Source organism: Gouania willdenowi, chromosome 6 (genome assembly GCF_900634775.1).
Source record: "Gouania willdenowi chromosome 6, fGouWil2.1, whole genome shotgun sequence".
Taxonomy (NCBI): Eukaryota; Metazoa; Chordata; class Actinopteri; order Blenniiformes; family Gobiesocidae; genus Gouania; species Gouania willdenowi.
Window position 1 is genome coordinate 58,700,174 of NC_041049.1, and position 121,295 is coordinate 58,821,468.

At 39.2% G+C, this 121,295-nt stretch overlaps 2 protein-coding genes across 3 annotated transcripts; both read right to left on the reverse strand.

Moving 5' to 3' along the window:
• Nucleotides 1–26,719: 26,719 nt before the first annotated feature.
• Nucleotides 26,720–56,821, reverse strand: flnca (filamin C, gamma a (actin binding protein 280)). Of its 2 annotated transcripts, XM_028450036.1 has the most exons (47): nt 56,123–56,821; nt 51,579–51,827; nt 49,891–49,988; nt 48,766–48,916; nt 46,912–47,030; nt 46,747–46,824; nt 46,493–46,655; nt 46,200–46,400; nt 45,951–46,037; nt 45,234–45,371; nt 44,908–45,034; nt 44,686–44,822; nt 44,396–44,589; nt 44,203–44,316; nt 43,944–44,087; nt 43,653–43,776; nt 43,228–43,388; nt 43,020–43,110; nt 42,713–42,882; nt 42,498–42,615; nt 42,158–42,420; nt 41,486–42,083; nt 41,115–41,288; nt 40,186–40,348; nt 39,735–40,063; nt 37,929–38,052; nt 37,693–37,849; nt 37,422–37,611; nt 37,310–37,333; nt 36,977–37,218; nt 36,788–36,887; nt 36,547–36,687; nt 35,543–35,671; nt 35,277–35,450; nt 34,299–34,463; nt 33,997–34,200; nt 33,768–33,920; nt 33,563–33,685; nt 33,197–33,445; nt 31,880–32,161; nt 31,648–31,785; nt 31,400–31,515; nt 29,937–30,069; nt 29,681–29,857; nt 29,358–29,576; nt 28,707–28,952; nt 26,720–27,446 (listed from the first exon to the last, which is right to left on the reverse strand). In XM_028450036.1, the coding sequence occupies exons 1-47, from the start codon at nt 56,496–56,498 to the stop codon at nt 27,259–27,261; spliced, it is 8,241 nt and encodes a 2,746-aa protein (XP_028305837.1). In that variant the 5' UTR covers nt 56,499–56,821; the 3' UTR covers nt 26,720–27,258. The 2 variants fall into 2 exon arrangements, with proteins under 2 accessions (XP_028305837.1, XP_028305838.1); XM_028450037.1 differs by lacking the exon at nt 45,951–46,037.
• Nucleotides 56,822–65,376: 8,555 nt separating this feature from the next.
• On the reverse strand, nt 65,377–110,118 carry ccdc136a (coiled-coil domain containing 136a). The gene is made up of 10 exons (XM_028450039.1): nt 109,990–110,118; nt 109,576–109,639; nt 86,229–86,546; nt 80,481–80,555; nt 78,887–79,189; nt 75,778–75,895; nt 74,334–74,610; nt 72,912–73,043; nt 69,478–69,590; nt 65,377–66,646 (listed from the first exon to the last, which is right to left on the reverse strand). The coding sequence occupies exons 2-10, from the start codon at nt 109,625–109,627 to the stop codon at nt 66,634–66,636; spliced, it is 1,401 nt and encodes a 466-aa protein (XP_028305840.1). The 5' UTR covers nt 109,628–109,639; nt 109,990–110,118; the 3' UTR covers nt 65,377–66,633.
• Nucleotides 110,119–121,295: the final 11,177 nt, after the last annotated feature.

Consider the following 121,295-nt stretch of genomic DNA (forward strand, 5'->3'; position numbering starts at 1 on the left):
ATTCTGGGAAAATACACAGAATGAGGAAATAATGAGCCGACAAGCTCCAAATCCACCCGCCTGCAATCCATTATCTTAGCTTAGCTTAGCTAAGCATAACAAGCACAAATGGCAACTTTGGGTTTGGACAAAATCCACCTTACATTGCATTGTTCGGTATAGGCTACAAAAAAGTTCAACATTATCAACTGGTTCGACTTTTTTCTTTGTCTGCGCATGCTGTCAAAGGTCAACACTACAAACAAGAAATGCAATATTTTAAGACAGCAATACATTGGTTCTACTTTAAATACAATTATGATTACCATAAACAGTACTTTTTTGCTACTGTTGGAATATAATACGTTGTGGTCGTATTATTTCAAATGAAAATAAAACAAAGTTGAATGTCACATCATAAATAACATAGTCAAACAATAAAAAACTGTATAATACACCCAACAATGCTAGCCTCAATGATCTCCTGTGTGAATTACTGCTGGGGCTTCTGCCCTTATTATGGAACAATTTGTCCAAGTTTTTATTAAAAAGGAACATTTAGAAAAAGCAACAACCTACACAGTTGTTAAATTACTTTTTAAAACACAATTGTTATTAATGTTTACTGCAACCATTAACATATCAGAGCAGGTTTCCACATACCAGGAGTCACAGAGATGTGTGAGCTACGGGTAGGGAGATATACAAAGTTCACGAGGCAATATTTTTGTAAAAGGAAAAAAAAAAAAAACAACGAATACGCACTTTAAAAAATAAACGTATACATCATTGTTCATTTTGACAGTAAAATAGTTTGTCTGTTACCCTGTGGCTCATTATCTCTAATTGTGGAGAGGCTCAATAATAGAATCAACACGCTCTGATTGAGCCTTGGCCTGATCTTAAGAATTTAAAAGGACACTTGTAGTTTCCTTAAGACTTGAAAAGGCTGATAGAAACCAATGCTTTGTCAGAAAATTAAAGGAAATATCTCTGTAATCATAGAAGCAATTGAGTTATTGTGCCTAAAAGAAGAAGAAGAAGAAAGAGCAACATCTCTAGAATAAAGATTTTAAAAAATTAGGACGCCCTATGAAAGCCTGTTTATTATTGTAGCATTTTTAATATTAGAGTCAGAATCAGAATTCCTTTATTAATCCCAGGGGGAAATTGCTTTATAATATATATATGGATACTTAATCTCAATTTTAACAACACTGAGAAATTAAAGTAATACAGTATAACTAAATTAAATGTGATGTGATAAATGTTCTGAATATAATTCCATGGTTCACAGTTGGTATGAGGTTATTTTTCTGGAATGCTGTATTTGGTTTACGCCAAACACGTCCTCTGTTCTGGGGTCTAAATAATTCAATTTTGGACTCATCTGTCCAAAAAACTACTGATGTTTGTCAACATTCTCTCTCTCTCTCTCTTAGGCCTTGTACACACGTAGCCGAGTATTTTTATAAATAAATATCCTACCCCCTCCGTTTGAAAAAAATAGTTATGTACAAACATTGTGTTTTTAAATGTAATTCCATCCACACAAAACTGCATAATGTGCTATTGAACGCGATTTCAAAACATCTGATGTTATATTTTCAGACGATCTAGGGAAGTCACGTTTAGATCACTTTACGCTAATTTATTTGTTGAACCCGAACCAAAACTCATGTAAACAGTTTGTGTGTACAATCAGGATTTAGTGACAGCTGCAGGGCTCATGCACTTCAAAGCTCCAGGGGATTATGTCATACACAACAAAGTGACAATATTCTGTACAAAAAGATCCTCCAACGTTCTCACATAATTACAAAAAAACAACCAAAAGTCGAAACAGATGCTCCGACATGAACAATTGACATATGTTGGGAGGGAAATAAAACAAACATTTAAACACAGCTGAATACTTACAGATTATATTTCTGTTCCCGTTTGCATAAAACAAGCATTTCAAGTGTCAATGAACAGGTGAAGCGTGTCTCTGAGGGCATTAGACGTATTCGTTTCAAGGCTCTGAGCTCATTGCGTAAAGATTTTTTTTTCAACCTTGAAACTGAGAAAATTTTAATCAATTTTCAGGACGAAAATCCAACTTAAATAAAATATTTACTGCATTAGCGAGACAGTGTGTGTACCGTAATCAGTTGATGTATCAGCACAAGGGTACATGGTGAGTACTTGGTAACTTAATTCCATCGAGAACTCCATCGCCTTCGCCTTTAAAGAAAATCTTTACAAAGAGAGCTTGATACAAAAGATAATGATTTATTTCAGCACTGCAGGATGGGCAATATAGTACATGAATATAGCTGAGCTTCAATGAATAACCTGATAACTTGGCTGTTAAGGATAACGTGGAGGTGTTAAGGTCATCAACTCTGGGGTTCCTGCTATTGGATGGCAGTTCAATTTAAGCAGAGGAGGACATTCCTCTGAGTCTTTTGTAATTAATCAGAGTCCCTCTTTAAACTCAACTATTTCACATTCAAATTTATCTGCTCGTCTCCCACGTGCAAAGCCCCTGTGTGATGTGAGCCCATATCTTAATTACTCTCAGATCACTGATACCCCACACACACACTCGTAGCATCTCCTGAAGAGACAGAAAATCATTTTACAGCTGAGCAGATAAGTCCCTGTGCTCCCTTTAACAACCCCCACAGCCAAAGCACATCTGACAGTGTTGTAATGACAGACAGGCAGAGAAGGACCTTGTTTCGTTAATTCCTTTGCTACATGCGAGCAATGATCCACCCCCCCCACCCCCCCACTCCCCACCCAATACCCCTGATGAATTTCAAACCAAACCCTTGGAAAATATTATCATTTCAAAGTAGGCGTATATCTCTGATATGGTATTAATTGCACGAGCTGCTAGAACGGCGCTATATCTTTAACTTGTGTAGAAGAGCGTTACGGAGCGTGTGTTTGAACACGTGTCTACTCTGCGCATTTGCACACGTCCCCATTTAAAGGCTGACCCTTTGAAGGGCCACCAATCACAAAGTCTAATCTGATGTCATGTTTAAGTTAAAGATAATGATTTTAACATGTTTGATTTCCCGTTAGACATTCGACAAAAACTCTTGTTCTTGTTCACATGTCAGATACAGATCTGCTAACTAATGAAAGACGTAATCAGCTTGTGTTTTCTTTTCTGTAGCACTACTGCAGTGTGGTTCACAAATGTGTTTCATAGTTAAAGAGGTAAAAAAAAAAAAGAAGAAGAGCAACAATTTACAATTAGGGTGGGGGGTTGAAAATACGTTGCACCTTTAGTCATTTGGTTAGGCCCCAGAAATCCAGCTATTTTACAATCAATCTAACCTTCTGGAGGATCGATGACACAATGACAAGATAGCAGCTTTTTGTTTTCATTATTTTATTTTTATTTATTTATTCAGTTTATTTCCAACATGGTTACATTCACTTTTTTTTTTTTTACATTTTTTTTTTTTTTTTGTACATGCCGAAAAAGGAGACGAGAGAAGCAGTTTGCTTATCTGGGTCCCGTCCCCTGTTTTACCATCGCAAATTTACATGGGTTTACATGTCTCTCTGGTCAAACATTCTTGAGTTGTTCTGAACAGTCCTTTTTTGTGTATTCTCATCTGTAGTCAGTGTTGTCTTTTTTTTATTTTATTTTATTTTTATTCCTCCTCCTCTTTATCGTTGTTCGTGTTGGCCTTGTTCCCCGCCAGACGTTGTTAGCATTCCTCCAGTGCCAGAATAGTTCCTCTTTCGAAGGTGTTTGGAAGTTTTTTTCCCTTTTCATCCATAATGTCACCACTCGGGAATGTCTCTTTTGGACACACAAGTTTGCAGCTTGTTTTGTCTCTACATCAAGGTTGATCCAGCTGTTGTTAGTTCTATTGGCAGTGTTGTATTTTCCACTGTTAGATTTAACTTGTATAAACACATTATTATATCTTAGTTCATAAGCAAGGTAGTAATTTCATTGTATTATATCTTAGTTCATAAGCAAGGTAGTAATTTCATTGTACAGGAAAACGTGTTTCTAACTGCACATATGGCAATAAACACTTTGAATTTAAATTTAATGTAATCCTTAATCACCCCACCACCTAGCAATTGAAATGAATAAATGACAGACCTTTTTTACTCTTGGTTTCCACATTTAATTCAGTCTCCGTAAAATAATCACAGTCTGAGTTTTGTTTCCAGTGTTTATATAGATCTGGGTCCAAATCCATGATTACCATCAGTAATGTTGTTGTTTAGGTGGATCCTTCGTATTTTCCCAAGTCTTCCATCGTTTTGATGAGGATTGGTTTTCCGTTCTCTTCTCCCAGTGGTGTGATATAAATCCTGCAGTTTCTTGTCCACGTCCTCACAATTTTTCCTCCTTTTTTTATTTGGCGTGCCTTCCATGCAATGCTTGCATTGTGTTTCGTCAGGTTTTCATTGATGTACACCTTTGTTCCCTTCAGTTTATTTCCTTGCTTCAGTAGTTCTCCTTTGAATTTCATATTCGTGAAGGTTATTTTTACAGCTCTGTTATCATTTTTCTTTGGCAGGAGATGGCAGGAGTTGATGTTGTCAGGGTTCAGGACAATGTCCTTCGACTCCAGGTAGTCAATGACCTGTTGTTCAATCGATTTTGTTTCTTCGTCACTCGCGTAACTCCTGGGTTTTATCTTTAGGCCTGTGATGATGACATCTTTCTCTCTTTCCTTTTGTTCCAGCTGTTCAACCCTGGCGTTCAACAATTTTATCTCTTCAGCATTTCTTTCATTCTTTTCTTTCAGTACCTTTGCTTTGCTTTGTAGGTTTTCCAGTGAGTTTTCCAGCGTCTTTTCCAACAACTTTATCTCGGCAGATAGGTTTCGTAGACCCTCGCGTATCATCTCCTTGACCTCTTCCAAACCCGAATTGGGTTCTGAAGGGCCTCCCTGCGGTTTTTTCACCATTTTCCTTCAGTCTTGGGCCCAATTTTTCAGGCTGTTCAGCTGTAGCCAGCTGTAGCCAGCTGTAGCCAAGGTCGTATTAGGGTTCAAATTGTCTAGATAATGAACATGTTTCATAAGAGGGGAGAACTCACTAAAGCAGGGGTTCTCAACTGGTCTCACCTTGGGACCCACATTTTGCCATGGTTAATACATCGTGACCCACTTTTTTTAATTTTTTTTTTTATTTACAATTCAATCAACCAAATTTAGTTTTATCAAAACATGAATTCATATATTTTCCAGTGCCACATGCATTTCACAGCATGCCTGTAAAAATAAAAGTTTTGGTAGCATTTTATACATAAAGGCTGACACTGTCATTATTATGACATGACACCTGTCATTAGCACGAATAAGGTGTCATGAAGGCTGTCATTAAGTGTCATTTGTTACCCTAAATCCTAACCCTATATAACCCCACTAGATCCCTCCACCTACCTCAAAAATGCCAACATAGCTTCAAAGGCGTCATCATTTAGCGAACGACACTTTATTACAACTTAATGACAGCCTTCATGACGCCTTATTCGTGCTAATGACAGCGTGATGACAGACTTATGTAAGAAATTCAAGTAAAGTGTTACCAAAGTTTCTTTCAAAATAAAAGACAAGTCCAACATGAGATACATTAAGTATTTATTCATTTTTGACCAGCTGTCTGTGACCCACCCAGTACAGGTTTGCGACCCACTTTTGGATCGCTGCACTAAAGCAACTTAAGGGAAAAGGGAGCAGAAGCGTGTTTTTGGCTGCTTCGTAGTGCAATATTTCGCTTTTTCAGACACAATATAATGGGTTAAAGCCTTATTGGCTTTCTCGATTTGACCTGAAGTAAATGTGCGTGTGTTTGTGTGTGTGTGTGTGATCGTCTTTGCGTGTAGCACTGTGTCAGACTATCAACCTGTCTAGAGTATATTTCAGAAGTGTCAAACTCATTTTAGTTCAGGGGCCAAATACGGAGCAGTTTGATCTCAAGTGGGCCACAAATTTTATGCAGGAAAACGAGTAATGTCAACATTACTGTGCCCTAGTCTATACTTTTACTTTTACATAAAATACTAAATATATATGAAACCAACCATATCCAAGCAATAAGTGACAGTTATCAGTCCCAACAGGATCTTCACTTATAATTTCTTAGATTTGTGACCAATTTAGGAAATGATTATGTCATAATTGTGGACAATTTAAGGATTTTGTAATAATTTTGGGTTTCTTCAACAGTTTAACAATAAAAATGACTGAAATCATGCATTATAAACACCAGAAAAACTGTGAGTCCCTACAAATGTTGTTGAGTTTCACTTATACAATGATTCATGTTTTCTCTGTTATTTTTACTTTCTCCTGCGGGCCGAATTGGATGCTCCAAAGGGCCGGATTTAGCCCCCGGACCATGAGTTTAACACACACACACATACAGTATATATACCGTACTCCTTGAATGTGATCAGAATATGCAGAAAATGAAATTTGGATGGTACGAATGGTTCTGGTTATTGAGACCTAAAATCTCAAGATGACTAAATAGAACTTTAATAGAATGTGTAATTAGTTATAAATAAAAACAAGAAGTGGGTGCATTAGCTGGTTAAAAAACACAACAAAGGAAGGGAACTAAACCAAAGGCGTAACTGTTCAAAAATAACATCAAAACAACAGGGTGCGTCATCTAGTGAGAGGATAATGAGCTATGTTGGGGACGTCAGTTCCTGGAGGGCCACTGTACTGTTTTTTTTTTTTTTTAGACATGTCCCTAATCCAGCACCCCTAGATGAAAAATAATTCCTACATCATGTAACATTTAAAAGTCAGAGCCATTTTGACCCCAGAGGACAGATATGTGTGAATATATTGTAAGGAAAGGGTTCAAAATTAAATTACACCTGATTAGTTATTAACAGAACTGAGGATGTAACAAACGAGGGGTTTAACTGACTGAGTGAAGCTGGAAAGAGCATAAAACAGGAAAACACAGCTAGGAATGCCTCAAAGTGGCGGAAACAAAGGTGTTTTGTTCAATATTATTAAACTACTAAAACTTAGGAAAAAATACGATGAAATGCGAGATTCGGATCTGACCCAGATGAAACTCAGTGGGGGTAATTAAGAAGGCAGTGGCTCTTCGTACAGTTGCCATATCAATGTACAACATTCTATCCATACGCAGCGCCCCTCATTGGCCAGTTTAGATCACGTGATAGGTCAGTCATTGGCCAGTTTAGGTCAGACTAAACCTAACCGTAAACCTAAACCTAATTCTAACCCTAAAATTGTTGCAATATAGGGTTTTAACCTAAACCTAACCCTAACCCTAAGACGCTACGTACGTGTACTTCGGTAAACATACCAATAGCACCGGGGATTGTCTGTACGGCAACCGTACGAATAAACACTCTCATTTAAGAAACCAACCCGACATAACTAAGTCAATCTTCATAAATATTGGTCAATTTGGAACCAAGATACGATTTTTTTTTTTTACCAAATTTAACTGCATCTTTGTATTTTTTTTTTTTTTTTTTTTTAAACTGTCCCAGAATCAGTACATTCTTTCAGATCGCCTCAAGAATTAAATGGATTCTTCCATGGCGTAACCTTTGCTTAAAATTTTGTCAAAATCCATTATGTACTTTTGATGCAATCCTGCTATGAGTGAAACAAACAGAATAATGACGTTTTACATTAAATAATTAGTTTGCACTGTCTGCAATTTTGGCAGTAAATCACAATAAGCAGGTTTAGTAATGTTTTGATGAATCTGCTCCCCTTACTAAGCTGTTAACCCTCAGGCAGCTTTCAGACAGCCAATGTTCTGTATCCAGTGTGACTGAGAAGTGTTTGATTGATGAGGTTTTATAAAGGACACCCTGGAGGGTTCGATGTTGGATTCAGCAGCTTGAACGAGAGGGAAGCCTGAGTGCATCCTTCACGCGAGCTCCAGCTTAGAGGTGGCGACCTGCTGGCAGGACCAGGGTACAAGGAGATGGCCACCCTGTTTCCCATCCACATAAAAAATGAATCACCAACCACTGTGCTCTCTCCATCTGCTGTCACAGAGGAGGCGGGGCTTCCATGTGGCTTTTAATACTGCCAAAAATCTTATACTGACAAGCAATAATAATAATTACGTGATTTTTTTCAAGGAGACTCAAAGCGCTTCACAGAAACCATTATTCATTTACACCAGTCATACCGGTGGTGGTAAGGTACATTGAAGCCACAGCTGCCCTGGGGCATACTGACAGAAGCGTGGCTGACATTTTGCCACCAACATTCATGCACAATTCATACCCATTCATAAGAAGCAGTTGTTATTTCAATCACTATGACAGCCTCTCTTCCATCAGCTGTGGCTACAATAGTAGCTTACTACCACTAAGAATGGAGTGAAAGAATAATACAATGTAAAGTGCTTTGAGTGTCTAACAAAGCGCTATATAAATTCATTGTATTATTATTATTTAAAATTACAACACTACATGTAATCCACTGAAACTGGTGTTGGATGAAACACTGGAGGGCTCTAGCAGGGGTCTCTACTGCCATAAACGTGTGTTTGACAAAGTTACAGAGACTATTGCTAAATGGGATCCATAAACTCATGTCCTAATAATGAGGAGGAGAATCCAGTACTGGGAGAGCTGAGTGTGGACTCAGTTTAGCATTAGCGCTAACATGTGACCGCTGCACCTCTACAGTATAAGCAATGACAGCTCTGTGTGTCATGGCTCACTTCAGTCTGCAGCCGTTTGCTTTGACTGTGAATCTACAGAGCGTCAAAATGCAGAAACACTTCCAGACTGTGAAATATAACAGGAATATTGATACTATTTTGTAATTATTCATAATAATACTGATTTAGGGGAAAAAAAGAGAGCTTCTCTTTCCTTCAGTAATGTGGACAGACTGCTGTGACTCAGCAGCTGAATGTAAAAGAGCAATTAGTTTGTGTCCGAACAGATATGAATGTTTAAGTTTAAAATGTATTCAACATTCTCCCATATTGACTCTGGAATATTCTAACCCTATTAGTCAGATTCTTTGTGCACTTTATTTTATCATAGTTTTTTTTTAAATTTTATTTTAAAACTGGTCTTTATCAAAGCCCAGACCTTTGAAGTCTGCTGTGTTGTTCACATTTCTCTGTGTTGTTCTTTGTGAAAAGAAATGCAATTACCGGTACACATTTCACTTTAATAAATTACCTGATGATTCAGTGTGCCGTTTACAAATTCACAAGATGTAATTAATTACATTCATATTGACATCTTGATTGATTCACATATAATTATAATATTGTATGTTTTCTTTTTTTTTTTTTAGAAAAAATGCAAGGCAAATAATTTAATGTTAAAATCATTATTTAAATAAATTTTATAAATAACTGAGCCACTTTTGTGCCACTTCTGTTCTATTAGTTTACTTATCTTTACTTGATCTGCAAAGAGATTGAACTGCCAGAGGGCAATCCTGGGGCTTTAAGAGCAGCTCTAGGGCTTTGCCGACAACACAAGCATGAGGTTAAATTAAACAAAAGCTCTGAAACAAATTCAAGGTAAGCAAACTGCTGATATTAAGTAGATTTCAACTTTCAGATCTGCACCCAGCACAGACGGAATTGTAAAAGCATTTTCATTTGACTGCAGCTTTTGTGTGCATTTGCTTTAAATGTGTGCAGTGAAACCACATTTCATTGTAATTTAAGATTCACATTAGGATTTGGCCTGCCTTTGCAAGCATAAACATCATTAGAGCAACAATTACTGCATAAGGCCACACAAATATTACTGCAACGGTTTGGGCTTTTCCCCCACTGGTGGATGAATCAGTATGCCGTTGTCTAATCGCCTCCTTTCAGTCTTCCAGCTTGTTACTGCCTAATCATGCTCATTTAAATGGCTCACATGTGTAATTACTGCTGTCAAGCAGTCCCAGGCCTAACAGGTCAGCTTGCTTAGAGGGCCGAGCCCATTACTGGGACGTTAAGTTATGATCATAGCTATAGGGCCGCCGTAGAGATGCAACCCCAGGGGATGGAAACCAGCACTTCTCATCAGGAAAACAAAGTGTTTGCTTAACATAGAGTGAGGTGTGTGCTGTGCAGCTTCGATTAGTATTATGACCATAACTGGCTGATGGCTCATCAGATGTGGCTGTTTTATACTTAAACCATTTTATTGAAACTCAGCATGACCTAATGAGTAAAACCGCAATTCATTTCAATTTTCCTACAAAAAGGAAACAAAAAACAGGTGTAACTTTTTTGAAGAGAGATGTCATCATCTTTGAGCTTATTGTAATCCAAAGTGTTCTGAGTGGACATTGAATCTCGTCTTCTCTTGGCCCAAAAAATGAAGTTTATAAATCCAGGAGCGTGACGCCGGATTCCAGCCAATCAGAGATCTTTCTACAACATGTGTGCTCCATGAGCTGTTTTAGGCATTACTGCTCGACTGAAGTCAGGCGCGTTCACGTACCATAGTAAAAGTGCAGTGGCGGACGTCCCAGCAGAATTCTGTGGCGTTAGGCACAACAGTTGCACGGCAAATCAAATGGAAAAAGGTAGACCGGTGTGGAAAAGCAATAGTTTAAAGATGCAGTCCGCAACTCTCAGGTCCCACTCTCCCCTCCTTCCCCGTTGCTCTCTTGCCCTGGCCTGTGAGCAACAGCTGTCAGCCAGCCCATCAAACACAATCCTGGCTTTGATTAGTTCTTTTTACTCGGTCACGGTGCATTCTGGCAATCTGCCGGAGCAGCAGGGGGGACTCAATGAGTATGTTTTTTCACACAACCTACGAGTTTGATTTAAAGCTGTCCTTACGTAGTGACAGCTTTGGCAAATATAACAAAAAGTCACTTTTATAAGAGTTGCAGACTGCACCTTTAAAGGCACAAATATACTCAGGAGGACCTGATCGTTTTGCGTCACTTACTGGCTTGAGATGGAGAGGGATAACAGACGGGATACATTGCAGTCATTTTACAGTCTGGATGCAGAGTGGTTGTTGTCAGTCCACTCAGAGCGACAGGCAGCAGGGATCACAGCCGCCTGTGTCATCTCTCTGGTGGGGTGGAGCTCATGGCAGCAGCCGGGCAGTAACTACAGAGTGATATGTGCATTCATGTCAGAGTCTAAAAAAACCGTAGAAAACTCTCCACTAATGCAATATAAAATCTCTAGTCTTTATTGAGAAAAAAGTTGCTAAAAGCATTCACAAAGACACCGGTAAGGGAGGCTAATTTCGGGTTTAGTTGCAAAACGGAGTGGAGAGAGGATTCTACATACCGCAGCTTTAATGGATTTTGCTCTTACTCTATATGTGATCGTTGTGCTGCCGAAGGAAGGATGGAGTGTCTTTACTTACTGCACAAAGGAACCTCTCATTTAGGATGCAGAGAGGGGCACTCCAAGGATTAGCCATAGCATTTACTATATAGCAAAAGTGCTCTCAGGACACCTTCAAGTCTTTCTCACTTTCTCTTTAACTCATTCCTCTCAGTTTTCTCTCAATTTGTCACCTCCCCTAGAGGTGAAATACAGAAAGTAGAGGGAGAGAAGTGTGAGCAGGGGGAACATATATTCACAGGGTGTTTTTGTTGAAGTGTGAGTGAGTGTGTGTGTGTTCAGCACATATGGACATACATTGGGGGACATCTGGGGATGTTCACATTCCCACAGGCTATAAACCAATGTTAAAAAAGCAGCCAGATCTGCAGCTGAGTTGAAAGCAGTGTTATGGCTGCTTTATGGGCTGTGCCCATCCAATCACAGCTCCAATTAAGCAAGAGCAGTGTGGGGAATGGTGAGCTTGTGTTGTTTACTAGAGCCTGAAGACTGCACTGTGTGAGTGCTGCAGTGCCATGTTGACACGGCCGTTTTATTATGAGCAAATAGCGTGCTTTTTTTTTTTTTTCCTTTGCATCTTCTCGGCTTAAAAGAGCCTCGGTGAGGCAGACCCAGGAGGCTGTACTTTCTATTTCATTTCCATTTGAAAAACAGTGCAGTGGAAATGACAAATGTGTGAGGCCCATCGAAAAGCCTTCAGGCAGCAATGTAAATAACAGAAATTAATCATCTTCTCCAAAGAGGGAGGAACACGCCTCACAGTGACAACAAAGGTCACAAACTCGGCCTTTGCATCTTCCAAACAAGCGAAGACAGAATTCTGACACACTACTAATGTTTGAATGTGTGGTCTGTTTGTTTCGCTGTGTGTGTCAGCTCCAGCACACACTTTGACTGTAAATCCTCCTTTGCAAGTGTTTACACACACACTCACATACCTTTGGTGTTTGGTCGCAGATTCATAGAATACCTTTTTTCTCCGAGGCTGAACCCTCTACTTTTAGCTGACAGTAAATAGTTGAGTAGAACCAATTTAATCTTGTTCCTCGGCCCGGTATGACATACCGGAGTATAAAGCAGTGAAGCTTGTCCAAGCTCTCCTAGTAGAGGCAGTCACTTCAGGCTAGCCATACACCAAGGAATAGATGATAATTGCTATGTGTTGATTTGAACTTTATCGCCATCCTGGGAAACTACGGGAACATCAGTGTGGTATTGGCCTAAACTGGGCAGACAATCTGCGACCCTCTCATAGTTAGTTTAACTGCTTCCAGGGAAAGTCATTTGCAGCTTAGGAAAATACTACCTGACAGATCGATTCCCTAGTTGTACTCGCAATTAAAGGACGAGTCATTCTCGTGGAATAAAAGATCCTCTCTGTAGCTTTGGCGCAATGGGGAGCACAAATGTTGCCCTCCTTTGTCTCATAAATGTCACAATTATAACCAAGCACGAGCTCTGTGTACATTGTCATGGCTCTCGGGGGACAGCTTGACATTTGGGCAATCATGGTGGGTTTCTCATCACAAAGAAGTTGGATTTCATGTTGCCTGAAGAGCTTGTGCAGTGCGACATTATTAGACTCGTTTGAAGTGAATGAGACCATTCCCTGTCATGGAATAATAATATAAAAAAAAAACATATATGTTTCACACAGTCACTGAGGCAGAAGGCACTGCAATCTATACATAGAGCTGGTCAGAGCTGAAGTATTGCTGGTGAAGAGCACACTCCAGCTGTCCATGTTGGTGTAGGGAAAGAGAAGGAAATACTCTCCATCAGGGAAAGGGGGGGTCTTTGGATGGCAGGATGGCACAGACGGAATCAGTCATATCTTATCAAATAAAGTCACATCCATGAAGCAGAATTTTGGTGCAGGAATCCAGAGCGGTGTGAACACAAACATCCCCAGAGAATGTGCAAAAGAACCGAGGAGAGCTGCAAACGACAAATCCTTTCAGCTTCTGGAATTCTGCAGAGTGCAAACCTGACGAACAGAAACTTGGCAACAAACCAGGAGCTGAAACTTTAGAAAGAAAAAAAAAAACCACACACACAAATCTTCACACATGACATCAGGGTGGATACGGCACCGCTGGATCTCCATCTTTACACCCTCGTTTCTAAAGAGGCTGGAAGTTGTTGGCTTATTCACTACCCTGTTGCCTGTGTTTTTTGTTGATGGACAAAATTATGGGATTTGACTAAGAGGATTAAAATGACAGCAGTTAATGAGACACAGCTGGGACTGGATCACAACAGACAAAAGTGCATTGCTCCCTCCCGCTCGCCGCCCTCCTTCCCATCACAGCCATAAATACACAGACAGATGACACATGCACACATGGGTATACACACATTAGCTTACACGCACATGTGATTCTGTTTTCACTGGATCCCCTCTTTTCTCACACTCACCTCGAGGCCAGAAGAAAAATCACTTCCATATAATGCTTCTTACAAAGACTTTATCATCCCATTCAAATTAACCAGATTAATTATGCTTTTTTTCTGATGGATTTAAAGTATTTATTCAAGCAGGACACACTGGGAATTATAGTGTAATAGTACGTTTTCTTCATCAGCTACTCCTTCATATGAAAAGCAAAGTGTAATGAACATGACAGCAGAGAGCGTAAACCTCCTCCAAGCACTAAATATCCTCTTTGCCAGATATTGGCAGTTATTTGGATCAGTGATCCTGATCATGGTAACATGATCATTAACACCTAAAGGCTTGAACATTTTATTACCATTGTTAACAATACAGTTGGTCCAAATGTACGGGCAGCACCATTATTATGAAAAATTGTGTTGAAATGTACAATTTGGATCAGATCTGGATGAAAACTTGGTGGAGTAACTGAAGAACCAAATCGACAAAACTGAGTAAGACTGGGCAATTACTAACTGAAATATGATTTTTTTTTTTTTAATTATAGCAATGATGAGAGAGGAATTTTTTTACATTTTTTTTAAACTGATCCAGAATTAGTATATTGATCCGGATACCCTACAACATGTAAATTCATTTTCCATGGCGTAAACTGCAGGGATTACCTACCTCTCAGAAACTCCAAGGTACTTCAAGGGTACTGAATAATCTGAACCAGTTTGATATACATTTGTGAAAAGCTAAAATTTCACAGTTTCACTTGAATTACAGGGAAATACTATGAAGGAAAGTAGTAGGAAGTATGAAATACTTAGGTTTCATTTTCAAACAACCACTTCTGAAACATTTTATAGGAAATCATCTTGTTCCTATTTTACTGTAAACTGTAGCAATTAAACAATTATGTAAGATTTTATTAAAATCAGCTTTCCCTTTTTATATATATTTATATTTGATCACAATCAAAACACCAAAACATACAGCATCTTTAACATAATCCTATCTGGGATACTTGACACATTTGTCACAACGTTTCAGTGAAAATAAACATTCAAAGATGGTTAATTTGATGCAAAAACGTGTGAAAAAAAACGTGTAGTTGGAACTCATTGGTGACTAGTGCTGCTGTTAGAACAGGCCTGAGGACGCCTCACATGGACCATGCTTGTTAGCGACCCCTGGCGTTAGGTCTATTTTTTGTAAAATTTTGTCAAAATCCATTAAAGTTTTCATGTCATGCTATTTTTCACCAATCTCCATTTGTTCTAAGAACCCCAAAAACATAGTATTTGAGGTTTATTTTCCCGAACTCGCTTGTTTTCTAGAGTTTTAGCCTCTGAAAAGTCACTTTCTGAGCAACTCTACACAAAAGGGCTGATTTGTGGCCTAGTTATGCATATTCATGAGTAGGCGTGTCTATAGGCGGAACACTGACTTCCTCCTCCCACCACTCCGTAGCCGAGCTCATGCTGCTTTATAAACACATACATACATCACTGGTACATACATAGACTGTAAAAAACACATACATAGCACTGCGTGTCTGTTTACATGTCAATCACGGCAGAGAGCTTCCTGGAGGCGCGGCTTCTCCAGTTCAGTGCCGCGTCAAATTCGTCATCAAAGTGGGAACGCGTCATCAAATTAGAGGGAGGTGTTTGGGCTCATCCTGCAGTAAGAATGGAGCAAATCACCCTCTAACTAACGATTGAGGGAATCTATGAAAAAAACACTTTGTGCATGTGTATGAAGCCCTAATAGCACTTTTATGATGTTTAAAGCACAGAAATGTCTCGTTCCGCGCGGCTCTGGCCGTCTGCTGGGCGGGGGCCTTGGCTCCTCTGCTGGGGTCTCGGGCGGGGGGCTCTCTGGGCCCTTCCCTCGGGGGGTTGGGTGCTTGGGTGTGGGTGGGTGGGGGGGGCTGGATGCTGGCGGGGGGCCTTGGGGTTGGGGGTTGGGGTCGGTGGGGGGATGCGCTGGGTGCTCGGCTGCTTGGGGCTTCCTCGGATGTGTGTGTGGGAGGCGGTGGCTGCCTCTCGGCCTGGGTTCTTGGGGGCATCTGGGGGGTTGCTCGGCCGCGGGGGGTTTGCCTGGGGCTCCCTGGCCCCCGCTCTTTCTGCTGGCCTGGCTGCATCTGCTGGCCCAGGGCAGTTCCTGGGTTTGCAGTAGTGTTTTTTTTTTTTGCACATATACTGGTATACGATGAACTGGCACGCCTTGGGATGTGGGATAAAACTCATTCTGGGCTTAACCTTAGACACGTTAATCCCAAATACCTGCTTTAGGTACTACCACTCACTCATTCCCCCTGTTCACAGCCACCACCATTATAGCTAAGCTTCACACTTGTCACCATACTGGCTGGATTACACAACATAATAAGCACAATTTATTCTACAACATCTCACCCTCACTGCAAAACAGTCTATTCTTCCCCACCTTTTCTATTTCCTGCCTTGAGTCTCTCTTCCCTGCTCCCTTTCCCCTCCCCTTCCCCCTCCCCCTCCACTTAGGTGTAACACTGCTCTCCCTTTTTATATCCTCCCTATAATAAAAGATTTCTTACCCTTCCTTAGGGAGGGCTGGTGATGGTCACAATAAAGCAATAAAATAAATCAATGTATTTTATTGCAATAACAAAATATGCATTGCTGTCTCATAATGATTGCACTTCCTGTGGTGTTGACCTTTGACAGCATGTGCAGACAAGTAAAAAAAGAGAAAAGAAAAAAAAAAAAAAAAAAGCACAAAAATGTCAGTTTAGTTTAACATGGGCCCATTAAGCACTTTTGACATAATCCTCCTAACAGTCAAGCAAATAAATAAACGGCGGTAAAAATATGACCTCTTTGGCGGAGGTAATGAGGCTCATATTCACGTGCATGAAAGTCAAGGTTAACTTATATTATATGACCAACTTGACCGTGTTATGTCATACAGTATATTGTTCCTTGCTATGACACAATAGAGAGAAGAAGCTGACACGGCTGACAAATGATGTCAACACTTTATCCATCACCTTGGATGGGAAATTATGACTTATACTTAAGGCAGTGAAATTGATGATAATGGATTACCATCTTGTCAACCTGATACAACCAACACATAGGGAAACAACATTTGACACCCAGGACTTGTGTCAGCACTCTTTATTTATTTTATTGGAAGCAGCACAGCATTGGATTTGTAGGCCGTGAAAGCAAAACCGAGAGGAAGCGAAAAAGAGTGGATCACAGAATCTGGTGATTGATTGCCATACACAACAAGCCATGACTCCATTTGTGGTGTCACGCCTTTCTATGTAAACCAGCTTTACCTTCTGCAGCAATTTGATCAGCAGCAGCAGCAGCTCGTCTGAGGTATTGAAGCGCACTAACAAGCCGATGCTGGTTAGTAATGAGCCTTAGCCACTCACGACTCTATTGCTGGCTCACCACTTGCAGAGCCAGAACAGCTGCAGTTTCAGAGATGCTCAGACCCAGTAATCCCTCCCCAACCTTTCCTGTTTGATTCTTGTCAAACCCGCTCTATTTGTTTGCATAATGTTTCCTGTTTCTGACACACGCCCAACGTTTACTATAACCCACCTATTCTAGCAGGTGTCAGGATGAAGAGATGATTATGTTCTCTGTCAGTGGTGTCTGATCAGTGTTAAACTTTGTGTATTCCTTTGACGTTTTTTATGGATTTAGTCTTCTTTGGGCTGATAAGATTTGTCAAATCTGAAAAGCGGATTCACAGAATATTTATTGTAATGACTTCCTGTGCAGCACAAACAAAATTAGATTAGAAGTGCTTGAGAGATACAAGGCAGTAGATGGTAGATTATCTCTTATCAAAGGCAACACCGCAAGCATTAATTCTAATAACCCACTGCCATTATCCGCAGGAAGTTGGTAAATTTAAGAATATTCAAGAAGAGGAGGGGTTTTGCGTGGCATTTAGGAAAGAATGTCTTTATTTTTGTGTGGTCTCTTTTTATTACAATACAACAAGACATCAACATGAACTGATCTAAAAGATCCTGTTGCACTGAAGCTTTAAAAGGAAGAAAAGGGCTCTTTGAATTTTTATTTCTATGAGGTGTATTTGTACATCTTGAAAAAGAGAAAAGCTTTTTGTGTGTGTGCGTGTGTGTGTGCGTGTGTGTGTGTGTGCGTGTGTGTGTGTCTACTGGAAGTTATTTCATGCAATTGCATCTTGTTACAACACTTCAATCAGGGTTAAAATGCATGGCTGCACAAATAAATGTAGTGCCCCGCAGTACGTAAAATATGAGAAATCATTTTGCCTCATGCAAAAAAATGATCAAAGTCCATTTCCTGTCATTGTCAAGATCTTTGTGACTCTAGTTTTCATTTATCATGATGACCTTTATTCTATGAGAGAAATCATGCAGATATCTGGTAACTTAAAGGTCAGATAATTCCCAGTTTGCATATTTTTGAGGATGTCAGAGGTACCTGCACATTTTAGGACATCCTTTGGTCTCAGAGTAAGGTATCGGATATCTGGAAAACCTCTGTCATTTATCAGACCGAACGGACTCACATCTCAGCAAAACTTACGTCAAATGACACTGCCTCACTTGTCAAACCAAACGCCGTCAAATGACACGGCTTCAGACTTCTGTAATGGGCTACAGTATATGCACACTTCACTTCCACGTTTGAGTGAAGACCGTGAAAGAACTTCCGGTTCCTAACCCTACTGTATTATGACAAATGACTAGCAGCGGACATCTTATACTTTTGCATAAGCTACTTTCCCTTACAAACTGTTTTTCCCACTCCTCTTGTTTTATGTGTAGCTAGGCACTAATGCTACTTTAATACAGTAGCTACAGCTATGTTTTGATAGCATTTCTTACCTTGTATAAAACCTAATGTCCTCATCTGAAGCAGCAAACCCTTCCAAGCCAATCTTGATGCTGATGGCCATCTCCTCCATCTGTCTCCGGAGCGCCGCGTTCTCCGGCCGGAGATCCTCTATTACACTGAGGGCTAAGTCCAATGCACCCGGCTCAGCAGACGAGCAGTAGTCGTAGTCAGGACATGGTACATCCATTTCTTCCTCGGGGTCCTCAGTGGGAAAGTCTAGTCGCTCTCTTTGCTCCCAAACACCAGGACGAGGTGCAGGAAGGGAGTAATTATTCCATTAAAAAAGAACAGGAACAGCTCCTCCAATGCCCTTGTGCATTTGATTGCTCCTTTATGTCAGAGTTAGGGGTTAGGGTTTATCTCTCCGGATGTTGGTGATCCACTTTTTGGAAGCTCATCCACTTGTGGGAACGTAAAAAACTCAAAGCAGAACTACATCTAGCTGAAGCTGTACAACTAGGAACGCAACAGTGATATCTTGATGTGCGATATTCTCTTGTTTGGAAGGCAAACTTTGTCATTTTGGATGTCGGTGTGAAGACACACAACCACACAAACAGGCACAATAAAACGAAACTGTGAAAAATACGTTTCAAAGTGACAGCTCACTTCTCCACTGTTTTGACTGTTTGAAAGCGGTAACAGGAAATACTTCATCAGTCTTATTTTCAACCGGAAATACATCACGTCTCACTGTGCATATAGCCCATTCTGTACTTCAAGCTATTATTTTCTATTTATTTTTAAAGGTTAAGATATATCAACGTTTCATTTAACTATGTATTTATTAATCAAACAATGCTTTGATATATGTTAACTTTCAAAAAACAAAAGGAAAAAATGGCTTTTCAACTTACTTCTTCGTGTGTACTTCCAGTTCCTTCAAAATAAAACGTCATGTCGTGTTTTAAAAATTGAGGCCGTGCCATTTGACGCCGTTTAATTTGACGCAGGTTTTGCTGAGACATGAGTTTGTTTGGTCTCATACATGAAAAAATAAAAATATAATAAAGTTTTCCTGATACCTGATACCTGACTCTGAGAGCTGAGGATGTCCTATATTGTACACCGTACTGAGGGGGAGCTCTCCCTCTTCGTATTCACAGCTATACAAACAAAAACTGTCTCTACTGAAGAACAACATTTCTGACAGGTTCACTTTTCTAATAAATCTGAGCATGAGTTAGGAAGAGGCATTCTGTTTCAAGAGTAACTAAACACCAATACCACAATTGGGTATGAAATAGTGTTGTTGATTGATCCTCGTCTAACTCGACATTTTATTCAAAGTATTTTAATTTGGTGTATTTTCTTGTAAACATGTAAGAGTGACTGCCCTCTATGGGTTGTAACCAGGTTATTACAATTAAATATAGCTATTGGCTGAGAATGAGAGTGTGATGTTTCTCAGGCTTTTTGCATCGCGAACCCGCACTGTTGGCTCCGCCCCTCCTATAACAGCTGGTAGGAGGGACTTCCTCTCAGATGAGTGCTGATTGAACAGCTCCATGCGGATTGCTTCAGATGCTATGATGGTTGTGGTTCCGTTATTCTATAAAGAGCCGATTCTGCTCTAATCAGAAGGTTAATCAAGTTATATGTGTGTGTGCAGGCAGATCGTACGTGCACTATGAGACTCTTTGTCGCCGTATGTTCATCTCCCTTGGTATGTGTGTGCACAGGAATTGGTTTTCCGGGGCGAGTGTCACGGTGGGATTGTGTGTGCGTGCGTCTTGTTTGTTGATTACAACGGGGCTCCTGTCAGAGAGGGACTGGGCGTGTCTTAATCTCAACGCCCACAATCAAGACATTTTGTTTGTTTTCATTTCCAGCCTAGTGCACGTCAGCCAAAACTTCAAGGTTTAGTAGGGCTGGGCAAAAAAAATCAATTTAATTGATTTATCGAATTTGTAGCTAAAAACAATTTTTGTTTTGCAAATTTGAGTTAAAAAAAAAGAAAATTATTTTTTAAATTTTTAAATCTTTAATTATTAATTTTTTTCCCACCACAGTTTTTCGCGTTCCGTCCTTGTGGGTTACCGTAGGGCGATGTGAGCCAGCCCCCCCCTCTTTGTTTACATTGATTTACCCTTTGTGTATACGCTATTTGTGTGACAAAGGCATGTTTAATTTTTTATTCGCACTATGCTGAGATGCTAAGGGAAGAGTTTAATTGTAATGTTATAAAATATGTAGTTATTTGATTTCTTAATCAGAAAATTGAAGCTACTGTGAAGTTGCTGTTGCACTTTTGCTTAAACCTGGTTTAAAGCTTGAAATTGTTGAATGACAGAGCCTCATTTACTTTTTATTTTGGGATTGTTCTATGCATTTTAACTCTTGAGGACAAGCACAGCAATAAAATTGCACTTTTGACAATATATATGATGTCTGTAGTCATTTTAAGTGCAATGAAAAAAAAATAAATCGAAAATCGTATTGACGCACGAATTTTTCTTTTAAGAATCCAATTTTTTTTTTTTAGACCAAATCACCCAGCCCTTAGGCTTAGTTCCACTTTAAGGGGAGTTGTTCAACAGTAAAGGTATGAATCAGTGTACAAGGATGGCTGTACAGTGCATGTATTTATAGATCCATGGTATACAGTTTACATATACCTGGATCTGAACCAGACAGGCTGTTCTCTGCTTATCCAGGTCCAGGTAGCAGGGGCAAAATCCTCTGTGAAGAAGCCCAGAGGGAGGCAAATGTTTTATTTAGCAACCACATCAAACAAAATGGTGACATAGAGACTATAGAACAGTAGAAGCAATAAAAAGTGAAAGCACCAGAGCTGATCTCAAAGAAAAAAAAGCTTTCTGTGAGATGTCTTTTTGTTTGCGTTTCCAAACTACATTGAAAATACAAACAAAAAAGTAACTTCTGCTTGTGTCTCCTGAAGATGCTGGAGGTTCAGTGTGTATAAAACATTGATTACATTTTTGGACAGGATGTCCATGTAAGCAGCCTGTAGCAAACCCCCACCTACTAAAAGCGGCGCACCTTATTCATTTTATGGGATCAGTGATGGTTGTACATGACACTAATGTGGTCTGAACCCACATGATAATGTAATATGCATGTTAATATACCAGTAACTAGTTTAAAGAATCTAAATAATGTACGCAACACATTATTAATCATGGCTGGAAGCGTGTTGAGGATACCAAGTCCCTGCACAGCATGCATTTTGCAGTGATTCAGATGCAAGCGTGTGTGTGCGTACTCTGTGTGACTTCTGAGCAGCTTTTAACATTGAGCTACATGTTTTTCAGGTAAGAATCAAAGACAACATTCGTACTTTGGCACATTTTCTCTCGTGTGATGGAAATAAGAGTTTACACCTAAAAAAAAAACCCTTATGAAATATGTAATCTTTATCGGAAAAAACAATGTGATCCGCCTAAAGACACAGGGTTAAGTGATCATGTGCTTCATTCAATGGCTACATCCAATTTAACCAACCAGGGACTCTGATATGTTTATCTTCATTTCACATGTTGACACAACCTGTTTTTTCTGTCCGCTGGTGGGAGCGTGCGCTCATCGTTGTGTACACATTTCTGTGTGCGTGTCTAAGTGTATGCAAATGTGGGTTTACAGCTGCGTGTACAGTACAAAGATCATTGGATGGTTTTAAATGTGAAAGAAAAAATAGTGCCATGTCAATGAATCTGGTATGCAAAAGGAGAAGGTATCCATGTTTAAGATTAAGATTTATACATAATAACATCATTGAAGGGGGGCTGGGTTTAAATTGAAATAAATTAGGATAAGATGTGCATCCCTAATTAAAATGCAGCTCTGCGCAGTGTTTAAACATAATTCTCCCCTGTCACATTCAGCAGGTGAAAATGCAAAGTGAGCATGTAAATCAATGGCGCGATGTGATGTGGGTCATGGAGTAAGCCAACAAGATCAGAGGGATATCACGCAGGTACACAGCTCTCCTGCGGTCAAGCCTGCATGACGGACACATTGTCTGTCCATGTCCATGAACCCTGCTGGTATTAACATTCAACAATTAATTCTAACAGTTGTTTAGCTTGTGCACAGCCAGACTGCCCTTTTCGAAGCTCAGGGGCCACAGCAACATTTAGACAAGCCCGATGCTGTGATGAATTAGTGATTTTCTACGAGAGTGTTCTGAATTCAATTATGGGAACAGCAGCAGACGAACCATCTGCAAGTTGTGTCAAAAAAGGTCATAGTCTTCTTCTTCTAAGCTGTTCCCGCTGAGTGGAACATAGGTTCAACCACCTGTGCACGCACTCTGATACATTTCACATGAGCTGTTGGGCTTCAGAAATAGAAAGTGGTAAAGTCTGAAATGTAAAAGCAGAGTAGGTGGAACCCATTGACCCCGAAAGGACTTTCAGATCCAGGTAAAAGGAAGAAATAAACCAATGACTTTCACTACTACAGTAAAAGGAGACAAAAAGTTACGCTTTCATTTCTGATCAGTCAGAGTCACAGCCACTTGTACAGAACATGCTTCACTGGTCTGAGAAATTACAGGATACCACCCCTTCCCATTTCACCATCATTGGACCGGACTGTTGCAGGCTTTTTAAACAATTACCCCAAGGGAACTGGGGCAACCTTGTTTATAGCTCATTGAGCATCCACACTTTCAATTCAGCAATAGTAATTACAACATTGTTATCTGCTCCTAAATCTTCTCCAAAGGTGCTGTCACTGAAACCTATACCTTAAGCCATTTCAGCATTATTGGAAACAAACACAGCATCAGTATGCACAGATGTGTCCTTACTGGGCTTGTGTTTGTTCTCCAGGTTTCGGTGACCCAGTGCTGCCCACTCACCCAGAACACATCCGTCACACTAACACACATCTGTTGTGGCAGCCCAGCCCACTCCATCACAGCACACAACTTTATCCTTGAATGTGCCGCCTTTCTTGGAGAGGACGAAGTGTTCTGATTTGCTTTTAATCTGCAGGCTAATCTCAGCGTGGGTCGCTGTCAAACCTGCACATCAAGGACAAACCCTCTGCCGGGCGTTTATCCATTAGCACAGCAGCCCTCCTCCTCCATAGTGTGATAGGGACAGGGCAGAGGGATACGCTCCAATTACAGACGGAGACATGGGGACTTTGCCCCTGACATGTCCCTGCTGCTCCGTTAAAGGAGTGTGAACACACCTTTCTCATGGAAAAGGACAGCTTCTCTTCCCGTCAGTGCGGCTGCCTCAGGCTGTTGCTGTTCTTACACCAAACGAAGTCAAACCACACTGCTTCTTTGTGTGTGTGGTGTGTGTGTGTGTGTGTGTGTGTGTGTGTGTGTGTGTGTGTGTGTGTGTGTGTGTGTGTGTGTGTGTGTGTGTGTGTGTGTGGTGTGTGTGTGTGTGTGTGTGTGTGTGTGTTGTGTGTGTGTGTGTGTGTGTGTGTGTGTGTGTGTGTGTGTGTGTGTGTGTGTGTGTGTGTGTGTGTGCACTCCCTCCTTCCTGCCTCTGTAAAACGCTGTCTTGGGTTGCAGGTCTTTGGCATGCATCTCTCGTCCGCTGCTCCCATCAACAGAAATCCATTCCTCACTATACTGCAGCGCGTTCAGATGCTAGCGTTGAGGTATGTTGGCCCGGGTTCGTGCCTCATGCATTTGCATGCTGCATGAACACAATCTGCTGATGCCCAGTGGGAACCCCTTCTATCCATTTGTATTGTTTTTACTCTTCTTGTTGAAGAAAACCAATTTGTAGGCATCGTCTGATTTTTAATCAAAATTTGTGTACATGAGAAAGAAGAGACTGAGAGGAAAGCATAACAACAACTCTGTTATAAATATTTAATTTGTGTTCTATATGAATAAAACACAACATGGTCCTGATTCATCCATGGGACAGCATACCTTTCATGTATCGCTCCATTTTCGAGGCGAGAGATTAGCTCTGAGGTGTGAGCATAACGCAGCTAAATACTAACTTCCCAGAGTGCAGCTTTCTGCATAAACACTTATTAGCTTATTTGGTCGATTATCAGTATATCAACTATGCATGAAGCAATTCCCTTGCAGTGCCTTTGGGCTTGCTTGAAAATGGAATGGATGAACTTCTACAGCAATCGCTCTCCGCTCTCTGCATTACCATTCATTAACACGACTCGACGTCCATTTGTCAGAGCAAACATCTATTTAACTGTTGGTCTGTTTGTTTGTTTATTTAGTTGTTTTTTCACTCAGCTTGGCAAGTTCGGCTCTTTCTTTTCTCTAATCTTCTCCAAGAGGCATCAGTGTCTTATGTAAGCCATCTATAAAGATTTCCATGTTTGACAGGCAGCATTGATAAAAAAAAAAAAAGAAAAAAGGTCAAAGGTAGCAGAAGCAGGCCTGTGGGTACAGATTGTGGTGACAGAAGAAGTAAGATGAGCAATAAACCGCAGAAGCATAGATTGATTGGAATTTAAACAGAGGGAGGAAAAATTAAATTGGCGAAAGAGCAGAAAAGAGCGAGGGAGAGAGAGAGATGCTGGATCAGAGTAGACAGAGAGAGAGAAGAGAGCAGGAGTCAGCATGATCGGGGCAGGCTGGAGAATTAGATTTTTGCCCCTGAGAGCACCAACTTCCAAAGCGATTGGAGGCAGGCCTTTACACAATTTCATCCTTAACGTAATCCAGATTTCTCACTGTGTCAGAGAGCGAGGGGCGCTGACAGAGAGACAGGATGCGGATCGAGGGATGGTAGAGATAAAAGCGTGTGTATTCTGAGCAGAATTATCATCCGGCTCAATCTGTATAGCTTTGTGAAGTCATGCAGATCACCGGAGTGTTTTTCCTGTATTTTGGTCAATGACTGACTCATTTTCACTGTCTGTTTTTTTTTTTTTTTAATCTTTTTTTAAACTGCCTGTGTGTTTTTGTGTGAGTCTATGAGCCTGTCTCCCTTTCTTCCATCTGGATTCCCTTAATCCCATTCTTCCTCTAATCCGTCTTTCTCACTCTCTTCCTCCGACTCTCTCCCCCTCCCTCTTTACTCCATTTCTTTTTCTTTTGATTGCTGCTGTCTGCACAAGGAGGAGCTGCATCTTCCTCCTGAGTCGCTTGGAAACATCTAGAGATAGACGTTGGTCTGGTCTGGAGGAGCCGGATGGGAAGGACAGGCTGGCGTGGGTGGCAGGCCCTGCCTTTGTCTCCCAGAACGTCAGCACAGACAGCGAGCAGCGTCAACCACTCGGGCCAGATGGTCCGGAGCCGAGCTCTCACCACTGTTCATTATATCCACTCGCTCGCTCTGTTTTGCCTCGCCATGGCCCCCAGCATCATGTCACAGAGGAACCAGAGAAAATTAGCACCTAATTATAGGCTCCTCTCTGTGAAGGATGGTGCTGGTGGAGTGTGTCACCCTGTGGAGGCTGGGTGGTTGACTCACTGTGGGACTAAGGCCCACAGACCACGCCGATGGCATCAGAAACACAGGCACAGGTCAAGTGATTACTCACACATGCACATTTGCAGTGGAATACATGAAAGCCAAGCATAATTTGTTTCTGGTTAAATTTGTGCCTCAGCAGCCCCCCCCATACTCACCAACCCCAACTCCCTCCCCCCCCCTTTGAGGATGCCACAACAGAAACCACTTGTATTTCATCTCTGATCCAATAGGATTAATTGCTCCAACAATGGAGGCTGATGCTTCTGGTTTCTCCGCTCTGCAGGCTCCCTTGTGTAGATTATAGTGTAGTTAATCTTCACTGGGAACAATGGAGATTTTTGGACTCGTGATGGAGATGCAGATGCAGATGTGAGCTTGACTATGCTGCCATCTTGTGATTGCATCCAAACACGTTCAGAGTACAAATTGGAAGAATACCACATTACCCAGGGCTATTTTAATCAAGGCAGCCGTGATATTGAGCCAAAGGCAAAGAAAGGCCTACAGCTGATTCAATATCTGATTATGTGGCTGTGTGCTTCTCAGCAGGGCAGGAAACGCTTGTCTACACACAATAGGCAGGAATGAGAGTCTCTCTGATCAGGGGCACAAATCCTGACAGCTGCTCAGATGGAAGCAGCAGCAATGCACAGTAAATTGCGACTTGATGAAACCACGGAAATTGTAAAACTCAGTAGATACATCATGGTTAGTGCAGTGTTTGCCACTAAAGTGAAAAACAAAAACAAGCCTTGTCTGGAAAGTTAGCCATTAAATCTTTATTAAATTTGTTTACCAAAATAGGTTAATATAACAACAACAAAAAGGTCAACATTCCATTTCAAAACATACAAAACTAACATACTGCATCACACCTGAACATTGCTGATTCCACCAACATTCGAATACTGCATCGAGCCATTCATCGACACAGGCAAAACAGAGCAAGACTATCTTCCAACATCACTCAAAAAATCCTAAACCATTGTCTCCTCATCCTCCTGATAGCAGATGCAGGCTAGTATGAGTAAAGTGTCAAATGTAATTTCTGGAGTTAATATAAAACTTTTGGCACATCAACGTTTTTTGGCGTCAAGAAAGCTTCAAGCTAAAGTCCAAATGTGTTTGTGCATGCCGAGCACGTTGCAGTCCATCAAAGAGAAAACTGCATTTCTTTTGCGGATGAAGAAAAAAAAAAAAAAAAAAGATGTGGGGAATTTTGAGTGATGCTTGCACACAATAAGGGCCAAGGGGCTCTGGGTCATTGGAGACAGAAAGACGTGAGTTCTTTTTATGGTGCTACCACTTTGTAAGGGCTCCCAGGGACGCTGTCATCACCCCATTTTACAATGACTGTGTAGCTGCCCTTGTCCTTCACTGTGTAGGTGACATTGTAGAGCTTGTTGCCCATGTGCTTAACGTAGACCTCCTCACAGGGAGTGTGTGGTCCATGTACACCCACCATTAGCATGTTGCTACCTGGATGAGACAGAAACAATGGAACTTAATCACTGTAATGTGGAGGTGCACAACTCTGCAGGTTTAAAATGAGAACAAAATATGATATTATATATTAAGATCTGAACACAATCAATCAAATAACAAATTATTTGTGCAGTACTTTTTCAATACAGAGGTGTAACAGAAAGTCCCTATGATAAAGCTATTCCCAGACTCACAAAATCAATGAATAAAGTCCAACAAATGAAGATGTCATGGAATTTAATAGCCCTGTTTTATCAGTTTTAATTGCCTTGTCTTCTGTATAAGGTTTCAAAGGTTGCTTGGGCACAAAGCAGGCTCCCCTCTAGAAATACAAATCTGTAGATAGTTTTGACTCGTTTCAAACTCAATTATAGCTGCAGAGCAACGATAGTCCGAGTTGGGCGATTTTAGGCAAAACAACAGCAGCTGTTAACGTGTAAAGACAGATTTTAAACGGCTGTTGAAAATTCAGTTGCTAAGACGCAAATCCGAAAATACACATTGCATTTAGACACCATGATGTTGGTAATTTGTTTTAAACAATGATTTATTGGCTCCATAAGTGAAAAACTGATGTTTACATTTTTGCATTCAAATGCTTCAATTGTGAAATTTAAAATGCTGTAAAAAGGTCATTTATACCATGATGCCAAAATTATGTCATTTTTTTAAATTAAATTTGTTAATTGATAATGAAAAAAACTAGAGAGTATGTTTTCTTGGATTCCGTTGCTTAGATTAATATCCTTAACTGCTTTGTTTTGTTTGTTTTATGAGTAGGAATGAAAATGATCTTTATTCATCAAGGCAACCAATGCAGCAAACTTTGCACATCCCTCAGCAGTGGTAATGGCTAAAGCCCAGCATTAGCAAACGTCGGCTAGAGTGCTGCATTAAGGGTCTGCTAAGATTTAAAGAGCACTTGAAATCACTCAAATGACTTCTTAAATAAACCTATGGTGCAATTGTAACATTTAGGGCTGCAAATTGTAGTTACTGCCAAAGTTTATGGAGACGTTTTAAAGACAACAACTGCTTTCTCCAGATAGTAAAGCTAATGTAGTGTATATATATATATACGGTAATTGTTTGAGCAGAAACATGAGATACAAAAGATGTGTATATTAGAGTTTTGTTGGACAGTCACCTTAACTTTATTCAAACGTGACAATATGAATATTATGTTTACACCTTGATTTATTATAACCATGAAGTCAAAAACAGATTAACACAGTGTAGATGACGTTATCTCACCTGCTTTGCTGCAGTCAACAGTAAAATTGTTCTTTTGGCCGACCAACACCTTGGACAGTCCTGCCCCACGACAGACCACTTTGCTGGCATCAGATGTCAGTTTGCTCGAGGTGGTGGTGGTGGAGGAGGAAGAGGATGCAGAGGCGGAGGAACTGTAGGCACCGCCCACTTTAGAGGTCTTGGTAACAGTTTCGACCAGGACGGAGGAGGTTTCGTGGAGGCTGTGGCCGCCTGACAGTCGTGGACCTGCAGTAGAGAGTGAGAGAAGGGGGAAAAGGTTATCCAGAGCCATCAGTCAGCTGCAAACGATGTAGATATGAGACAAGCAAAGATGTTGGTGCTTATAGACAAGTTGGGGATAGTGCAAGGAAGAGTAAAATTGAATACAAATAGGAAAATATTTCATAATACTTTAATACAGTGAATTACTACTGGGACATATTTTTTTTGGGTTGAATTCTTTGGGGAAAAAAAAGCAATCTATGTGCACCCAGAAGGCAATAATACACTAAAGCGGACAAGATGTGATTATTTTTGTCACTCTTCACAGAGCGAATAAAGTAACAACATTTTCTGAATATTCACAGCTTGTTTCATAATCAAGACACTTGTCACCCACGGATCAGACAAGAGGGGGAGTGTCCAGCTGACCTGTGATTTTAGCCTTGAACGGGCTGCCCACAATGTGCTGTGGACCGCCATATTTGATGGTGATTAGGTAGTTTCCAGGGGCCATGGGCGTGTATGTGATCTTGTAGCCTTCAGGACACTCCCGACAATCCATCTTGACTTTGGATGGCCCGTCAATGTTGACAGACAGTGTGCCAGAGCCTGCATTGCAGGTTTTGACCACAAACTCCGAGGATACACCTAAATAGTTAAAAAAAATATGGAGAAAATAGGTCACAAGGACTTGTTGTGTAAGGGTGGAGCTTAACTGGGAATTAGAAAGTGAATGGTGGTTATTTTTCTACCTGTGGTTCCTCCGTGCAGTCCAGGGCCCTGGGCAGTCACCATGCCTGGGTCTCCAATCAGCCCAGGGTCTCCCACCCTAACATTAAAAGGGCTCCCAGGAATATGACATCCATTGAACTTGACATCTATGGAGTGAACCCCGTTCTCCCTTGGAATGAAACGGATTGCACTTTTGTCTGAAATCACAGAAGCACATGAATCTGATGTGTTCCCTAGACCATACTCAGCAACACAAGAAGAACTGATGGTTCATACCGCTGTCAAGCTCGGTGACGTAGCACTCCTCTGAGGAGCCAGAGGGGGTGTGGACTTTGGCATCGACCACACCACGGGCGCCGTTACGCTGTACCATGAAAGACGCTTCTTGGCTTACCTTTAAATCCTTCTCCTACAACAGACAGGAAAAAATATGTTTAAAATGTGTGTGTGTGTGTGTGTGTGTGGGCACACATCCTAATGGAGGCCTCATTGGTGACTCATTGTGTTTGAAGCAGAATAGATAACTCTGACGAGAGGTAGAAAAGGTCAGAGTTTACAGCGAGGAGTGTTTTTGCCCCACAGGCGGACAGGAGAGCCAAGCAGGCATAAGTGATAGCTTGACATTTAAAAGGTGGATCATGCTCTTCACTTAGCTTTAGGCAGCTACAAGCACTCTTTCATTTCAGTCCAGAAAATAGTTTTTGCATTGTTTAAAGCTCGTGGTTTGGCTGGCGTAATCAAAGAACGCCTGATTGGGGGGGTCTATACTATAAAATCTCCTAATCTATGCTATGATAACTACCTATTCAATTACCACTATACCTCTCTATTAACATCTCTCTCAATCCAACCTACTTGCTAAAGAATTCAGAATCGACAGGTGCAAGTTTTTATTGGAGGGGAGGGGCCAACAGTAGTGGTTCATAGCTCAAAAACGTTCATTATGTCTTCTTACTCCTGTAGACGTTTTCTGGTTCTTTTTTCAGACATTAAGTGTAAGAGTAGATGTTGCTCTTTACCCTTTGTGCTTGACAGTTTCAGCGATGTGTCTCGCCTTCATCAGAAGCGTCTCACTGACAGCGTGACACGTCAAACGCTGTCAGTGAGACGCAACATCTACTCTTACACTTAATGTCTGAAAAAAGAACAAACATGATGTGAGAAGCCACCAAAACGTCACAAACTCCCATTCTCAGCCAACAGCAAAACAAAATATGCCAAACAGAAAGACTTTGACGAAAATGTCAAGAGTTGGAAAAGGATCAATCAACAACCCTAATTCATAGCCAATACATTTGTTTTCAGCAGAAACTAAATGGTTCCGGGGATTCGTTTTCTTTAACGGTGTAATCAAGGCCATGGAAGCAACTCAACAAAAGTCAGATCAAGGCTGTGCCTCTTGTCTTTATTCAGCTTCTCCTCTTTCTGATCTCTCACAGAAACTATGTGTCGTCATAGCACAGCTTCTGTTGCCCCAAGTTGGCAGGGCACAGTTAATCCTGTCCTTTATCACCAGCCAGCATTGCCATCATATTATTGTGGGTATTGCGCCAACCCATGCGTTCAATTACATTTCAAGGGTAAAGAGCTATTAGACAGAAGTATCTACTGACACTCATCCATCATATTCCACACCATCTGGGTATTTAATCTTTATATTTTCAATATGTGAATATTTTGCATCCGACATTGCTGTTGAGGTTGTGCAAACAACAAATGGGACAGGCGTGCATGCTAACCTGAAGGCTTGTGACAGTGAGCCTGCGGGCCTCGTCTGACAGCGTAGCAATGGGGACGATGAACGGGCTGTCGGGGATGTGCTCGTTGTTAAATTTGATTGACACCTCATAGTCACCTGGGGAAGCAGAGGGGTTATTCACCCTTATCATCAAATAAACAACAACAACAGGTTGTGAAAAAAATCAGACTTCAAAAGAAAAAACACAAGAAGATAGCATTCAAGCACTGCATGAGGTTATAGTGGTACCTGGTTCCTTCACTATGTATGAGACTCCACAGGAACCGTCCTTTCTGTCTTCAAAGGAGATCTCAGCCTTGCTGGGGCCTTCGACTGCAATGGACAGACCCCCTGCTCCTGCCTCTCTGGTCCAGATGCTGAATTCAGCTGAAATGGATGAATACAAACAACAAGCTCAAAATCAAGTCCATAATAAGGATTAGGAACATAGACAATCATTTTTGTATCTGTAGGAACTTACAGGGTGCTCCAGCCACGCCCCTCTCTAGCCCTGGTCCTCCAGCTCGGACTTTATGTGCCCCTCCTTCCCCCATTGGCCCCACGGTAAACTGGAAGGGGCTTCCAGGAACATGCTGGTCTCTGTACTTGACGTTAACAGTGTGCGGACCAATTTCCTGAGGGATGAAGCGCACGCTGTAGGTGCTACTCCCTCCGTCTACGATGTCTGCGTCCACAGTTTTCCCGCTGGGACTCGTCACCTGGGCTGTCATGGCCGCCTGAGAGCTGCCTTCTGCAGGGGTGGCTGTGGATATAGGTAGGTGAGATTACTAGAGTCCTGAACTAACGAAACTAACTAAAGCACATTTAATTGCCTTGTGTATGAAATGCGCTTTAAAAATACATTTGCCTTGCCTATCTATGTGGGAGTTTGGTACATCTATAGGCAGAGGTGAAAGTAACTTACTCACGTTACTGTAATTGAGTTGCTTTTATGGTACTTGTACTTTTTTGGGTATATTTCTAAAGCAGTCATTTTACTTGTACTTAAGTAAGTTTTAAAAGAAGTAATTTGTTTCATTTCTACACCCAATTATTACTGAGTAAATTATTATTTTTTTGTGATTTTTTTTAATTTTTTTATTTCCGTAAGGCACATTGAACGTAATTATTATGTTCTTAGTCATGTCATTTCTGATTAATGTTTCTACCTATTATGTTGTTACCCACATGGCACATTTGGCATGGCATTGTTTTAGAGTTCATAAATGTATCTATACTTATAGTTTTTATTTTTTATTTGAATTGAATTCATTGGTGTAATTTTATTTAAAAAAAATAAAAATAATTGTACATTTTGACAAACCTTTTATTTTGTACAGATGCTTTTGTGGGAAATTATATAAGTTCCAATTGTGCAAGATTTGGTGTTTTCCTTTTAAAGTTAATACATGAGATATTTACCGTGTGCAAGGAAACCGTAACAAGATTTATTACCAAAAATAAATGTGGAGAGTGAAAATAACTCGTAACTTTTACTTTGAGAACTTGAGTACAATAGCAATCAAGGAACAGTTCTTCTACTTGAGTAGTATATATTAGTACTCTTTACACCTCTGTCTATAGGTAAAGTAGGTGTGACTTTCTTTAAAGTGTATATATCAGTTCAGCTCTTTGGCGAATATTACTACACTGTTTAGACATGGATATTAGGATGTTGCATCTGTCAACTGCTTGAATAGCTTTAAACATATCATCACACGTTCAATAGAGGGAGAAAATACATTTAACACCAATGTGGAAACTTTAAAGAAGCAAAGCAACATGTTTTTTAACTCACCCTCAGGCCTAGCCGTGATGCCAGCGAAGCTGCTGAGGCTCTCTCTGCCCAGAAAGTCTCCAAAAACGTCCCTAAACGGGCTGCCTCCTCCTCCCAGCTGTGTGCTCTCCTCCACCCGTACCTCCCTCTTAGTTTCTCCGCCGCGGGTTTTGCTGATCTCTGTGCGCTCCGTGCGAGTGTAGGTGTGGCTGCTGCGGGTGAAGGTCCGGGTTAATCTCTCCTGAGCTGAAACCATCTGGAACCAGTTTCCTATAGCAGGGCAAATGCAGCAGGGATAAAAACAGAGGTGTTGAGCAGACTCATTGATTTCAAAAAGGTCATCCTCTGCACTCTGCCCAAACGCTTCTCACTGGCTCCTGTATTCACCTGGGATCTTCAGGTTGAGGCCACATGTGCTACCGACAGAGGCAATAGAAGATGCCTGTCTTTTTCTAGTTATACTCTCTTTCATTCTTCCTTCTCCGGTCATCTTTACTGTGAAAGGACTTCCTGAATGGTTCAAACAGACACACTAAGTTAATCAAACCATTGATTGTTTGAGCATCAAATTCAAATTCAAACATCTTCAAACCTGGAATGTGCTTTTCTGCAAACTTGATGTTAACAGTGTAGCTTCCAGGCTCAGTTGGGCAGTAGGTCACCCTGCACGTCCCATCCTCTACATCCTCACAGTTGATGTCCACTTTGCTCGGACCCTCAATTGACAACGCCAGACTTCCATAACCTGGTCAGGTAAGAAAGTCTGTTAAGTTCTTTATATTTACTCCAGCTTTGTTTGCCTTAAAGTTTACAAAACTCACCTGCATTCCTCGTGTCAACAAAAAACTCAGCCATCTCAAACGTTTGAGCCTCCACCAGACCTTTCCCAAAGGCCTTGACTCTGCTGGCCTCCCCAATCTCTGACTGGCCAACCATAATTTTGAAAGGGCTGTTGGCCACGTGCATGCCATTCTTCCTCACACTCACTTCATGCTCTCCTACTTCTTTAGGAGTGAACGAGATCCCTGTTGACAGACATAGAGTCAGGAAATGGAATGCATTAAAACGACAGATGAAGGCTCTCTCCCATCACTTTTGTTCCTGGTCGAGGTGAATATCTCACCCAGGTGTCTGTTTGGCAGCCTCTTAAGGAGGCAGGGCTCCTCGTTCCCTGATGGAGCTCTGATACTGGCAGTCAGAGAGCTCAGATCAGTCTCTGCGATCTTCAGGGACACATCGGCCGACGTGCCCACATTCAGCTGGGATGTCCTGGTTATGGCGTCATCCCCTGACATAAACAAGATGGGTAACATGTTAAACCTTGTGGCCTCCTTTAAATGTACATACACTTGTACACCTTGTGTACACTAACGGTCCGTCTCATAAAAGGGCAATAAAAATGGACTCCATTAATAATTTTTTTTACTTCCAAAGCATCAGATCTTTTCAACTACTTCAGACCTATCATAGATATAAAATGTATTATAATTTTCAAACCATTTTTATGTTTGTATGAGAACACTCAATATGCAGTATTTCCAAAAATGAATGAGGGCCAAAGTGAAATGTTTTTGATGAAAATATTACAGCCTTGACTGTGTCATTAATTGATAGCAGAATGGAATTTAATGTATTATTATTTTGGGCACGAGGACAGTTTTAAAGCAAAAAATTACACTTGTACACCTTGTATTTATTTTGCAAGATAAGAAATCAAGGCCTCCACTGAAATTACCCTAAAATTTTATGCGACGGTCTCTGGTTGGTTGGGGGTCATTACACCTAAAACATATTTTCCCTTTATTTTGAAGTTAAAGGCTTTGATCTATTAGGTATTGTTGAAAAAACATTATGATATGTCATGATTACAGTATATGAAAAATATGTGGTTACAATGGGAGTCAATGGGTCAAATTTGGTCATTATGTCATTATGATGCATATCTCCTTTTTTATACACTTCTGACCAGAATATTGAGAAGCAAACATATAAAAACACCCAAAATGTCACTTTTGGTCACAAAGATGCTCCGATGTTTAAACAACGCTCATCACGGTTTACAAATCAAACTATGAGTATGAATAGCAGGAACAGCTCTCACCAGTAATCTTTGCAGTAAAGGGACTTCCAGGAATGTGTTTGTTGTCAAACTTTACAATGATGTTGTAGTCTCCAGGAGCGGTGGGTAGGTAAGACACAGTACAGGTGCCATCTTTGTTGTCCTTGCAAGTGATCTCAGCCTTAGAGGGACCCTCAACAGCCAGAGAAAGACCACCTGAGAGTAGGAAAGCAAAACCTAAAAATTGAGAAATCTGAACCAGCAGTGAAAGAAAAAAAATCTGCACTGGATTATTTTTTTAGTTTTACCTTCTCCTGCATTTTTGGTGATCACTGTGAAAGTGGCAGCTTTGTTGACCATGCCAAAACTCAGACCTGGTCCATAGGCAGTCACCACTCCACTGTTTACAGCATCCACAAAGAACTGCAGAGGGCTTCCTGAAGGAGATACAAGTGTCTCAGTAGTTAGTGATCAGGCTCTGAGGACAGGTTGTCAACATTTATTAAACTTTATCAAAGGGAGGCGGAGCTACAAATGATCAGGACAACAAAGTATTTCACTTTGAGAGCCTGGATTGTCCTCATCAACTTCAGTACAATCAAAAACGTTTTTAAAAGTTGATACCAACAATGGTTCTCTACTTTTATCCTTGTTTTCTTTCTGTGTGATATTCCAAACACAATGATATTGAGTATATGAATTAAAACGATACGCAACCCATCACATGAATACACTTTAGATGATAGGTCTACAGCTGCTAATAAAACTTTATTAATGAATTTCTGCCAGAAATGTCTTTGTAGTCATTTATATCAACTTTAAGCCTTTATTCACACAAAATATCGGCATTTTGGAGATTTCAATCCAATGTTTCAGTACTTAATTAGGGGTCATCTAGTTCTTGGAGGTTACTTCATCATTATGGATTATGATGTGGCACTTAGGAAGAAACTCTAAAATGAGTAAGTCTACACTAAAATTGGAACCATCTGAAGCCGTTAACCTCATCAGTTACGTGAATGGTTCACTTGTTGAGTAATCACTACATCACAGTTTGCCAAACATAACTACAGATGGAATAACTGATAAAACAGTATCATAGTTACCTGAAACTGTAGGTGTTGAGTGTTGATGTATAAAAACATTTAGCCTTCATGCTTATGTCAAGATCTAAAAGAGTGGATTTGTTTTCCTCTGCTACATCTATGTCTCTTTTATGGGAATCATTGATTTGTTATTTGCTTTAATTATTTTAATGTTTCCAATAAAGTTTATCCATTTATTCATCCATTCATCCTTTCATGCTGCTGACCTGGGATGTGGTTTCCCTCATACTTGATGTCCATCTCATGCAGGCCTCGCTCCGTAGGCTGGTACTTGATAGTGATGGTTCCGTCTTTGTTGTCAGTGATGTGTGGCCGTGCCGTCTTTCCAGAAGGCATCCTCACTTCACCTGGAATTGATAAAAGGCTTCAACCTCAGTGACTGAGCGTGTGGAGGATTGTGCACATAGAAGTTATACTTTGTTGTTTTGCCAGTTGTGTTTGTCACACCTGTAATTTCTCCTTGCTGCGGCATGAAAGGAACAAGGAAGTTTACGGGGCGGAAGAGAGGATCCACGTTATCGCGGGGAACCACTGGCTCATTGGACGCCTGTTGACACAGAGATGAATGAATTTGTTGGTTTCTAACAGAAAAAGGTCCGTGAGTGAACATATCTCACAGCAACAGGAATTCCTCACCATCACATGGAACGGGCTCTTAGGGATGTTTTGTCCACCAAAGCGAATGGTGATTACATATTTCCCAGGTTCAGGGGCTGTGTAGTAAATGTCAAACGTGCCGTCGTGATTCTCCACCACATCCATGTCCAGCTCCATTCCCTGTGGGGTCAGGACCTTACAGGTCACCTTGCCTTTCCCAGCAGCCTTGGCATCGACTGTGATTACTGTATCCTCAGAGGTTTGCAGCTTTTGAAGGTTCGCTGTTAAAGTCACACGGAGAGTTAGAGGAGATGCATTAATAATCAGATATCTGTGAGCAAACAAGTAAAAGACTAAGTCTTGGTTACTCACACATTCCATGCCCTCCAATTGAAACTACGAAAAAAAAAAGAACATGGGAATAAACATTGAGTAAATTAATAGAAAAATGCTGATGTTTAGAAATTTGCAGAGTTTTTCTTACCAGTGACACTGCATTTGCTGGCATCTCCTGTGGGCAGAGACTGAATGCGATATGGAGAATAAGGAATCTCATCCCCTCCATATTTAATAGTGATGGTGTAAGGACCGGTGGAGTCAGGAACGTAGGACACAGTGTATGTGCCGTCCCTGTTGTCTTGGATGGTTGCGTTCTTAGGCTTGCCTTCTGGATCCTGTAAGAAGGCATTTTTGCTTATGTTTGATTGATTTTTTTCTGTTAAAAAGTAACATTTATGAACAGAGGCCTAACACACCAGTATCTGCACTGTAAGCAGTCCCTCCCCAGCATCTCGGGCATCAATGGTGAACTCAACAGGCAGGCTCGCAGGTACTCCTTTAGTGTCCAGACCAGGTCCACTGGCACGCACCTTACTGGCATCATGTCCAGGCTTAGACATGACTTTGAATGGGCTGTTGGAGAAGGAGAGCACTGTGAAAGCTGCTGTGAATTCACTCCTTTGGTGGTGTTTTTTTAAAACATGTTTTGTACCTGTGTGGGACTTCCTGATTTGCATATTTGACTGCTACAGTGTAAGGGCCATCCTGGGCTGGGGTGTAATGCACTGTGTGGGTGCCGTCACCATTGTTCTTCACACCGACTGGCTCCATAGTGCCTGGAAAAGTAGCATATACTTACTAACCTCTATCAGTGTGTACACATTTTAGTTTTAATATCACTTTTTCAGTCTTAGATCATTATCTAAAAATGGTGCTAATGACTTCTTTATTAGTAGTTCAAACAAGTGCTTGACTTTTATGTTATTTTAAGAACCAGTTTTTCCTTCTCTGCCCCAGAGGGATTTTACAAAATTAAAACTCGTATTTTCCTGTCATGTTTATTAATGAGGTTGTAATGAGTTGGGGCACAAGCATGCTTCCTTTTGCAAGATGTTTATCATTTCAGAAAGGGTAAGTTTTATGGCTTGAGACTCAGAGCCACCTAAGATGTTTTAAAATCACCGGCATGCCAGATCATGAGTTCATCATATGAGAGATTAGTATAGAAAAAAGGAGATTAAAACAAGTTCTTATATGAACAATTATTTTTCTTTCAATTTGAAACAATACACTTGTTTCAAATTAAATTATTTACTTAAGAGTTTTGCAGGTAACTTTGTTTGACATCTGCATTGAAAACCATGCACAAACTGCATGTCAAAGTGAATTGACCTTTACAACTTCAATGTTTGAACTTACATTTATAGGCTCATTTTTAGGCTAATCACATGTATGAACGCACTTTAAAGGGCCCATGTTAAGCTAAATTGACTTTTCTGTGCTTTAAACATGATAAAAGTGCTATTAGGGCTTCATACAGATGCCCAAAATGTTTTTTTTTTCATTGATTCCCTCAATCGTTAGTTAAAGGGTGATTTGCTCCTTTCTTACTGCAGGGTGAGCCCAAACACCTCGCTCCAATTTGATGACGCGTTCCCACTTTGATGACGAATTTGACGCGGCACTGAGCTGGAGAAGCCGCGCCTCCAGGAAGCTCTCTGCCATGATTGACATGTAAACAGACACGCCCACAAAGGTGAGCATGTCAGCGTCCTTCACGCAGTGATATGTATGTATTTTCTACAGTCTATGTATGTACCGGTGAACTCCCCGCCCCCACGCTCTGTCTCGTGTTTATAAAGCAGCATGAGCTCAGCTACGGAGTGGGTGGGAGGAGGGCGGGCCGTCCTCTGGCCCTACGTCACCGTGCGAGGAGGAAGTCAGTGTCCCGTCTATAGACACGCCCACTCATGAATATGCATAAGTAGGCCGACGAGTTTGGGAAAATAAACCTCGAATACTATGTTTTTGGGGTTCTTAGAACAAATGAGATGGGTGAAAAATAGCATGATATGTGACCTTTAATTATCTAAAGATGAAAAACAAAACTATATTACTAATTTGTGTAAAGAGTTTATTTATATCAGCTTTTAGCCTCCAAACACACATAATATCACTTTGCATGTGGGCATCGCCATTTTGGAGTCTTCAACCAATCAGAGTTTTTTAAAGTTGCACTAACCAGGAACATGCTGGTCACCTTTAAACAGGTAAGTCCACAAGTGTGTGCTTAAAGTGCTTTTTAATGCATATGTAGCTTTTAAATCACCTCTCATTTTTACTACTTAAGGTTACATATGATAGTATTTCAAATGAGCTGTCTGTCATTTGGGTTGACTATCCCTTTAAAACATGTAGGTGATTGATTGAAAAGTTGGATTTTCATACATTACAAGTCAACATTTGTGTTTTACTTCAGAGTGAAATGTGACACTTTGTTGATATTGTGTGTCCGCACCTGTTGGGCCGTAGAGTTTGACATCAAGAGGAGCCTGTCCTGCCTTGGTACAGTCAACAGTGAACGTCTGAGGAACATGTGCTCTCACTCCTGAGCTCAGCCCTGGACCTGAGCATTTGACTTTAGAAGGATCCACTGGATCCCTCACTGGCACGCGGAATGGACTGCCAGGGATCGGGTGACCTCCATAGTTAATATTGACATCATAATCTCCGGGTGTGAAGGGAACATATTCCACACTGCAGCTGCCATCTTTGTTGTCCTTGCAGGATATTTTTGCCTCTGATGCACCTTCAATGGTTAGACCCAAACCTCCAGTACCAGCACCCCTAAAAGAGAAGCCATGTTTGAAGACATACACTATGTTACAGTTTGTTGATTCTTTTTCTCATGTACTGACGACTAAAATGTCATATTCAGGTAAAGTGTATGACGTGAGGATTAACTGTACCTGGTTTCCACAGTGAAACAGTTAGATTTGTTGGTGATTCCTCCCTCCAGACCTGGACCGTATGCACGGACGCGGGTTGGATCACATCCTTCAACCACAGACACTCTGAAGGGACTTTTTGGTACAGGCACATCATCATACAGCACTTCTATCAGATGAACTCCTGTAGACAAACACATATATCAACTTTAGGGCTGATGCTACAACTAATGTATTTTCTTTAATTGCAAATTCACCTTTCGAGGGGTTTGATATCTTCTTATTTGTAAAAGTCAATATTTAGAACAATAGTCACTGAGCTGAAGACACAGCATCTGTTCATTATTCTGTTAGAACATTTTTCTGACAGATCCCTCTCAGTAGGCCTATGCCAGATTCACAGTCTCACTTCGATGATATTAGAGCATGTCTGGTGTTGGAGAAGTGTTCTGTGATCTTTTTGCTTTGTGTTATAGGTCTATTAATATCCCCTGTCATCCCTCTGCTGTACGGCAGTGTGCAGGCAGCCCTCAGCACACATACCTGCCTGGTTAAGAGCTTCTGTTCTGTTCCGAAGAACACTATTTATAAAACAGAGCCTGTCTGCCCCTCCCCCTCCCCGCTCTCTGCCCCTCACTCTGCCCCCTTTGCACCACTGCATCATCCTGTATTTATACCCATCTCTCACTCTCTCTTTCTTTTTCATCCCTTTCCTATATTTCTTGCCGCACAATAACAAGAAGCAGCACCTGTTCATGATTTTTATGTGTCTGTTTGCTGTTTTCAGAAACTCCATGTATACAGAAGCCCCTAATAAAATAATTTAGACTGTGTTAGATTTGAAAATGGTGGTTGATTGATCTTCCTTCAGAAAAATCTAAACACCCTAATTACTGTACCTAATTCAAAGCTGAAATATGTAAAATAGAAAAAAAATATTTTATTATTACCATCCTCAAACGCTGTATATTCCACTCTGTAGGTCCCGTCTCCCTTGTCGGTGATGTAGCTTTCCGTGTTGCCACCAGAAGGGCTCCTAATATGAACCTTAACATGGTTTCCTCCAACCTTGTTCAGGGACCGGGCGTCAACTATGAAATGGGTCGTTACTTCTCTGAGGACACCTTGAAATTATAAAAAAAGTAAAAATAAAAAAAAACCTTCAGGTTCAGACTCTGCATCACTCTACTGGTTTATGAGATGGTAATCCACAGATTAGCACTAGCTGGGATTACAGTGGTCAATAAATCACTCTTCAAGCATATTGACAGCCTGAAATGAAATGTGAATACATTTAGAACTTAAGAGGATCTTGCGTTACCTCTGGGCTCCACTCCTGGTCCATAAACATGAACTCCGGTGATGTCCACTGAGGGCTCAACTTGCAGCACCTTTGGAAACTGTGGAATCATGTGCCCGCCATACTTGATTGTGATTGTGTGTGTTCCGTGGAAGGAGGGGATGTACGTGACCGAGAACGTTCCTTCTGCGGTCTTTTGAATGTGCACCTCAGCTTTGACACCAGTGTCAGACACTATCTCAATGGTGAGTTCAGCATCACCCGCTCTAGTGCAGTCCACGGTGAAGGTCGCCGTTTCACCTGCTTTAGCCTTCTCCAGTCCAGGCCCGCTAGCAGTCACCTTGCTGGGGTCGAAGGCGGGACGTATGGCAGCTTTGAATGGAGAGCCGGGGATGTGCTGCTCTGCAAACAGGATGTTGATGGCATACTCGCCCGCCTCGGTGGGAAGGTAGGTCACTGAACATGTGCCATCACCATTGTCTTGGCACTCAATTTTAGCCTCGCAAGGACCTTCTACTGTCAGTCCAAGCCCACCCGCACCTGCTCCCTTTGTGTCAATGGTAAATGGAGCAGGTTTTCCTACCACGCCCCCTTGAAGGCCTGGGCCAAAGGCTCGCACCTGTGAGGAAAAGTATTTTTTTTACCATTACTGTGAACAGACCTAGTGAGTTTGCAGCTTTAATGATTATTTACCTTTGAGGGATCAGCAGGCATCACTGCTTCAACCCCAAAGGGGCTTCCCATCACAGGGTTCCCATCATAGCTGACATCCACCTTGTACTGCCCCTCCTCTGGGGGGATATACTTCACACTGTGAACGCCTTTAGCTTTGTCTGCTTCCATCTTGCAGGGGATTGGTCGGCCAGAGGGTGAGGTCATCTTCACACCCACATTGCCGTGCCCTCCAGCACCCTTTGTGTTAACTGTGAACTCCTGATCTTTTCCAACCTCGACTTCTGCAGAAGAGAATTAATACTTACAATGTGAAATCTGAGAACTATAGTGGCGGAGTTGTGTCTGTTCAGTTACTCACTTGTGTCCAAACCTTCAACTTTTACTTTTCCGATATCAAGAGCTGGTGCTACTGTGATGTGGAATGGGCTTTTAGGAATAGGATCACCTCCATGAGTCACTGAAATTGCCATGTTACCCTAAGGGATATTACCAAAAAAGAAGTGTTCATATTTTAATAAAAGGGATGGTGTGAATAAAATCACTCTAATGTTGCTCAACAGAAACCGTCCGTACCTGTTGGAGAGCAGTGTACTTTACTGTGTAGGAGTAATCGTGATTATCAATTATCTCAAAGTCACGAACTGCCTCTCCTGGGCCTGATGCTGCAAAATGCACCTCAGGCTTGGCTTTGCCCGCTCCCTTTGTGTAGATGGTGAAGTGGGTTGGAGTGCCCACCTCCACACCTGAAACACACATGCTCTCATGTCTCATCAAGTCATATTATATCCATAGGATCAAATATTTTTAGTGGGTGTTGGGAGAAAATCTGGATCACTGAGCTGGTGACAACACAAACTCATGAGGTAGAAGAAAATCTCACCTGTTTTGTTAAGTCCAGGACCATCTGCTCTCACCTTTCCAGCATCATGAGAAGGATCTACTTTAACTTTGAATGGACTAATGGGAATTTCCTGTGGAAGACAATTTATGATTATATATACTGTATTTATATATATCTAAAAACCAACAGTTTCTTCACTGATGTTACACAGTACATCAACCTCCCTCCTCCTTTGGCATATTCTTACTTGGTCAGCAAACAGCACCATGATGGTGTACCGGCCTGGACCTGGGGGAGTGTACTTGACAGTGAAGGTGTCATTGTCATTCTTGATAATGTCAAATTCAATGTCAGCCTCAGCAGGGCCAACAACCCCAGGGGCACACTTGATTCCAATGCTGATGTCACCTAATGGTGAATAAAAATGAGCAGAGTTCACAAAGGTTATTTAAAAGGAGCTAGACTGAATATATTGAGCCTTTGCTGTCTTAAGGTTTTTTTCCTTTTCTGGAACAATTACTGGTTTCTGATATTTAAATCTCACATTAAAGCCCAGCAGTTAAAGATTCTCTCCTCTCCTTTTTCCTCAGCTTTATTTTTTAAAACCAACATGGCATGTTGAAGCAGAAATTCGCTTTAGAGGTGACGGAAATCTGGATTACACAGACTCACCTTGACCAGCCTCGCTGCAGTCCACCGTGAAGTAAGTGGGTTCGTTAGCCTTGAGCCCTGTTTTCTCCACTCCAGGTCCGTAGACCTTGACTTTGTCTGGATGGCAGCCCTCTCCAACCAGCACCTAATGAATTCACAGTGTGCTTGAAGTAAAAGCAATTGGCTCAAGTACAACTGCTGCTCTCCTCATTTTTATGTCTTTCTCGTGAAGTATCATTACAGAAAATTGACCAAATTTTAAGAGCAACATTGCTGAATGTGTGTCAATGTCTCGATTTAAATGTTTCTTACCCTGAAGGGGCTGTTGGGGACATTGACCTCACCCCAAGCAATGATGATAGTGTGTTTGATGGGCTTGACAGGAGTGTATACACACTGAAATGTGCCATCGCCTCTGTCAGTGATCTTGATGTTGATGGTGCAGCCTTCAGCGTCCTTAGTGGATACAAAATTCTGTCAACTGTGTGTTTTTTATTCCACAGGAAATATAAATGGAATTCTTTGAAAGATTAAATAAATATTCTGCAAACTGGTGTGGTGCACAACATACCTGGGCGTAGATCTTGAGATGACCCTTTCCAGCCATGCGGGCATCAATAGTGAATTCAGTTGGTTTGTTCACAATGACACCAGTTGGCTGCAGGCCTGGACCGAAGGCTTTCACCTACAGAGTACAATTCATCCAATGGTAATAACGTTCCTCATATACTTGTATTAGAAAGTTATGAGACTCAGACATTTACCTTCTCAGGGAAAACGTCATTGGCTGCAGGGAGAATGTGGGCCATGAATGGGCTGTCCTTGATGTCTTCATCATCACAAATGACGTGCACAGCGTAGTCACCAGGCTCAGTTGGCCAATAGCGGACGTCACAGGAGCCGTCGCCCTTGTCATCGCACTCAATTTTAGCCTGTGACGGGCCTTCGATTGAAAAGCCTTGAGAGGAGAAAAAATACTTTGATGCTTCTCTCGAGCAACATTTTTAAAGATTTTCTTTCCTACTGAGTGTTATATACAGTGCATACAACTCACCAAGAGTTCCAACTTCAGTGCCGATGGCTTCTACCACAAAGTCAGCAGATTTCCCAACCATGCCAGTCTTTAGACCAGGACCCCAGGCACGCACTTTCTGAAAACCTGCCTCTAGTCCGACCTCCACTTCGAATGGGCTGTAGCCACACACAATTACACAACAGCTAATAAATATTATTGTGCTCCAATAATGACGAGCTCATAAAAGCGATAAGGCCTTACCTGCGTGGGATAGGTTGGCCACCCCAGGTGATGCTGACTGTGTATTTACCAGGCTTTTGGGGGTAGTATTCACATTCGTGCACACCATTTCCTGCATCCCGCACCTTCACCTGCTCTTCTGCTCCAGCTGATAAGGAATGACAACATCAAAAAAGACATTTAGAAACCGAAGGGCATTTCATGTATTTATGTATTTAACTTCAGTGCTTGGATTTGTGAATAAAGAAATACAGCCTGAAAGATTTAAATAATAATTGAAATAATCCCAAAAATATGCATTGATGAGCAGCGATGTCTAATGCAGAGTAGAGAGCTGTCTGACTCACTCGGTCCTTTGACTGAGACGTTCAGTGCTCCACTGCCAGCTCCTTTGGTGAAGACTTTGAAGTCTGCAACCTCCTTTACTCTCACGCCTTTAGGCTGCAGCCCTCTGCCAGTAGCTCTGCATGCATTGGGGTTCATAGCTGCAAAGAATACCAACAAGTGTGTGAGGGGAAAATAGTTAACGGAGCGCAACACAGAAATAGCCAGCAGTAAAGAACAATGTTAGTAGCGTAATCCACTTCAGTTGAGTTCCCTAAAGATTGACAGACAGAACCTGTAAATGCGGATGATGTAGCACACATTCCATAAAGTACAGAATAACAATATTGACATATTGGTGGAAGGCGAATCAAATATAAGTCACTCAATCCAAAATGTTGAAGGCAAGCTTCAAACTGCACACTGACTGATGCAAACGTTGGCAGAATAAAACAAAGACGGACATGTAAAGAGCACAAGCACAGACCTTAAGAAAAGAGAGAACCAAAAATGCAGATAGATTGACAGATATGCAAATAATTTATCTTCAACATGACATCCCATGTCTTACTAAACATAAACTAAGCGCCCATTAAGCCATAGGATGCAAAGAGGAAGGAGCAAGCATGGCGTCGTGCCACGGCATCCTAATCAAAGAGAAAGCACAAAAAGGGGCATCTGCAGGGACTGGCATTGGGGCATTCTGGCTCAGCAAGCTTCCCCTGCCAGACAATACTAACTTGGACGGCCAGGTTTTGGGGGTGGAGCCCGTACTGACTGAGGAGCAATCTGCAGAGGTGCTCCTTTGGGAGGCGCAACGAGTGGAGCTAGAAATGACAGATAAAGGGTTACAGTCTATGCAGGGTAGCTGCTCTTTGGAAAATGAAAGATGAGTAGAGATTGTGATGGATAGATCACCCAGACACTAACAGCATGCTAAGAAATCAGATTTGCCTGACAGTAATCACCAACCGCGACAGATGGCTCACCCTCTGCAATGTTGACAGTAAAAGGGCTCCTGGGGATCTCCTGCCCTGCAAACAGCACGTGAATGGTGTGAGGCCCCTCCATCAATGGACGATAGGTGCAGCGGAAAACACTATCTCCCTTATTCTCCAGGATCAGCTCCACTGTGTCCTTTTTTCCGTGAGGGTCAGCGATGACCACGCTGATGTCACCATGACCAGCACCTGAGAGTGAAAGAGAAATGTTTGAGAAAATAAAGATTGATGTCTGTGAATATAGTTCACCTGTGTGCTAGTTTAGGTTTTTCCATACTTACCGGCTGTGTAGATGTCAAAGTAGGTGGGTTTGTTAGCAATGTTGCCTGTTAGCTCCAAGCCTGGTCCCCTAGCCTGGACTTTGTTTGGGTCTCCCATGACCTTTGCCACATTTACTGTGTAGGGACTTTTGTCAATGTCTTGACCTGCAAACAACACCTTCACCTAATTTTGAGTGAAAAGATCATATCAGCTATGCTTGTTGACGTGTTGCTGAAAGTTTTGATGTGAGTGAAGAGGATTTCCAAAATCTTACTTTATGGACTCCCTCAACCTTTGGGACGTAGGTGACAGAGTAGGTTCTGTTTTTGTCATTGTTTGGTTTAACTTTAGCCTGGGGAAGGGAACATCAATGTAAGACTGTGTTTATTAGGAAACCTGGGGAATGTGCAAAAAGAAGTAGCAATTGTGTATATTTTACCTCCTCTTTGTGTCCCTCAGGATCCTCCACGAACACCAGGACTTCACCAGTCCCAGCTTCCAGAGTCTCCACAGTGAAGACAGCTGGCTGCAGCACCTTATTACCATGGGGTTCAATACCTGTAATGTGAGTACGGAGACATGCAAATTGGGGTTTAATGAATTTTGTCCTGAGAATAATTAGAACTAATTCATTACAGAAGATGGGTTTTCTAAAGCTGTAAGAAGAAGAGCAGGGCATTGATAACCCCAGGGTTTAAATGTTAAAGAGGACTCAATCTGAGACTTTGTCAGTGTGGTATTGGAACATTGGTAGTCTGCAGAGATGACGAAGTCAGCAAATTTCTTATCTCTTTTCTAGCATATGATTTGATCACTCTATCACGGCACAGCCAATGATCAGGTGATTAATGTGTCATCTTCCAATCAATAGGTGTAGCGTTTAATGTCTGGGATGGATTATAAACTCCAGGTTGTGACCAGGTTGATACTATAAAGCAGAGATGGGCTACTTCTATCAGAGTGGGGCCCACACAAATGCGATTGTGTGATCTGAGGGCCAAATTATTTACATTTATGTTAGCATTTATAATAATGACCAATCTTAGCATTAATACAGGAAAGAACAAAAGGATTTGTTTTTTTTTAGTCATTTTGCATGGGTTTTCTTGGTGTTTTTTGACATTCCGTGCGTTTTTGAATTCATTTTGTCTATTTTCTTGTCAATGATGCAATTTTTTGGCCTTTTTACATGTTTTTCGAGTCATTATCTGAGTTTTTGTTATGTTTGACATGACCAGGATCGTTATCAGGCTTCTGCAGAGCTTGATGATGAGTTAATCATTTGAATCAGGTGTCTTGGAAGAGGGAAACATCTAAAACATGCTGGATAGGGGCCCTTGAGGACCAGGATTGGGCACCCCTGCACTACAGTCTATCACGAGATACAGTTTGGTCAAGATCTGGATCCTGATCCAGGTTTGACAGTTAAACAACCATGTTGAATGTCCACCATCTTTGAAAGTCACTTCTACTGTTTGTGGATTAATGGATGTCAAATCTGGTTTGAGAAGAGTTCCAACATTAACCTACAATGAAAGTTCAAGTGTTTGTCATGCGATCTGCAGCTTTTGACACATGAACACGAACATGAGCGTTTTCGAAAGTCTGCGCTGAACAAGTGCTTCCATTTATTTGTTTGTTTGTCTGTTAGCAGGATGACATCATAACTACTTAACAGATTTTGACAAAATTCTAATCGAGGATAGACCTAATGCCACGGAAGATTCCATTTAATTTTAGAGGGGATCCAGAACAATTACTGATTCTAGATCAGTTTGAAAGTACAAAAAATCCCCATCGTCATCATTGGCAAAATTTCAAAAATTCATATCTCGGTTCGTAATTGACCAATCTATATGATGTTTGACTCAGTTATTTTGGGATGTTTCCTCAATTACCTCACCAATTTCATCCAGATTGAAACGGAATTTCACATTTAATGGCAATTTTTTGAAAAGAAATGGAGGTATTGTTACCAATGGGGGTATACATCAATATCTGGCAAAGAGGATACAGTATTCGGAGTGTTCTTGTTTAGATTAGAAAAAAAGTGTCATTGTCATTGCCCCTAGAATGACTGTATTACCATTTGTCTCTATCATCACTCACACAGGGTTTTAGTTTGCAAAGAAATGCATGAAGGTGAAAAAGTAACAACAAGTATGAAAACCTCCTATCCGAAAAGTTAAAATGACATATTTCATATTCAGCACTGGTGTGAACAAATAATCCATTATTCATCTTACAGTGCTGGTAAGAACTGCTGTTCATGTATTCATGTTGGGCCTCCTACCTGGTCCATAGGCTTTGGCCTTGTTTGGAAATAGCTGTTTGGGCTTGAGAGGAGCCCCAGGCTTCAGCTTGGCTTTGGGAAACTGAGACAGGTAGGTCATGACAGAGTGCTCATCCACATCTGGGTCCACAATTTCCTCCGGGGCGATCACCTGAAGGGCAGAAAGGGACACAGAACAGAGAAAGTCAAATTAAGTTTAAAGTATAAAGAAAAAACAACTTTTTTATGGCCATTGTTGGCACATCAAAACTAAATATCCCAAAATGATTCCTTAATTCCATACAAAATAAGGAGGGTTTAAAATATTTTGCTTATTAGGCCTGGTGTAGTTGGATTTTAATAATTCATTACACCTTTGACTTCCCTTTTTCTTTAAGCGCTCTCTGTCTGACAGAGGCACAAAGTCATGCCCCTCACTGGTTATATTTAACCTCTGGATAGTGGGGTTAGGGATGGTTGCCCTAAATAAGCCGACCATGGGGGATTTATCTCCTTAACTACACCACACTGGAATCCAGCCCCAGGCCTTCAGAGCCATGACGTGCAGCCCCCAGCAATCCCACCTATGCTAAGCCTCATGGAGAACGGCTAACCCTGTGTCTTAGGCAAACAAGTAAACAACCTGCATGATACGCCTTATGATAAGTATAAACGGGCTTTGATATTTTGCACTGCTGTTTTGTTCACATTGATATTCAGATGCATGCAGGCACATTGACACCTTGGTTTCAAGCGGCTGGGTTCGCTGTTGAGAAATGTCACACCTCCGAAATTTCACAGATTCTGCCCCCAAAAACTTCCACCACACTTACATGCAAAGAGCTACAATAAAGTAAATGGAAATATTAGAAGTGAGTTGGGTAATGAATATTTAATGTCCCCCTCCAGCACAAAATCCCTGGAAAAACAGCAGACTCCATATCCTTTTCATTCTTTTAGCACCATGTTGCCTCACATTGTGAGCGGTGAAGAGTGTTCACATATTAGGACTCATAAAATGAGCTGCAAACGGCGAAGTTACTAAGCAGTAAAATAAATATTCATCATTTTTTGTAATTGGATTAACCCATCAACAAGAAAGCAGTGCAAAACAAACAACAACCTCTGACTAATGGCACATCTTACCTGGGGAACGCCTAGCCAGTCATCAGCCTGCTGCATGGCCTCCCTGGCATTCTGCACGGGCTGGTTTGGGTCCCATTCAGCCCAGTCGGGGCACAAACCTAAAAAAAAAAAAAAAAAAAAATGCAGAAGGCCCATTAGATAATCTTGCAAGCAGAGTTTAACCATGACGGCTATAATAAGGCCTCATGGGCTGTCACTACTATCTCTTCAACACCTCTAATGACCTTACCCCCAATCAATGTCTCTCTTCTACGCTGAAAAGAAACAGCTTCAACTGACGCTGTGGCTGAGACTACCCTGCTCTCTGTTGCTAATGCCTAAATTGGATTAGAGTTGGCTATGAGGTGACACTCACTCTATAGGTCCAACTGACAGATCAACCAGAGGATGCTATTATATATATATATATATATATATATATATATATATATATATATATATATATATATATATCCTATTAATATAGACACAGAAGCACCATATTATCAGGGTTGGGTTTCAGTGGACAAATAGGAAGTATTACACTGCTCAGCAACAAAACTGACTGTAAAGTAAGTTTCCTAACAGAAGTCCAAGTTATCTTCTGTTAATATGACCTGTAGAAGTCGTTATTAAGTCAGTGATTCTCAACATGTGGCTCTTTTATGGTTTTTTTCTCCTTTTCAAAAAGTTCTGACACTTTTTCAGACTTTAGCTACCTTTTGCCAATAAATATCCCTTTTCCCCCTATTCTTTGTCCCATTTTAGTCACTTTTCACTCTTTTCTTGCCACGTTTTTTTTTGCCACTTTTGGACCATTTTTGGCCACCTGTTACCATGTCTGCCTCCACTCGCTCGTCAAAAAAAAAAATGTATCGGACCAGCCCACTTTGGGTCAACGACCCACCAGGACGATGCCCGGTATGCCAGATGGCTAGTCCACCCCTGCCTGCAACGATGCTCATAGATGTGAACTGATGAAAAAACAGACCCTTATATGGTGAGTGCTGCAGCGCTGTGTTTGAGCCCTCGATCAATGACTTAAACATAAACACTGTTAAACATGCTGTTCCACACTCATCTGGCTACTCCTCTGCAGTCTGCTCTGCTGACAGAGGAATCTCTAACGTTCTCAGTGTTGGAAGCACAAGCATAAACTGGCAATGACTCAAAATGTGGCCTTGTGCTCCGGGATCTGTGGCTCAGGCACCTCCCTGTGACAGATTACTCTGCATTTTGATACAGGGCCAAGCAGCCCCCTGACACAGGAGGAGGAATGGTGCCCAAATTTGGGGGTGTTATATCGCAGTGGACACTAAAGCCAGGCTTGAACCCCAGAGTCTGAAACAGTGAGTGATAGCCTCAGTCATTGTAGGACAGCTGGCAGGGAACCCTCTGCACCCCTGTGACACTACCTGCTTTCCAGACTACGACCAGCTGACAGCTAAATCTGAATCAACATGAGTGTGTGCGTGTGCGTGTGTGTGTGTGTGTTGAATGATGCGAGTCTTTATTTCCGGATGATCTGCAAAGAAGACAATTTACAACTGAGCAAATGCTACTGATTCAAACCCAGTGATAGACATACCCCTGACCCCAAGCCTCCACAGCAACAGAGCCACGCCGTCACACACACAACAAGCCTGTCATACTGCGCCGCACGTACACCTGACTCAGCAGTTCAGCTGCTGCCACAGAAAGCTTCTTACCAGGGGCACAGTTGTCAACCAGAGCTCCCAAGGCTTTGCCATCCCTCCAGTCACGGTTGAAGTTGTGTATGGGCAACTGGGGCACCTTGTTCTGTATCCATCCCAGCAAGCGTTGCTTGGGAGTCAACTTTTTGGTCTCCTCGTCATCTTCGTCATCCCACATGGGCATGGAGATGGAGTAGTGGAGGATGAGAGTCCAGATAAGTCCCAGGATCAACTTCAGGTTTCCATCCACAATGGCTTTACTGTCTGGAGACAGATAGTGGAGACAGATTTAAAGCTTTCTTCACATTCATATCTGTCAGTAGTAGTATAGTTTTTTTTTCAAGTACAGCTAAAAAAAAGGAGTTTGCAGACCACTCAGGGTATGATAAATTGTTTAAAGCTGTTTTATTGATAATGCAAATGAGATGAGATATAAATGTGAGTGTAAAAAATAAACAGCACTTCCATGCCTTTCTGAGAAGTTGATGGGACTGTTCAGGGTGAAAATATAAACAATGATGAGTGACTGCTGAGGAGACAAGAATCTAATGCTTCCCGCTGTTTCCCCCGAGCCCCTTTCTCCCAGACAGCTGTCTGACTGAGGACCCCTGACAATCTGTCATCCACTCACAATGGCACACTGAAGACAGTGACAGCTGAGGATATGTGGAAACATAGCCCTCTCTGCATAAATACCACTTGGATTTCAATTACCTCCTAAACCAGTAGTGCTGCAGTGCGATAAATCAACTAGGTAGAGATTAGATTCATTGACAGTGAGCACGCAGCTCATTTCCTCTGGTGCTCTCAGGGAAAACTTTGTCCAATAAACTGCAGAAAATCCACTTTAATTTAGAAATTTGGTCATTTAAGCCAAACAACCGAGGAGGGGTGGTAGATTTGTATTGATAAATCTTGGCCACAAATGTCTCAGGGTGATTCAGCAGGACTTAAACAGACTTTCGTTCCAGCTGTTTATTAAACTACTGTTTTGTTGTAGGAGCTGTTTTAACTTTTCATAGATGTCAGAGGCGAATGTTTGACTGGCAGTGGCAGGTGGCACAATGTGGCCAGTGTCTGGCTTTCAGGATGACTGTGTTGGTAAAGGGAACATCCATCAAGTGGTATCCGGTTACACACAGTGACACATGTGCAGCCAAGCCATGGGGTGACTTTTTTTTAGTGTCCTCAGGTCAATGTATTAAGCTTGAAACATTATCTTAAGAGGACTGTTCTGACCCATAGAAATAAAAAGGAGAATGGACATGACCCCAGCCAATACAGCTTTGCCTGCCATTTTACTAACTGATAACTGCACAGAGCAGCCAAATGATAAAATAATTAAACAAACCTCCGCAAAGTGACAAAAAAATAAATGAAATAAATATCATTTTTGCCAGATATTGGCAGTTATCTGTATCAGTGATCCTGATCTTGCTACCATGATCATTTACACTTCACTTCAATCCCTATTAATAATGATACAGTACGTTAAAATGTATTGTAACTATGGGCTGAGATTTGCGCCACTAGAAACTGAATTTGAATAGTTGGTATTGAATTTGAAAATAAGAACTGAATTAGTAACTTGAGATTGTGTTTTATCCTGTTGAAAAAAAAAAATAAATATTGCTGCTTCTCAAATTCAGATTCACTGCATGCAATTCAATTTTTTAACTGCATGTGAAGCAGAAACATATTGAATTTTTTGAATGTACTAAGGCATTTTTTTCAACAGGAAAAAATACAATTTAAAGTTACTAATTCAATTTCAAAACAGTAAATTCAATTTCCAGTTGTTACTTTCAAATGCAACACAAACCATTCAAATTCAGTTTCTAGTGGCACAAATCTCAGCCCATAGAGAATCCCCTTTTTTTCAGAATATCGTAATGTAAATGCGCAATTGGGGTCTAATCCAGATAGCGCTCGGTGAGGTAATTTCATACACATCAGTCAATTATGAACCAAGATGTAAATTAGTGAAACTTTACCATTGATGATTGTTTTACTTTTCAATTGATCCAGAATCAGTATATTGATTTGGATCCCATGCAAAATTTCATGGAATCTTCCATGGTGTAAGGTCTAGTCTTGAATATGGAAAAAAAAATAGAAAATGGTTCTTAAATGTGATGGAATTGATTTGTGTGTAGTTAGCCCAGAGTAAAATGGCGTCCATTTTCAAACCCTTCCTATAACAACAGCCAAATACCAAATAACGTGGCCTATATCCCCTTTTATATCTCTGCTCTGACGTGTCGGAGCCACATGGGGGGGAGGGGGGGCGTGGGGGGGTGGACCGCCAGGATTTTACTGGCACTGACCTAACATGCTTCAGCACAGCTGTGCCAGACGAGCACAGACCTACAAAGTCGCAATACTCAATAAAACGTAGGCTAAAGACTGAAGTAACATTTGTGACTGTGACCTCTGGCAGGCAATTATCACCAGGAATCCTTAAGCCTGCTTCTGAGCAAAGTCATACCCTTTGCCTGCTCTGGTGGGCACACTGTGGCCTTCACAGTTCAACGGCCAAAGCCTCAGCCAAGCCAGGAATTTCACTCAAGCGTGTGGCAGAGTCATTAGATGCCAAAACAGAAAAATGCTCCGTCACAGATCTAATAACCGTTTCCCTGCATGAGTAGTGGGCTTGTCTACAGGTGTGTAATGAAACCACTCTTCACCCCACCATAAAAAAATGGCTTCTCATGCAAGGCTGCCAGTTGCTCTTGATGTAACAAATATTCTTTGGAAGTGGCTTTTTGTCAAATCTGTAGGAGCCCAGTGTTCCCCATTGTGAAGCAGTGGGTCTTACACACACACGTATAAAAATAAGACCATTTATTGTAACTTCAGCTGTCTGTAGCTCAGCTTGATCCATCAAATCCCACCAGAGTTAATCCTTAACTCAACAGATTTGCTGACGGGGTCTGGACAGCAGCTGACTGTCAGTGTGGTTCTGACCTATGACCTCAACCAAACAAGTGTGGCATATCTCTGTGTGTGTGTGTGTGTGTGTGTGCGTGTGTGTGCGTGTGTGTGCGTGTGTGTGTGTGTGTGTGTGTGTGTGGCTGCCATGGGTTGGGCCACTTACTTTTTTAAATTACGTTTTCAATTATCCATGTTCTGTTACAACTCAATGGCATTTTTTCCAATTACAATTAAAAATTAAAATTTTTCCACCGAAAGTCAATTACAATTAAGCCCATAAAACATAACCTTCCCCTTGTGTTAGCTTTTTGTTAGCATCTCTTTTGATAACGGGTAAGTTTTGATTCATGTCTTAAATCAGCTGTAAAATACCGTAAATTATGATTACAACCGCAGCAGTTTTTTAAAATTCCAATTCCAATTATGCCATAATTGTATTTATGTATCAATTACACGATTACAATTAAAAACCCTGGCGGCTGCTATGTCCACATGTATAAAGTGTGGTATTTTCATTAGCACAGCCTTAGTGAATTTCCAGGCCCATAGTTGAACACGTTACATTACAGTCTATAGGTCCTGCTGTGTCACAGGTTCATGATTTCTGTGGCACATCCACAGGAAAAGTTTCCAATAAGCTTTTGACCTCGACTCAGCGCAGCTTTTCAGGGGCCTGTGAAAGCCATGTCTCCTGTTGGATGACAGCTGGGCTGATAACATGGATACAGAACGTGTGTGTGTGTGTGTGTGTGATGACAACCTAAAAATATCATCTCAAGTATTTTTTTTTTTTTTTTTTTTGTCTTAACTCTTAAGATAAACAATAGATTTCAGAAAATGTTAATTTAAACTGTATTATTTTCAGGATTGGGGTCAGTTACATTTTTCAGTTACAAATACACTTTCAATTACCCATGTTCAATTACAATTCAATTCCGATTACAGTGACCAGGTTTTTTTTTTTTTCCAATTACAAGTAAATTACGATCATTTTTTTTTTTTTTTTTATCCTCAGAAAGTCAATTACAATTACATTCTCAATTACTAAAGTTCAATCACAATTACTGAGCCTGAAATAAATAAGCTATAAAACTTAACCTTCCTCTTGTGTTAGCTTTCAGTTAGCATCTCTTATGATAACGGGTCATAAATCAGCTGTAAAATACACTAAAAACAAATATATATCATCTAATTTATTTCCTATCTATTGGTTACCTTGTTAGGCTTCATAATCAATGAAAATATAGGTTTTAATATTTTTGGTGTGGGTGTCTGAGCCTTTTTTGTGTCAGTCAATTTGTACATATTTTTTAAATGGTGAAATATGGGAAAGCATGATATGAAACATATTTTAATATATGTTAACTACATATGTGTAGAACTCTAACATGGTTCCCCAGTTTAGCGTTAAATTATAATTGACCGTTTGTAATTTCAATGACAATTGCAATTGCAAAGTCAATTATCTGAACTCAATTACAATGTAATTATGATTACGATAGCAAAAGTTTTTTTTTTTGTTTTGTTTTGTTTTGATTTTTTATAATTGTGCCAGAATTGTAATTAATTATAAATTATGCAATTACAATTATAATTGACCCAAACCGTGGTTATGTGTGACTTACCGATGGACACCAGTTTGATGTGCTCCCTGTCCAGGAACTCCAGTGCCACAGACACATTTTCCAGTTTCATCTGGCGGAAGTTGGGCCTGCTGTGATGCTTTCTGTACATCTTCTTCTGGCTCAGCACCTCTAGCAGTGAGATGAGCTTGAGGCCATCACTGAAATCCTTCTGCAGGTCGGTGATGGTCTTATTGACGCACTTGAGGTGCTCGTTGCACCACCTGGTGAAGGTGTTCTGCTGGATCTTCTTCCAAGGCGCGTCCTCGGCCAGGTCCTTCTCCGTGGCTGGCATCTCGTCGTCCTCCTCTTCTCCAAAGTCTGTGGGCTGGTAGTACTGTGGAGGCAGCTGGTCTTCTCCGTAGTTGTTGCTCATCATGGTGGCCTGTGTGTGCGTTCACTTTTATACCTCGGTGACACTTGTGCGCTCGGACTTTAGCGCGTCGATGGCAAAGAAGGTTCAAACTTGGACGAGTTTAAGAAGCAGGCTGGAGATTTTCAGAAGGACTTGTGAAGAAAACACTGATGTCAGACAGTGATGGAGTGAAATGTCCGATGTGGAATATAGCAGCCAGTTCCTTTAGGTCCCTCTGCCGTGTGGCCCCTGAGCAGGAGATGATGTGGGTTTAGAAGCAGGTGATCTGCTGTTAGACTGTGAGAAAGTTGAATGGAGAGAGAGGGGAGAGAAGGGTTTTTAAAGGGACCCCGGGGTCCACGTCACTGTGTCTGTGATCATGGTCTATTTGCTAATCCACACGGATAACGGGAGCCCGGCTCGGTTTACGCGCAGCCTGAGGCTGTGATTGGTCAGCGCTCAGGCGGCAGCAGCAGCAGCAGTTGTGGCATGCGCCTTATTTTTAGAACCTGTGTGTGTGAGTGAGTGTGTGTGTGTGTGCTGATTGTTGTCAGTGTGTGTCACAGACAAACCTCCTCAACAGTCACACGAAGAAAAGACAACCAAATGACTCTTATTCACTTCAGTTTATCAAAGTTAAATACTTTATTACGCTTCAACAAATGGTGTCAAATGTATAGCCCGCGGGCCCGGTGAGGACCGTCAAAGTCACAAGTTTGGGCTGTTTTTTGAAAGGACAAAAGTTGTGTTTTTTTTTTAATGTATATATATATACTTTATTGCATTAACAAACACTATTTTTACAGACAACTGTCATCAAAAGAACACTGCATTTAAAATAAATAAATAAATAAAACAAAACCGAACAAACAAAGAAAACAATGGGGGAAAATTATTTAACATTTGTTGCTGAAGAATGTTTGTAAAATGTTTCTGGGGATCACAGGCAAAATATTTTTAGAATTTTAATTTAATTGAATCCAAATCTAGTATCCTATTCATTATTATTATTAGGTTATTAGGTTGTGTTTTTGCCAGCTTTGTTTTATTTTAATTTTTTTTTAACCAAAGAAGGGTTTTTTTTTTTTTGTTTTTTTTTGGTCAAGTTTATTTTATTTAGTATTTTATTTTTTCCCACCCAAGAAGTTGTGTTTTTGAAGGCATTTATTTATTTATTTATTTATTTATTTATTTATTTATTCCTGGTTTGATCACAGCCATGTTCTAGAAAATTCATCCAAGCCTTTAAAGTGTGAATAAACATGGTATATTTGGCGCTTGGCAGAGGTTTGTGCTCTCTACTTGTATCCATTTACATTGCTGTAAATATGTTGAGATTTTGTCTTCGACGACGTAAAAAAGGCGAATAAAGTAAAAAACAATGATATTTACTTTGGTGTTTTCTACATCTATAATAAATAGAAATCTATAGTTTGTTTTATCCATGTTTTTAGAAACATATTACATGACTTTTCTGTATTTACATGTGTTTCTCTCAGTATAGAGAGGTTTATTATTGCTGAAATGTACTTATTGAATAGGGTTTGAATTGTCATATTACAGCTTCACATTTATTTACCAGAAAGCTGTCACTGTTGTGTGAAAGACGGAGTTATGGAACATTTTTTATTGTTCAAAGAAAAGGATTTTGATGTGCAGTAATACTTTCTGCACCATCAACCATGAACACAAGACAGTTGTGACAGAGGTTTAAAGTTCTTCTTTTTCAGTTCACAAAAATTTCAAACTTCAAAGCTTTGTTCACAGTGCACGTTTGAACTGCCTTCATGCTTGGATGTGTTTCCAGACTGTGTGAGAATGGATCATGTCCACCTCTGCTCTGTGACCGGGGGACGGTTTTTCACTAATGGCGATGGTTGTGCACAGAAACACAGACGAAGAGAAGAGATGGTCATTTAGAAAGCGACCACCTATAAGTTAACAATGAGTCATTCGGAGTAAACACTTTTTTTTGTGCCGCAGGTTCCAGAACAGTCGTGGTGTTGTGACTCAGCATCCAGTGACAGCATTTGCCAGCACCAGCCTGGGTGAAGTCGTGGGAGGTAAGAATAACCGTGACACACAGAGAAGGTATCCTTAACGTGCATAGTTTGGACACTCCAGGAGTCCCTGAGTTGATCTCCTGCTCTAAATATCTGTTTGGGTGCTCCAGTTTTTTTCTACAACTTATATTTTTACATTTTTGATCTCACAGCCACTCAGGAGGTTCACTGAACACAAGAAAATGGGTTGACTTTACAGTAGAGAGTCATAATTTGGTCACTTTATAGTAAGCTTCTGTGTTATAGAGCTACTGTATAAGAGAGCACCGGCAGAAATAAAGTTTTTCTCAAATGGGGGTACGCGTACCCCTTGGGGTACCTTGAGATGGCACTACAGGAGGTACTTAACAAATAAAGTGTCAGTTTTGGTCCCACCCCAGGTGTGAGATGACCAGAAATGATACAAACTATAGAAATAAATCTATTCAGAAGTGACTAAATCAGTGGTTTTCAACAACACACAATCCTAAACAACTTACTTTCACTTTGTGAAATATAAATCTAGTTAAACTAAAATGCAGTTTAAAAAAATAAATAAATCTGAGCTCAAACAAGGTCATGATCAAAAACTTTGGGGTCACCAGAAATTCTTGATATCAAAATGTGGCCACGATCCAAAAAAGGTTGTAGATAGATAGATAGATAGATACGTAGATAGATAGATAGCTACGTAGATAGATAGATACGTAGATAGATAGATGATAGATAGATAGATAGATAGATAGATAGATAGATAGATAGATAGATAGATAGATACGTAGATAGATAGATGATAGATAGATAGATAGATAGATAGATAGATAGATAGATAGATAGATAGATAGATAGATAGATAGATAGATAGATAGATACGTAGATAGATAGATAGATACGTAGATAGATAGATAGCTACGTAGATAGATAGATAGCTACGTAGATAGATAGATGATAGATAGATAGGTAGATAGATGGATACGTAGATAGATAGATAGATACGTAGATAGATAGATACGTAGATAGATAGATACGTAGATAGATAGATAGATAGATACGTAGATAGATAGATAGATACGTAGATAGATAGATAGATACGTAGATAGATAGATAGATACGTAGATAGATAGATAGATACGTAGATAGATAATAGATACGTAGATAGATAGATAGATACGTAGATAGATAGATAGATTTGTAGATAGATAGATAGATACGTAGGTAGATAGATACGTAGGTAGATAGATAAATAGATACGTAGATAGATAGATAGATAGATACGTAGATAGATAGATAGATAGATAGATAGATAGATACGTAGATCGATAGATAGATACGTAGATAGATAGATAGATTCGTAGATAGATAGATACGTAGATAGATAGATAGATACGTTGATAGATAGATAGATAGATAGATACATAGATACATAGATAGATAGATAGATAGATAGATAGATAGATAGATAGATAGATAGATAGATACGTAGATACGTAGATAGATACGTAGATAGATACGTAGATAGATAGATAGATACGTAGATAGATACATAGATAGATAGATACGTAGATAGATAGATAGATTCGTAGATAGATAGATAGATAGATACGTAGATAGATAGATACGTAGATTGATACGTAGATAGATACGTAGATAGATAGATACGTAGATAGATAGATAGATAGATAGATACGTAGATAGATAGATAGATAGATAGATAGATTCGTAGATAGATAGATACGTAGATAGATAGATAGATACGTAGATAGATAGATCGATACGTAGATAGATAGATAGATACGTAGATAGATAGATAGATACATAGATAGATAGATACGTAGATAGATAGATAGATAGATAGATACGTAGATAGATAGATAGATAGATACGTAGATAGATAGATAGATAGATAGATAGATACGTAGATAGATAGATAGATAGATACGTAGATAGATAGATAGATAGATAGATAGATAGATAGATAGATAGATACGTAGATAGATAGATAGATAGATAGATTCGTAGATAGATACATACGTAGATAGATAGATAGATACGTAGATAGATAGATCGATACGTAGATAGATAGATAGATACATAGATAGATAGATACGTAGATAGATAGATAGATAGATAGATACGTAGATAGATAGATAGATACGTAGATAGATAGATAGATAGATAGATAGATACGTAGATAGATAGATAGATAGATAGATACGTAGATAAATAGATAGATAGATAGACAGATTGACACGGTGTTAATTTTTGTCGACTACAGTTTTTTGGTGACAATAAAGAGACTATGACTACTTAAAAAAATAAGGGTGAATGAAAACAAAATCAAATATATTGATATTTTTATTAACAAATAAAAAAATAACTAAACTACTGTATTACGTTCACATGGGACGAAATCTTAAATGCTTTATATTTTAATCGATTAACAGATGTAACTGATTTATTTGACTAAAATCTTAATGTTTTTTTTGTTGACTAAAACTGGACTATAACTCATTTTAGTCCAAAGACTACGACTAAAGCTAACCTGCTAACCTGAACAAGGTTAGTTTGAACTTGCCTGTGGCTGCTCTCACATTTAGCCTTCCACTGTTTTTAATTGACTGTTTGCCTCTTAGGCTGACAGCTGAATGTAATATTAATGAAGGCAGGGATTTGGGGTGATTCTGCTGGACTCAGAGGCCTAGAGCAAGAAGAGGATAGATGTTCAGACTTTCTGAGGTTCAGACACACTTTTAATGTTGCAACGCGTCTTAAAAACAATTGCTCCACAAGAAAAATGACAGGTGGTTTTTAATGTTATAAGCTAATATGTAAAATAAAGTTCAACCATGAGTTTATTTACAGGAAGGTGAACATTCTGGCTACTTTTAGAGAATTAGTTTCACTTAAACTTAGTAACACATGAATCCTGCAACTGTAGTATAGTGGTTCTCTAACTTTTGAATCCAAGTACCTGCTTATGTGTGGCTAACACATTTTGCTCTGTATTCTGTAAAAAAAATCAACTCTAGAACACAATAATGAAATGAATGAGTGATAACACACATTTTAAATAATTTAATTATGTAAATAAGTAGAATGAAATTGTATTTAGTGTTTTCTGAATAGATTTATTTCTATATTTTTTATCATTTCCTGTCATCTCCCTCCTGATGTGGGAACAAGACTGATCCTTTTTTTCAGTTGATGTTATAATCAAAATGATTATCATAATTTTGTGAGTTTTTGGGGTTATTTTGTGTATTTTGTTGTTGCTCGTCTGTTCTTTTTTATTATTCAGTATATTTTTCTCTTATTTTGTGTGTTTTTGTTGTCGTTTCTGTGTATGTTGTTGGTATTATTCAAGTTATTCTCTCAGTGTGTGTGTTTGTGGTGTCGTTTGGTTGTTTCTTATCTCTTTTTGTATGTTCCTCTGTTTTTTTTGTGTATTTTGCATTGATTTCATGTATTTTTCTTTGTTGTTGTTTTGTGTTTTGCTGGTAGTAATTATTTTTCTCTCTCACTGTGTGTTTTTGCATAGTGTCATTTTGTGTATTTTTTTTTATTTTTTTCAGTATATTTTTCTCTTATTTTGTGTGTTTGTCTTGTAAACCCAATATTTTGAATGCTTTCATTTGTAATTTTCTAAACTCAAGTACACCCATATGAGAATCACTGGTATATAGCGTAAACCCTAGAGCCCATCTTAGTAACGTTGACACATCACTTCCTGTTATCTGCTTAGACTAGGCTGTGTGTGCGTGTGCATGTGGGTTGTGTATCAGGAGAGTGCGTTATTAATATCTGTGCTACCCGTGTAACGCGATGCCAGCGTTACTTAGGTTGACGCTTGATGGGTGTCATGGTGAATGGGATTTCACAAGAACCAAAAAAAAAATGTGCAGTGACACCAGTAGCCAAGAAAAGAAAGTTCTCAAACACCACGTGGGTCGGGAAAACGGTTTTATTGAATCATTGATGGTGCAAAATAGACTTCCAGGAAACAAAATAGCCGTGAACGTACTGAGAGCAATGATTGAAGCAAAGCAGCAAGCTGGGGAAACACAGGCCAACACAAAACGCTCGTGGAACTATTAATAGCCATGGGGTAAGATGAAAAAAGAAAAGAGACAGTGCCTGTGAGTTCAGTCGCATTTAAAAAGGATTCCGATTGTATTGCAAAGAAAACTCAGTAAACAGACAAAGACGCATTTTGTAGTTTATTGTGAAAACGTTCCCAAGGTGTACAATCATTGGCAGCGAAAACAATGGTCAAGCATTAAGTTACTTTTATGTTAAATATTAATCCTGACTCTAAAACTTAAAATAATCCCAAAATATCCAAAAACCATGAGTTAATTTCCTGAATGTGAGTTTAAAAGCATGCAATGACTTCAGCACCGTTAAACACAAGATCCTAAAATAGATAACAGGGCTCACAGTTCCTCTGAACAACATCACCATAGAAAAACTTTGACACATAGCGTACAGTATATCATCTGGCTATCAAATATACATTGCTCTTTCAAAATAGAGTACACTTTCTACAAAGCTCGTACAAATGGATTTAAGAAATATCCTCCTATAGTGCTTTATGTCATATCTATTTACAAGAAACACAAAGAATACACGATACCAACAAAAAGGATATACTGTGCTGCTATATGTTTGCTAGCATGCTATTAACGTATTCAACAAGAAAATTCACAAAACGTAAACGTAGTCGTTTAATACATGGAACTGATAGCTTAGTCTGACTCAGGGGAGTCAAACTCACGTCATGCCACAAACAGCTCGACTTCATCTCCAGTTAGCCAAACCAGAAAAATGATAACTTCAGGAATAATTACTATTTGATTGTTCGCTTTGCCTTTTGCAAACTGGAAAACAAATACAATCAGAATAAGAATATATACTTTTATCTTTTTTTTTAAACTATTGGTGTTGATTTGCCGTCAGCTAATGTGCTAGCGACAGGTAGCAACCTAACGACTGTCCTTTGGATGATAACTTGGTGATTGCACTTATATTAACTAATGACAATTTTATCTGTGTGTATTTTTGTAAACATGATACCCCCCAAAAAAAAAAAAAAAAACATTTACCAATCCTTTTAAACAAATGACTATTAAATGTTACCATGGAAACCTGCTCTTTCAGATATTACATTCATATTCCAACAAAGAATGATTAAAGAGACCCAAAATGTTAAATTCATAACCATAACATTGTCATTTTATTTTTTATTCATTTTTGTTCATTGTCATCTCTTAAATAAATTCACCCAGGGCTCAACTTGGCTCCTGTGAAGGCGCAGATTTTGCTCACAAGCTACAAATTGGAAACCCTAGGGCGTTCTCCTTCATTTACCACCATGTTCAGGATAATGTCATCTCAAAGTGCACTAAAATAGACTTTGCACAAGCTTGCAGTTTTCAGGGAGCATGTCCTTAATTTAGCACAATTTGTACCTTTAAGAATCTGTCTGTAATGATTTATATTGGTACACTAAGCATCCTCCTACAAGTCAAATGTAAGAAGAGAAAACAACAACAATTTGCTATCAAAACTCATTTTCACTTCTAAAAGTTGAAGCAAATTCTCATTCTCTTAGAGTAAAAGTGGGCCTGAGGTTAATCCCAAATTAAAGAGTACGGTAAGTGACTTTATTAGCAATCTCGTTACTGCTGACTGAGGCTATGTTCAGACTACAGCAAATGGAGCCCAAATCCATTTTTTTTCTTTTCTTTGCCCATATGTGACCCATATCCGATCTAATAAAGAAAGCTGGAACAGCACAAATCTGATTTTTTCAAATCCGACCCAGGCCACTTCCATATGTGGTCCTAAATCCAGAACGTATCTGATATTTTGCAATGCGACTGATGTCTGAATGGCCAGGTCATATTTATCCCACCTGCACATCATTGCAATGCGATAAACGTCACAATTCTGCCTCCCAGGAGGAGAGACGGGGGGAAAACACAGCAATGACAGAGTGGAATGTCGACAGAGGAAGGAAATTGATTGTAAAATATTTCTTCATACGAGATGCCTCCATATTTACAAACTTCGTAAACCCAGTGCATGCCTTCATGGTCACGTATTACATCAAAACCTTTTTTTTCACATAAGAATGACTTCAGAGCCACTTTCGGTTCATACTTTAAAGTCGTATATAAGATGCAATGTGAACACAAAAAAATTTGATATCTCCAAAAAATCTGAATTGTGCATTAAAATCTGCAGTCTGAACATAGCCTAAAGGTGCGTTCACACCGAACACGACTTAAGCAACTCTGGTGAATAGATTACACTTAAAATCAACGTAAATGACGCAACGTTAAGTGACTCAATCACGCGTCCTGAGTAGCTGAAAGTCGCTCAAAGTTAAAAAAACTTAGAGTGACGCTGTCGCAACATCCAATCAGCAATGAGTTTCTCCCCACGTCACTCCCCCAGCCGTCACCAGCTGCATTTCCATTACTCTTGAAGATGGGCAAAATCTAAATAGCGCAATAAAAACTGGTAATGGAAACACCTGAATTTAGAAAAAACACTCAAATATTGCAAAAAATGTTTACGCTTTCATGAGGAGGAATTTCAGATGTTTCGATATTGAAATGTGTCGCAAAAGCGCAAATACACGTCACTAAGTGTGACGTATCTGGTCCCATGATGTGACGTACCTGGTCACATGACCACTTCTCTCAGAGAAAACATGGCATGGTATGTGTAGACAGAAGAGACCGAGACATTTCTTAGTATTATACATAAAAATTATTACTGCCACATTAGACGTGAAACAACTAAAGAATGCAGAGTGTTATCAGGAGGTTTGGATCGTCCGTCTTTCTGCAGCGAAATCTCACGGGATGAGATTTCACGGGTGTTACGAGGCGCTCGCCCAAAACAACCTTCAATGGAAACACGTTTAAAGCACAATTATACTTTGTCGACATTTAGAAACGTCGCTTTTAATTATATGAAAATCTGTAAAGTGTCTGTAGAGCCGGAGGCTGCACTGAGAGGGCTGTACCCTTCTTCAACTTACTGGGGCGTAAAATGAAAGTGGCATACTCCTCGAATAAGCCTTTGAAATTCTAAGTATATTTTGAGTGAACTAATCCTTCAGTAACTCCGTAAGTTGAGCATTTAAAATCATAAGTACAAGTGGCGCTGTCTATCGTAAGTGCTGTAAACGTGCGGCCAGTGAAGTGTGCAGCCCTCTCAGTGCTGCCTCCAGCTCTGCAGACACATACTATTCCCCAGTCATTACGTCACTGGAGCGATGAAGCGACCCAAAAGCACTTCAAGTGACTCATCACAGACGATTTAAGAGACTATTAGTTGCCGAAGTCGCGTTCACAGTGTGAACACACCTTAAGTTGGAAGGTAAATAGCATGCCTAACCAGAGGTGTCATGTCCATATCCTCATTAGACCCAAAGTATTGGTTTTCAGGACCAAAACTTTAATTATTATAGAGACTCAAGGTAACTGATAAAGCCGCTCTGTTGGTACAGTATATTAATTCATTTATAAAATAAAAGAATTTTAGATTAATCGCATTTGGTTCCTCGTGGTTGAAACTGATTTCTTCGTGCATGTATAACTCAAGGTGTTAATGCAACTTTAATGTTCCCACTGCATGTGTATGAGAGACATCCATCAGCTGTTGTGTTTAAACAAATAAATAAATAGTCTTTAAATAAATTCTAACACAATTCCCTACACGTTATCAATCCTTTTGTCACACAGTTAAAAGAGACAGAAATATCCACAGACACAAAGGAGAAAAAGGCCCGGCACTAGCATACTTTTAGTGGACAGGTCAGCACATCCTTTTACACCTCCAGTGAGAAATGTTCTCAGTCCGTGTGGTGCTTGTGGTACCGTTTGTTTCCTCAGAGGTCACAGTCACACGTTGCAGTCGTCCACTCCGTCACACTGGGCTCGGTTCCGGTTCAGTCTGCAGAGAACAGATGCTGGTCTAAGGCAGACATCCCTTCAGGTGTAGTTGTTCTCCATCCAGTCAACATCGGACCAGAGCTCTTAATAAACTAGACATCACCAGTAGCACTGCTGTGGCTGCTGTGATAGTCACAATGGACTTCCATCCTACCTCACTCCCCTGAGGGAATACAGGAAAAGAGTTGGATCAGAAGTCTGTATATCACACGCAGGGTTGGGGTCAATTACATTTTTCAGTTACAATTGTGTTTTCAATTCCCCATGCTCAATTACAATTCAATTATGATTACAGTGACCAGCATTTTTTCCAGTTACAGTTAAATTACAATCATTTTTTATCCTCAGAAAGTCAATTACATTTAATCACAATTACTGAGCCTGAAATAAATAAGATAATAAAAGTTAACCTTCCTCTTGTGTTAGCATCTATTATGATAATGGGTCATAAATCAGCTGTAAAATACACTAAAAACAAATCTCTATCATCTATTATTATTATTATTATTATCTATTAGTTACCTGATTAGGATTCCTAATCAATGAAAATTTAGGTTTTAATATTTTTGGTGTGGCCGTCTGAGTCCTTTTTGTATCATTATACCCCTCGATTTAATTTTTTAAATGGTAAAATGTGGAAAAGCTTGATGTGAAACATATTTTAATAATTGTTACCTACATATATGTAGAACTGTACATAGAACTGTAACATGGTTCCACAATTGATCATTTTTTACAAAACAAAGTCAATTATCAGAACTCAATTACAATTATGACAGCAACAGGTTTTTAAAATTACAAATATGATCATTCCACAATTGTAATTAATTATCAATTACACAATTACAATTATAACTGAGCCCAACCCTGATCACATGCGTATTTGCTTTGTTACACAGTGAGAGAAAAAGACAACACATTGTGTGAAAATCAAACAATTCAACAAGACAAGGTCAGAATTAAAAGCATAGTAGGATCATGTACAGTATGGCATATTTGAAGCTTTTTCAGTCAAAACGAGTTGCGTTGGTATAAAGAAGAAACCATTACTCATTTAAAACGGTTGTTGCCTAAAATAACCAGCTGCAATAGTCAAATTCAGGCTGGTGCTATTTAGGTTTTTAGTGAAATTACTGGCAGAGGAACCTCATCAGGCATCTGTTACTAACGCCTCCAATCCAACAAAGCCACAGATCATTACAGGATATGGTGACTTTAATATTCCTCGTTATATCTGCACACGTTTCTTAATAAAAATGGATTTGGAAAAAGAAAAGCATAAAAAGGCAGTCAGTTGTGGGAGGGTTTTCATGACGACTGCCTCATCCTATACCCTACGTGCTCAGGATTTGCTGTGTGTGCACTATATGGCCTCATGGAAACATCTTGGTTCACTGAATATTTTGAGTAAACTGTACTTCACAATAGTCTCAGCTGGATTTGCAGACTAAGGAACCCCTTTTATTATGAAAAAGGGGGTTTTCGTTTGGTAATTTTTTGCTTCAGTGTAATTTCACCACACCTGCATCTCTGTTCCTTTCACAGTGTGAGCTAAACACTTGAAACACATGCTTTTCTCATTTCATGAATTTTATGTAAATCTCACAGCACTGAGACACAGTGAGAGAGTGTTGAAAGTAAATGTTGTTGGAATATTAACAAACTGTCTGATATCTTCTTAAAAAGATGACTTTTTAACTTTTCTATTGTATGAGAGAGTGTGGGCTCTACCTTGCATTTTACAGTCAGATTTTAATTAACTAACATTATAGCGTTGCTCTTCCAGGAGCAGAAACAATAGAGCCAACTCACTGTGCATCCTTATAATAACTCAGCGATTTGATTTAAGCCCCTTCGCTTTGCCACTCGCATTGATATGAAACTAATGGACCCAGAACTGAGCGTGTTTTTATGTAGGTGCAATAAACAATTTGACCACAAACTAAAGAATGACACCATAGTTTCTGTCCCATGCTCTAACACAGAGATGGGAACCTTTACCACGTGTGTGTGTGTGTGTGTTTGTGTTTGTTCTCCCTTTTTGTATTTCTGTCGTTGTTTCATACATTTCTGTTGTCGTTTTGTAGGTTTTTTCTCCCATTTTGTCTGTCTGTTGTTGTTTTGTGTTTTTAGAGTCATTTTATATATTATTGTTGACAATTTGTACAGCGTATAATATGTTATTTCTGTATATACTTGCAGTCTTCTTGTTTTTTTTTTTTGAGTAATTTTGTGCATTTTTGTTGTCATTTTGTGTTTGTTTTGGGACCAAACAAAATCAGATCAATGGTTACCCGTTGCCCATGGATGCTCATATCTTAATTTGTCATTCTAAACAGTGCTATCATGTCTAAACAATGGTAAGAAAGTTCTTAAAGACAAATCACTTCATATTTTGCCAAACTGCCCTCTCGTTGACTGTCCATTGTATCATAAATGTATCATTTTTAACGTGAAATTGCACAAATACTAAGCTATTGTTTCCTTTTTACAATAATTGTCAGGATTAGCTCATCAAAATGACAAAAACTTTGATGTAATGAACTTTTAACACATGAAAAGCCTCTTACGGGCTACCATTCAGCGGTTGGTTTAACTTAGGCTATTTGATTGGTGTTGTGTTTGCAAAAAACAACCTTGGTAATATTTGTTTTACTTGTGTTTCTATTAAAACCAAGTGCCCCTGGCCTCTAAGTGATTTATATTGAATAAAATAAATGCAATGCATGAAAAAATGTTAAGTATGTGAAGTGAGGCTTTACCTATTTTTATGCTTCTCCCAGATAAACAGTAATTTTTAAGATTTATTTGCATTGACATCACGGGCACTTTCCTGCCGAACAGCCCTAGGATGTTGACTCCTTTTAACACGTCAACTTTAAGGAAAAATGTACTTTTGTAAGCCCTAGAAAAACCAAGTAAGGGTTTATCAACTGGGTGAACTATAATCTATGGCGTGTGTATGAACTTAGATGAGATAAGCTCCTCCCATACCTTGCTCTCTGGGACGCCAGCTCCGACAACCAGCACCAGACCACAGCCACAATTATAATCATTCCTATGAAGGGGATGGAGAGAACAGGGTGCTCAGATGGATGGATGAATCTCTGAGGAGGGAACAAAAACAAACACAAGGACCAAGACGATGAGGAGGATGAATGGATGAAGCAAGCTGGGACAAAAATCTAATTATAAACACACAAATATGGCAAAACAGTCAAAAATAACAAAACATACAGTAAATAATGGAGTAAAGGTCTAATGTAATATAAAGGTGAAGGGTTGTGATGGCGTTATTTATATTCCCCATTAGACAAACAATGAATAACTTAATGGTGACACAAATATCAACCCAATGTGAGTATGCGCAAGCAGGCATGTGTGGCATTTATTGGCAGCTTGTGATTTTTATAGAGGGGTGGGGGTAAAAAAAGAATGTTCATGAGCAGCATATGGAGATACAGTAGTCTCTCTATCCTCAGTTTATAGGTCATTTGTTTAAAGGTTTTGATGCATCTTTGCTGTCCAACGGGCCAAGAGGTTTCATGGACATTCAGAGAACAAGGACGGAGTCAGAGACAGGCACGAGGAGACAGTTTGACACGAAGCAGAGACAACTCATCACGGCTGTTGTCAAACAAACACACAATTTATATTTGGACTTTTTCTGAGAAACTTTTTCGCGTTTGGATTTCTAATCTGTGTTGAGAGAATGACTGAAGAAAGAGGTTTATACTCACGACAAAACGCATGGTCGTTAGCTATAGTGGCAACACAATTTGTATCAACTACCTACCTCATGAAAATAGATATTAAATATTTGTAAAATTATTAAGTTTTCTTTGCAACTGTTACATTCAAGGTTGTTTTGTCTGGAGGGATTTATAGTAGCACTGATTGGATGTGTGATATCACATGACGGGGTTAAAAATTCAGCAGAATAATATTTCAACTAGTACAACTAATGCTAATATCAAGAATAATCTGTTTGGGGCTTTGTAAAGCTCAAACTACAAGTTACAGCACCATCCAGTTTTTTTTTTTGTTACTGTATGCTCAGCTTTAAAATGGAAGCATTTCACCTGCATTTATTTGTATTTGTTGCTTTTGAAAATGGTTTTCGAGAGTATATTGGTCGTCATGTTTGCCAGTTTGTGCACACGATGGTGTCCTCAATTTTTGACAAATTCACTTCAATTTTTTCCTGTTAATTGCTTTTTGGGCTCAGATGAGACCATTTAATATTGGTGAAGGTCCGCCAGCAGGTGGCGCTATAACCAAGGTCAACGTGTTTTCTCTCACTCCGTATGTCGCACATTCAAAAACTTCACACCCACAGATTCCCTGAATAGCACTGAATCACCTGGGCTGGGCCACGCCCATTTCAGCCTATAATTGTGTGTAACTTTTTCCAACTCCTCCTTGGGAATTTGTCCAATCAGCGTGAAACTTGGCACGTAGAGTCTTCAGTTGGCCCTGATCTAGAGTTGAGTGAAAATTTTTGTTCCGTCAAAATATGGGCAAATTATTAGCGAGTAAAGTTTTCTAGCTAGCTATAAAAGCGCGAACTGTTGCATATCTTGGTCAAAATAAATGCTAACAACACCAAATCTGAGATCCTTGGTTGGCATGTGACTGTCGGGGTATGAACCAAATTTGAATAATGTAGGCCACTAGGGGGCACTGCAATTATGGGAAATGTATCTCTTTTAAACGGCAAGACCAATCAAAAGTACTGCCAAAATTTGAACCAATAATAGACCTTACGCCATGGAAGATTCCATTTGATCTGCATCAATATACTGATTCTTAATCAGTTTAAAAAATTGAAAAAATTTGTATCTCTCATTATTGAAATTTAAATAAGTAATGGGGGGTGTCCATATATTTGGGCCTACTGTATCGTTAATAATGGGGATAGAAATCATCACAAGCCTTGAAAGTGCGAATGATCATAGTATCATGATCAGGATCACTGATCCAGATAACTACTACTATCTGACTAAGAGGAGATTTGGTTCTTGGCAAAGTTTTATTTCGCTCTCTGAGTGTTCTTGTTTAAAATTTAAAAAAAATGATATTAGAGAGAAGACGAAACAAAAGGAAAAGGCCTTGATGTCAGTATTGATGCATTAAAGAACATAGCCTCTGCATCCGAACACACTGATCTTGGCGAATTGGTCCGACTTTAAAGCTGCTCTCATTCCAGAGGGGAGTTTTTCAAAGTAAGAGTGCATTCAGTTTCTTTGAAGCCTCTCATTAAAAGTAAGCGAAGTACATGGTATATGTTTGCAAACCCCCTGTGATTGCTTTAGCACTGTTGGAGCGCTTCTCTAGTTATCATACGGGCTCCAGTTGTGCAGTAAAAGAGTGAGAGTTTGTGTTTTTGTTCAACAACAGTATCTAAGCACTGTAATCACAAAGAGTCTGAGACACAGACAGAGAGGGACATTTCCCAGCCAAGATCACAACCAGAAATAGTGATACAGACTGACGGACAACCCGCCACAATGTGGAACACATAAAGAAATAGACACAGAATACACAGCGAGGACTAATGTGATGTTTGTTTTGTTCATTAACCATGTGGCATTAAAAAAAAAAAAGAAATAATACCTGGGGAAATTAGAGCAGAACATTGCAGTGTGGTTTGATTAATATAACTAATTAAGCAGAGAAAAATGAAACACTTTAAACAGGAAAAACAAGGATTGTTTTAATATATGGTAAATATTCAATCTCATCCATCATATTCATAACACTAAAAATGTTTCTCAAGAATTTTGGTCGCCCATAGATCTAAGGATTTCACTTTCAAATTTGCACAGAAATTAAAGTATAACTAAACCCCAAAACCAAATGTATTTGGGTGTGAAGTAGTGCTGTTGATTGATCCTGGTCCAACTCTCAACATTTTAGTCAAAGTATTTCAATTTGACATATTTTGTTATAAAACGTTAGAGTGACTGCCCCCTATGGGTTGAAATCCAGCTATTACAATTGATTTTTGCTATAGGCTGAGAACAAGATCATGTGACATTTTGGGACCATCTTGCATCACAAACAAGCACTGTTAGCTCCACCCCTTTTATAAAAACTAGCACCTGTGGGCTCTGCAATCTGTGGTGAGTAGGTTGGATTGAGAGAAGAGGTATAATGAGTAAATATACTAGTTAGCATAGCATAGATTGTTCATTGGAGATAGACTGGGCGTGTCTTAATATTTCCAGAAGCCCCGCCCATAATCAAGGCTTTTTTTTTTTTTAATTTCCCTCCTAGTGGCAGGTCAGGAGAAAGCAGGGGTTTAGTTAATCTTTAAGCAATAAAATGATAATAATAATAATATTAATCTGCCATTTATTAACTCAAAGCTTTTTGAGTGTACTCCCTCATGCTAGTCATTGCTTTCCCATTGTGCACTGTCTCACCTGAGCTCCACCTGACAGCTTCTCCAGCTCTGCCTTGCAGCGCTGCAGCTCGTCCTCCAGCTCAGCTCTCTCCCTCTGACTGCTGTCATACAGAACCTGCAGCTCCTGCAGCTCCAGCTTCAGACCATCACACTGCATGGATGGAGGACAACAATAACAACATAACCACTGCTAACGTTTGAGGTGTGAGGCAGGGTTGGGGTCAGTTATAATTGTAATCGGGTAATTGATCATTCATGACATAATTATAATTGGAATTGTAATTGAGTTCATAGAATTGACTTTGTATTTGTAATTGGCATGGAGCAACTGTCAGTTACAGTATCATTTCATTAAACACAAACCTGGGGAACCATGTTACAGTTCTATGGCTTACACATGTGAAGTTAAATAACGTTAATATATGCTTTGTATCAATTTTTCCCAGTACCTGTCAGTGAATCTTGAGGATCTTTTCACCATTAAAAAAATAATGATTAAATTAAAGGCTGAGACGCACACAACCAAAAATATCAGACCAATATTTTCACTGATCAGGAAGCCTAACAATGTAACCAAGAGATAAAAAATAATATATATATAATTGTTTTTAGTAAATTTTATAGCTGATTTAAAACATTGGTCAAAACTGACCTGTTAGCATATGAGATGCTAGCAGAAAGCTAACACAAAAGGAAGGTTACGTTTTATAGGGTTGTTTATTTCAGGCTCAGTAATTGTTATTCATTGTAATTGAACTTCAATAAATAAGAACGTAATAGTAATTGACATTCGGGGAAAAATATTAATTGTAATGCAAATGGTCACTATAATCGTAATTTAATTGTAATTGAAGATGGGTAATTGAAGACGAAATAGTAATTGAAAAAATGAGTCTGTTGTAATTAAAAATGTAATAACACAGTTAAATCGCAATTATGTTTTATCCTCAAAGTCAATTACAATTACATTTCATTACTAAAGTTAAATTACATGTAATCACAATTACCAAGCCTAAAATAATGAAAGTTAACCTTCCTCTTGTGTTAGCATCTCTTATGATAACGGGTCCTAAGTCAGCTGTAAAATAAACTAAAAACAATGATCTATCGTCTAATTTCTTTCCTATCTGTTGGTTACGTTGTTCCTATTTATTAAAAATATAGGTTTTAATATGTGTGGTGTGGGAATCTGAACCTTTATGTCAGTGCACCCCTTGATTTCAATGTTTTTAAATGGTAAAATGTGGGAAAGCTTGATATGAAACACATTTTAATAATTGTTAACTATGCATGTGTAGAACTGTACATAGAACTGTAACATGGTTCCCCAGTTTCTTAAAATTACAATTACAATCATAACTACGCCATAGTTGTAATGAATTATCAATTACACAATTACAATGATAATTGAGCACAACCCTGGTGCTACGAAGCCTCATACCTCTCTCTGAACCTGTGAGGCCTTCTCCTCAGCCTGCTTCAGCTGATCCCTCAGAGAGAAGATCTCCCCTACGCCTCCGTTCCAGCCGGTGGGCGTCACAGGCTTCCCATCGAAGGAGATGTTCTTCTGGATGGAGGCGTCCACCAGGCGACAGTTGTCAGACTGAGCCATGGTCATGTAGCTCTCTGTCATGACTTCATCTGAGCTTCCTAACATCTCCTTCTCCTCTGTGCCCTCAGGCAGGTCCTCTTCTTTCAGCGACAGGTACACACTAGAGCTACAGGGTGGAGAAGAGAGCTGCAGATGTCATGGACAGACACTAACAGCACTGGAATACACACACGTAACCTTATCGTATAGGTTACTTTAAAATTGAACAGCCTATGGTTAAGGTGTACTGTCTGATTCCTTTCAAAATAAAATAAAAACAGATCAGTCAGCCATATATGGGTTAACCCAGCAATGATCAATCTACAGAATGATTAATGACTAGTTTAACCTAATATTGTTCTAATTAAATGTATATTATGTTGTTTGATCATTCCTTTGCTGAAAATGAAAGGTAAACTCTTGAACTATATACGATATGTTAAACTATGTTTTATTAATACAGTACCCACCACATGAATGCACTTTAGATGAGATTGAATTTTGACTTTATAGTCCTGATCCATCTAAAGCTGAATGAGAAAACGTTATTCATTTGTGTCAGAAATGTCTTCGGAGTTATTAATATCAACTTTTAACTGTCTTATTTTAATATCACTTCTCACAGTTTGTCAAACATGTCGACTTCAACAAGCGTGCATTTAAAGTGTTTTATTACTTCTAAATCACCTCTCATTCCTTATAGTAAAGCATTACTATAGTAATACGGTATAATACAGAATGAATGTGTTATTTGAGCTATTTTGTACTTTGGGTTGACTATCCCTTTAAATGGGGTAAAATACACTTGTGGGTAAGAGAGATTCTTTAAAGTCCTTTAATCTGAAAAACTAATTAATGTAATGATTTTTTAAAAAGTTGCAAACTTTTTTCAAAACTTTTTAAGAACAAAAGTAATATTTGATTCCTTGTTTAATGTTAATATTCTACACTATCTTGTGTTTCACATGTGGAGGCTTTCTGTATTGAACAGGGTGGACTTGCATGTGATCCCTATGAATCCAAAGATGACCATATTTCATCAATGACAGCTATAAAAACCAAGAGAAATACTCTTTAATTCTCAAAGTAAATGCTTATCCTTCTCCGTCAAAATGTTTTTTACGCTCGTGGCCTTTGAGTGACTTAACAAATAGAGTGGTTAAACAGGTGGACGCTACTTTTCAAAAGAGAGACAGGAGGCATGGGTCGTAATGAGGGGAATTATCCCACAGGGTATCCCGTCCAGCTGATGCGGGAAGCACAGCTGATGAGTGAGCAGACATTGACCCCTCACCATGTCCTCTGTCTCTGCAGCAGCTGCAGCCTCTCAGAGAGGCGTCTGTTGTCCTCCTTCAGTGTCTGACACTCCTCCCGCAGCATGCGACACTCCTCCTTCAGCAGGTCTACGTCACCTGTCACAAAAAGGTAAGATGACAGAAAACAGGAATCCTATTAGATATTTATGAGGAAAATAGCATGCAGAGCAGGGTTGGGGTCAATTACATTTTTCAATTACAATTACATTTGCAATTGCCCATGTATACGATTACAGTGACCAGCATTTTTTCCAATTAGAATTAAATTACAATTCTTTTTTATTCTCAGAAAGTCAATTCAAACTAGAATATTTGCATCTGCTGAAGAACATGCAAGTAAGGATGCAGATGCTGGCCCGCATCGCACTGCTTTAGCTTTGCTTAGTGTTAGCATTAAATAGCATTAGCATTAACATTAGCTAGCAGTAGAATTAGCTATCATTAACATAGCACAAGCATAACATTAGCCGAGTGTTGACATTAGCCTAGCAATAGCATTAGCCCTAAACTAGCATTAGCATTAACCTAGCCTTAGCATCAGCCTAGCATTAGCATAATATTAGCATTGCATTAGCCTAGCGTTAACATTAGCCTAGCAATATCATTAACGTAGCATAAGCATCAGCCTGGCATTAGCATTAACTTAGCAATGGCATTAACCTAGCATTAGCACGAAGCTAGCATTAGCCTAACAATAGCATTAACCTAACAATAAGGTTGAAATGGATTGAAGGTACTAGCTGACCATGTTAAAGGTTGAATGGTCAAAATCAGTTGACGTTCTCAATTACAGAAGTTCAATTACAATTAATCACAATTACTGAGTCTGAAATAAATAACCTAATAAAAGTTAACCTTCCTCTTGTGTTAGCTTTCTGTTAGCATCTTTAATGATGCAGGTCCTAAATCAGCTGTAAAATACACTAAACACAAATATCTATCATCTCATTTCTTTCCTATCTATTGGTTACCTTGTTAGGCTTCATAATCAATGAAATTTAATAATTATTAGTTACATATGTGTAGAACTGTAAATAGAACTGTAACATGCTTCCCCAGTTTTGCGTTAAGTTATATATGACAATTTTTATACAATGTTTATGGCAATTACAATTACAAAGAATCTGAAATTACGATAGCAACAGATTTTTTGAAATTACAATTACAAAATAAAATACACCATAATTGATTATCAATTACGCGATTACAACTATAATTGACCCCAACCCTGATGCAGAGTTACAGTACTGACGTTGAACACACACACACACAACACCCCTCCCTTGCAGTCCCGGGAGAGGCTCAGCTGCAGAGTCTAGCACTGATGTCATGTAATATAAAGTATGTCCCACCCAATCACGACTTCATTCTCCTGGTATTCTAAACACACACACACACGCACACACACACACACACACAGAGCAGTCATCAGTCACATTAGTGCTTTGTAATATTCTTCAAACCCTAAACCTGCTGATGATTTATGTGGTGACTGCAGGATGCCACAGTGTGAGGGAGCAGGACCATCTATAACACTGTGCTTGGCTATCAGCTACAAACTATCATCACAGGCTACTTGGAGCTGTAGTTTCAGTGTGAGGTGTGAGCACAAAGTAGTGTTTGATTCATGTTGGCACACAGTGAGAGGGAGGGCTGAAAACAAAATGAAAGTATGAGATGATTTATTAGAGGGGATGGTGATTTGAAAACAGAGGTGAACGTATCGGATTACACGTTACTAATTGACTAGCTTTTATGGGTACCTGTACCTTTTTAAGTATATTTCCAAATCAGTATTTTACTTGTAGTTAAGTACATTTTTATTTATTTATTTATTTATTTTTTTTTTTTTTTTAAAAAGTTAAGTACATTTTTAAAGAAGTAAAGTCATTTGTTACATTTCTACACCCAAAATGTTACTGAGTGAGTAAAATATAATTTTATGTTTTAAAATGACCAACGGACATTGTGAAACTACAAGAAATGCTTAGAAAATAGGAAAAGCGACAGTATCATAATGCGATGTAAACTTTGCCTATTTTTTTACGTTCACACATGAGATATTTACTGTATGCAAGGAAACCGTGGCAAGATGTATTACCATCAATAAATATGAAAGTAACTACGGTAGTAACTTTCATAAGAGCTAAAGGTCATTAGTGGACACTTGGGTCCTTTCTGTGTGGAGTTTGCTTGTTCTCCACGTGCTGCGTGGGTTTCCTCCGGGTACTCCGGCTTCCTCCCACAATCCAAAAACATGACTGTAAGGTTGACTGGAGTCTCTAAATTGCCCATAGGAGTGAATGAGTGAGTGAATGGTTGTCTGTGTCTGTGTTGCCCTGTGATGGACTGGCGTCCTGTCCAGGGTGTACCCCCGCCCAGCGCCCTATGAGAGCCGGAGATTGGCACCGGCAGACCCCCGTGACCCTGATAAACGGGAATAAGCGGGTATGAAAATGGATGGATGGATGGATAAAGGTCATTAGAGCTTCTGGAGTGCAAAATAACAATTAATAAAAATGTAATATACAAATTATGAGTTTCAAACGGTTAATGTTGATTTGAATGAGTTTGAGGCTAAGTCAGAAAAATGTATGCTTTGGGTCTTGACCACAAGAACAAGATCGCGGTTACATGCGGCTCCACATTCAGAGCAGCCAGATGAGTTGGTTCCCTCGTGCAGGCGTTCAGGGCACGTCCCTCTGGAAGGAGACCCTGAGGAAGACCCAGGACACGTTGGAGGGATAATATCTCTTGGCTGGTCTGGGAACTCCTCGGGATCCCCCCAGAAGAGCTGGAAATAGTGGCCAGAGAAAGGGAAGTATGGGCCTCCCTGCTAAGGATGCTGCCCCGCGACCCGGCTATGAATGAGCGGCAGAAGATGGATGGATGGATGGATAAAAGTGACTAGTAACTTTTAGTTTGAGTACTATTTAATTGAGCTACTTTTTACTTGTACTTGAGTATTTTATGTAGGATTTACTTGTACTTGAGTACAATTTCAATCAAGTAACAGTAATTCTACTTGAGTACGAGATATCAGTACTCTTTACACCTCTGCTTGAAACCTCTCTTGGCCTCCCTCACCCTCTCGTCTCTCAGCCTCTCTGCGTTGGCTCTTCATGCTGATCTCTGCTCTCAGTGTGGTGATCTCCAGCTCGTACTCCTGGGTCTCATCACTGAGTCTCTGGAGCTCAGCCCGTCTACGACACAGCTCCTCCTGAAGGGAGGCGATGTCGTTCTCCCTCTCTGCTGCTGCCTCCTCTGCAGCCTGTTGGAGAAGGAGAACTTCCTCCTGGGCCACACGCAGCTCCTCCTGGGCCTCGGCCAGCTCGCTCTCCTTCTCCTCCTCCAGGCTGTCCATCTCCTCCTGCACAGAGCGCAGCTGGGCTGCAGCACAGGGAGGAGGGGAAGGGTTATCACATGGAGGTTTATTCATAGATGATGCATTGTGTGCCTGTTATCATCTGAGATGGAAGCTGAGACATCATTAGCTGTGAACAGTTTTGAAGGACCAATCTGCTTTTGTTAGAATATTAAATATCAAACAGAACAAAATGTAAAACGACAGATTTTTTTCAGTCTCTTTTCTATTTTCAGTCTCAAATGATTCATTTTACTAAAAGCTATTTTGTTTGACATTTAGCACAGGCTGGATTTGTGTCATGCTTTTAAATTTGTTATTTAGTCGCACATGACTGACTAAAATTCTCATTAGGCGACATTTTTCTTGAACAGAAAACAAAAAGCAAAAAAAAAAAAACACTTTTACAAACAAAACAATGCCTCAAGGATGTACGTCTGTGTTTGATTACTTAAAAAAAAAAAATTCAGAGAAGACAATGATCAGCTGAAGAGATAACAGCAAATCCATTTAAAAATGTGGAAGCAGAGCAGAAAAAAATCAGCCCCAACTATAGGTTATATTGACAAGTAAAACAGACTTGATTTTGATCATTATAATGTGCTGCAATTACAACCCTGTCTCAAAGGCCAAAGTCTCAAAATGTGTGCATAAATAAGATTTTATTTTGAGGCATTATAAATATATATTCATATATGAGGCAAACTTATTTTAGTTAGGTGTGGTCAGATCCAGTCTTGCACTTTTATTTATTTATTTATCTTTTTGTAGAGCATACTTCTGTTCTTTCTGTGTTTTTCATCTTTACTTATACTGTCTTGGCTGATTTGTTGTTTGTAATTTTTTTTCATTCCGACTCTGGGACATGCACAAGAACTGGAATGTACCTGTTCTTTTTAACTTGTACATATGGCAATAAACTTTATTCTATTCTATTCTCCTACTGTAAGTAGCAAAGAAACCTCAATTTCACAAGAAATAGAGCACTCTAAATCCCTCAAGAGTTTTATTTGTGGAGTTACAACCACTAAACTGATCAGATGACAGATTTTATCCCTTTAAAAGTTGCTACCGAGTCCGACATAGCGTGACAGCTGATCAGCTGTTCCCTTTGTGCTTCCTGTACACTTTGAGTGGTCATGAGACTATATTTTGTATTGAGTGTTCTGAGATGATTTATTGTTGTAATTAGCACTACATAAATAAAGTTAAATTGAGAATGTTTCTAAATTGGTGAACCTATCACATTTGTGTCTCGTTCTTTGCTGTTTATTTTTCTGTCAAAATAGGCCTCTAAGCGTTTGAATGTGTCGACACCTTGTAGATTCTGGATCTGCCGTGTGAAAGCCTCTGCTTGATGGGCAGTCGCCAGTCGTTCATCCTCCAACAAGCCTGTTTGGAGACGGGAGAGATATGAGGGTGGGGGTTGGGGGTGGAGTGGGTGGAGAGATAAGAAGAGGCAGTTCAGCAGGCCAGTGAAAAGATGACAAGTTGATAAGCTGCTCAACCTTGAAGCACAACTGAATGACACAAGCATCAGTCCATCACCATGAATCACAGACCAAGCATCAGTGTTATTCCAGGTTCAATTTTTTCTGCTTATATTGAAGAAGAAAAAAAAAACCACTATTACTGACACACATGGACATTGATCAATAATTTTGGATTAAAAAAAAAAAAGTAAAATCTTTATTTTTAAGTTGTTTTTTGTTTTGTGTTTTTAAATACCTTTTTGTAATCGTGTAATGATGAGATTCATTCTTAAAAACAGGTCATTCAGCTATAGTTTGTATTGATCAAGCTTAAGGCTCATTTTCAAGTTTAATACACAAATACAGAAAAAAGTCAGGAGTCAGTTTTATTTACAACACACACACACACACAGACTCCATAATTAAAAAAATGATAATGACGTGTTTAGCAAGTATATGTTTACAATGGGGTGCTCAGTGGATTAATGGTTAATCCACTCACAGCAAGAAGGTCCTGGGTTCAAGCTCTGAGGTGGACACTTGGTTCCTTTCTGTGTGAAGTTTGCATGTTCTCCCCGTGCTGCATGGGTTTCCTCCGGGTACTCCAACTTCCTCTCACAATCCAATAACATGACTGTTACTGTAGGTTGACTGGAGTCTCTGAATTGCACGTAGGAATCAGTGTGAATGGTTGTTTGTGTGTCTGTGTGTTGCCCTGCGATGGATTGGCACCCCATCCAGGGTGTACCCCCGCCTAGCGTCCAGTGGGAGCCGGGGTTAGGCACCAGCAGACCCCCACCAACCTCAAATAGGACAAAGCAGGTCTGAAAATGGATGAATGTTTACAATGCTGTTTACAGTCAAACAATTTGATGCACTCGGGCTCAGTTTTTGTTCAATCTAAAATCTCTGTAGATCGTTGGTGTTGGACAGAAAGTTTGGTGTCAATTGAGCAAAAATTGTGGGAGGAGATGTTTAATAAGTTTTACAGTGAAAAAAAAAAAACAGAACAGAAGGTTGGACTTAATAATCTGCAATAAGTTTAAATTTACAAAAGTTTCTTTGGTATTGTGGCTACATTTTAGTGAAAGTTGCAAATTTGTAGCACATATGGTTGATTTGTTGTGAGTTATAAAAAAAAGTGGAATTTTAGAGCGAAGAAAGAAAGAAGAACATGCAGGATAACAAGAGATTATTTGATGTAGAGTACTAAGATCCAGGCTGCGTCCGAATAGTCCCTCCTATCTCCTTTCCTATCCCCTGTTCATTCACCCCTGGGTGTCCAAGTGTCCAAGTTCTCTTTAAGCTCAGGAAAAGAGGCTCAATGCTTCCTTTTTTACCTCCTTTGGCCTAGGAAACACTGATGACCTTTAAAAGAGGAGACGAGATATTGCTGACCCACAATTCCTTGCGGCGACAACATTTAAAGGGAAACGCACACCCGAGCGCTCACGGAAACTAACGATGACCGACAAGTAATGGAGATCATATAAGTTACCAATGCAATAATATGCCTTGAACAAGGAAAGGAGATAGGAGGGACTATTCGGACCCAGCCCTAGGCTCAGAGTGATGGCTCCTGGTGGTTGGAACAGACACTGGTCGTTGTGCGTACAGGTCAGGGGGTGCTGTGCGAGATGAGTGTGTTGTTTTTCCATATTTAATTGTTATTCGTGTAGATTTACCTCTTGTTTGTTAAAGGCCCTTCAAAAAATGATCGACTACGTCTCACTGACTAATCTCATTTATAAACTAGTGGCAGATAAACTCCAATTATCCAAGAACAATCATGAAAAAGAGCATATTGGTTGCTGCTATTTTAAGCTTTGTGTTGGTTTTTGCCCATCATTAGTTTTCATAAAACCAAGCAAATGTGGCACATGGGCTGATTGTTTTTTTATGAAGCACCAATATGTGGCTGTAATCCTACAAAATGGGTATCAATATACACAGAGTAAACCACCGATGTCTTTAGTTCTATGGTTTATTTTTACACTAAATGCTAATTCTGAAGCACAGTCGCCTACAAATAAGTTTAAACAGTGTATTGTTATCGATCAACCCAAAATGACTGTGTGACGTGGCGTTCAGGGTTCTGTGGGGGCAACACCATCTGTTGCAGCACTCCCTGTTCTTCTTGTGGCTAATGATAGTTTTATTATGGCAGCACAGTATTTTTAGCACTGATCAGATGCCTTGTTCTTGGGTTTGTGTCACAGATAGAAATCTAAAACCAAAGCCTATTCACAAGATTATCCAATACGTTTTCAACATGGTCAGGGTTTAATTTCAATACGTTTCTCAGATAACATGTTAAAAGAACTCTATAATTTCCATTGTGACTATTGTGACACACTATGTTGAAACTACTGGAAACGCAGGTTCATATACAGTAGCTATGTTATGAAATATTTTTTTTTTCTGCTGTGTTTTATTTTGAAGCTTTTATTCTTGAAACCAGAATGTGCACCACTTTAGAGAAACAGTAATGATAAGTGACAGCACTATTACATCTGCAAGACATTTTTCCTTTTTAAACTGATCTATGGTTAGAAAATATTGGGGAACCCTGATTTGCATTATTATTGTCGGGTTGCCAGATTCGATTGAACAAAATACTGCTTTTAATAAGCAGCATGAGGCAGATTGACAGTTAATACCCTAAAGTCAGACAAAATCTTTCTTTTAATTTGGAGAAAAAAAAAAAAAAATTTCAATTTTACCTCCACCAAGAAGGTAATATTTTAACTGTGTTTATTTATTTCTTTGTTTTCCTGTTTTACGTAAAAAAAAAAATACGAACAACATTTTGACAAAATTTTAACCATGGAAGATTCCATAATATTTTGGAGGGGATCAATGTACTGATTCTCGATTAGTTTACAAAAAAAAAACAAAAAATCTCTATAGCTCATCATTGGGAAAATGTCAAAAATGTGTATCTCGGTTCATAATAAGTTCTTATGAAATTTGACTCAGTTATGTCGGGTTGGTTCCTCAGTTACCCCACTATATACTGTTTGATCTGATATTATCCTGTTTTATTGATTGATATTGTTTTGATTTAATTTCTATGATGACTTGACTTGACACCAACTTTCATTCAGATCAGTCTCAGATTGCGCATTTGATTACAATTTTTTATTTATTTTTTTAAAAAGGGGGGCACTTATTTGGACCGACTCTATATTAATGAGGACAAATCTTCTTCCAAGCCTTTAATGATCATGGTACCATGATCAGGATCATTGATCCAGATAACTGCCAATATCTGGCAAAGAGGAGATTTTGGCGCTTGGCTCTGTTTGCACCACTTTACACGTACAATAATCAAATGTAGTGTTTGATGAAACCTGTCAGTCAGTACTTTTTGTTATTGTCACGTATTAAGTGCAGTTTGAATAGATTTTTTTCCAGATCAAAAAAATGCATTGAATGTGTTGTATATGAAATCTTTTTTTTTTTTTTTTTTTTTTTCCATCATATTGTTCCGTGTCTATTCCACTCCCAGCCTTTGGCTCCATCAGAAATGGCTGCCTTTAGGAACTGAGTGTTGCCTGGCAACAACTGAGATTCATAAAAAGCCACGCTTGTCATAGAACTACATGTGAAAATACATTATTTATGTTCTTATCTGAAAGTTAAAAGAGGTGGGGATATCTGTACTTTGGTAGCATTTTTAGAGGTGGGAAATGATCTGGCAACAATGGGTTGTTGATGCCATTTTGATGGGAGACTTAGGAGCTTTTGTTGCCAGATGATCTACACACCCCTCATTCGTGTCTAGACTCTCTGAGTGGAAGATTCCCTTATGCAGTTGTCTGTGGAATGCCTCCACAGCACAGCCACCCTGACACACACTACTCAACTCCCCCTCCACGTCTCCCAGAGTGAAACACACACTCATAAAGGCAGCCACTAAACTCACTGTAGCCCCATACCCAAGGCTTTACTCATGCTCATCATTTCTAAGGTATGATGTGAAGCTCTATTCAGTGCAACTATGAGCCAAGGACCGTGTCAGTGACCACATATAATCGCTTACACCTCTGTTGTAACAGGCTGAGTAAGATTTGACGTGAATGGTGGAAAAATAAGCCCTTAACATAGGAGAGGACATTCTTATGGAGAGCGTGTGGCATAACAAGCTCACTATTTGGTTGATTGTTAAGACCGTGGTGATGAGATTCTTTCATAAAGTGTGACAACCGTTGTTTTCAAGCCTTTTTCACATGCACACACACACTCAGCACCATTAATATTACTAGTACAGTGCCCGTCGGAAGTACAGTATGTATTCATTTTGTGGGAGGAGCTTAAGTAGAGTTGTAAATTATGGCCAAATGAGTATGTGTTTGAAGGTTGGATGTACAAAGAGGTGTACATACTATGTACTCTGTAGTGTAATAAAGGGGTACACGTGTGGGTGCAAAGTAAAATAGCCTGTGCAATTTTGCTAGTTTAATTCTATGGGACATGCACATGATAAATGCGTTTGTTTTTTTTTTTTACTCATTTTTATATTTTTTTTGTTTCATGTATTTTTCTATAATGTATGTTTTTTGGAGTAATTATGTGTATTTTTGAATCTTTCATTTGTCTTTTTGTGAATTTTTTGTATATTATTATAGAATAAAAAAGAGTCTTGCAGTTTAAAGGTGCAGTCTGCAACTCTTATAAAAGTGACTTTTTGTCATATTTACTAAAGCTGCCACTATGTAAGGACAGCTTTACATCAAACTAGTAGTTTGAAGTACTTGACGTTTTATACATAAAGGCTGACATTACGCTGTCATTATTATGCCATGACACCTGTCATTAACATGAATAAGGTGTCATGAAGGCTATCATGCCCTAATCCACGTGTCAAACTCAAGGCTCGGGGGCCAAATCTGGCACTTTCGAGCATCCAATTCAGTAAAAATGGTAGAGAAAACATGAATTACTGTGTATATTACCAAATAATTCAGTTGTAGATATCTGAAAATCACAAATCCAATGAAACTCTACAATATCTTTAGGGGCTCTGAGTTTTCTCACGCTTATACAACATGAAAGTTGTCATTTTTGATTGCAAGTTATGGAAAGAAATTTAAAATTTTCCAAAATACTTGCAATTTCTCACAAAATAATTCCACTAAAACACAAAAATTCATTACAAAATTAAATATTTTTTGAAGAGAATATCCTGCAGGGACTGAAAACTAGAGCACAATAATGTTAAAATTGCTCTTTTCCCCCACACCTAAAATCTGTGGCCCACCTGAGATCAAACTGGTCCTTATTTGGCCCCTGAATTAAAAAAAGAGTTTGACACCCCTGCCCTATATAACCGCTAACAATAACTTCTAAACCTAAAAATGCCAACATAGCTCCAAAGGTGTCATAATATAGCAAGCAACACTTAATAACAGCCTTCATGACACCTTATTCATGACGGATAATGACAGTGTAATGTCAGCCTTATGTATAAAACTTTAAATAAAGTGTGACCACAAATGTTTTCCTTATTTTTTATGTTACATGATTGGCTGATAAAACATTTTCAGAGCCTGAGGTGGTTTTCTAGTTTCATGGAGAGTTCCTGACCCACCTTGGAGCTCATGGAAGGTCTCCTGGTGTTTGTTGGACGTCTCCCTGGCATCGTCCAGCTCCAGCAGAAGCTGCAGCACCTGCGCCCTGAGCTCCTCCAGCTCCTCCTCCTCCGTCAGAGGCTCCTCCTCTTTCGTCTCCTTCTCCTCTCCCTCACCTTCCTCTTCTCTCAGTTTCTTCCCTTCTCCATCTTCCTCCTGAGTTCTCTCCTGGTCCATCTCCTCCTTCTCATTGTTCTCCTCCAGGACGCCTCTCTCCTTGGCTGTTATCTCGTTCTCCATGGTGGGGCTGCTCTCTGCTTTCAGGTCACAGGGGTCATCTGGTGAAAGATGATATTAATATTACATATCAGAGCTTGATGCGGATGGAATGTGAGGCAAATAGAGGTTTAGAGGTGATATAACCTCTTTGTAATCAGTTCAAATCAGGCATTTCTTTGATGCAGCAACTGGGATTGTTTTTCCCTTTTTGAATCAACAGCACCATCTTGTGATTTAAAGGGTTTTCCTTTTTCTAACCCTGATTGAACAGTAGCCTATAGCTAATGTAGAATGATCCTCACTGTCAGTAGCCTGAGGCTGAAGCCCAACTAGTAGTCTATAGCAGTGTCAGAAACAAGGCCACAGGGCGAAAAGCGGTTCTTATCAAGGCCAATCTGAGCTAGAGAGAACTCACAGTACAATCACCATCAGTCAGACGTTTTCCAGCCAATTCTCATAGAAATAAAATCCAGATTTTTATGGATTGGATGACAGAACCATAACACATCTAAAAAAACATATTACAAAAAAATATTACAAAAATGTATCCATCAGTTTACCTTCTGAGCAATGTCTTTGATTTTGATTATAATAATAACTGTTTATTTTGTGTTAACCATTTAGAGACATTTAGTTATTTTGTAGCCCAAATATTAGAGTTTTCCCAAAGTATGTGGTCTACATTAGAGATTTGCAACAGGTGGGTCGGGACCCAAAAGTGGATCGTGGACATGTACTGAGTGGGCCGCAGACAGCTAGTCAAAAATAAACAAACACTTAATGTCTTTCATGTTGGACTTGTCTTTTATTTTGAAAGAAACTTTTCTTTTGACAGACATGCTGTGAAATGCATGTTGCACATGAAATATATAGATTCATGTAAAAAAAAAAAAAAAAGATTATACATGCATGTGTTCAACAGTTTTTTTTGAAAAACTTAATCTGGTTGGTTGAATTGGGTCCCAGGGTGAGGCCAGTTTAGAACCCCTAGTGTGTGAAGAAATTAATTGAAAAAAAAAAAGGAAAATATTTGTCATTTTCAAAATAAAATTGTTATATTAGAGATGTTTTTTTCCTGATTAAATGCAATGTTTGAGGGTAAAGCCTTATTTGAATATCCATATCAAATAAGACATTTTATTATCTTACTTGTATTGTCTTTGCTGTGGTAACAACCAGACCTTCACCATTCATACAAGTAGAAAGAAACATGTTATTACTGGTTTTTGCATTTGTATCCCTTACACCAGGGGTCACCAACACAGGGCCCGCATGGATCATGTGAGGGGCCCTAAATAGCTCCATCAAAAATGTGATTTACTTTACAAAGATAAATAGATATAATTAGTACTTAGTAAATTGTTTGTATCAAATTAACCATCTTTAAATGTTATTTTCAATGAAACATTGGGATATATGTTTTTAAGTGTTAAGAGATTTGGTAAATGGTGAGTGGTATGTTATATATAATATGATATTTTTCAAAATTGCAAAGTGGATTTTTTGTAAAATATGACATGATTGTTCAATTTTACATGTTTAACGATTAGTTCAAAGTGGTTTGTTAGTGTCTAGTAAAATAGGAACAAATATGAAATGTGATTAAAATAAAAGAATTGCATAAATTAAGGGGAATAAAGTCTAGTGGTTAGGATTCGGCGCTCTCACCACCGCGGCCCGGGTTCGATTCCCGGTCAGGGAACTACATTTATCTTCTGAAATTATCTACTCATCAATGCACTACTGCACTATTATCTTATTATTGTATTTTAATTTTATTATTATTATTATTATTATTATTATTATTATTACTATTATTATTATTATTATTACTATTATTATTATCTTGTTATTTTTATTTAGTTTGCACATATTAGTCTAACTACTCTTATATTTATGTTTATACTTCTTTTTTTTTAATTTATTTTTCTTTATTTTAGTTGATTGTTATTATTTAATGTTACACTACCTGAGAGAGCACAGGTCACCAAAAGAAATTCCTCGTGTGTATTCATACACCCCTGGCCAATAAAGTTGATTCTGATTCTGATTCTGATTCTGATTTAAGAAATTATTTTCTAACTGGTAGCCCTTTGGACTGTACAGTACCTATGAAGTAGTTCACAGTTTCAGAAAAGGTTGGCGACCCCAGTAACTAAACAGGTGTTCCTAATCAGATGATAGTCTGTGTATGTCTGTGATTGACCAGTAGGGGGCGGGAGAGAGCTGACAGAGAGCTGAGAACAAGTGGAGGAGGCAGTCCACCATATTCCACCATGTTAAAGCAATCACTATGACTCACCACTCAGCTATGCAGCCATAGTCCACAATAACACCAGCAGCCACTCATTGTGAAGAGAGTGTGACACACACACACACACACACACACACACACACACACACACACACACACACACACACACACACACACACACACACACACACACACACACACACACACCTCTCTCAATGCAAACCTCTGTATCACATCATGGCTTTGGAGGAGCTTCAGCTCTGTAGTGATTGTGTAGCAAACACAAGCTAGTGTGTAAAATGGTATATTTTTATTATAGGGCAGAGATGGGCAACTCTATTACAGCCAAGGCCACAAAAATGTGATTTTACTGTATCTGATCCCAGGGCCACATTATCAACATTCATGTCAGCATTCAGAATAATGACCGGTTTTTGATATTTTTAGTGTTCTTGTTGTAATTGTGTGTAGTTTTCTGTCATTTTCTGCATTTTTGTTGTTGATTTGTGTGTTTTTGGAGCTATTCTGTAATGTGTTGATGTTTTTTGAAGTACATGCGTCTGTGGAAGTGGTTGCTATGTCCATCTTAGTTGTAATTTTGTGTAATTTTCTGCATTTTTGTTGTTGATTTATGTGTTTTTGGGGTCACGTTCTGTATTTTTGTTGTAGTCTTTTCAATTTTCCTGTTATTTTGTGTAATTTTGCGTGTCTTTGGAGCTATTCTGTAATGTGTTGATGATTTTGTTTGTTTGTTGTGTCTGTCTTTGTTGTCATTTTGTGTATTTTACATTTTTTTTTGCGTGTGTTTTGTGTACTTTGCATTTTGCTGTCAATTTGTGTGTTTCGAGAGTTACTTTGTGTATTATAATGTGCTTTATATTCCTTCCAACTTCTTGAAACTACAATGGGGATTCTGGGGATTTGCTTTGAGCTCTGCAAAAAATTATACTGAGGGCCACATGTGGCCCCTGGGGCCGCTCGTTGCTGTTCCAGTGATGAACACAGGTCAAAGCTCTGAGAGGAAAGCAAAGGGTCACTTTTTTAAGAGCAAGAAAGCATGATGACAAATTTCCCGTTTGAAGTCATCTCCCATTAGTCAGATGAGACTCTGCGAGGCATGAAAGGTCAGAGCCAAATGGAGATTATATTCCTGGTGTTGTCAGGAACAATTTTGAAAGTAAAAGATCACTGATGGCTGTCTCATCCTTTTAAATTCCACACACACACACACACACACACACACATTCTGGCCTGATGACATCTTTACTCCTTCCCGCTCAGTTCTGTGCCCTCCCAGGTCAAGTCCATCACAGACAAAATGAATATGTGGCGCTGTGTTGTTATGTCCGAGTGGGTCTCAGAGTGTTTCAGAAATAGCTGTCTGAGCTCACAGAGTGGTGTGGTGTGGCGTGAGCACAGGGGAAGAAGTGTTTGACGACGCGGCAATAAGTAAAGATCTACTGTATGTAATTAATAGCCATCCATTCCTCAAAGGTGTAGCGTCGGCTCCAGGGAGCCATCCATCTCTAGTGATAATGAGTTCTGTGCGTTCATTTTTTTCCCTCTTTCTACCTTTGACAACTTAAATCCCAACCTTTTTGTAGCAAAGGTTTCTTTCCTGTTTCTGCAAAGTCTCCTCTCGCTAATGTCAAGACCATCAAGAGACTAAAGACGTTCCTTTGAATATCACTCACATTAACATAATTAAAGGTTTTAAGCTCAGAGTGTGATGATTCAGAAATGTTAGGCTCAGATGGGAAGTGCTGTGTTTGTGATTTGAATATTTAAATGAAGATATAAAATAGAAATATATATATACTGTATAACAGGGGTTCTCGACTGGTCTCACCTTGGGACACACATTTTGCCATGGTCATTAAATCGCGACCCACCTTTTTTTAGAATTCAGTCAACCAAAGTTTTTCAAAAATAGCTGTTGAAAACACACCTATACAATCTTTTTTAAACATAAATCTTGGAGATGTAACGATTAATCGTAAGGCAGTTAAAAATCTATTCCTAGGTATAACGATTCACATCGATGCTGTGAAAATTGAATCGCAGTACTTTTTTTACCCAGAAGTGTTGGCGGCGAGCGAAATCTGCTAATACTTTCTTTCTGGCCGCCTTCTACTCTTAAACATATTCATAAATGATTCATTACCCCTTTAGCACCGAAAGAATATCTGTAATATTACGTGAATATCTGTAAAAGTCACGTTTTTCTATTAGCTCTGTCTGCTAGCATAGCATCTCTTCTTCACTGCAAAATATCTGCATGCCAACCGACCACTGGGTTACCAGCGCCCTCTGCTGGTCCAAACAAATATCTGACCTAAATACAGTAAAATGACTGTTTTTTTTTTGTTTTGTTTTTTCAGTCCAATTGTTAAGGCACAAAATACATTTTCAGTTGCACTTTTAAAAAGAAAAATAACTATTATGCAGTTTTGTATTGTTTACTATAAAACCAGAATTTAAATAATAAGCTTCTTCTTCATTTGTATTATTCCTTTATTTATTTCATTCAAGATTTATTTTTAGTTAAATTGCATTGTTTTGAATAGTTTATCAAGGGATTCTTTTGACAATGAAAAATAGTATAGTATTTTCCCCAAAAAAATAAAGGAATATTTTTCAGTCATTTATATACAGTCCCATTTTGTAAAATAAATCGCGAGAGAATCGTATCGTGAACCCAGTATCGTGAATCGAATCGTATCGGGAGTTGAGTGAATCGTTACATCCATAATAAATCTATATTATTTCCTGTGCAACATGCATTTCACAGCATGCCTGTCAAAAGAAAAGTTTCTTTCAAAATAGGACAAGTCCAACTTGGGAGACATTAAGTGTTTATTTATTTTTGACGAGCTGTCCGCGACCCATCCAGTACAAGTCCGCGACCCACTTTTGGGTCCCGACCCACCAGTTGAGATTCGCTGCTGTGTAAGAACAGTAGCATAGCACCTAGCATAGTAGCAGCAAGCACAGTAGCATTATAACTGTCGCGCCTACAATTTAAACCAGTGTTTCTCAAATTGGGGTACGCAATGGCATTACATGGGGTACTGAGAGAGAGAGAGAGAGAGAGAGAGAGAAAATATTGGGATCAACATTGGTTATCGCCCTCATGAGCTGCAAAATATCGGCATAAAAACAAAGCAAGGATGTGTTTTCACACACAAAAAACAACACAATCCATAATAATCTTTTACAATCTTAACTCTTTCTTGAATTTAATATCCAAATGCTATCATCTTAATGGTGGCTGATTAAAAAAGTTCAAACCATGGCCAATAAAGTGAATAATTAACAAATAAAGTGTCAGTCTTGGTCCCACCCCAGGTGTGAGATGACCAGAAATGATAATACTACAGGAATAAATCCATTTAGGAGCCACTAAATCAGTGTTTTTTCAACCTTGGGGCCGGGGCCCCATGTGGGGTCGCTTGGTGCTTCTGAAGAAAGGAAATAGATTTTTGAAATTTTGAAAACTGAATTGCTATACTTTTACTTTGTGACATAAATTTAGTTAAACTAAAATGCAGTTAAAAAAAAAATTAAAAAAAATCTGAGCTTAAACTTGATTAAAACTAAAACTAATTCTAGAAAAAAAAATGGCCAGAAATTCTTGAAAAAATGTTGGAAACCACTGCAGTAAATACTTTTTTTTTCCACTTATTTGCAAAATGAGATTCATTAAAAAGTGTGTTATGTCATTATGCTCTATAGCTGTTTTACATAGTTTTCTGAGCAAAATGTAGTCAGATAAAGGGGTACTTGGATTCAGAAACAGGAGAAAGGGGGCACTCGAGCTAAAAAAAGTTTGAGAACCACTGATTTAAACCAACTATGTATTTAAATAACAGGAACTCAATTTATTAAGGATGTTGTGGCGTGTACGCAGCATTCTTGTCAACAGCCAGAGCACTAGTTGTTTTTTTTTGTTTTGTATATTTGTAATCTAATAAATCCAACAGCAGCATGAGTGTTAAATAAATGTCTATGTAATATATTTATTTCCATATGTGAAATATAAAAAGCAGCAAATGAAAAACACACCCACAACAGCTATCAGTGTTTGGGAAACACAAAAACTGCATTGTAACTGAACACTATCTGACACAAGCAGTGCTAATAATGCACGCCCACATGCATGAGCCTGCATGACGGCTGTGCAGTTACTGAGAGGATGATGGCTGGAGAGAAAACCAGCATCGTCTGGAAATGCTTCTGCTTAAATAAAGACAAAGTTATATGCAAACTGTGCAACGCTTAACTTCATTCAGGTCAATGCGGAACCTCATTATATACATTAGATACATGGAGCCAGCCATTAAACCAGATACATGGAAGTCAACTCAATAACGAGTTTGAAATGACTCTAAAGATAAATCCAAACGTCAGAATGAAGTAAAACTGGTTTCTTACTGATTGTTGATGTCAAATGTCAGAGGAGGGGAAAAGTATGGTAGTTTGACATAATAGAATGGTGATTGTGTATAAGATAACTGACCAATGCAGAATACCATCATTGAACTTAAAGTATGTGGAAGCCCTAAACAGTAAAGTTAGAAGGTTAAAGCTCGGTTAAAGTTCTAAACACTAAAACCATTTTTTCCCCTTCTGAAAAAAAGTGTATTTGAGTATGAAACTCAACATTTTAGTCAAAGTATTTCAATTTGGTGTATTTTATAAAATGTAAGTGACTGCCCTCTATGGGTTGAAACCCGGCTATTACAATTAAATCTTGCTATTGGCTGAGAATGGTTGTTTGTAACGTTTTGACAGTTTCTTACATCACAAACTACCACTGTTGGCCCCGCCCCTTCTATAAAAACTCTACAATCTTAGGTGAGTAGGTTGGATTGAGAGAATTGTAGAACTGTGAATAGAGAGGCATAGCAAGTATTGAGTAGGAATTTAGCATAGCATAGATTGTTTTTTGTTGATTTTATAGTATAGACTGGGCGTGTCTTAACTACTCCAGGAGCACCTCCCATAATCAAGGCATTTTTTAAATTTCCAGCCTTGACGCACGTCAGCCAAAACCTTGCGGTTTAGTCACATGTATAAACTGAGATCTGGTGGCTTCTATCAACCTTTGGCAATCAGCAACTTTCCGTACTGGGGAGTTAGCAACATTAACATTGACCACATTATGTGTCTCTTTGATTGAGCTTGTATTATGTTTCAAATATTTTGGCATTACGTTTGATAAAAACTTAACTTCCAAATTTCACATGCACAATCTTGTTGATAGATTGAGGCTACAGTTCAAACTAGTTCACAGAAACAAGATCATGAAGGCGGTCCAAACAGCCTTCATTATCATATTTGGTATATGGAATACTCAGATGTAAGACCCACCCCTTTCTTCTGACGGCTGCTTGAATAATCACTATCACACTATTCTTTACAGATTTCAATGCAGTGGCCCGGGGGCCAAATCCGGCCCTTTGGATCATCCAATTCAGCCAGCAAGAGAAAGCAAAAATGACAGAAAAAACATGAATCATTGAGTAAATGAAACTCAACAATATGTGCAGGGGCTCACACTTTTCCCAGTGCTTATATCGCAGGTGGCAGTCATTTTTAAATGTTACTTTTTTATTTTTACTAGAAAATTCTTATGATGTCCTTTAATTTTCCTCAAATTAATTCCCTTAATTAAATAAAAATTGGAAACAAAATCAAAGAAATTCAAAGTGAAGACCATGTTAGGACTGATATCTCTCACTTATTGCTTGAATATTGTCGGTTTCTTACATATTTTGTATTTTATGTATACGTAGAAGTGCAAACTAGGGCACAACAATGTTAAAATTACTAATTTTCCCTAATAAAATCTGTGGCCCACTTGAGATCAAACTACTACGTATTTGGCCCCTGAACTAAAATAAGTTTGACACCCCTGTTCTACATTATAGTAAACCATTGTCCATATGAATTACAGCTATTGTCTCATCGTAAAATTTTGATATGGACCAAAACCAAAACAATAGTCCTGAAGGCGAACGTTTGTCCAACCTTGGAAAGCGCACCCAATAAATTGGCCCGTAAGTGGACTAGTCATGCTCATGACTTCTCTTTTATCCTCTCTGCCTGCTTGGTTATTATTTCATCCCTTATACAAACGTAGCATCACTTCCCCTTGGGCATAAATGTCAAACAGATTGTGCAGCAGTGTCCACTGCAGTGACACCTCAGATCACTCTACTGCATACTTGGCACGGTGCTGGTCTTTCGTCACACCAGTGTTGCATTAGATATGGACACTGCATGCGTAGTGGTGGAGTCATCTCAGGAGCAGTTGTGTGCGCTTTAGGCAGAGGACAGGACGGCTTTATCTATGCATAGCACATTCCTACATAATCAGGTTCAAGCAGAACCCATTGAGTAAGGCGGTGCAAACACTGTTCCACTTGATGAAACAGGCAACAACCAGGCCAAACAGCCTTTGTCAGCATCTGAGGATATCTATGAGACATGCATTAAACATTTAAACATTAATTTCGAAAACACAAGCCATTTTTTTGCCTTTCGAGCCAGGGCTTTAATGTGGTTTGTACTTTCCTGCAGAGTAATGATATCATTCCTACGACAAAACTAATGGTGGGATTTAAAGTCACTCAAATAGGAAGAAAGCCCTGACTTGTCACTTTGTATGTCCAGTTGACAAAATGACAAGAGCACATTTATTTACAGTTCTGCTTCATGCAATCAGTTGGAATACATTACTAAACAAGGTGAAAGCCAGAACTTCTCTATCCAGCAAATGGGCAAGTGACAGTCAGCCACTGACAGAGCAGCTTCTCCTGATTTCTGCACGGATTTCACTGTCAGCGGTGAATCTATTTTAAGTGAGTGTAAGCAGCAGGTAAGGTAGATGCTGTGCACGGATCGTACCCCAGTGTGTGCACTCACTTATTGTCTTCATCACATGGGAAGGTGACTCAGGGGTGAGAAAACAGTTTCGGCTTCACATTAAAGTACTGCCACACAGTATGACCTGTAGGGTTGGGGTCAGTTACATTCTTCAATTACAATTACCGGATTTTTCGGACAATAAGGCGCACTAGCAATGAATGGGTCTGACTGGGTCTATTTTCATACATAAGGCGCACTGGACTATAAGGCGCACCGGTTTGTTATTATTAATATTATTATTCTTAAGACGCATTAAACGAAATAAAATAGTCAGATAAGTCAAACTTTATTCAACTCATTAACAATAACTCTCAACATTGTTCAGGTTTAACACATGAAATACAGAACAATACACTCACTTTTTCAGTTCAGTATGTTGAAGCACAGTAGTTAATTTCATACATAAGGCGCACCTGATTATAAGGCGGACTCTCGATTTTTGAGAAAATTAAAGGATTTTAAGTGCGCCTTATAGTCCGAAAAATACGGTACGTCTTCAATTATCCCTATTCAATTACATCTTAATTGCAATTATGGTGACCAGAATCTTTTTCATTTGCAATTCAAATCACAATTACTGAAAGTCAATTATAACTAGAATATTTGTATTTCCTGAAGAAAATGCAAGTGAGGATGCAGGTGCTGGCCCACATCGCACCGCATTAGCAAAGCCTTAGCATTAGCTAGTATTAGCATTATCTAGCATCATTATCCTTTCAACGCATGCGCGTAGACTACTTCACTTCCTTCACTCCTAATCCTTACAACAGAGCAGCTGGGACGCCATGTTTGAATGTAAACCAACCATACGACGTTCGCTAAATATTTGAATAGTACACATTTAAATATGTGACTGTTTTCTGGTGTTTATAATTGGTAATTTAAAAAAACAAAATGAAAAAAAACACAAAACGCAACATTGATTGTTAAAAACCAAACAGAAAATAAGATAAAAAACAAAATAAATCGGAGTTGACTCAAAACATACATTTACAATTATTTTTAAATAGCAGGGTTTCAACCCTAAAAGTACACAAACTGCTGTAAAATAGGCCGACCGGATGGAGACGCGTTTTGCGCATGCGTTGAAAGGATCTGAAACTATCAGCCCCGTGAAAATAATTGGCCGCTGACACTAGCAATAGCATAAGATAGCATTCGCATTACCATTAGCTAGTGTTAGCATTAGCTTATCATTACCATTATCATTAGCATTAATCTAGCATTAGCACCAACAAAGCATTAGCATTTGCCTAGAAATAGCATTAGACTAGCATTAGCATTTGCCTAGCAATAGCATTAACCTAGCACTAGCACTAACCTAGGATTAGCATCAGCCTAGCATCAACGTTAGCCTAGCATTGGCATTAACCTAGCATTAGCACAAACCTAGCATTAGCTAAGCCTTAACCTAGCAATAGCCTCCTGCTTCCTCACTAATTATGTTCTCAATTACTAATGTTCAATTACAATTCATCCCAATTACTAAGCCTGAAATTATTTAAAAAAAACATTAAACTTAACCTTTTTGTTACCATCTCTTATTATAACGAGTTGGTTTTGACCAATGTCTTAAACCAGCTGTAAAATACACCAAAAACTATTATCTATCCATCACTATAGCTCATAAAGTGATGTCCTTCATTTGTCTGTGTGGCTTATAAACACAGAACATGTGACTGATTTAAAGTACTGAGCCTTATTAGCAACATCAGCTCATATTGGTTTGGGTTTATTAAGGTTTTACAATGTTGGGTCTTATCACATCTGAATTAAAATTCAGTGTTTTGATGAGCAGGATGGCAAAGTGAAAGCAATGATTTTCATAGTCTATTCTTAGCCTAAATAAGCGCTTTGAGATTAATCTGTTTTGACTTGAGCGTGCCAGCCTTAATATATTATGTACATTTATAGCAAGCTGTTTTTACACTTATTAGCTATCTTTTATATTTAGTTACAGTAGATGAAAATGAACAATGCAGATATCTACAGCGAATCTACGTCCCATTGCCGATTTATGTCCATGGGGTGCGTCATTTCACAAATCTCAAACGTAATTTTGACACGACACAGTGAAAGTTAAAGATTTCTAAAACATTGTTGTCTAGACAAAACTTCAGTTCAAGACATCTTTAACTCCCCTAAAAGATAAATCCATAGTGATCCTTTTAGATATCGGAAGGAAGACGAAATGACGATATTTTGACGAGTCAAGCTGACATTGGAGACTTCTTTCCCCATAGAAATTAATATGAAAAGTAACGTCATTTTGCCTTTGCAGAATGATGTTTAAGATACTTCTAGCCGTTACTTTTACTCATCAAAATGATATTGGAACATGTATTTACGGCAGGTATTAAATGGTAAAACAGCTGGCCATATAAATTTGGATAGAAAGAAATGACTGTTTGTATGGTTGATACATTGGTACCATAACATGAAAAAGAAGGAACTACAGTTTCTGTCAGTGGCTGCCATTCAAGTTAAGTGCGATACTGCCATTTATGATTGTTGTCTTTTCAACTTGATTCATTTCAATAGTGTCACTTTAAAATCACCTAATGCAGAAATGGTTCCATTTAAAATCAGTAAAAGATCAGATGAATATCGCTAAAGTTTAATCTATAGTGTCCTTTTGTGTTATATTAACCTTCTTTTGCCCTGTCCCAAAATACTACTCGCTATTTATTACTTCCACTATTGTTTTTCAGTGATGAAATAAACAAACAAATAAGATAACCAATGCATATGCAAGTTTTACTCAAACTCTTTAATTGTCCTTTTAAAGCAGGCGTGTCAAACTCACTTGAGTTCAGGAGTAGCGGTATGATAGCAAGTGGGCCACAGATTTTAGGCGGGAAAACAAGTAATTTACACATTATTGAGCCCTAGTTTGCACTTTCATGTGCAAATGATATATACAGTATGTACGGCACCGAAAATATTCAAGCAATAAGTGAAACATATCAGTCCCTGAAGTGTCTGTACTTTAAAATACCTTGATTTTGTGACCAATTTATATTAAATTTCAGGACATTCTGTGAAATAAATGAAGGAAAATTGTATTTTGGAAAAATGTAGAGTTCTTTCAACATTTTGTGATTAAAAAAATTACCGACATCATGTGATACAAGCACAAAAGTAATATAAATATAATATAAAAAAGATATTGTGGCATCTATCTATGAAAGCGAGGAACGTCTGTGTGCGTGCGTGCATGTGTGTGTGTTTGTGGAGCAAATATCTCCCCGGCGTGGTATCTGATCAACCTGAAACTTTGTCAACAGCTTGCGCATACCTTGAGTGTGCGCATCTGTAATTTTGGAGTAATTTGGTCATTCCAAAACCAATTTAAAACCAATTTGAAATGACCAATCTACACTGTGGAACTTCTGTCAAGCATTGTTTTAGAACACTGATGATGTCATCAACAGTGATGTCATTAGAGTTCCAATCAGAATGTTCTAACTGATGATGTCAACAACAGTGACTTCATAATCTACACACACAGTAATGCTGATGCTAAGCTAATGCAGTGCACCGCTGTCTGTCTGTACACGGTAACTTGAAAATTTAGGAATGTATTTTGATGAAATTTTCAGGAAATGTTGATAATGGGCCAAGGAGCAGCTGATTAAATTTTGGTGATGTACTGACTACCAAAATAAAATATATAGATATATATATATATATCCCTTTCATTTTCCCATCCACACTGTGGAACTCCTGTTAATGTCAATATGAATACATACCTCAGACGGGCACTGTACTAGTTTAACTGAATCTGAGACATCTACAAGTGAATTGTTTGGTCATTTACACAATGATTCATGTTCTCTCTGCCATTTTTACTTTCTCTTGCAGACAAAATAAATGCTCGAAAAGGAGCAGGATTTGAGTTTGACACGTACAGTATGTTTTTAAAAGTGTGTTGCTAAATGTGAGCGAAGGATATTTTTAATAAAGTTAGGATTATTTGTGACTAAACCCAGCACAACAACTGCTGCTTTTCTTTCGCTCATATTAGGTCAGTTAAACTTCAAGTTGAATCACAGCGGTGTAGTGTTTTAAATCATCGTTATTGAATACATCAGTGTTTTTAACTTTGCTCTATAGCCTACGGGTTATTTTTATGCTACAAGGGCCGGTGCTGAGATTTGGCTTAGCCCTGCAATGTTTGTCATCACAATGCTGCGGAAAGTACCTGAATATGTTTTTATCTATGTTTTTGATGCAATGCTCTTGGAGCCCCTCACTTAGCATAAGATCATGCACACGAGCCTAATGTTCAGCATGTGTATGTATGCCATGGATCTCTGTGTAGGAGGCCATGCATAATGTACACCACCCCCTCCAACCCCTGCTTTGAAGCCAGCCCAGCTCTGATGTTGTAGCTTTTCCTCTGCACTGGCACACTTTCTCAGCAACACATTACACATACGGGGGGGGGGGGTTAGTCCCACAGAAACATTAAAAAACAGTGTAAGCTTCAGAGGACGTGAGAGGGATATGATGATAACGATGAGGAAAGAGGTGAAACCTATTTGTGAGCAGAAATCTGATGTAACTGTACTTCTAGATTAACCACTATTTGGGCTCCAGCTGTTGTTTATTTTTGGTAATCGAGTATTCTATCTATTAATCGAGTAATTGGATAAAACATACCTTTAATTTAAGCTCAATTTGAAGTACACAGCAGAAAATAAGAGCTGGAAATTTCATGATACCAACCAATTTGTTTCCTTTTCTTTTTTTTTTTTAAAGTACCTTATTCATTACATATGAGTTACACAAAGAAAAAAGGAAAACATGAATATTTGTCGTGAAAAGTTTCCGCTTCATGTGATGTCAAACTAAGTTTACAAATGTAGGCATGGTAAAAAAAAAAGAAATATAAATAAATAATGAAATAAATTCAAACTAAATACATTTCAATTGTTTTTGAAGGCACATTGCAGACTTTTTGACTTAAAGAGTTGACCCATATGAGTTATTTTAAATGATTCCTCAGGCCAATATACAGCGCTTGACAGTATCAATGCTCCGAGCGAGGCTTCCCTCTTGAAATACTGACTATGTAAGTTTGGAGAGACGGACCGTCTTTGGCCAGGTCATGTGACCTGGAGAATGCCTGGAGAACGTTTCTCATTGGGCTAAGGCTTTTGATACAATTTTTTTGACTCTTGGTCATGGCAGAGGCAAGCAAAACGTTTAAAACAGATTCTGAGGAGGCTAAAAGACGCCGCCACCCGGCCGCCGAGACCCAACCTCCGACCCACCTTCCGACCGGCGTCGGACACCGCCCCGCGCACGCAGAGTCGCCTGTCCTCCGTCCACCCCAACCCCGGCCGCCACGCCAACCCCCGGCAAAGGGGGTGGACGACGCCGGTAAGGCCAGGGAGTAGGGGGGAAGCTCCACCAACGCAGCAAGGAGGGCCTCTGGCGGCGGGGAGAGGAGGGCGGCGGCTCCTCTTCCAGCCGCGGTGCGAGCCCAGCCCCGCTTCGCACCCCAGCCTGACTGACCCAGCCCTGAGAGCCAATCCTTATCCCAAAGTTACAGGTCAACTACTGTCTGCATACTCAATCAGTGTGGTGCTTGTGGCCACTCGGGGGCGCTTGATGTGAAAATTACAGGTCTAGCGCCCCTAGTGGCCAAAAGTTACACACTGTGCCTTTAAGTAAAGAAGACTTTGAGGCTGAAAAAATGAATTGATCATTTTGTAATCAAAGTTTTCTAAGACCTGGATGAATCTCCATGGTCACCTCAGTAGAATCCTAACCTTCATCAAGAGGAAAAATCACAATTGGAAAAAAAATCAGTTTATTTAAATACATGGATTGACATTGTAAACCTCTTCTCAGTGCCAATGTATGTCCACCGTCACTACTTATTTTCTGATTTCCAACTGGTGAAGAGTCACTATTTTGAAGTGAGGTCAGAGAATCCGCTGCTTGATGTGTATTTATCTCATTTTTACCTTGTAGTATGAAAACTCCAGGAAGGGAGAGGAAGAACAGCAGCAGAGGAGGACAAGAAAGGAAGAAGAATACTCTGGAGTAGGGCTGTATTAATCAGCTGTGCTTGTTTTTCAAATGGAAAATTCATGCTTGCATTTTCAAAATGAAATAGGAAAAAGTGGGTCACTGAAAAGCACTGCAGAATTTGCTATAATTTTGGCCTCATTAGGTAAGCGTGCACAAAATCTGTGCCAATGTCCACACACTGAATGTTCTGCAGTTACAGGGCTATGCTTTGTGTTCTAATATGAGATATGAAAGGCTAGAGTGAAGAGCATGAAAACAAGCCATGGGGTAATAATCCATTTGATCACAAATCAATGATCTCCACTTAAATGATGCTTCCCTAGCTTTCACCAGACATGCAGAAAAACAAGACACCACAGCTCAGCGTACAGCAGCCAAATGTAAAAAGGATAAAAATGGTGAGGGGAAAGTCCACTAATGACAGGTTAACAATGCCAAGCACTCCTTAGGGACAGGAAATAAGTTAAATCTATAGGAAACCAGCACAAAGGAAGTCCATAAATTCACCAACCTCCTCTATTTACTGGAAATTGCATGGACAAATTTTCCATTTCACAGCTCAGAGGAGAACAAAAAACACTCAGTTCAGTCAGGGACCTATGAAATGCCTCAAAATCCCCCTGGAAAATTTAAAGCTCTTGGGTCTGATGGGAAAAATGATGGAGTAGGGTGGAGCAAAAACAGCCTTCCACACTGTTCATGGCTGAGAAATGCTGGAGGGTGAAACACTAAAGATTTTCATCAGCCGTTCATCCAAAAGAACTTGGCAGTTCCCATATCCGCAAAGTTTTTCTAAAGCAAAAGCAACTTTGCTGATTATTAGCCTTAGCGCACACGAGATATATCGTTTGTTTACCTTTGGGGGAGCAATAAAGGCCATGTGAACATTGCAGAAGGAGGGCATGACACTTGGGAGGCAGCGAGTGGGAAGGAGGAGAGGGCCGGGGAGAAATGTAGTGTGTGCTGAGGCGTTGGCAGGTGCAAAAGGTACGTGTGTTTTGAGCGCGCTCGTGCATGTTGGAGCTTGGATTGGATGGCGTGTGTGGGCGCTGGAGAGAGCGGTGGATTGCATGGAAAGAGGGGGGAAGAGATATCGAGTGGGAACGCAAATAAAAAAGGATGCTGAGATGTCTCGTGGAAGTGGGAGGAACAGTATGTTGGCAAATGGCTGTGTGACATTCAGTGAAAATAGAATAAGCATCTGCTATGGTGATATTATTGATGAGACAGAAAAACATCCACCATCAACAGTCTTTATGCTTTAAGGCCGTCATCCATCTCCACCTGCACTGAGTAGCCTTTGGGTTCATTTTAACAGCAAATTTTAATTTAGTTTTAGTCATAGTCTTTTGACTAAAATACAACTTAGTTTGGTTATAGCAGTGTTTCTCAAATGGGGGTACGTGTACCTCTAAGGGTACGCAGTGGAACTACAGGGGGTAATTGAGTGAGAGAAAGAGTGGAAAATTAACATATAAATTGTCAGTTTAAATGATGAAAACTGCAGAAATAAATCTATTCGGGAGCCACGAAATCAGTGTTTTTCAACCTAGGGGTCAGGACCCCACTTTTTGAAAAATTTAAATAGATTTGTTAAATGTTGAAATTCTTCTTCTTCTTCTTCTTCTTTCTTTTTTTTTTTAAATGAAAACAACACAATCTTAAACAACTGTTTTTCTATACAGTAAAAATTAAAATCTGATCTCAAACGTGATCAAAAACTAATTCTAGAAGAAAAGAAAAAAGGTATTTGGGGTCACCAGAAGTTCTTGATATCAAAATAGGGTCATGATCCAAAAAAGGATGGGAGCCACTGCACTAAATACGGCTTCTTTCCACTTATTTACAAAACAAGTTTCGTTAGAATGTGTTTTATCACTCGTTCATTCCCTGCTCTATAGTTGTTTTTAGATGATTTTCTAAGCAAAATGTTGTAGTCGGACAAAGGTGGGACTTGGATTCAGAAATATGAGAAACAGAACATGTGACTGATTTAAAAAACCACTGCACTATGGTGATATTCCTGATGAGACAGGAAAAACCTCAAAGGAGCTCCATTATCAACCGTGGCAGAATTCACTTTCGACTAAAATGCAACTTAGTTTGGTTATAGAATAGAATAGAATAGAATAGAATAGAATAGAATAGAATAGAATAGAATTGAATTGAATTTATTGATCAGCTGAGAGGAAATTCAATTGATGCAGCAACACGATTACAAGAAAAGCAAAGAAAGAGCAGAAAGCAAGACACAAAACAACTACCAACATAGATAGTAGGACAAAAATATAAAACTGTAGGACAGACAAAATCAGAAAAACTGAATCGAAATTCAAGTAGGGTAAGAGGGTAGAAATGTGACCAAGGGTGTTGAAAAAAATCAATTCGGCGACATATTGCGATATTACGCGATTCTTGGATCGATTCAAAATGCATCCATGTTGTTTTTTTTTTATTTTGTTTCTGTTTTTTTTTTTAAAAAAATATATATATTTCTTTTTCTTTTTTTTTTGCCTTTATTTAACCAGGACAGACTTTTCCACTGCAAGAGACATTGAAACTGCACAAAGAAGTGATGAAACCTGGGCATGTTGACCAGTTTGTGTGTTTTTTTTTAATCTAAAAAGAAAGTAGTCAAAATCTAAAAATAAAGTACTAACTTTCTGCATTTATTTGTTGTTCTAGGCTTATACCTCAGTAAAGTTGCACCAAAGTCATGTTACACTAAAGTCAAAGTCGGTTTAAAAGCCACAGGCAGATTGTATGTTATTTTTTTTTTTTTTAGTTGGTGGCACGTGGCATGTTAAAGCTAATGTTTTGAGAGAAAAACATGCCAATAAAATATATTTCATGCATAATGTTCTCATGAAGGTGTAAAAATTTACAGATTAGTTGTCATATATATAAAAAAAATGTTTTGGTCAACTAAATGTCATTAATATTTCAGTCGACTAAAATATGAAGCACAAGAGTTTATGCATTCTTTAAAGATTTAATTAACCGGAACTTATCAACCTGATACGGGATCAAATTAATGTTCACATGAGTTCAAATGATCGGCTTTTGTCCCATGTGAGAAAATACATCAGTTTTGTTTTTGTTAGTTGACAAAAATCTCAAAATATTGTAATATGGTTTTCGTTCACATGTATAATTCATATCATTATTTTCAAATTAGTCATAGTCCAGTTATTGTCACTTAAGAAAATGCATTTGACAAAAACTATGATGAAAATGTGTCGTCACTGCCTTAGCTAGAGACACATGCATGTTTTTTTCAAACATTAATATTCAGAATGGTAACCATCCCTCCATTGATGGCAGCCTGCAGGTCAGTTTTTTATCCAATGTTTGGCATGTTTATTAAACCGCTATCCAAAGACACCTCATCGAAAAAACTGTTGATTAATTGATTTGAATTCATTTTTATTTATTTATGTTTTAATTTGAGTGCTCCAATATCGATTCATAAAGTCCTAAAATGAATCAAAAAATTGTTGTAAATGCTGATGGCTCAATTCTTAACGTAAACAAGAATATTTGTAATCTCACACCAAGTTAGAGTCACGTTCTACTATTTACAGCGTTAGATCTGGCCATAGACGTGCATGTGTGTGACTGTTATTGTCTATTTCTGTGTAATAACCCTAATAAAGCTTTGTGTCCCCATTTGGAACCAGATGTGCACTGCACAATGTGAATCTCCATGACAAAGAAAGGACAGAAAAAGCTGTGATTAATCAATAATCCTGTCTTGTTGCCAGGGTATGGCAGCAACAACAACACTGTAATCTGAAAAAATAGCTTTATATATGCTCATAAGGGACATTCTTCTTGTCTAAAACTATAAGAAAATCAGTTTAAGTGAGTAAGTCAATTGTATCACCTAATCAACTAATAAACATCAATATTTGCTTTACAAAAAAGCAACTTGGGACATAAAGACACATTGAACAAAACAGACAATAAATCACTGTGTAACAAATATGCTGCTAACCAAAGAGAGAAGAACAACATTCATAGCTTCTGCCTTAAAGCGATACCCAACCCATCACATGAATGCACTGCAGCTGATAGATCCAAAGTTTAATCTTCAAACCTTATCAGTACTAATTCATGTAAGAAATGTCATTCATGTAAAGTTTAAACGCATGTAATATCCTTTTATATGTGGCTATTGAATACGTGTATCATTCGTTCATTTGTTTTTCATTAAAGTCAAAGTGTTTATTGTCATCTGTACAGTTAGAAACACGTTTCCCTGTACAATGAAATTCTTGCTTTGCCGACCGTCAGTGAATGCCTACGTAATAAAGGAATAAATCGAGATAAAAGAACTATAATAACGAACAGTGGCATGCAACACTGTTACTCAACAAAACCTGAACATGTAACAAAAACATGAAAAACGAGAAAAAAAAAAAAAAAACATTCATTATTTGATATTTGTTTCCAAAACCAAAATGAAAAAACAGAAAACGCCTTGTTTTTCAAATTCAAGCTCTTTTGCTTCGTTTTCTCCATTACCGATTGGCCAAAGTACATGACCCGGAAGTGTGCTCTCATCTGACGCTAACGGCTATGCTAACGGCAATTCGGCATGACAAGTTCGCTGCTTCCAACTGTGCATCCGAAACGTGTCCTTTTGGCTTTAGCTGGTGTTGGGCACAGAACCTCCTAACGGACATTTAGGAGGATTTAGAGACTCCTAAGTGTTGCAAAGCTAAAGATATCTCAGAATGCGTAACGCTTTGGCAAATCGGTAATGGACAAAACGGATAAAGGTGTTCCGTTTTTTCATTTTGGTTTTGGAAACAAATATCAATTAATGAGTCTTTTTTTTTTGTTTTTCATGTTTTTGTTACATAATGAAAAACGAATGAACAAATAATACACGGATTCTATCGCCTATTTGGAGATTGCATCCAATCAGCGTTCTCATATCAAGTTGACATCGCATCAGTCTAATGCTGCGTTTTTCTGACAAAATGCCAAATTTAAATCCAACGTTTTATCGCTTAGTTATGTGCAATTCAGTTCCTTGGTCGTTATAAAGAAGATCAGAAACATTAATCATCCGTATCAATTTTACTACAGATCAATGGATGACTTCCAGTTGCACAAAGAAGACACATTAAAATGAGAAAGTCTATGCTACGATTGGCTGCCTTCCAACCTTATAAAACCAGTTAGAGTTACGTGAATCTACCTTGAGTCATCACTATGTAACAGTTTGTCAAATATGTAGACCTCCATAAGCGTGCATTAAAAGTGCTTTTTATTGCATATCCATGTCATTTGGGTTGAGTATTCCTTTAAAACAGGGGTGTCAAACTCATTTTAGTTCAGGGGCTGCAGATTTTAGGTGGTAAAAATAACAATTTTAAAGGAACTCTTCACTGTTTTAACAAATGTGGCCTGAAACCTTTCAAATGTCCTTATTAGAAGATCTATGCCTAACAAAACACAATATTTTGCACCATATTCATTTTATTACCTTTTAAAAATGGGACTAGTTTATTGTTTGAGAGCCTGTGCACTGCCGAAATGACGTCATTGATGACGTCAATCGCCCCTTTTTAGTCCAATGAGTTCTATAGGACGTGAAGCATTCAGGATCATTTAGAAGCTTTTTCAGTCAAAATGACAACTTGTGCTGCTTTGAGTTGCTCTAAAAATCAGTCAAATTTAAAAAAGTCGATGAAAACCTCTTTTGCTTAACGAAATTTGATAAACAAAATCTGTGACCTGAGGAAGAGCTCCGTGCATGTAAATACAGGTAGCCAGGAATCCACTGCTGCACATTAATGCCGACCCAAGTTGAATCTGTCTGCTGCAAAGAACCGGCGTTCTTGTAAGAAATGGTTGAAGGTATAGTTTAATAGTTCAAGTCTGGATTTTTTGCTCTTCTTGGAACTGTCGCCCCCTGCGGTCACAGATTTTTTTGGCCCACAAATTTTGATAATCAAAAGAGGTTTACATCGAATTTCTTCAACTTTTGCTGATTTTTAGAGCAACCCAAAGCAGCACAAGTTGTCATTTTGACTGAAAAACCTGCCTAAAAAATGCCTAACTCCAATTGAACTCAACGGGCTGAAAAGGGTGATTGGCGTGATAAATGACGTCATTTCAACATGGCGACACACAGGCTCTCAAACGGTAAAATAGTCCCAATTTTAAAAGTTAATAAAACGAATATGGTGCAAAAATGCGTTTTGTTAGGCATTGATCTTCTAATAAGGACATTTCAAAGGTTGTAGGCCACATTTATAAAAAACAGTGGAGGATCCATTTAACATCAGTTGTGCTCTAGTTTTTGATATCAGTCCCTGCCAGATCTTCATTTCAAAAATTCTTAAATTTGTAACCAAATTTTGTGTAATTTAGAGGAATATTGTGGAATTGTTAGTGAAAAATTGCAAGATTTGTGAAAAAATATAAAGTTCTTTCCACAATTTGCATTTAAAAAAACTGCATTCGTATGAGATAAACAAAGGAAAACTGCTAAAAATATAATAGTAAATAATAGTTTTGTTAAATTGGTGAATTTGAGATATCTACAACTAGATTGTTTGGTAATTTACACAATAATTCATGTTTTCTCGGTCATTTTAACTGTCTTCTGCAGGCAGAATTGGATGCTTTAATGGGTGCCGGATTTGACTTGAGTTTGACGCTTTAAATTAAAGATCAGTAAAATAAGTGTGGGGGGCAACCAACAGTCTCTTATGTGATGTAGTCAGAGTACAAGCTATTGTAATGTATATTTTTCTTAATAATGGTACAAAGCTCTCAAAGTCAGGGCTAAATGCTTCAAATTCAGTCTGGAAAGTGCTGAAAATGAGTGAAGATGCTAAAATGCGACGAGCGTGCTCTTTGAATGGCAAACACTAATAATTAACTGTCATTTAAGCTCAAACACTACAATTATGTTTACAACAAGCAAAGTGCTGTGAGTTAAACAAAAGAAGCTTGCTTGGTTTCACTTTGACAACATGCCTCGGGCTGTGACCAAAGGAAAAAGGTCCCAGTAGTTAAACAGACAGAAACAAGCTTGTTAGGGAAGGCAATAATATCCCCCTTGAGACAGCATCCATGTGACCGCAATCAGAAAATCAACCTAATAAAGCTGCATGATGGAGAAAACGGCTCATTACACTACTGATTTATTTGGTTGCTTAGTAACTTTTCACGGACTGAGTTGACAAGGAATCCAGCAAGCTGAAAAAATGAAAGTTTCAAGTTTTCGAGCACGCGGGGTGGGGGAAGCTGGGATCCTGGCTCTAGCTGACCTGTGGTGGTCTTTGAGTTCCTCCACACCAGTAAACATCCTCTGAGCAGTGACCTGTAGGCAGCATGCACGACACATGCTTGTCGTCCTTTTTTGGGGACGCAATCACAACAACAAAAATACATTCCCCACATTCCTCTCTGAAGACTTCAACAATACTGACTCTGTGTGAGGCAAAGAGTCACATCTCAGTGTCTGAATGAAGTAACCAACCAGTCCAACAGTAGCTGTGCAAAAACAAGACCAGCCAGAATAACAAGAGTCCACGACTTCACGATCAGCCTCGGAATAACATATGCAGCACATTTAATGACTGTAGGAGCTGCTGTCAGTCATTCATTCAGTGCCTGGAAGGGTGTCACCTCCATCAGCTGTAGTTATATCTCACAGTAATGCCATAAGGTGATCTACAACCAGCATCAGGTAACCACTGACAACCGCATCATCACCTTAGGACCATAAAGCACTGTCCAGATAAACCTTTCTGCAGCACACATACACACACACACACACACACACACTGACACACACACACACACACACACACTGACAAACCCGCACAGACCTGTAGAGTCCAAAGCCTCCTCTATGAGTGGAGGTAAACGCAGTCCGTCCATAACCCCCTGGAGCTGCAGTGATGAGGGAGAGATGGAGAGAAGAGAGTGGGCGAGAGAGGGTCAGAGGCTGCACACACCCACCTCTGCTGTGGGCAGAGTGAGTGAGTGAGTGAGTGAGAGAGAGAGAGAGAGAGAGAGAGGGAGAGAGAGAGAGAGAGAGAGAGAGAGAGGGGGGGGGGGGCACACATGGGAAGAAGTGAGCTCAGTTTCTCCCTTTCATACAGAGAGAGAGAAAGAGAGGGAGAGAGGTGGATAAACTCACAGGAAGTGCCCTCTCTCTCTCTCTCTCTGACAAACAAACACACACACACACACACACACACACACACACAGAAAGAGAGAGAGAAGACAGCATGTTGCACCTCCAGAGAGTCAGGGAGGATCCTATAGCTGCTGGACACTGAGCTTGGAGCGTGGGAGAGATGCCGAGAAGGGAGGAGTTGGTGACACTGTTTTCCAGACGGAGAGCTCCTACTCTCTGCTTCCTCCTCCTCCTCCTCCTCTCTCTCTCTCTCTCTCTCTCTCTCTCTATCAACACTTTAACACATCTAGTGAATAATAGTCTGGGTTAGCGACGAACAACCTTTGCTTTCACAGGAGTCACTGACTCCTCCCCATATAGATCTACATCATCAGAAGTGTGACATGTATCCTCCTCTAATGGTTTTCTAAAGACATTCCATAATTTAATAGAATTTAATGCTCATCTGATTGGAAATAATAAGCTAAGAGCAGGTTAAAAGAAGTGCCACCACAATTGTTTTGTGGGGGGAGTAAATGTGATTAAATAATTAAATTACAAAAGAGATAATTAAGAATAATAAATGAAGTGAAATTCTGTGTACCTACTAACAAACTGTTTGCAAAAACAAGAACAATAAAATGTATGTGTTAGATGTGGGTTTGTGTATGTGGGTATTATATCACTTTTTAAAGAAATAGAAGGAAAGTATAATTTAAGAGGGGTTTATCTTTTTGAAAAAAGGAAATTTTCGAACAAATGTTAAAATAAGATCCATTTCTGTTTACGGTGTTAAAGTTTGGAATAATCTTGAGGATCACTTTAAGTTAATCAGTTCATTGTCTATGTTCAAAAATTGTTTAAAAAACAAAATGAGCAGGTAAAATGTGACTATGCAGGCACGCACTGCACGGAAGTTAATATGGAGACGTCTTGGCTCGGTGTGTGTAGCACTGGTGATATGTAGAATATTCAAACATGTATTCATTCTAAGCCCTCACTCTCCTTCAGCCTCCACCATGGCTGTTTTTTCCTCCTGGGAGGCAGAATTGTGATATTTATCGCATTTCAATGATGTAAAGGTTGGATAAATGCGACCTGGTCATTCAGACAGCAGTTGTATTGCAAAATATCAGATACGTATAGGATTTAGGACCGGATTTGGGTCTTTAAAGGTGCGTTCCCACCGAACGTGACTGAAGTGACTGAAGCGACTGAAGCGACTAGATCACATTCAAATCAATGTAAATGAGGCGACCTCAAGTTATCTCCCCTCAAGCAACGTGACTTGCGCGATTTCAGCGACTAGATCAAACACAATCTTGTCGCTCAAAGTTGAAAAATTTGAACTTTTCCACCGTCCTTCACTGTCTGTAGCAGCCCCTCCCTCCCACTACAGTGCAGACGACTGCTGCAGAGGACTGTACTACACTTCCTCAATTTATCGGGGCAAAATTAAAGCAGTTAACTTCTTGAAAAAGCCTACATTCTGAGTCATTTAAACCGTAAAAGCGGAGCTGTCTATATGATAAGTGCTGTAAACATACCTCTCTCAACCCTCTCTCTCCTCGTTCCACACATGGAGTGACCAAAAAGCACCACTACGTTCAAGCGACTCATCTCGGACGATTGAAGTGACTGCAGTTGCTAGAGTCGCGTTTGGTGTGAAGGCACTTTACAGATCATCCAATACATGTTGCACATCAGCAAAAAAATAATAATAATAATTTGGGTCTAAACGTAGCCTAAAACATGCAGGTCAGGGGCTCTCCAGGACCAGACCCTGACACTTCTGTTTTATGCCAGCAGTCCAAAATTCTAAATTCTAGTTTGATAAATGTCTTTTTTACTTTAGATATCTATGTGTGGCTTTGTAATTTTGTTTCAAAGTAATGAAAATAACCAATTCTCATTTTACAACAGTTATTCTTCTATATCAAAAATAGTTTAAATATTATATGAGATCATGTAAGCAAATATGCAGCTATGATGATAAATTAACAGCCAAGCTGGCTGAATTTGTTTTCATTATATTTATATATTATTTTCTTAGCGGAACGCCATCTGGTTTGTGTGTCCAACAAGCAACACTGTCTGTGGGTTTGAATTCATGCCACAATGAGTGCAAACAGATTTTCAAAATCAGCTCAGAAAAAACACACGCGGAGTGTGTAACTCACTCACACACACACACGCATATAGACACACACATATGCTGCACAGTGAACTCTTCCTCGCTGCGTCATGCACACTGAGCCTTGGCCCCTCAGCAGCTGAATTGACCTTTAATGGGATCCAGACATCATGCAGCTGCAATGGAGGATGACGACTAATGCTGCAGATTACTGATCATTTCCCCTCCATTGTTCATTTCCTCCCCTCCCCTCCCCTCAGTGACACCATTTCTCTCTTTCCTCACTGCTAATGAACAGGGATTCTATAAACGGCATCAGATTCACAGCACCAGCACCACCTCCGTCTTTAACACCATACTTACCACCAACGAGCAATCTTTGTTTCTCAGTCCGTCTCTCACCTTCTTTCTCTGCTTCACATCTGGCAGCTGCTGCGTGTGCGTAAAGAGCCAAAAATGAGAGCTCTGAAAATATGTCAGCACTGAGAAGGAGGAAAGGAGGGCCGATGTTTCACTGCTGGCCAGCCGTTGGAGGATATTCCTATCACAGAACTGTCAGAGATCAGGAGGTGCTATGCACACATAGACTGAAATAAACACATATTTAAAAAAAAAAAAAAAAGCTCTAGATGAAAGAGGAACTATCAGACAAAAAAAAAACCCAAAAAAAAACAGAAGTACAGAGAGGCTGTATTGTGTGTTTGAATGTGTAAACAAAGCAACATTTTCATTAAACCTCCAATTATCCCCAAATATTACAAACACATTTTACCCTTGGGGTCAATCTGACCCCAGGGATATTTGCAGAAAATTGTTGACCAAGTTTTTGAGTCAGGCACTTTGTTTATTTGTTGAATACATAATTAACCCCTTGATAATGAATCCTTGACCTGTTCTCTAGCGCCACCATCAGGCCAAACTTTTAAATTAGAATTGATTTATCTTGAATAGTTTTCGTCCAAATATTCTCAAAATAAAGATATGGTATGGGGTAAGATATGGGGATGTAAAGTCACAATTGGGTGTCACACACAAACAAGTTTTACACCGCAAATACAGCTTGGGGTCAAATTGACCGATTCATGCAATATGTCTCATTGTTTTTACGTTACTTTGTGTTTTCATTGGGTCAAATTGCACTGCTACAAGTTTTTATGTTATGATATGTATTTACAGTATGTACTATGTACTCTTGTGTTTTATTGTGACTTCTATGTCTTTTATGCTCCTCATATGCACTCTGAATTGCTCCTGTTGGGGACAAATAAAGTTGATTGATTGATTAAAGGTATAAAGGACGATTTTCCCGAAGTTTAGAAAAGAAACGCCCTCTGCACATGCTCAAGAGCGAACGCCTACGTGTGCGAGAGAGCGTGCACGAGCCCAGTTTTCTTCGAGCACAGCTCTGTTTACAAGTTGGAGTCGGCGTCGCTCATACAAGCTTACCTTCCAAAAGAGATTTGCACTTTTCCCACTATGTCAGACTCACCACTGCTAAGTGAAAATCTATTTTCAAAAGATCCGATGAGCACCGGGCGCGAGCATGAGCACATACGACGACCTTATGTAAACATAGCACCAGAGTGATTGACAATTAGGAGGACTAATAGTTAAGATGAGCCACCCGGAAGTTGAAGCCAAAATAACATCGTCCACAATACCTTTAATGTGTTCAGCACATTGAAAAAATATGATCATGATCATTTTATGCTTAATCCATTGTATCCATCAAATTAGGAAAAGTCAAGAAATATGGACCAAAAAAAAATTGTCAACTATTATTTTTTGAATGATAAACAACCTATGGGGTCAAGTTGACCCCAAGGATAATAAGAGGGTTAATCCGACCGGAACAATGTCAGTATATGAGTGGGTCCATCATATTTATGAAGCATTACCAAGACAACAATGAGTCAAGTTTTCAAGTAGAAAAGCAACAAATAATGCGTCAGCTTTCTTATGGCGTGTTTCCATTGGTGGTATCGGCTCGACACAGCTCCACACTCTTTGCTTTCGGGACCCGGTACAGTTTTTCCAAAGCTTTTCTATTGAGCGCCAACCTGACCGGTGAAACTGCCAGACTCCACAAGATCTCCAACAACAATCAATGGTGGCCAAATGCTTCTTTTCTGTGCGTGAGTTGACGACTCTACGCTGTAATGATTCTCAGAACCAGTCAGTGTCTGCATTGTGCCACATTTTCAACAAAGGAGGTACTAAAAAAAGCAGCACCAGGTACCACGGAGGAGGTACTTTTTCCCAGTGGAAACGCGCAAAAAGAGGGTAGAGCTGAGCCGAGTAGAGCCGATACCACCAGTGGAACGGCGCCATTACACTTACACACACAGAGAGGTGGGAGAGAGGAGAGGCCTGGCAACGAATGACAAGGTGTTGATAATGAGTTGACACTGTCTGGCTTCAATCCACCAGTGTCACTGCAGTGTGGCAGCAGCATGAAGTCGCACAGCAGAAAAAAGTGCAGATACCATCCAACGCCAGTCAAAACATCTCTCAGGAGCAGCCCAATGGAGCAAGGTGTCACGTCACAGTTTCAGGTCAGACAGGTCTCACTTTTGCATTCACTCTCAATGAGGGCTGTGACCTAAAAGTGATACATGGTCTGACATCTGCAAAGTGATGTTCAGACATGGCAACAAATCTATAGAAATTTCAACTTTTCAGAAGGTGATTTAAGCAGAAGCTAATTCTGGGGAACGCAGAGTAAAACATGCATTGGGCTGAGATCTATACTGGACAGTATCTTCTTCAGCCAAACATTAACAGAAATGGATAGAATACAATGGAAAAGAGGGATTTTTATTGGATATAATCAATAGAGCGCCATCAAAAAAAAGACGATCTATTCCTTGGTCTAATTTTGGCGGCCCCAAAAACAAACACACAAAATGACTAAAAATGCACAATATGACAACACAAATATAAAAGTGATAAGAAAAGAAACAAAACAACAACAATAACACACAAAATGAATGAAATATATACAAAAAGATAACAAAAATTCATAAAATGACTCCGAAACTACAACAAACAACAACAAAAACACACAAAACAACAACCAAAAGGAAAAAAAAGAATAGTGAAAAATAAAAAAAACCAATAACAAAAACACATAAAAGCCTTTGTTCTTTCCTGTATTAATGTTCATATTGGTCATTATTCTAAACGTTGACATGAATGTTAATAACGTGGCCCTCGAATCAGACAATCATATTTTTGTGGCCCCTGCTGTGATCAAAGTTGCCCATTTCTGATCTGTTCAGGTACATTAAAATTAGAGCAGGGGGTGTCAAACTTATTTCTTCAACAAGCACTGAAGCTGGACCTGTTTGATCGAAAGTGGGTCAAATTACAAAATTCACAGCATTTTTGCATAAAAAAAATATGGGTTTCAACAATTTTGTGCCCAAATTTTAACACTTTCACATGAAAAAATCATCCCACTTTGATGGGCCCCCCCCCCCCCCTCATGTATTCATGTCAACCTTATGTATAAAACTTCAAGTGAAATGTTCCTGCAAATTTTTAGTAAAGCTGATATAAAATATAGTTCATAGTAAGTGTTATTCAAGAAGTGCATTTGAATTCTCCAGCGGTAGATGCGTGAGCCGAAAGTAAAAGAGAAGTTAGTTCAAAAGACCAGTTCATATACTTGCGCTAACTGTAATTTCTACTGATTGGTAAAAAAGTGTCATGAATTTGATACCAGTCCATTATCTTCCACATGAAACAAACAATGAGTGTTACATCAGATGGTCCACAAGTCCCTGCATCACCTGGTGTTCAATTACATCTCTAGTGCTGCCGGTCAGGAGGCAAAGAGGGAGAATACCAACAACTCATCCTGACATAACTCGTTTGCAGCGAGATCAACAGGCTGCACAATTATCCTGCAATGGCAGCGCATCATTGTCACTGTCAGCTGGTCATGTAATGGAACCTCCCAGCCATAAAAGACAGTGACTCACCGCACCCCACCATCCACTTTACACCACTAGGCTGCCAGCCTTTAACTCCCAGCATCACCGTGGTGCTCAACAGTTGCCTAGCAACTAAATGAAACTGGAGGTGCCTTTGAATTAGGGCATTTTAAGAGGTGATTTACAAGTAGGCCTTGATGATAAATGCCTGGATAAAGCTGGAGCTTTTATCTGGCTATTCCTCTGTACTCATCGGTGTGACTTCTGATTCTGGTCACAGACACTTTGGTGACGCAGAGCTGCATCAGGCCCAGTGCACAGACTAAGCTGTGAGATGCTGTAGCTTGTTGTCAGTTGCAGGGTAAATGTACATGTCGAAGCTCAAAAGCTGTTTCCATGACACTATAAACAGGAAACGGGAAGGGCCGAGCACTGCCAACAGAGTCTGCATAAATCAGCAGGACGCTGCCACAGAGGTCACAACATTCCCACCATGTTGTCGTGGACTCATACATGAGTGTCACAGACATTATCATTTACTAATATTTATAAAGAATATTTTAACTGGTCAACTGTGATTATTATAAGAAAACATGAAATACTCCCATCATATTCACTTGTACAATACTCAACTTGCTTCAAACTTCAACTTAGTCACCAATCGTCCAAATAACAACTGTTAACAAATGTCTGTCTTTTTTTAGAGCTTTTCACTCATCAAACAAATTGCCTAGGGACCTGAAAGACATGTCAACTTTGTGCATATTTAAAAAATCTTTAAAATCCTATTTTTTTTTACCAATCTTAATGTATACATAATGTATTTTTTTATGTATTTGTTGGTGATGAATGAAAATGTGTCTTGATGTATACTTTTTATGTAATGTTTCTGTATATATATTCTATAACTGTCTTTAAATTTTTTCTGTAACATGCGGCTCTGGAGCCTCATGTGGCTCTGGAGCCTCATGTGGCTCTTTGACTCTTTTGCAAAGGCTCCGTATAGCTTTAAAAAAAAATATTGAAATAAATATTTTTTAAATTTTCTTACAGAAGGTATTAATGATGAATGACATTGACACCAAATAAATCACGATATAACAATTTGTCAACCTAAAAATAAATCACATTGTGCAATAACAGACCATGAACTTTCCCTGCACCTGTGGTTAACCTTAAGTTTTAAATCCCTGGTCAGATAACTACATCAACTAAAAGACTATTCTGGAAAAAAAAATTAAGATTTTTAAAGGCAGTAGTTATCCGTACGGTTGCCGTATCAATATACCAACATTCTATCCGTACACAGCACCCCTCATTGGCCAGTTTCAGTCACGTGATAGGTCAGTCATTGGCCAGTTTAGGTGCCTGCCTTTGATTCCATATCCAACTGGGAGAGTCCCTGAACTCCCCCGGTGGGTGTCATTGAGAAAACACATTCCCCTACCTAATCCTAAATAAGGTTAGGGTTATAAGTATAGGGTTATAACCCTAACCCTAACCCTAAGACGCTACGTACGTGTACTTCGATAAACGTACCAATAGCACCGGGGGTTGTCCGTACGGCAACCTTACGAATAGACACTTTCATTTTTAATTGTGTGGGGAACAGATTCATTTAACTGCCAACATGCCGGCTAAGTATGCATGCTTGATGTGGCAGGAAAATAGCAATTACCATGTGTTGACCGACATAATCATGTGTTATCAAATTCAAGTAATTTTTCTAGCCATTCAAATACATTAACTCAAAAAAACTTCTTTATACAACATTATTTGATATAATTTTAACTGTATAGAATTTAACACACTGTATTGTCTTCAATGAGAAGGGTTTTTTTTTTGGCTCCGGAAGGACTTTAATCCTGGTGAGATGAATGGCTCCTTTTAGAGTAAAGGTTGCAGACCGCTGCACGAGAATCTTGTTTTTTAGTTTTGTTTTGTTTTTTAGGGACCCCAGGAAGATTAGCAACCACCACGGTGGAAGCTAATGGGGATCCAATGAACAAATAAATAAATAAATAACCATACGATGTAAACATGAAACATGATGATCACCAGCAAAGTTAATTCTAGCCTGATTTCTTAATTATTCTAGGGAAAAACTGTCCTTGTTCTCTTGTGAGGATTGAAGCTGCAGCAGTCCTTTCAGTGGCCTCCTCCTGGTCCTGTCCCCTGTGGTCACCATGCCAACCCAACATAGAAGGAGGCTCAGCCCCAGGCCCAGAGCGACCTGATGAGGTCCTGAGATAATTAGCTGCTCATTAATAGAGCCCATCACTGAATAGAGCAGGAGCCGCTCCAGGAGCCACCAGGGACCGCACAATGGAAAACACACGGGCTCCGTGCTCACATCAAAGGAAAGCTCTGCCTTTATAGATGGCACAATAAAGAGGAGAATATTTCTCTCCTTTCACACCTTTAAGAATAGCTCCTAATCCTAGCTTTTAAGCTTGTGTGTGTGAGTCTGGAATTCTGTGTCACGCCAACCTGAGCAGTTTATTTCCCAGACGCCTTCATCTCTCCAAAAATGTATTCAACTTAGCCAGTCCTCCCACACAAACCTCCCAAAATGAGCTCTCTGCATAAACTTTAAGCAGAGCGCCAGTCATTCCAGTGTCCGCTGCTGTAGCTCACCATGTCACTGTGTACACACTGAACCACACTGCAGTGATTTGGAGACTTTATTTACTGGTAAACATAACATAAAAAAAGGCCCACCTCAAAGAGTCAAACTGTAAAGATGATTAATATTTTCTTTGATTTTGTTTTGAGGTTTTTCTTGTTTCCACATAAATGCAGGTTTCTTATATTTTCATTCTCTGTCAGATTATTTGCAGATTTTTTTTTTCTTCTCTAAACTTGTACAGTAGTCTACAGAACGTCAGACTTTGTGGTTAAAAGAAACACAATCAGTAAAACTGAATTGATTATTAATCACATTTAAAAGTTTACATTTTGGGGGGCTTTTTCTTTTAAATTTTGGACAAAACAGGTAACCCAGAATAGCATTTCACATAGTACTGAGTAATTCCATGACATTTCAATAAATGACCCACTCACTTCGTTCTTAAGAAATCTGGACATTTTTACCAATTGTTCATTGATTATTCAATAGGTACACTGTACATTTTTCATTTTGATCAGATTAATACTTTTTGAGATATGGCCAATTTACTAAAGGGAGGGTATGTTTCTTTTTTCGTTCTTCCTTATTTTTCTTCCATTTTCTGCTTCCTATATCTCAGGAACTACATCACATAGGGAACTAAAATACAGTAATACAGCTCCACCTACTCTCTTATAGTATGCAAAAATATCTGCTATACATCCAGTGCTATACATCTGGTGGACATGCCAGTGCCTCAAAAATTGGAAAAAAAAGTTTGTCAGGGTTTCAACTATTTTAATTGGCCCACAACTGTATGTGGGAATGTAAGAAAAAACTTGATCTCTGTTTTGATTTATAGTATAAAGATGACTCTTTATTGGGATATAAAACACATTTTCTTCATGCAAATTTAGTGTTTATTAGTTTTTCAATAATAACAAAGTAAAATGGCTAATTTCCTTATTTGTATTGATCAAATACTACCTATATTAAAAGGAATCTGGAGCTAGAATGATTTAGTGAGAAAAACATATCTATGTTAATGCATGTCACCACATGACCAGATGTATCTAGTTATGTGAATACCTGCCGCCTACACTGTCCCTAATTTTTGTGAGTTTGCATTTTTTTTCTGTGGGTACATTGTTGTGCCTGCTTTCTTTCCACAGTCAAAGTATTATTGTTAGAGTGATCTGTGCTCTCACAAAGGCTCAGATGTTCAGATTCAACAAAAACTCATTATATTCAACAGAATGCATCTGATCTCAGGGTGTTAGACAGTCTGATCCTATTTAATCTTTACATTTATACTTGAATGTCTTCATCCTTTGAATTAGAAAGCAGACGTTTTTGTGTTTAAAAAAAAAAAAAGTACAAGTTGCATGCAGGGTTTCTGGTTTTCGACCGTTGATGGATGACATTTAAAATCACCCAGTCAGTTTCAAATGTTCAACTCAGCAAACAGTGAAAGTCACTGCAAAGGCGTCAGCTCGTGTTTCTGGAAGTGATTCATTGTGGAAATTGATAATTGTTCTTTGTTCTGTTGGAGACACCAGCGTCTTTTTGTGGTTTCACTCCCTTGACGGTCCAATCTGCAGAACATTAGTCTTATCATCGACATCCTGATTCAACACTCCTCCATCTGTGGTGTGTGTGTGTGTGTCCTGCCACTGGCTGCCTTACACAACCCAGATTGGAAACACTATTACCTCAGTGATTAGAGATTGGCGAGCTGGTATTTTCATCACACGCTTACAGATAAATACACTCTAAGTGATTGCAGCCGCAAAGCTCAAGTGGACTTCTTCAATCCAGGTTGTTTGCTTCTAAAACAGGCCTGACTTTAGCACAGTTTGCTGGTCGTTGACCTTTTTGTGATGAGGCCACATGCCAAATTACCTTTCAGATGACTCACCCTCACAGACTGTTTGTGCATCACTGTGGTGCACTGCTGCTGGGCCGATGAATCTACCGTCTATGTCTCTATCTAGGTAAAGTATTTCTGAAATATGCAGATCTCAACAGCAGTGTTAACTTAGTTCACAAAAGTTTTCCTCGTAGTTTTTGTCGACTACATTTTTTCATCACATTTTACATCACTATTATGAAGAAATCCATGTGAGCAAAAACTATACCAAATACAATAATGTTTTTGTTAGCTAATATAAAAAAAAACCCAAAATCCAATCAGAATTAATGTGAACATGTGGTATTTTAATACTATTCCATATAGGGTTGATGAACGATAATCAAATCTTCAAAAAATGCATAAACTTCTGCTGTATATATTTGTTAACTATATCTACAACAGATTTAGTCGACTAAAAATTTTTAACGTCTTTTGTTGGAATGAAACTAGACCTAAATGGTCCTGATGAATACATTTTGGCTCAAACTAAGTTGTATTTTAGTCCAAAGACTATGAATAAAACCAGAGGTTACAATTACAAATATAATTATGCCATAATGAATTATCAATTACACATTTACAATTGTAATTCACCCCAACCCTGGTTTTAATGTTCTCCTGCCTGGGTTTCTGATGTCAAATGTGCTCCTGTTCGACAACAATGAAGAAAACAAAGAGACGTGTGGTGCAGAAGATGGATGAATGTATGGATTCTGCAGCGATAAGACTCTGTTATGTGAAAGCTGAAGTTAGAACATCTAAAGAAACCAATATTCCCAGTACACCTGCTAAATCACTAATAGAGCAAGCACCTCTAAAGCAGACATCAACATGG

Coding starts and splice junctions, on each gene's coding strand:
- flnca (XM_028450036.1), bottom strand. CDS start 56,498: ATGATGAGCAACAACTACGGAGAAGACCAGCTGCCTCCACAGTACTAC. Junction 33,686..33,767: donor TGCAGAAAAGCACATTCCAG/GTTTGAAGATGT, acceptor TGAACCATTCAG/GAAGTCCTTTCACAGTAAAG. Junction 33,446..33,562: donor CCTCAACCTGAAGATCCCAG/GTGAATACAGGA, acceptor GCCCTGCTATAG/GAAACTGGTTCCAGATGGTT.
- ccdc136a (XM_028450039.1), bottom strand. CDS start 109,627: ATGGACGGACTGCGTTTACCTCCACTCATAGAGGAGGCTTTGGACTCT. Junction 86,547..109,575: donor GGAGGCTTTGGACTCTACAG/GTCTGTGCGGGT, acceptor ATCTTTCACCAG/ATGACCCCTGTGACCTGAAA. Junction 80,556..86,228: donor GACCTTCCATGAGCTCCAAG/GTGGGTCAGGAA, acceptor GTCTCCAAACAG/GCTTGTTGGAGGATGAACGA.